This window comes from Capra hircus, chromosome 16, assembly GCF_001704415.2.
Source record: "Capra hircus breed San Clemente chromosome 16, ASM170441v1, whole genome shotgun sequence".
Classification (NCBI taxonomy): domain Eukaryota; kingdom Metazoa; phylum Chordata; class Mammalia; order Artiodactyla; family Bovidae; genus Capra; species Capra hircus.
In genome coordinates, this window is record NC_030823.1 from 16,015,288 (window position 1) to 16,159,466 (window position 144,179).

Sequence of the window (144,179 nt, forward strand, 5' to 3'; positions counted from 1 at the left end):
ATGGATCTTTGTCAGCAAAGTGATATCTCTGCTTTTCAGTACACTATCTAAGTTTGAACATTTTGGGGGTAGTAACCATATCATTTCCCCCCCCTTGGGTTTTGTTCATTTATTTGTTTTAGTATCTAATGCACCTAGTGCAACAGCTGGTTAAAATCTGCATGAAAAACCAAGAGAGGATGATGACTTGACATAAAAGAAAGCAAAGCGAATTAAGTCTACTGCTTGAGGAAGCTTAATAGACTGCTAAAATAAATAAATACATAAATGACACCAATAAAACATGAGAACTTTACTTTCCTTCTCTCCTTCTTTCATTTTTATTTTTGCTTTTGACCTCAAAAGTAGAAGTAGTTATCTATGCTGCTGCTGCTGAGTCGCTTCAGTCATGTCTGACTCTGTGCGACCCCATAGACGGCAGCTCATCAGGCTCACCCATCCCTGGGATTCTCCAGGCAAGAACACTGGAGTGGGTTGCCATTTCCTTCTCCAATGCATGAAAGTGAAAAGTGAAAGTGAAGTCCCTCAGTCGTGTCCGACTCTTAGTGACCCCATGGACTGCAGCCCACCAGGCTCCTCCATCCATGGGATTTTCCAGGCAGGAGTATTGGAGTGGGGTGCCATTTATAGATGTAACTAATTGTCACAAACTCAGAGGCCAGAAACAACAGCATTTATCAGCTCAGTTTCCAGAGGTTAGGTGTCTGGATACAGCCTCACTGAGTCCTCTGCTCAGGGTCTCACAAGGCAGCAATGAGTGATGTCAGCTGGACTGTGTTTGTTCATTCCTGGAGCCCTGGATCCTCTTCCAGGTTCCCATGGAAGTTGGCACAATCCAATTATCTGTGGTTGTTAAGTTTAAAGTTCTATTTTCTTGAAAGCTATAAGCCAAGGACTACTTTACCTCCTGGAGGCTGAACTGAGGTTTTTTCCATGTCACTTCCTCTATAGAGCCTCTCACAACAGGAGAGTTTACTTGATCAAGGGTATGATCTCCATGATTTCAAGGAGGTCCCAGTTCCTCTGAAGAGGGATTATCTGATAAGGTGAGGCTAATCTGATTTTCTTTTAACTGTATCTTCAAAATTCCTTTTGTCATATAACAAGACATAATCAAAAGACTGACCTCTCGTCATACTCAAAAAACCTGCCTACATTCAAGGGATAAGACAATATAGCCATATCAGTTATTGAGGGTCATTTGAATTTTTCCCATCACATCCTAGGAGTAAGGCACTAAATTAACCATACTTTTGGACTTCACTGGTAGCCCAATGATTAAGACTCTTGTTTTCACTGCAGGGGGACTGATTCGATTCCTGGTCATGGAACTAAGATGGCACATGCCTCATGGTGAGACCAAAAGGAAATAAAAATAAATAAAAGTACAACTTTTCATATTAAAAAAATTAATTAACCACACTTCTTAGGGTAACTGAGAAGCCTTAGTTCGGCATATTGTTTGCTCATTCAATGCCTCCCCCAATTTCATCTAATTAATCTCTGAGTCTCATGCCCTTTTATCTCTAGTTTATTATATTAAGTCATACTCTACTGCCTGTATGTGTTAGAATGAATCTTGTTTTATAATTTTATTGGACTTTATTGTAATGTATGTAAAGATAATGAGTTAAGAATCATTTGTCCTGTATTTTACTTTTTTCTCTATTATTTTTGAAAGATATTTATATTTCCATTTGCACAGGTACTCTCTTCTAAGAGCTCTGTGATGTCCCATGTTGACTATTCACATCATTTCACATACTTCTTTTGGGATTGGACTGTGTCCCATTCCTAGATGCTATAAATAATGCAGCATATTCATATATGTTCTTTTTGGACCTATGTCTTTTGAAGAGATACCCAAGATGATAAATTCTGCATTTTAGTGTATAGTTTCAACTCATTGCAATATACAGCACCAGCTTGTCCTCTGCGATAGTTATGCCAAATGAAAATTTCAGAGCCAGTCCTGAGGCTTCCAAGAGACCCATATGCATGGAAACATTTGACACTTTCTACTCATCAACAAAATAGATGCAAAGTGACATCTCATTGTTATCTTTGACAGATTAAATTGTGTTCCACAAGAAAGGTATGCTCAAGTCCTAACCTCCTGTGCCTCAGAATGTCACCTTACTTGGAAATAGACATGTTATACATGAAATTATTCAACAATAACGTCATAGTGGAATACTGTGGGTCCTTAGTCCAAAATGATAAATGTCCTTATAGGAATACAGTAATGTGAGGACAGAGTCACTGGGAGAATGTCATGTGAAGATAGAGGCAGAGATCAAAGTGATGGAGCTGCAAGTCAAGGGCTGCTGGCCATCAACAGAAGCCAGGGAAGCAGGGGATGGGAACACTTTCTCCCTCAGAGCCATTGGAAGGAAACAAATGTGCCCACAACTTGAATTTGGACTTCTACTCTCCTCAAATGTGAGAGAACACATTTCTGTTGGTTAAGCCACCCAATTTTTGGTACTTTATTTCACAGCCCTAGGAAATGAAAATATTGTGTTAATTTCCATTACTATGATTTCTAATATATTTATCCATATTTTCTGACATTTCTATTCTTCTAGATTTTTGTAAATCGGGTATTTGTAGCATTTCTAATTCTTTTCAAAGAATTGGTGCCCCTATATTTTTCCATTTGAAAGATTAAAAGAAAAAATAGATATCAGTGTCTGCTTTGAAAATTGTAACTATATTGTCTTAATTTAACATATGTCAATTAACTTTATGCATCACTTTTGGCAAATACATTTGCCAAAATATATTAATTAATGATTAATTTTACATTATGTTTTGTGCTTTAAATGGTTTAAAAGTTCTATGCATTTCCATCACAAACAGTTTTATGCCCTTTCTTTTCTCATCTTTTATTTCAAGATTACCTTTAATTCTTCTGTGATACTCAACATACGATGTTAGGTAGAATTCGGATTCCCTGCTTCTTTAAATGGTGATCCATATTTCCCAATACTAGTACAAACCGTTCTTTTTTCTATATTGCTTTATAGTGGTGATATTTTTCTTTCCTTTTTAAATAAATCATTTTATTGCATAGTGTACAGACAAAAATATACAAATCATGATTTTTCACATCGTTGAGTTGTTAGTTCTTCATATAATTCCATTCTGAATTGTTTGTCAGCCATTTACCTTTCTATCCAGACTGTATATAGAGAGACTGATAAGTACACACATTCACAGATGTCTATACATGTATACACAAACTCTACTGGAGTTTTTGAACTTGCTTTGATTATAGATGAATTTGAGAATTATCATTTTTATAATGATGTCTTTATATTCATACATATATATTCTTGCAAGTATTTAGAACTTTGATGATTTACTTTAATAGTTTGTAAAGATCCTATATATCCTTTGTTAGATATAAACCAAGATGTTTAGATTTTGAACATGTGTTAAGGCCATGTTTTTCAGTGCTGGTATATTAAAAAAAAAATAGACATATGTTATCTTTACAACTAAACCTGATAGGTTTGTTTAGCAATTGTAATAGCTTGTTTGAATTTTCTACCTGCACCAGCTGTATCAACTGGGAATAATGTTTTTCTTTCTTCTAGATTTTATCCTCCCAGCCCCCCTTTTCTTGTCTTATTGAGCTGACTACTTCGATGAGGATATTTTTTAATACAAGTGGGTTATTGCACTTCATATCTTTCTTTCAGATTAAGAAATCCCCTTTTGTTGATTCTTAATCAAACATTCTTTCTGCACATATTAAAAAAAATCATGGGTTTTTTCTTTCCTATGATGTAAATTGCATGGATTAATTTTCAATACTATATAAATGAGGGATACCTAAAATTAATCCATCTAGATTCAGATGTAGAATTTCTTTTTATATCTTGCTGCATTTAGTTTGTATAATATTGTGTTTAGGGTACACCTGTGTTCAGGACATTACTTTGCCAACAAAGGTACGTCTAGTCAAAGCTATGATATTTCCAGTAGTCATGTATGGATGTGAGAGTTAGACTGAAAATAAAGCTGAGCACTGAAGAATTGACGCTTTTGAACTGTGTTGTTGGAGAAGACTCTTGAGAGTCCCTTGGACTGCAAGGAGATCCAATCAGACAATCCTAAAGGAAATCAGGCCTGACTATTCATTGGAAGGTCTGATGCTGAAGCTGAAACTCCAATACTTTGGTCACCTAATATGAAAAACTGACTCACTGGAAAAGACCCTGATGCTGGGAAAGACTGAAAGCAGGAGGAGAAAAAGATGACAGTGGATGAGACAGTTGGATGGCATCACCAACTCGATGGACATGAGTTTGAGTAAGTTCTGGGATACGGTGATGGACAGGAAGGCCTGGCGTGCTGCAGTCCATGAGATAGCAAAGAGTCGGAAATGACTGAACGACTGAACTGATGTTCATGACAGAAATCTGTCTATGTTTTGTTGTAGTCCTTTTAGCCAGAGTGTTGACATTTTACTAGTTTGTTTTTTTTTTTTCCCCCAAAGGCACAAGTTTTGGATTTTTGGTTTTCTCTTTTATACTTAGGTTTATCAGTTCAGTTCAGTCACTCAGTCATGTCCAACTCTTTGCAACCCCATGAACTGCAGCACACCAGGCCTCCCTGTCCATCATCAACTCCCGGAGTTCACCTAAACTCATGTCCCTTGAGTCAGTGATACCATCCAACCATCTCATCCTCTGTCATCCCATTATCCACCTGCCCTCAATCTTAACAAATATCAGGGTCTTTTCAAATGAGTCAGCTCTTTGCGTCAGCTGGCCAAAGTATTGGAATTTCAGTTTCAGCATCAGTCCCTCTAATGAACACCCAGGACTGATCTCCCTTAGGATGGACTGGTTGGATCTCCTTGCAGTCCAAGGGACTCTCAAGAGTCTTCTCCAGCACCACAGTTCAAAAGCATCAATTTTTCAGTGCTCAGCTTTCTTCACAGTCCAACTCTCACATCCATACATGACCACTGGAAAAACCATAGCCTTGACTAGACAGACCTTTGTTGGCAAAGTAATGTCTCTGCTTTTTAATATCCTGTCTAGGTTGATCATAACTTTCCTTCCAAGGAGTAAACATCTTTTAATTCCATGGCTGCAATCACCATCTGCAGTGATTTTGGAGCCCAGAAAAATAATGTCAGGCACTGTTTCCACTGTTTCCCCATCTATTTGCCATGAAGTGATGGGACTAGTTGCCATGATCTTAGTTTTCTGAATGTTGAGCTTTAAGCCAACTTTTTCACTCTCCTCTTTCACTTTCATCAACAGGTTCTTTAGTTCTTCTTCACTTTCTGCCATAAGGGTGGTGTCATCTGCATATCTGAGGTGATTGATATTTCTCCCGGCAAACTTGATTCCAGCTTGTGCTTCCTCCAGCCCAGAGTTTCTCATGATGTACTCTGCATATAAGATAAATAAGCAGGGTGACAATATACAGCCTTTATGTACTCCTTTTCCTATTTGGAAGAAGTCTGTTGTTCTATTTCCAGTTCTAACTGTTGCTTCACACAGGTATATGTTCACATGGAAATTTATGTTCATTAATTTCAACTGATGTTTTTATTATTACCTTTATATCATGTTTTTGGTTTCAGTTTGATGTTTACTGAGATAGAAAACAGCCACTGAGTTTTAGACTTTCTTCTTTTCTACAGCATAATTTTAGAACTAAGTTTTTCTCTGCACATGACTTTTACTGCATCACACAAGTTTTTATGTGTCATATTTATAATCACCAGTCCAAAATATTTTTAATTTTTTTGACTTTAATTTAGAAATCTGTATGTAGTTTACAGAGAATAGGATTTTCACTAGCTATGATAGGGTTTTTATTTTCTAATAACTCTAGATGATTCAGAAGACATGTTTGATTTATTTGCAATCTTCTGAAGTATGTTAAGATTCGCCAAATATCCCACAATTCTATCAGTTTGATAAAAAGTATTTGTTTAATTGTACAGGATAGTTACTCTGCTTTTACTGAGTGCAGGGTTCTAAGTTTGTCTATTTTTTTTCAAGTATGTTAATCATCTTGCTTTTATTCTGTATATCCTTACCTGCTTTAAAAAATTAAAAAAGTTCCTCTATTATAATTTACTGACAGACTTGGATGAAAATCCCCAAGTGTAATTATAGAGTTTTGTATTTATCTTTTTAATTCTGTCAAATTGCACTTTATATATGTACAGCTGTACTACCACGTACAAAAATTTAGAATTCCTTTTTTGTTCCTGTAGAAATAGGCTCTTTTAGGTGATACATTGATGTCTGTACCTCTGGTATAGCTTTCATTCTTAAGGTCACTAAGTTTTACAATCAGTATAGAACCCAATATTTATTTTATTAAGTTCATTTTTATATATATCTTCCCATTCTTTCCTTTCAAACTCTTTGCAATCCCTCATTATTTTTCTGTCTCATAAATAGTATAGGTTTATCCTTTCCCTTTTATTATAATACAATTGTTTACTTTCATTTGGAATATTTGGTCAGTATACATATGGAATGTGAAGTCATGTGGGCTTTAGATAGCATCACTATGAATAAAGCAAGTGGAGATGATGCAATTCCAGTTGAGCTATCTCAGATCCTAAAAGATTATGGTGGGAAAGTGCTGCACTCAATATGCCAGCAAATTTGGATAATTCAGCAGTGGCCACAGGACGGGAAAAAGTCAGTTTTCATTCCAATCCCAAAGAAAGACAGATCCAAAGAATGTTCAAACTACTGCACATACACTCACCTCATATGCTAGCAAAGTAATGCTCAAAAATCTCCAAACCAGGTTTTAACAGTACATAAACCATGAACTTTCAGATGTTCAAGCTGGTTTTAGAAAAGTCAGGAAAACAAGAGATCCAATTGCCAATATCTATTGGATCAACAAAAAAGCAAGAGAGTTTCAGTAAAACATCTATTTCTGCTTTATTGACTATGCCAAAGCCTTTGACTATGGATCACAACAAACTGTGGACTATTCTTCAAGAGATGGGAATACCAGACCACCTGACCTGCCCCCTGAGAAATCTGTATGCAGGTCAAGAAACAATAGTTAGAACTGGACATGGAACAAAAGACTGGTTCCAAATCCAGAAAGGAGTACGTCAAGGCTGTATATTGTCATCCTGCGTATTTAACTTATATGCAGAGTACATCATGTGAAATACCAGGCTGGATGAAGACAAGATGGAATTAAGATTGCCAGGAGAAATATCCATAACCTCAGATATGCAGATGACACCACCCTATGGCAGAAAGTGAAGAAGAAATAAAGAACCTCTTGATGAAAGTGAAAGAGGAAAGTGAAAAAGTTGGCGTAAAGCTCAACATTCAGAAAACGAAGATCGTGGCATCCGGTCCCAGCACTTCATGGGAAATAGATGGGGAAACAATAGAAAGAGTGATAGACTTTATTTTCTTGAGCTCTAAAATCACTGCAGATGGAGACTTGCAGCCATGAAATTAAAAGATGCTTACTCCTTGGGAAAAAAGTTATGACCAACCTAGACAGCATATTAAAAATCAGAGACTACTTTGCCAACAAAGATCCATCTAGTCAAAGCTATGGTTTTTCCAGTAGTCATGTATGGATGTGAGAGTTGGATTATAAAGAAAGCTGAGTGCTAAAGAACTGATGTTTTTGAACTGTGGTGCTGGAGCAGACTCTTGAGAGTCCCTTGGACTGCAAAGAGATCCAATCAGTCCATCCTAAAGGAAATCAGTCCTGAATATTCATTGGAAGGACTGATGCTGAAGCTGAAACTCCAATACTTTGGCCACCTGAAGTGAAGAACTGATTCACTGGAAAAGACCCTGATGTGGGGAAAGATTGAAGGCGGGAAGAGAAGGGGACGACAGAGGATGAGATGGTTGGATGGCATCACCGATTTGATGGACATGAGTTTGAGTAAGCTCTAGGTGTCAGTGATTGATAGGGAAGTCTGGCATGCTGCCCTCCATGGGGTCACAAAGAGTCAGATAAGACTGAGCAACTGAAAAAAAAAAAAAAAAAAGACTGAGCAACTGAACTGAACTGAAAGCAAGGTACACCTGGAGCCACCAGAAACTGGAAGGGGCAAGGAAGAATTCTCCTATGAAACATCCTGTCCATACCCTGAGTTTGGACCTCCTGCCTCATGTGCTGAAAGAGAATTAATTTCTCGTACTTAAACAATCAAGTTGCATTACTTTGTTGTAGCAGTCCTAGGAAACTAATACTGGACATCAGCTAATGGCCTTTTGTTTTGTTTTGTTTTTCTTTTCTTTTTTAATTTTTATTTTTACTTTATTTTACTTTACAATACTGTATTGGTTTTGCCATACATTGACATGAATCCACCACGTGTGTACATGAGTTCCCAAACATGAACCCCCCTCCCACCCCCCACCCCATATTATCTCTCTGGATCATCCCAGTGCACTAGCCCCAAGCATCCTGTATCTTGCATCAAACATAGACTGGCAATTCATTTCTTACATGATAGTATACATGTTTCAATGCCATTCTCCCAAATCATCCCACCCTCTCCCACAGAGTCCAAAAGATTGTTCTATACATCTGTGTCTCTTTTGCTGTCTTGCATACAGGGTCATCATTACCATCTTTCTAAATTCTATATATATGTGTTAGTATACTGTATTGGTGTTTTTCTTTCTGGCTTACTTCACTCTGTACAATCGGCTCCAGTTTCATCCATCTCATTAGAACTGATTCAAATGTATTCTTTTTAATGCCTGAGTAATACTCCATTGTGTATATGTACCACAGCTTTCTTATCCATTCATCTGCTGATGGACATCTAGGTTGTTTCCATGTCCTGGCTATTATAAACAGTGCTGTGATGAACATTGCAGTACATATGTCTCTTTCTATTCTGGTTTCCTCGGTGTGTATGCCCAGTAGTGGGATTGCTGGGTCACAAGGCAGTTTTATTTGCAATTTTTTAAGGAATCTCCACACTGTTCTCCATAGTGGCTGTACTAGTTTGCATTCCCACCAACAGTGTAGGAGGGTTCCCTTTTCTCCACACCCTCTCCAGCATTTATCGCTTGCAGACTTTTGGATCGCAGATATTCTGACTGGTGTGAAGTGGTACCTCATTGTGGTCTTGATTTGCATTTCTCTAATAATGAGTGATGTTGAGCATCTTTTCATGTGTTTGTTAGCCATCCATATGTCTTCTTTGGAGAAATGTCTATTTAGTTCTTTGGCCCATTTTTTGATTGGGTTGTTTATCTTCCATGTGGGTAATATGTCATTCTTCCTCTTCTGGCTGCTCCTAGAAATGTTTTTGTTGTTGTTGTTGTTTGTTTTCAGGAGTTTCACTGTCACATGGTTATGTGTGGTGATCATCTGTTTTTATTTTGCCTAAATACTTGTAGAACTCCTTGAATCTGTAGACTCCTAGATGTCTGTCTACAGCTTTTTAAATCTATGGTCATTAACTCTTTAAATATTTTCCACCTCCACATTGTGGCTCTATCTTTTACCTTGATGAACCTCAAAATCCTTCAAACCTCTTAAAAGTGTTAATGAGGAAAAAGAGAGGACTTTGGGTTGATCAGGACATAGAAAACGGGGTCTGTCTCATCAATAAGACAATCTAGTTGCTAAAATGACCCTGGATGGCCTTAAGTGCTTGGGGCTCAAAATTGGGACTAGTTAGCCATGGTCACTTAGCTATTGCATTGCTCTTTTCTATTACATTCTATGTTTCTCTCATCTTCCCTATGCCTCATCAAATTGGCTAACCAGTATTTGTACCCACGTGAACCATTGGAACTGACTTTTGGGATCATAGATGCTGATCTGTCCAGGGAGATAAGTTAGCACACAAGCCTGTGCCCCTACCAGGCAGCTGCTGGATATCCTGTGTGCTCCTATACCAATGGTGGGCTCCCCATTTTCCCAGAACTGGCTATAGCATGGGGAGGTCCCTGGGGCCTGGCTGGTGATTTGGGGTGCTCTGCTGCAAGAGGCACTTGGAAACCGCTATGACAGGTAAGTAAATTAAGTAATGGAGATGTTAGCTCAAGACCTGTCTCCTAAGTACAGTTGGGGGAGATGCCTTTGTAAACAGCTGGAAATACTTCCACAGCTGCCACACTGGGATTAGTTGTGCTTGGTATCATTCTAGATCCTTTCCTGAGTGATATTCAGTGTCCAAGTCTTGGGCTGAGCCAGCTAGAGTATCACTTCAAGTGACTTAAGGCAAGGAGATTCGTACCTGTGCCCTCCTCAGGACTCCAAATATGGTAGGTATCCTATGGAACACCCAACATGTCCAAAGGTAGATATTCAGTGGCTGAACACTGAACATCCAAGGTGCTTCAAATCATGAGATTCTCACAGCTGCTTCCATCAGAACACCACATGGTGAGGAAGTAGGTGCCCAAATTACTGGAGGAAGATCAGACAGAGGGGAGGACCCTAGGGGAGAGGACTGTGCCCTCTCATGGACTGAGGATAATTTATTCTGCTTTTCCAATAACCACATACAAACTAATAAAGACAGAGAATACAGATGGATGGTCAATAAGGATAGGTCTGTTGATTATCTTTGGGAGGAGGGACTATGTCCCCTGTCTTGTCTTAAGGCCCAGACTCTCCTTAAGGAGCAGTCCAGGAGCTAAAGGAGAAGAAGCTGTCTGTCTTTATATGTAGAGTACGACAGGGAGGTGGCGAGTGCCATCTACACAGAAAAGCTCCCATCCCAAACTGGTAAAAGGTAATCTCTTAGAGCTCCAATCTCCTGTGTCAATAAAGGAGACGCAAGGTGGTACAATGGTAAAAGAATCCACCTCCCAATGCAGAAGACACGAGAGATGCGGGTTCGATCCCTGGGTCAGGAAGATCCCCTGGTGGAGGAAATGGCAACCTGCTCGAGTATTCTTGCCTGGAAAATTCCACAGACAGAGGAGCCTGGCGGGCTACAGTCCACGAGGTTGCAAAGAGTCGGACATGACTGAACAACTGAGCACACATAACATTTAGCAGACATGTTTGGGTCCTGGTGTCAACCCATTCCCCTCCTCTCTTGTTTGTTGGCCTTATTTATAGTCACCCTAAGTCTCCCATATTTCACTGAGAGAAGACAAGTACTAAATGAGCTAAAAAAGGCTTTAACTGTGGTTCTCCCACCAGAGCCTTGAATGCAGGTCTTACAAGTATATGTGTGAGCCACTCCCAAGCTTCTTTCCTGGAGCCCCTGGATCAGATGGACAGGGAATCCAACCCATAGACTTCGGTATAAGCGGCCCCCAGATTGAGCCCAAAGGCACTGACATAAAAGAGGCAACTCCTGGTGGCACACTTGACACTTATGACTGAAGCATTTCCAGGGGCAGAGCTGATTGCTCTGTGCACTGAGGTTTCTATTACACCCCAGGTAATGGGAAAATCTCCCTTTAAAATTGGATCAGCAACAGAGGCCTCCTTATTAAAGTGAAAATTGCACCTACATGATTGAACTAATTTTGACTCTACTGGAGGAAATGAAATACTCACACACACTGCCATCGAGGTTAACTAGACAAAACTTTCAGAAATGCTTGCATCTCTTGCTCAACAGGGACTAGAAGGAGGAAGAGCACTATTCTCGTAACAAGAAAAGTGATAATATTTCTTTACTTGGGGAGTGTGCACAGGGTGTACAGGAGCTAGAAAAGGCACAGCTGGTGCTTATTACCCTGATTTAAACAGCCCACTTTCCATACTGGCATTGACTGTGTCCAATAAGCTGATTGGCATGCAATTATTCCTGGAAATAGAGGATGTCCTTTGAAAAACATTTTCTTGATGTCTTATTCTTACTGACTCTTGGCCAGGGGCTAATGTGCTAACTACTGAGAACTTTGGAAAATTAAGGTTGGAAAACACAAGTTCAAGCAAAGCTATTTTGAGTCAAGAGATGGGAGGAAAATTGCCGCACTGGCTCTTACTCTGCCCATCTGGGTGCACTGAGGAGTTCCTTCCTGGCTGCTAATCAACAGAAGCAAGGAAGGCAAAGCATAAAACATGCAACTAGCTTAGCCAAGGTGTGTGCACAATTTCACAACTACAATAAGTGTGCGCATTCTTCCCTACCCTTCCCTCACAATACTGAATGGCAACTTTACATAAAGCTTAGCAGAAGTGAGTTCTACAACAATTGCAACGTTGACTGCCTACCATAAACAACACAGCAAAGTTAGTTCTTATGAAAGATATTAAATTCCATGGAGATATCTAATTGGGACAATCTCCACCCAAATTAACAAGTACTGACTTAATAAAATTATTGAATCTTCCAAGGCTATTAAAAATTGGCCAGGCCTACAAAGATCATCATTAAGAAGGGTATGGGAAATATGTGAGGGGAATTGCCTTCCAATGTTACTTTTCTAGGGGATCCTTATAAAAAGTACACAAAACCCATCACAGAAGATAGAAACAATAATGAGAATTTCTGTAGCAACGCCAACCGGAGAGTATATGTGTCAGTGTAGTCACACTGGACCCTCCCAAGAAGCCAGCCCGAGGCTACTACAGTGACACAAATTGCTACTTTAGAAAAGTTTCCCCTAGAAGAGAGGTAGTGGAGTAAGTGTTATCCCTCTGCAAGACAGCAGTGTAACAATACACAAAAAAGAAATGAGCCAAATGTATAACACAATTGATATCTCACCATACTTTAGAGGTCATGGTATTAGGAAATTTCATGTTGCTAGTTATTTCCTGGTTGTGAAATGAGGAGTCTGTGCATATAACACGTCTTACTGCATGTGGGTGAGTAATACTAATAAATTGTTACAAATAGCCAGGGACATGCCCCAAAGGGCATATAATATTATTCTACTAATTAAAGAGATCAAACAAAAATATACTTCTTGTTCGATCTATTTTCCTGAATTTCTCCCATCCCATTTCCTCCAAGTGCACAGACTGGCTTGTGCCCTTGTGGGATTCTGGGTCTTAAAGATGCTTTATTCTTGCATCCAAACTGAGACATGATGAGATAACATACAACTTAGACTAACGCAACTTGGCCCTAGGGAATGGATTGTTATATTCAGTAGAAGTGAGCAGATGATGGTCTTTGTATAATGCCCTCTAGGTTGCTTGCTTTTATATGGGCTGAGACCCATTGGATCAAAAGCCCTCTGATGTTAAACTCATGTTTTTACATATCCAGTTGTTTAATGAATATAAACTCTGATGCTGAGAAAGTTTGAAGGCAACAGGAGAAGGGGGCAGCAGAGGATGTGATGGTTAGATAATGTCATGCACTTAATGGACATGAATTTGAACAAACTCTGGGAGGTAGTGGAGGACAGAGGAGCCTGGCATGTGGCAGTTAATGGGGTCACAATAAGTTGGACATGACTTAGCAACCAAATAACAACAACAAACAAAACTTGCCTGCTAAGTATAACCTGCAAAGCTGCACCCGGTATCAACTAGCCTTAAGATAAGTGAATATTTGCTAGCTATAAAGACCCCAAGTGGCTACTGCCCTTTAGAGCTCTCTGAGTGTTGGGAGATAAGTAGAAAGACATAAATTCTATTGAAATTTTCATGTGGTATTATATTTTTATAGCTCCTGGATATGAGAACTAATGTCCAATAAAGAAAGAAAAAGTCAGGTATGTTTTGAAGAAATGAAATCTACGAGGGGGAAAAAAAAAAAAGGAAGGGAGAGAGGGAGGGATGGGGAGAGAGAGAAATAAGGGGAGACAGAGAAATGAAACTGCCATATAAGACCACATTGTGCTTGCATATTTGATAGATGAAGTGAGGAGAGACTAACTTCAGTCCTCTTTTAGGAAGTAAGTAGTTATAGACTCAGCCATACGTCTGAGACTGACTTTGTAATGAGATTTCAGGAGTGTGAACAAGAGCACATGAGTGAACACAGAGTTCTATTACAGTGTACTCGAAAATGATGAACTGTTAATTTAACAGAGTTTTGCATGGAAGTCTAGTCTTTTTCTGTAAGACTGGGTTTTTTAGAAAGAATGATTAGAAACCATTATAGAGGAAGCAAAGCTAACTCCTTCCAGATGCAAGGTTTCTATATTCCCAATCACTCCTAGTAAAGACATATGGGCACGGGTAATAGGCTTGGCTTCAGCAGGAAAAATACTAGCAGTTTCAAAAGTTTATTCATTCAGGAAACAGAAACTGTGTAGAATCATCCAAGAATCATCCATAGGAGCCAAGTTTATTAAAATGTATGTGGTCATCATATGCATTTACATTGTAATAAAATAATGAGGAATAATCATCTTCCTAAAATCCAGCACTTGGCATTTAATTAACCAATATTAGAATATTCACTCACATTCTCAGGGGATAGATTTTTGAAAGCAGCTCCTACAGTTTCTTTAGCTCCTCTTTGTGTGCAAAAATGATTTTGTTGACATGAAAGATAAGTAGTTAGATCCCTTTTAATGAAAGCACAATCTCGTATTGCTTAGTCAGTGTCATAATTATATTTCATAAAATAGGACTTTGGGAACAGAAAGAGTATGACTATGAAAACCTTCTAATAGGGAAACATTTATAGTTATATATGATGAATTTACACATGATAAAAAGATCAGAAACTGAAAACCGCTTTTTAAGGCATCAACTTTTTTTTTCTTTTTTTTCAATAATGAAAATATGAAAATATTTTTAAAATTCTCTGTTTCTGGAAGTAAAGTACAGGAATGAAATAATGAGTTTAACATATATTAAAATAGCATCTCTTGTGATTTTGGAAATTATAATAAAAATGATTATGATAAAGGGATAAGTTACTTTTACTTTATATAGCTGAAGGTGAGGGGGACTGTGTCTCACCCATAAGAATGTTGCACATCTTCCTCCCACTTTGAGGGTGAGCAGTGTAACCTTGCTGCTGCTGCTAAGTCACTTCAGTCGTGTCCGACTCTGTGCGACCCCATAGATGGCAGCCCACCGGGCTCCCCCATCCCTGGGATTCTCCAGGCAAGTACACTGGAGTCGGTTGCCATTTCCTTCTCCAATGCATGAAAGTGAAAAGTGAAAGTGAAGTCGCTCAGTCGTGTCCAACTCTTAGTGACCCCATGGACTGCAGCCCACCAGGCTCCTCTGTCCATTGGATTTTCCAGGCAAGACTACTGGGGTGGGGTGGAGGGGAAGAAATACACAAACCTGAAGAAATATATTACAGTACTTGAGTGTATAAATCAGAAACATACACAAAAATGTTAGAGTTGGGTCTAAGAAGAGGCAAAATACTGGAATCATGTTGCAAGTTTGATTTAAAATCTTAGAGAAAATAAAGGCAAAGAGGAATCTAGAATAGTTTCAGATTCAGAATCAATACATTAGGCAGATACTTATCAGGCACTGGTAAAGAACTCTTACCAGGGCTTCCCAGATGGCTCAGCTGTAAAGAATCTGCCTGCAACGCAGGTGATACGATCAAAATCCCTGGGTCAGGAAGATCCCCTGGAGAAGGAAGTGGTAACCCACTCCAGTATTCTTGCCTGGGAAATCCCAATGACAGAGGAGCCTGGTGGGCTCTAGTCTGTGGGGTCACAAGAGCTGGACAGAACTTAGTGACTAAAACCAAAAACAAAGAACTCAACAGCAAAAAGAACTTAACAACAAAAAGAACTTAACAACAAAAGAAAAATAATCCAATTAAAATAAACTCTCCAATTCAACAACACAAAGGCAAACAATCCCATTAATATATGACTGAAGGACTTCCATAGACATTTCTTCAAATACTGTATACAAAGTACTACATGAAGCATGAAAAGAGTCCTAGTATCACTAACCATTAGGAAACTATAAATCAAAACTATATTGAGTACCAGGTCACACCCACTGGGATTCCTATAAAAATTTTTTTAAGTGTTGGCAAGGATATAGAGAAATTGGAAACTTTGCACATTGCTAGTAGGATTCCAAAATGTTTCAGCTGATGGAGAAAACAATTTTAGTGACTCCTCAAAACATTAAATATAGAATTATCACATGATCCTGCAATGTCATGCCTAGATGTATATACCAAATTGTTGGAAAAGAGTGAAAGTGAAGTCGCTCAATTGTGTTCAACTCTTTGTGCCAGGCTCCTCCATCCTTGGAATTCTCCAGGCAAGAATAATGGAGTGGGTTTTCATTTCCTTCTCCAGTTGAAAACTTACTCAAATACATATAATTCTTAGCAACACTATTCACAATATCTACATGGTAGAACCATCCCAAAATCTCTTTGACAAATGAATGCCCAAGAGGATTGTGATATTTGCAAGTAATGGAATATAATTTAGCTATAAAGTATGAAGTACTGACACGTGCTACAATATAGATCAATGTTGAAACCACCGTAAGTTAAAGAACCTAGTCATGAAAGGTCACCTATTGCATGATTCCATTTATGTGAATCATTCCGTATAACTAAATCCGCAGAGACAAAAACACAGATTGGTGGTTGCTAGGGGCTGAGGAGAGTGGGGATGAGAATAAGTTGCAATGTGGAGAGCATCAAAGGCAGTCTTTGGAGCCACATGCTTGTTTGGAAGCTGATATTCAGAAATCTCACTTAGTTACAAAAGAAAAGGCAGTGTTAAGAAGGCTACTATTTACTACATAGAACTATGTATTGGCTATAACTTAAATATAAGGATACTGCTTGCAGATTATTCATCCTTTTAAACACTAATTTTGAATCATACACAAAAGCCTGTGTTATATTAGTGATACATATTAATGGAATAAAAAATACAAAATATTTTAAAGGATTTTTTTAAAGTGTGAGTAGATAATACCTAAGGCAATCAGTGAATTAGGTGCTTTGTTTGTCAAGATTACCCTGTTGCCTGGCTAGACAGAGTCACTGAGCCATTGATGTATTAGGCTGAGTGACTATTAATTTTACTTGCATATTTCAGGAAATGAAAACATATCCAAATGCACATGCTTCTTGGCATTTTACTTTCTTTAACTTTCACTTTTTAATCCATTTCCCTTTAAGTCTTTAATCATCTTTTCAGTGAAGATTTTCCTTTTCATTCTGTTCATATGTCTGAGGAATTAACAATTCTATTCTCAGTGGTTTCATGTAATCAAAACCTCCTGATTCAAACACTGTGTGCAATCCACAGGGAGAAATTATTAAAAGGGCTTTGCAGATTTGTTTAGCACTCTGCTCAGAATATGAAAGTGCAGACTTTTAAATATCTGAGAAGGGACTGCCAACCCATTACCCTTCTGGAAGAACTTTTGAACTAGACATTTTCCATTATTTACAGTGTGAGATACTTGGAGTCAGATTTCAGCTAGAAACACTTTTCAGTAATGGATGGCACAAAATGAGGCCAAGTTTATAGGTTTCCTGTTCAGAAGTTCATTAAATTTTTAAAGACCCAGACCAAACCACAACTTCAGTCAGCCATTTCTTAAAGACCTCTTGAAAGGTTCTCCAGAAGAAAAAGTCAATGGACACAGATCAGATTGTGTGGGCATGAGGGGAGAGGGAGGAGGTGTGAGACAGGAATTTATAGCTCTTTCATTTATCCAAATGCTTTCAAGTGGCAGAGTTGTATCCTGAACAGGTTTTACATAACCAAGAGAGCTGTGACTGAATTTGGTCACTACGTTGAAAGATTATCAGATGATGAATAGAGACAGTAAGTCTTATTCTTTCAAAACAATTGCTTATGAAGGAAAGGAAAAGATGCAGCATAGTTCAAGGGGACCCAGGACCTAGAGGGACACTCACAAGCACAGATCTTGGAATGCAACAAATCTGGGTTGAAACCCCAGCTGTGCTCCATGCCACTCATGCAATCTTGGGCAAAACAGTTAACTTCCCAGCATGAGGGGTAGTATGTGCAAAATGGGACATTTTAATACTACTCTCAAAGTCAAATTATACTTTGTTGTTTTTGCTGTTGTTTAGTTGGTAAATTGTGTCCCAATCTTGTGACCCCATGGACTATATCCCACCAGGGTCCTCTGTCATGGGATTCTCCGGGCAAGAATACTAGAGTGAGGTGCCACGCCCTCCTGCAGGGGATTTTCTGACCCAGGAATCAAACCAACATCCTCTGTGCCTCCTGCATTGGGAGGTGGATTCTTTACTACTGAGCCAACTGGGAAGCGCCATATTATACTTTTTTGTACAGATAAATTATTATATAAAAATAGAACAAAATATGAAGTTTCTGTACTTAACATTTTTAATGATTATTAATGTTATTATAATTGTTAATGGTTGTATTAGTTGTTAAAGATCTAATTTCCAGGAATGTAATTCATTGTTTTCTAAGTTTGACATGAGTCTTGAAATGATTGGCATCAACACTTTGACAAATTTTAGAGCAATCCGAACATCAGATTTCCAGGCTTGGTAGAATACAGGTGACTCTTGAATAACTTGGGACTTGGGGGCACTGACCTTCCTCAAAGTAAAAAATCTACATTTATATTTATAGTCAGGAATCCCTACCCATGGTGCTACATCCATGGGTTCAACCAATTGTGGATCATGTAGTGTGGTTATACCTATTTAATTATATATATATATATATATATATATATATATCGACATATAAGCAGACCTGTGGTTTAAAACCAGATCATTCAAGGGTTAGCTGTACTTATTTTGTACCTCTAGCTAAAATGTGTGAGTTCCTGACCTTGAACTGAGTATATTTACAAGACTGTTAAGATTTGTAAAGACAGAGTTTTTAAGAGAAAAATCAGTATTGTCTGAAGTAGTCAGGCTTCTTTTTAAGTAGACTCGAAGAGCAGTCTTTATTAAGTAACTTTCTAAATCCTTGTGTTGCTTAAGCAATTTAGGATGTTCTAGAAATGATTAGCTACAACAGAAATGTATAGGAGAAGTTGATTCTTCATTATTGAGAAGAATTTAAGAGTTAATTATTCAGGGTAGAGAAATAGTTGTTGCTGCTAAGTCTCTTTAGTTGTGTCCGACTCTGCGACCCCATGGATGATAGCTTGTCAGGCTCCTCTGTCCATGGGGTTCTCTATGCAAAAATACTGGACTGGGTTGCCATTTCCTCCTCCAGGGGATCTTCCTGACCCAGGGGTTGAAACTCTTTCTCCTACATTACAGCAGACTCTACCACTGAGCCATTGGCAAAGTCCATAGAGAAATTAGGTAACCTGAAAGGAAAAGGAGGGTTAGGTGGGAAAGAATTTAAAATAGTGCTCTAGTCCTTTTAGATAAGAAAATGAGAAATGTGAACAACAAGAGAATAACACAGACATACTTCTTATGCCAAGGTCCCTGTGGTGCATAGCAGCAGTCGCCAAAACCCAGTAGAGGTGTCTCTACAGAAAAATTCAGAGTAGGTTGAAAAAACAATAGTAATTAAGTTCTGGGACTAAGGCCAGAGTTCAAAACCAAAAACGATTGATAATTACTGCAATTTGGAAAGATGCACACACTGATATTCACATTCCAAGCTATATGGAGACTGTGTTCCAAAAGTTTATTAAGTCCACTTAATAACTGAATATATTTCCCCCATAAACTATATATAAGTTTTCCTGTTATAAAACTATTCTGTACAAGGTCTTTGCGATTTAACTGTGATAGTCAATGCTGAGAAAACAGTGAATAGGAAGATAAGATCTTTAACAGTGGAGGGCAAATAAGTTTAACAATCCTACTATTAATAATGAGTGAATATTTCTTGAGTGTTTACTGAGTTTGAGGTGCTACAACTGTATATTTTAAAATTAGTAATATGAAGTAGATGTGTAACATCCGATAAATACTACCAGATGTAATACTAGTGAGTAAATGTATTTTCATATCAAGCTAGAGAGAAAGAGAGACACAGTGAGAGACAGAGATATTTGGGCTCACACCCCAGCATTTGTGCTTCCTAGTTATATAAATTTGGAAAATTTATGGAATGTACGCAGGTCATTTTTTATGGACCTGTATGCAGGTCAGTTCAGTTCAGATCAGTTCAGTTACTCAGTTGTGTCCGACTCTGTGACCCCATGAATTGCAGCACGCCAGACCTCCCTGTCCATCACCAACCCCCGGAGTTCACTCAGACTCACGTCCATCGAGTCAGTGATGTCATCCAGCCATCTCATCCTCTGTCGTCCCCTTCTCCTCCTGCTCCCAATCCCTCCCAGCATCAGAGTATTTTCCAATGAGTCAACTCTTCGCATGAGGTGGCCAAAGTACTGGAGTTTCAGCTTTAGCATCACTACTTCCAAAGAAATCCCAGCAAAAACAATACCCAGTTGTGAATGTGACTGGTGATAGAAGCAAGGTCCAATGCTGTCAAGAGCAATATTTCATAGGAACCTGGAATGTCAGGTCCATGAATCAAGTATGCATGTCAGTAATTACCAATTATCAAATTTATGGGCCTGTATGCACATCAGGAAGCAACAATTAGAACTGGACATGGAACAACAGACTGGTTCCAAATAGGAAAAGGAGTACGTCAAGGCTGTATATTGTCACCCTGCTTATTTAACTTATATGCAGAGTACCTCATGAGAAACACTGGGAAGGATGAAGCACAAGCTGGAATCAAGGTTGCAGGGAGAAATATCAATAACCTCAGATATGCAGATGAAACCACCCTTATGGCAGAAAGTGAAGAAGAACTAAAGAGCCTCTTGATGAAAGTGAAAGAGGAGAGTGAAAAAGTTGGCTTAAAGTTCAACATTCAGAAAACTAAGATCATGGCATCAGGTCCCATCACTTAATGGAAAATAGATGGGGAAATAGTGGCTGACTTTATTTTTTTGGGCTCCAAAATCACTGCAGATGGTAACTGCAGCCATGAAAATAAAATATATTTTCTCCTTGGAAGGAAAGTTATGGCCAACCTAGACAGCATATTCAAAAGCAGAGACATTACTTTGCCAACAATCGTCCGTCTAGTCGAGGCTATGGTTTTTCCAGTAGTCATGTATGAGTGTGAGAGTTGGACTATAAAGAAATCTGAGTGCCAAAGAATTGATGCTTTTGAACTGTGGTGTTGGAGAAGACTCTTGAGAGTCCTTGGACTGCAAGGAAATCCAACCAGTCCATCTTAAAGGAGATCAGTCCTGAGTGTTCATTGGAAGGACTGATGTTGAAGCTGAAACTCTAATACTTTGGCTAACTGATGGGAAGAGCTGACTCATTTGAAAAGACCCTGATGCTGGGAAAGATTGAGGGCAGGAGGAGAAGGAGACGACAGAGGATGAGATGATTAGATGGCATCACCGACACAATGGACATGGGTTTGGGTAGACTCCGGGAGTTGGTGATGGATAGAGCGGCCTGGTGTGCTGCAGTTCATGGGGTCACAAAGAGTCAGACACAACTGAGTGACTGAACTGAACTGAAATTTATGGAAACACTTACCATCAGTTTCCTGCCGTATAAAGTAGAAAAGAAAGATGAACTGTGGAAGGTTGTCATGAAGATTGGTAAGAGTTAATTATAATTGATTAAAAACTTACATGAGCAAGAAGTGTTCCAAGTGCTTTGTGTGTACAACTCATCAGTTCTTCCAGCAAAGCAGTGAGGAGGATGCTCTCAACTCACAACATTAAGGTAAGGACACTCTGCTGCTGAGAGTTTGAGGGACTTCAGCAAAATGACAGTTAATGAATTGTAGACCAGTTTTTCAGGCTAGGCATTCTGATTCCAAAACCCAAGTCTCTTAAACAATCATCAATACCACTGCTTCTATGTGTATCACACATTTGACTTTATGCATGTATGTGTGTGTATGTCTATATTAATCTCATACACATTTTACCAATGTATGTTAAAATGTGTTTGTAATGTATTTAAAGGCTTCACTGGTGGCTTAGATGGTGAAGAATCTGCCTGCAATGTAAAAGACTCGAGTTTGATCCTTGAGCTGGTAAGATCCCCAGAGAAGGGAATAGCACCCCACTCCAGTATTCTTGCCCAAGAAATCCCATGGACAGAGGAGCCTAGCAGGCTACAGTCCATGAGGATGAAAAGAGTTGGAAATAACTAAACAACTAACACTTCACTTCAATGTATTTAAAACACATAATAAACTCCTGATGAAGTATTAGTACTAACATTATTACTGTCGTTATCATTATTCCACAGAAATGAATTCTGTCCTAGGTCTCATTTCTGGCACCATGACATTTTAAGTCTTAGGATAACAATAGAAGAATAGGAACAAAAGATATCAACAGAAAAACAGAAGAAAAAGATAGAAATTTGACTGGAACATAGAGTTTTTGAAACTGTGATATCTGATTGGACATAGAAGTAAGGCTGGTGTTTTCCACCCAATGTCTGTTAGGTCATTCTATCCCCATTTAAAATGGATTCTTGGCAATTAGAACAACAAATAACAAAATAAACTTTCTCCATTCTCCACTTTTTCACACTTGTAGCACTTTTCTAGCAGCAAGTAAAAGTCTATTCTAGAAGATGAGGATCTATCTCATTGTTGCCTTTCATCAGAATACAGACGTTTAAGGAAGTTTCCCTCGTATCTTTTCACAACTGCATACTCTTGTGACCTGTGCTATGTTTCCCTCTGGCCCATTGCCAAGTCCCCAAATGCAGAGATCATAGAAATAACTGGAAAATGTATATATTCTAATACTTTTTCAGTTCAGCTCTTTAGGTGAATGATAAATCTTTTCAAAACAAACCCACTTAGGGCGTTTAACATTAGTACAAGAGTTTTGACTCATGAGGTTCAGTTCAGTTCAGTCGCTCAGTCTTATCTGACTTTTTGCGACCCCATGGACTGCAACACATCAGGTTTCCCTGTCCATCACCAACACCCGGAGCTTACTCAAACTCATGTCCATTGAATCGGTGATGCCATCCAACCATCTCATCTTCTGTTGTTCCCTTCTCCTCCTGCTTTCAATCTTTCCCAGCATCAGGGTCTTTTCAAATGAGTCAGTTCTTCCCATCAGGTGGCCAAAGTATTGGAGTTTCAGCTTCAGCATCAGTCCTTCCAACGAGTATTCAGGATTGATTTCCTTTAGGATGGACTAGTTGGATCTCTTTGCAGTCCAAGGGACTCTCAAGAGTCTTCTCCAACACCACAGTTCAAAAGCATCAATTCTTTGATGCTCAGCTTTTTTCATGGTCAAACTTTCACATCCCTACATGCTACTGGAAAAACCATAGCTTTGACTAGATGGACCTTTGTTGGCAAAGTAATGTCTCTGCTTTTTAATATGCTGTCTAGTTTAGGTATAACTTTTCTTCCACGGAGCAAGTGTCTTTTAATATCAAGGCTGCAGTCTCCATCTGCAATGATTTTGGGGCCCAAAAAATAACATCTGTCACTGTTTCCATTGTTTCTCCATCTATTTGCCATGAAGTGATGGGACCAGATGTCATGATCTTAGTTATTCTACAGTAAATCTCTTCTTTTCTCTTAATTCCTAAAATTAAGACAACACACATCTCCCATATAATCTACCAGGAGTCTGCCTATATATAGGTATGGATAATCTCCTGATGCAAAGAACTGACTCATTAGAAAAGACCCTGATGTTGGAAAAAATTAAAGGCAGGAGGAGAAGGGGATTACAGAGGATGAGATGATTGGATGGCATCACCGACTCAATGGACGTGAGACTGAGTAGACTCTGGGAGTTGGTGATGGACAGAGAAGCCTGGCGTGCTGCAGTCCATTGGGTCACAAAGAGTAGGACATGACTGACCTACTGAACTGAACTGAAATCTCCTAATGTGCCTTTGACCTTAGATCTTCATCATCTGTGATATGAGTCACCTCTAGAGTGAGGATGGTAGCTATGAAGATTTGTGACTCTGCCTAGAATATGGTAGGAATGCAACAATACATATTAGTTTCCACTTCCCACTCAAGGGAAAACCAGCTGCAAATTTGCAGATACCAGTCACTCAAGGTACAAGCTTGAAAGAAGTAGAATCTGTGTTTAGATGCACCAGTATTTCTAAACTGATATAACAGCCATCTTGCACAAGTGAATTCGTGTGCATGTGTGTGTGTGTGTGCTGTGTTCGTGTCCGACTCTTTGCGACCCCGTGGATTGGAGCTCACCAGGCTCATCTGTCCGTGAGATTCTCCAGGCAAGACTACTGGAGTGGGTTGCCTTGTCCTCCTCCAGGGAATCTTGCAAATCCAGGGATCTCAAAGGACCTGCACTTTCCTGATGGCAACTATATGTAGTGATTTAAAACAAGAACTTCTGGGGAAGAAAGATTTATACTGATGTATATCGTGATCAGTACAAACTCTGGTTATAGGTGGATGAATTGAACTTAATTATGTTGGTTAACGTGGCTGCTGTAACAAATTTCCTCAGAACCAATGGCTTAAAATGACAGATGTATATTCCCTCACTCTTCCTGAGGCTAGAAGTCTGAAATTAGCATCACAGGGCCAAGAGCAAGGTGGCAGCATGGCTCCTTTGGAGTGTTCAGGAGAGAGTCTGTTCCTTGCCTCTTCAACCTCTTGGACTACAAGGAGATCCAACCAGTCCATTCTGAAGATCAGGCCTAGGATTTCTTTGGAGGGAATGATGCTAAAGCTAAAACTCCAGTACTTTGGCCACGTCATGCGAAGAGCTGACTCATTGGAAAAGACTCTGATGCTGGGAGGGATTGGGGCCAGGAGGAGAAGGAGACGACAGAGGATGAGATGGCTGGATGGCATCACTGACTCAATGGACGTGAGTCTGAATGAACTCCAGGAGTTGGTGATGGACAGAGAGGCCTGGCTTGCTGCGATTCATGGGGTCGCAGAGTCGGACACGACTGAGCGACTGAACTGAACTGAACTGAACCTCCCTTGGCTTGAGGATACCTCACTCCAGTCATTAAGACCAGCCTCTTCAAACAACTCTGCTCACGTTTCTTATCATCTCCTGTGTGTAATAAGAATCTCCCTTTGTCTCTCTCTTATAAGGATATATGTTATCATGTTATTGTATTTAGCTATCTCAGGATAATCACCTTTTTCTTTTCTCTTTTTTCTTCCTTCCTTCCTTACTCCCTCCCACCCTCTCTTCCTCCCTTCCTTTCTTTTTTGGCCATATAAAGTAAGATAGATATATTTGGGGAAAGTATTTTTTCAGTTTACTATGTAAATATTTAGTGAGAATCCACCTTTTCTACTAAAAAGAGTTGTGTTCTATCAAAATAGAAGTCCCTGTTGACTTCTTTGTCACCTTTAAGGTGTTCATCAAAGTGCAATTACTGCCTAAATCAATCAGTGATAACAAGATGTACAATTAGCTCCATTCTAAGTGCTTAACATTTATGGAATTATTATATAGGAAATATACTTCCCAAACTACCTCTATGTGAGAATGGTGTCAGTTTCCCTCTATCAGAGTAGAGTTACTCAAACTTTTAAACTAAGCCCATTGTCCCCTAAACATAGGGGACTTACATTCAATCATGGATATATTCCATCTACTTCTCAAGTACAATGGAAAAAGCTCCTTCTGGGGCACTGAAAAGTAGCCATTGTATGAAGAAATAGTTGCTCATCTCTTTTATTCATCAACAATGACACTTCCACTAAGCACCTACAACCTGTCATGTGGAGAGTGGAGTCATTTTCAAGAGTGTAAGTTATAGATACTCCTTTAAATAAGGCCTAAAGCATAAAAATAAATTCTTAAATATAGAAAGAAAATAAGTTTGGGCTGCTTTAACAAGCTATCATAGACAGTAGCTTAAACAACAAACATTTATATCCCACAGTCTGGAGGCTGGGAAGTCCAAGATCAAGCTGACAGCAGATCCAGTGTCTAATGAGAGCAGACTTCCTGGCTTGCAGATGGAAAATTATTTTGATATCCTCAAATGTGCAGAGGAGAGAGATAAGAGAATTTCATGTCTCTTCTTAAAAGGGTTGTTGTTGTTTTTAATTTGTTAAGTTGTGTCCAACTGTTTGTGACTCCATAGACTGCAGCACACCAGGCTTCCTTGTCCATCACTATCTCCCAGAGTTTGCTCAGGCTCACGTCCATTGAGTTGGTGATGTCATCCAACTGTCTCATCTTCTGTTTACCCCTTCTCCTCCTGTCCTTAATCTTTCCCAGCATCAGAGTCTTTTCCAATGAGTCAACTCTTCCCATCAAAGGGCCAAAGTATTGAATCTTCAGCTTCAGCATCAGTCCTTTCAATGAATATTCAGGGCTGATTTCCTTCAGGATTGACAGGTTTGATCTCTGGTACTAATCATATTTTGAGGGCTCCATCCTCATGATCTAATTATTTCCCCACAGTTCTGCCTCATACTAACATCATACTGAGGGTTAAGATTTCAAAATCTGAACTTTGGGAGGACACATTCAGTCCATAGTAGTTAGTATCCATGTATAAATATATTTCCTAAGTTATCAAGCCAAAAAACAAAAGCAACATTCCTTTGGGGCAAAGTTTTTAGGTTTTTTCAAAATTGTCTCTCTACTCACTCTTGTTCCTACATTCATATAGAAGCCAGTGTTTTATATTTTATTTCTCTGGTCCTTCTCTTCCTTCCCTTTTACAATATTTCTCAGGAAAATATTCTTATCTAATCATTTACTGACTGAATTTCTCCCCTAAGAAAAGGAAAAGGAGGCTCAGGAGGGAAGGGATATATATAATTATGACTGATTTGAGTTTGCATGCAAGAAACCAACAGAAAATTGTAAAGCAATTCTCCACCAATTAAAAAAAAGTAAAAATTTTAAAAGCTAACTTCCTTAATAATATTTTTTCAGTTTCAGTTCAGTTCAGTTCAGTTCAGTTCAGTCACTCAGTCATGTCTGACTCTTTGCGACCCCATGAATTGCAGCACACCAGGCCTCCCTGTCCATCAACAACTCCCGGAGTTCACTCAGATTCATGTCCATCAAGTCCATGATGCCATCCAGCCATCTCATCCTCGGTCGTCTCCTTCTCCTCCTGCCCCCAATCCCTCCCAGCATCAGAGTCTTTTCCAATGAGTCAACTCTTCGCATGAGGTGGCCAAAGTACTGGAGTTTTAGCTTTAGCATCATTCCTTCCAAAGAAATTCCAGGGCTAATCTTCTTCAGAATGGACTGATTGGATCTCCTCGCAGTCCAAGGAACTCTCAAGAGTCTTCTCCAACACCACAGTTCAAACCCATCAATTCTTCGGTGCTCAGCCTTCTTCACAGTCCAACTCTCACATCCATACATGACCAAAGGAAAAACCATAGCCTTGACTAGACGGACCTTAGTCGGCAAAGTAATGTCTCTGCTTTTGAATATGCTGTCTAGGTTGGTCATAAGTTTTCTTCCAAGGAGTAAGCGTCTTTTAATTTCATGGCTGCAGTCACCATCTGCAGTGATTTTGGAGCCCCCAAAAATAAAGTCTGACAATGTTTCCACTGTTTCCCCATCTATTTCTCATGAAGTGATGGGACCAGATGCCATGATCTTCGTTTTCTGAATGTTGAGCTTTAAGCCAACTTTTTCACTCTCCACTTTCACTTTCATTAAGAGGCTTTTTAGTTCCTCTTCACTTTCTGCCATAAGGGTGGTGTCATCTGCATATCTGAGGTTATTGATATTTCTCCCGGCAATCTTGATTCCAGCTTGTGCTTCTTCCAGTCCAGTGTCTCTCATGATGTACTCTGCATATAAGTTAAATAAGCAGGGTGACAACATACAGCCTTGACATACTCCTTTTCCTATTTGGAACCAGTCAGTTGTTCCATGTCAAGTTCTAACTGTTGCTTCCTGGCCTGCATACAGATTTCTCAAGAAGCAGGTCAGGTGGTCTGGGATTCCCATCTCTCTCAGAATTTCCCCAGTTTATTGTGATCCACACAGTCAAAGGCTTTGGCATAGTCAATAAAGCAGAAATAGATATTTTTCTGGAACTCTCTTGCTCTTTCCATGATCCAGCGGATGTTGGCAATTTGATCTCTGGTTCCTCTGCCTTTTCTGAAACTAGCTTGAATATCAGGGAGTTCACAGTTCACGTATTGCTGAAGCCTGGCTTGGAGAATTTTGAGCATTACTTTACTAGCATGTGAGATGAGTGCAATTGTGGGGTAGTTTGAGCATTCTTTGGCATTGCCTTTCTTTGGGATTGGAATGAAAACTGACCTTTTCCAGTCCTGTGGCCACTGCTGAGTTTTCCAAATTTGCTGGCATAGTGAGTGCCTCACTTTCACAGCATCATCTTTCAGGATTTGAAATAGCTCCACTGGAATTCCATCAACTCCACTAGCTTTGTTCGTAGTGATGCTTTCTAAGGCCCACTTGACTTCACATTCCAGGATGTCTGGCTCTAGATGAGTGATCACACCATTGTGATCATCCGGGTCATGAAGCTCTTTTTTGTACAGTTCTTCTGTGTATTCTTGCCGCCTCTTCTTAATATCTTCAGTTTAATAGACCCTAAAAAGAACTGAGACCCTAAAATGGATTAATCTCATTAGTAATATGTATTTCTTCTTTACAGTAGTGAATGGATTCCCCAAAAACTAACCTTTGAATCTGTTGCTACTTTTATTATTATTATACTTATTTAGTATTGTATGTTGGCCCAAATTTTGAACTTCCAATGGCATTTATACAGTGTTTTCATTTTAGTGATAGGTTTTAATTTACTTATATAAACCAATAAGGTAAAAGCAATTCTGATATTTTTCATATCTTCATTTCTATAATTCTATATTCATTTCTGCAACATATAATGCATACCTAGGAGAAAGTAAAAAAAGGTGATTGTGAATGATTTGTAAATATGATCTGAAGTACATTATGCTGAATACAGTATCTATAGATCATGATATAATGGAATTGTAATATGAAATGGTTCCAAAGTATCACTAAGGTAAAATGAAATCACAAAGTGTATTTGTTTTCTTTGCCTTAAAATAAAACTGCTTCCAGTATTTCAACAATTGTAATTAATGCCAAATATTTTGTAGCAAATCATCCTGCCTGCTGTTTCCTACCCACCTGCTGATTATTCTGTGATCTGCCTTGCTGCTTTGTCAAACCGATGAGTGGTGTTGCCCTCCAGACACCCTGCCCACCTGTTCCTAATTTACTTCCAGCATGTCATACTTGATAATTTTATGAAATGCTTAAAAAAATACTGTGAAAACAATCACCTTCCAAGGCAGAGATTTTAATAATGCAGATATTCTGGCTACTTCTTCCTAATTCACTAATGATTGTCCTATATTCCTTTTTTTCTTACATGAAACTAGGGTGCTTTTCCCCCTGCTCTGGTATTAAAATCTTAATTGTTCTCATGAATGTCCTTCACGGTGTGCTTTAAGAATCTATTCTCCAGGTAGCCACCTTCTTCTTCTCTGCAAAAGCTTCTGGGAGCAAGAACAAGAAAAATGTGGCAGGTGCGGCGAGGGCCAATTAAAAAACAAATCTGCGCTAACTGATGGGTAATCTTCGGTAAAATCACTAGTGACAATACCAGATGCCTGGGGAAAATTGACATTGACCAGATCCGTTTATTGCTGGCAGCGTTTGATTCATCTGCACCATGCAGCTGTTGTAAAGGTAAATGGCTTGCACTCCCATCTTGCCCTTTCATGGGCTTGTTTTGTGGCAGCAGTCTTAGTATTTCCTTTTTCTCACCTGTGCTTGTAACAGGTCAGATGTCACCATTTTCAAAGGCCTTTCCATCTTTCCTCATTTCCCAGAGAACCGGATTTGCAAGTAGATTAGTGTTGCTTTTGAGCTAATCACATTCCGAATGACTAATCTGTTTGGAAATATTTAATGAATGCACATTCCCCTAAAAGGTGGACAATTAAAATTAGGAAAACATGAGAGCCTTTACCTTCTTTTTATCCCATTGTTCAATTCCAGAGCAAGTTTTCTTTTCATCTAGATGACAGTTTTTCTTATTCACCTTCTCATAGGTCATAGCCTGGTACATAATCAGCATGGACTGACATTTACTTAATGCTGACTGAAGGGATATTGGCATATTTGTTTTTAATAGATGTCCAAATCCCATGCCTTTAAATTTTTAATCTTTGTCATTGTATTAAATACATTCTATGCTTTTGTAACTTTTTAGATATGATCTGTGTGCTTTTTTGTTCATTCAGGTGCATTGTCATTATTAATACATAAAGCTATATATTAATTATATCACATTTTTCATCATAGTTTTAATTAATTCTATAATTTTGTAATGAAATAAAAATTTGCTAAGTAAAATTGACATGTTATTTTTTTCATGTTGCTGTTTTTTTGTTTACTAAAGCAAGAGACTAAGTTTTACAGTTTGAATGAGGGAACTCAAGCCTGGCAGCACAGGTCATATTGATTTCTCCGTCATTCAGGCGTATGTTAAAAGAGGAGTTAAAAAAAAATGTACTTCATTAATTTACCTCGTTAAATAATACACAAAATATATCTTGAATCAATCACAATTCTTTCCATCCAAAGCATCTCCCACCATATCCAAATCACACTCACTATTCACCTAGACTGGAGATTCTCAAACAATCAAAATATATATATGAGCCACTTTGTTCCAATGCAGAGTCCATTTCCCTGTGCCTGGAGCGGGCTCTGGGATTCTGCATTTTTAATGGACTCCCAGGTAACATTGACCCTGCTGGTACACATAAGATACTTTGAATAGTAAAGGACATAGCCAATTTCCATTTTCCTCCTGCCTCTTATAGTCCAACAGAGAGGCATCTACTAAGAATCCTTTTTATTTTATAACATAAATCTAACACAAGTATTATCCACTTTAAACTTCCTTGTGAGTTCCCTCTCACACTCTGGCCACAGTCATCTCAGTCCCCACTCAAGTCAGTGTCTTCTCCCCTGCTATTCAGCAGTTATACTTGGCGTCTTCTGTCTGCATCATCCTATTCCCCACCTCTATTAATAACTGGTTATATCTTGACTTTCAAATTTCAGCTTATATTTTACTAATTCAGAGATGACTTCCCTGACCAGCTTTATGTAAGTAGCTAATTGCTTCCTACTATTCCATCATGTGTGTTTATAAACATAGTATAAATTCATTTTATAGTTATGTATTTGCTTATCTACTTGACTGTTGACTGTAGCCCCCACTAAATGATGAGGTTTATGAGAATAGCAAAGGTGTCTGTGTATAGACTAGTCTATACATAGGGACATATACAAAACCTGTAACAGAGAGAGAGACTTAATATTTTTAAGTAGAAAAATATTGCATTTCTATTAGGATTTTTTAGGTTTTCTTTAATGACCTATCACTAAAGTCAGCACAAATTTCCAAAATCATCTCATTTTTTTCCCTTGGATGCATTTTATTTCACTATATTTGTTCAGTTTATGTATAGACATTAATTCCATTAAATGTATTAAAGAAGACAATATCATAATTCAAAGATACAACTAAATTTCAGAAGGAATATTCATTATGTCCGATTCCACCTCAACTTGTTTGCAACAAACAATTTTGCAAATTGATTTATGCTGAATTACTATTCTGTGAATGGTCACCTTGCAAATTCATAATGTATATATATGTAGGATATAACTTTGTGTATGTGTGCTAAGTTGCTTCAGTCATATCTGACTCTTTGCAACTCTATGGACTGTAGACCTCCTGGTTTCTCTGTCCATAAGATTCTCCAGGCAAGAATACTGCAGTGGGTTGCCATGCCCTCTTCCAGGGGATCTTTGCAACTCAGGGATCCAGTCCATATCTCCAGTGGTTCATACACTGCAGGCAGACTTTTTACTACAGAGCTACTTGGAAGCCCTAGGATATAACTGCTGTTAGCTAAAAAGAAGCTTAGGAACCTACTGGAATTTAGGCTTCTGAAGGATATTTTTCAATTAACAGCTAATATTTATCAAGTGCTTACTGTGTCCTTTATTATTATTCCCAAAAGTTGACACTAAAATCACTTACATAAATGTCATCATCATTTGGATCGGAATTTAAGGCTACCTGTCCCAAATACCACCCTCCCTAATGACACTTTATTCTTACTTCTTAACAGAGGCTTTTCTTTCTTTTCTTCTGTTTGCCTTTCTCTTCTGCTCTACTTCCCCCCACCAACCCCATTTCCTTTTTCCTGATTTCTTCTTCCCTTCTCCTCTCTTCTCAACACAATAAACTATGTTTCACTTTGACAGCAGGAATGGTAATAACTTGAGTGATTTGGAACCTATTATCCATTTTTTTTGTTCTGTTTTGCCAAGGGTTTTAGAATTAGCTGAAAAGGATTAGTTTTAAGCCATTCTCTAAATCAAATGGTAAAACATGCTCAAGGTATTCATGTGTCAGTGTTTCTTTGTAATTCAAAAGACTTGCTGAAAAATGTATAAAAATGAAACATCTGCTTTCAGGGATTGAGTAGGATTATAGTTTGTTGTCACCATCACGGAAAGGAAAAAAAAAATCTGTATGAAATGTCTTAAACAATTTTATAAAATGAGTTTAAGTTTAGTGTCTTTTTGATATGAAATTGCTCCAGAAATCACTGGCTTGTACACTTCAAAATAATGCTTACAAAATGCATAAAGTCCTCCCAGGCTCCTTTTCCCAGCACATAGTTCTGAGTTCCTAATTCCATTTATAGAAGGTAAAAATCAATTGCTTTTTTTCTTTTTTTAACTCAAAGCAATCTTCAGCCAGGAACATTCTCATTATTTGGGAAGCCCCCCGCCCCCTGATACCCCACAGTATTATAGACTCCCAGGCTTACAGGGAGAGTGCTATTAATTGAGACTGATCAAAAAGTAAGGCCAATTTCCTCCAGGAAGTCAGAGAACTTGGAAAAAGCTAAAAAGGCTATTCTCCTTTGTATTGATCCTTATATGAAACACAATAACAGGTCACCAGCAGTTTTTCCTTCTCTTGTTTAAAATCAGATGTAATTTACTGTTGACAAACAGCAGTGCAAGATGTGTTCGATTTGAGGTCACTTTTCTCCACTGTATGTTTGATCCTGTATTGAACTTCCTAAGAATGTTCAGTTATTTTTAGCTGACTCACTTTATACTGGCCATTACAGGGACTAGAAATTTTACCTATAAATTCATCTAACATCTACCTGTGAATAACAAAATATAGCAGCAGCTCAGTCAGCAACTCAATGGAATAAAAACTATGAGTACATAGGAAAGTAAAAACTCCATATGTTCATGATGACATAAAAAACATCTTTCTTTGCTGAAATTTGCATAGCTTTATATCATTTTTATGAACCTCATTTTATAAAAGTAGAAGAAATGGGAACTCTGTTTTTGTATAATCATGTGTTCTTTGTACTAAAATAATAGTCAGAAAACCCAATTAAAATTTGTGGTTTATTACAAATGCAACATAGTTTGGAGAGGCAGAATAGAGTTAACATATTTTGAAAGGCTGAAAAGAATATTCATGCTTCAACAGAATTATTCTGAATCTCTACATCAGCTCATTAAAAGAAATTAATAAAAAAAAAACCCTCCAACTTCTAGATTTGCATTGAAAGGAAAAAAAAAAAAAAACAGCAACCAATTTATGTTCAAAATGTTATCAGTTATGGGATCCAGTGCAGGGTAAAGAGATTAAGTTTAACTATGTGGTGGCACAGTTGGTAAAGAATCTGCTTGGCAGTGCAGGAGATATGAGAGACACAGGTTCAATCCCTGGGTCAGAAAGATCCCCTGGAGGAGGGCATGACATCCCTCTCCAGTACTCTTGACTGGAAAATTCCATGGCAGAGGAACCTGGAAGGCTACAATCCATGGGGTTGCCAAGAGTTGTACATGACTGAGCATATATACACACACACATATTTAACAGGAGGCTAAATAGGCAACTGTGGCTATTTGTTTATGAAGATTAAAAAATATACAGATATTTTTAAAGGGGGGAGGAAAATTTACACTTTTGGAGGATTTACTTAGTACCCATTATTTTTCTAAGTCCCAATGTTTAAAGACAAAACTAAGAAAAGAAATCTGAAGGGAGGAAAAAAGAAAAAAAAAAAAAAACACCAAACATGTAGGATGGGCACTATCTTGGTAAAGGGTAGACTTCAGAAGAGGAAATTATCATACAATATAATCCATGTCCTGAAAGAGATAAACATGGCTGCTATCAGAGTCTCGGAAGGGGAAAATAACCTATCCTAGGTGAGAAGGGGATGACATAGCCTTGAAGTTCCTTAGCCTTGAAGGATGATTAAGCTGGTGTCACCTATGGAGGAGGGAAGAGTGGTTAATGCAGAGGAAGGTTATGTATGTCCTGATGTCTAGAGGTCAGATGTGCTGTGCATACCTACTCAGTCATGTCTGACTGTCTGTAACCCCATGGATTGTAGCCCACCAGGCTCCTCAGTCCTTGGGATTATCCTGGCTAAAATATTGTAATGGGTTGCCATTTCCTTCTCTAGGGGATCTTCCTGACCCAGGGATCAAATCCACGTCCCCTGTGTCTCCTATATTGCAGAAAGCTTCTTTACCACTGAGCCATCATGGAAACCCCAGAGGTCAGATGGGGACATGTAAAGAACCACAAATGGATTGGTATCAAGGGACACTTAGAGAATTTCTGGCAAAAAAAAAAAAAAACACACAAAGGCAAATAAATAAAATTGAAGACATAATCTGAGAGTGTAATCATATATCATAGAAATGAGATTGTAGTTTGTCTTAAATGTTGAAGGGAACCAAAGGAACTTTAATTGGGTAATAATAATAACAGCCATCCTTACTGAGACCTTACTATAGGAATGATACCATACTAAGTGTCTTTTATTCATTATCTCATTTAATTATCACATTAATTTTATGAGGTAGGTACTACAATGATTCTTATTTTAAGAACAAATGAACTAAGACTTGTATAGGTTAAATAGTTAACTGATCAGTGCCACAGAGCTAATAAATGATAGAGCCAAGATCAGACACTCTTATTCCAGAGACCTCACATTATTAATCCCTTAACTGCTTCCCAAGAAGGGGAAATTACACATCAGCTTTGTCTTTTAGAAACATCAATTTGAGGGCAGTATAGAAAGATTATGTACTGATGAAGGACAAATTCATGGCATGATATCAGGTATCAGAGAGGATAATTGATAGGTTTTTGTTATCAAACAGGCAAGAAACAACTAGAACTTGAAATAGAGAAATGACCAGTGTAAGAGATAATGCATAAGTAGAGTTTAGAAAACTCATAACTGATATAGACTGAATGTTCGTGCCCTGCCAACATTCAGATGTTGAAGTTCTAAACCCATTGTGACTATAACTGGAAATAGGGGCTGTGAAAGTGAAAGTTGCTCCATTGTGCCCAACTCTTTGTGACCGCATGGACTGTATATTCCCTGGAATTCTCCAGGAAAGAATACTAGAGTGGGTAGCCTTTCCCTTCTCCACAGGATCTTCTTCCTAACCCAGGGATCGAACCCAGGTCTTCCACATTGCAGGCAGATTCTTTACCAGCTGAGCCACAAGGGAAGCCCAAGAATCCTGGAGTGGGTAGCCTATCCCTTCTTCAGTGGATCTTCCAGACCCAGGAATCAAACCGGGGTCTCCTGCATTGCAGGTGGATTCTTTACCAACTGAGCTATAGGGGAAGACTAGTGATAAAGGTTAAATGAGGTCATAAAAATTGGGTTTTAATCCAGTAGGGTTGGTGCCTTTATCAGAATAGGAAGAGACGCCTGATCTCTCTTTCTACCATGTGAGGATGTAGAGAGAAGGCATCATGTGCAAATCATGAAGAGAGTTCTTACCAGGAACTAAACTGGCTATCACCTTGATCTGCTGCTTAAGTCCCCCAGTCTGTGATATTGTGTCATGACAGCCTGAACAGACTAAGAAAATAACCTTCTAAATAGAAGCTGAAGAACCAATGACTCGAGTTTTCAGCCCTGAAAGTCTCCATTTCCTCAGTGCGGAATGCAGACAAGTTAACAGTGTGTTAGGAAAAAGGATGAATTTGTGTCATTCATGGGGATTTATGACTATGCAGGATAACTTCGGGGAAAATTTTAGTAGGTGACTGACTTACAGAGATACTTGATTGGAAAGATATATTTTTGTGTTTTCTGTATCTGTAATAATTTTTCTATTAACAATGGTGATAGAAATAGGTAGGGGAAATTATAAAACACTTCGAAATTTGGTTTAGATAGTCAAGATCTAATACAATATAAATTTTGTCATTTAAAATTATATCTAATACTTTGGAATACCTTCTACACACATTACCCAAAATGTAGACATAATCACATAATTAGGGAAAGAAAAGCTCACTCAAAATGTTTTACCTTTGCTGATCAAACTGTTATAAAATTTCAAATAACATTATTATTGTGTCTTTGTTAGCTTAGTTTTCATTTTCTAAATATGAAAGCACAACCTATACATTATCAGTTTCTCACTGGACAAAATGCCCTCTTTGATTCCTCAGTTTCGCAAAGAGTGTGGAAATCCTATAAATTAGAATCAGCTGATAATGTTTTGTAAACTATAATTTCTCCTTCCCTGTCATCCAGAGAGTCACGTTCGCAGTGTCATTAGTATTCCATGTAAGACACACAGTTTGCAGGAATCATTTGGTGGTCTTTCAGATTAGAAGTTACACTATTTGTCAACACTTTCATATCTCTTTCCTCCCATTCCTAAGGGTGACCCTCAACTTTCCGAGAGGCAAGCCCCTCAATCTCTCTAGCACTAGCCCTACATTATATGATTTTGCTGTTGTTTTGATGATAAAGGTCAGCTTCAGCCTTATCTTCAAAGCAGAGTCATAGACTTTGATTGCAGTGCTTGCTAAGAATTCTACTGTCTCTTTCACTGTACTTATTTTTTAAACATTTCAGAAATAATCAGAGAAAAAAAACACCATTTAGTGAAATGAGAACCAGAGAGGAGGTTGCAGTGTCACAGAATCCCAAGTGTACAGATCTTACGATCCCCTGCAGAACCATGGCCCAAAGAAGGCCGCAGATGAGTGAGCACCACGTGGTACGTATCTCATTAGTGTTGGAGAAGAGTGTGAACATGTTACAGTAAACACAATGTTTGGTTTATTGTTTATTCGGGGATATAAATATTTAAGGGCTGGGCACAAGAAAATGAGCCCTCAGATGAGAGACTGAGAACTATCATCAGAATAAAAAGATGAATTAGGAGAGAGTAGTGCCTTGAAGTCTAGAGCAAGACCAATTGTGTCAAATGTTGCTAGGAGGTCAAATGAGAGAAAGAGTGAAAAGTACTCATTGGCTTAATTTACAAAGAGGCATGTGGCGATCTGATCCGGGAAGTATCAGAGAAGTTTAAGGTGCAAAGTGAAATGGAGATAAGGAAGTGGAAAGATTAAGTGAAACATCTTACAAATTGCTGCTGGGAAGGAACGGAAGGCCGGCTTTTCGGTAACTGGAGGAATAATTATCTTTTAATATCATAGGAAAATACTTTTAAAATAATCATAATTAAAAATAGTGAAGGGAGAAGTAGAAAGTTATAAGAGAGTGGAAGATAATTTGTGGATGACAAATTTAGGATAAGAACAGACTATACACAAACTGCTATCTGACCCATGCCAATCTGGTTACACATAGCTCTGATTCTTTTTGGTAGCAATGATAGATTCTGAAATCTTAGAGTAGAATGAGGTTTAGCCATTTTTCCACAGATTCACTACCAGCTTATCATAAAACTAAGTCAGTCCAAACTCTGCCATGCATACAGCATTTATTAAATAAATACATATCACCTAGCAAATTTAAAACACATTATTCAGCTGGTTCTATAAATTTGGTGATGTCTCAGCTTTCTGCCGTTTTCCATGAACTAGCCACTTTCTTGCATGTAAGGTTTGCTGAAGACTGTCATGGTATTCCAGAAAAAGTATTTGTTCATGCTTATAGCTAGCATCTGACAACCAGAAATTCTATCTTACACACTTGGCCTCAGAACTGCTTAGGAATGAGGGCTCAGCTGACATCTTTAAAAATAAAGGTTTCAGTGTTCCCTCAATCCTTACCTTGATCACTTAAGGGTCACGTATGTAGTGAAGTGTTTTAGTCAAATTACAATTTAAACATCCTCAGTTCCACCAGCATCTTAAGTCTAATAGTGATCACGTTCAGAAGACACAGATTTCACCAGTAGAAACCCATTTCAGACATTCAATATGATAATTTTCCAAAGTGTACGGTTATTTGGAGGTTTAGGGAAGATCAGAATGTAGACTTTCTGATGCATTTCTAAGTAGAGCAATTGATTACTTTAATATAGTTTAAATTAACAAGCACATACATGTTGCAGTTTTGATGCCAAAGAGTTTTCAAGTAGATGACCAATAAAATGACATATGGAATCATGGCAAAAATGCAAGGTCAGGTAAAACAGAGAAATATCAGGAATGAGAATGGAGAGCAAAAGACGACGCTCTTATTTAACTATTAGATTTTTTCCTCAATTGTCAAAGTAGAATGTGAGTGATATATAGTGGGCTATACTTGAGAAATGCTGGACTGGAAGAAACACAAGCTGGAATCAAGGTTCCCGGGAGAAATATCAATCACCTCAGATATGCAGATGACACCACACTTATGGCAGAAAGTGAAGAGGAACTAAAAAGCCTCTTGATGAAAGTAAAACAGGAGAGTGAAAAAGTTGGCTTAAAGCTCAACATGCAGAAAATGAAGATCATGGCATCCGATTCCATCACTCCATGGGAAATAGATGGGGAAACAGTGGAAACAATGTCAGACTTTATTTTTTTGGGCTCCAAAATCACTGCAGATGGTGACTGCAGCCATGAAATTAAAAGATGTTTACTCCTTGGAAGGAAAGTTATGATCAACCTAGATAGTATATTCAAAGGCAGAGACATTACTTTGCCAACTAAGGTCCATCTAGTCAAGGCTATGGTTTTTCCTTTGGTCATGTATGGATGTGATAGTTGGACTGTGAAGAAGGCTGAGCATGGAAGAATTGATGCTTTTGAACTGTGGTGTTGGAGAAGACTCTTGAGAGTCCCTTGGACTGCAAGGAGATCCAACCAGTCCATTCTGAAGGAGATCAGCCCTGGGATTTCTTTGGAAGGAATGATGCTAAAGCTGAAACTCCAGTACTTTGGCCACTTCATGCGAAGAGTTGACTCATTGGAAAAGTCTTTGATGCTGGGAGGGATTGGGGGCAGGAGGAGAAGGCGACAATTGAGGATGAGATGGCTGAATGGCATCACTGACTCAAAGGACACGAGTCTGAGTGAACTCCGGGAGTTCGTGATGGACAGAGAGGCCTGGCGGGATGCGATTCATGGGGTCGCAAAGAGTTGGACACGACTGAGTGACTGAACTGAACTGAACTGAACTGATACTTGACTATTTTTCTGTCAAGAAAGGGGCAGCCAAACTTAGAAATTTAAACAGGGCAAAGTATAAACAGTCTGCTTGGACTCTATCCCTTCTAAATCCATCTATAGGCTTTTATTTTTCTACTCTAATATCAAATAAAGGCAATCTTAGATACCTTCAAGCAAGAGAAAATACAAACTGAGCTTGCCCCAAAGATTGAGTTGTACAACAGTATGTTCTCTTTAGTCTTTGTGAGAGAGAAGGCATAAGTACTACCTTCTGACCTTCTCAGGCTAATGAGGTCAATGCCAGCCCAGGGCCTGTCTCAGCCAGGTAGTGCGGTGAGGCAGAGTGAACCCCAAAGACAGAACTCCAGGGGGTGAGCATGAGGGCCTTATGTTGTCCCTATACTGGGTCAGTATTTGTAGCAAACCTCCTACCCGAATGTGAACAGACTGTATCAAAGACATCTGTGAACTCTTCTTAGCAAAGCAGAAGCCACTAAGTTCAGTTTGACTAACCAATATAAAATTTAATACCTCAAGGAAGCACAGTAAAAAAATATCACAGCAGGGAACTCAGAGAAATCGAGTCCAAACGAATGATCACAATACATTATGTAAAATACAAATGCGCAGAAAGAAATTCATATGGTTTCTGCCTAAACAGAAGTCAGTCTTCACAATTCATCCATATAATGAAAACTCGAAGAGATAGAGACAGACAGGAGAATATAAAGGCAACAGAATAACCCTGGCATCTGCGATGAGGACAGAATGTTGTGCATGGCAGAGATTCAATTTAAGCAAATGTGGAAGGAGTCCCCAGAGGCCAAATACTTCTTCAGACAGCACTATGACATAAGTCTGAAACCGAAAAGAAGGATGGTCTCATTCAAGACCAAGACTTGGACTCTCCCAACACAAGACTTTTAATGTGGCAGACACAGAATAAGGAAGATAGGGTTTTGTGTACCGATACATGTGCTTTAATGATTCACTAAACCTATGCACAGTTCACCCATAATGTAATCTTGCTGCTCTCCAATTCTTATTCTTTTTTTTTTTAATTTAAAAGAACCTAAGTTTTTCAGTTACTATTAATTTACTCAGCTCTGAGGACATAAGAATTCAGCCAAACGTTCTGTCAGATTCATTGTGAAGGCAGTATGTGTGTTGATTAAAAATGTGGCTGCCATTGTTTGACTGCTCGCATTTGAACTGTGCCTCCTAGCTGCGTGACCAGAGGCTACTTTCTTAGTCTCTCTAAGCTCAGATATCTGAAAGTAAACTTGATTATGATTTATATCTCAGGATTGCTATGAGTTTCAGAAACAGAATACTTCCAAAGGGCTTAGCACCTAAACATTGTGGGCACTTGATAAATATTTACAATTGTAATTATAAAATCGGAAATTCATGGCACAACATAGAACTCTTACATTTCCTGACTATTACAGGTCATTTGACTTTTACACAAGAAAACAAATCATTTCCGTAGACCCAAAAGAAGTATCCTTTAGGTTATAAAGATGAGATTATGACACTTTTGATTTACCTGTATGAAAATGGAATCATCCCAAATCAAAGAGGTAAAAAACAAACAAAACAACAACAACAAAAATACCCTTGGTTTCTTTATTCATTACCAATGCAGGACAGCTAGGAAAAAAAAAATCCATTCAGTGAATGTGTAATGGAGCACAAAGCCTAAAAATAATTTAGTTGACTAAATGTTAAATGGTTTTACAAGTTCAAAAGTTTTTTGTCATTATAACCCCTCCTTGTATTAGAAAGAACCAGGAAGTTTTAATCAAAATCCTTTTTTATTAGAACACACACACTTATTTGTGTAGTTCACTTCAGTTAATCACTCAGTACAACACTCAAAAACATCGAGAATATGAAAAAAAAAAAAGCCTTAAGATGAGAACCACAGTGCCCTCTGCCTTAAAACTATATTTAAGAACTGTATTTAATTAGTACATTTGAGTCAAATGTGCCAATATTTTTAATCCAAAAGATTGAAGTACATTGAGATGACAATATGACAATGATGAAACTTCTGAAGTTTTATTTTGTTTTAATAATTTGTTTAGATGGGCCTAGAATATTATATAAATCAGAATAGTCAGATTCTCTGGTCATATCTGCTTTGGACATGATCCTATTAAAAAATGTTTAACTATGTTGTACTGAGCTATATATGAAGTTTTAGAAGCAAGATAAACCTGAACTACATACTATAGAAAATTTGAAAATTTTTGTGCTCAGAAGGAACCCAGAATCATATTGATTTCACCTATTTTTAAAATGAAGTCTTAATCTTTGGCATTTAGCCAATCACAGATTCAGGCCTATTTGTACCAAAGTTGAGAGCACATTGAATATTTATTTACTGTGCTTTTAGCTTAACACAGTAAAGTGCATTTGGTCAATATAGGTTGACTTGAACTAGAAAATTCTTATCAGTTATTTAAAATACTTTACTTATGGCTTATCTTCACAACTCATTGCTGGATACAGATCAAACTTTACTTCTTTATCATGCTATCCATGGTTTCAGAGTATTTGTGGTCTATTTTATTTCAAGTTGATCTGTTGTCATAAGAACTGAAGATGAAATCTTCACACGACTGCTGTGTGGTTCTTTTTCTTAAGAGTTTTAGCCAAACAAGGACATAAATGTTTAGCAGAAGATGCTACTTTTTTTTTTTTTTTTTGGCACTGTTTAACAACTTAGCAAATCAAGTATTACAGGGCTGACACAAGAGGATTCTCAACTACAATCATTTGAGTCTTCTCTTTTTTTGCTTTGAAAAAAAAATAATGCCAACAGTTCTTACTAACACATCTGTTCCACAGTGAGAGCCCTGTGGAAAATGAGAAATAGACTATAAAATGTGGATAATTCAAATAACAATTCAGAATATGCTATTAAAGCTAAAATTCTAAAAATTATGGTAGTTCTATCTTGATATATGTCTTTCAGATGATTATATATATGTATATGTATACTATATATGCATATTAATTTTATTGAAGTATAGTTGATTTACAACATGATGTTAATTTTTGCTATAAAGCAGAGTTATTCAGTCAGACTTTTTTTTAAATTGGGGTACAGTTGCTTTACAATATTGTGTCAGCTTCTGGTGTACAATCTGAGGATTCTAAGCTGAAAGAGATTCTTTCACCCTACCCTGGTAGCAGGATTCAGCTTCCTTTGAAGGAACACATGTCCTAAATATGAGATTTGGTTGCTTTTCCATATAGGTAAAACATGCTTGAACAGAGTCTTTGTAAGAAGCTAAATTTACATTCTTTGAATATTATGTGTGGATGTGCGTGTACATGCTGTCACTCAGTTGTGCCTGGCTTATTGAAACCGAATGGATGGTAGCCTGCTAGGCTCCTCTGTGCATGGAATTCTCCAGGAAAACTGAAGTGGATTGCCATGCCCTCCTCTAGGGGATCTTTCCAACTTAGGGATCGAAACTGCATCTCTTATGTCTCCTGCATTGCAGGTAGGTTGTTTACCATTGAGCCACTTGGGAAGCCCTTCATTATATAGTACATTTTCCTTATTGTTTCAAAGTCCTAAACAACCACAGTATTTTTTCTTATTGGAACTGTTTTCATGGGATAGGTATTAGCATATACTGATGATAAATTTCTGTTCAGCATGCTCTAAAGCAGGCAGAAAGAGATGCTATCAGCTGGAAAAAAGAAATGGCTCCTTCTTTTCTTGTTATTCTCACAGCAATATGCAAGTGGGCTTTTGTTGTTGTTCAACCATGCTTTCTAATTACTGATTTGAATGGTTCTGTAGATTAAAAATAAAGTTCTTAATTGAGTATAAATGAGTTTGGAAAATATCCAACTGGCAAAGCTGGTCTCTTCTAACATTTATTGGAATCAAGATGTTTCCTAATTGAAGAAGCTATCACATTATTGTATCTTTTCAAATCTTTTATGTTCATGTCCTATGAGAAAAGGCACTGGGGTTTCATTGTGTACGGATTGGGAATTAAATCAGAATGTATAAATATATTGAAATACCCTCCAAACAGATTTTTACTGAATTAACTACTTAATTTCTTGAAGACTCCTGAGAAACTTGATATCAGCATGACAACATCTGTCACAACATTTTTTTTTTGTTTTAAATACATTTAAGAAAAGTAATCATAATACTTTATGTATCTTGAGGCATTATGTTCATGTTTTGGAGAAGTGATAGCATGACTGAGCAATAAACATCAGATACAGACTCAACTGGGCTTCCCAGGTGGTGCTAGTGGTGAGGAATTCACCTGCCTATGCAGGAGACATTGGTTTGGTCCCAGGCTCAGGAAGATTCCCTGGAGGAGGAAATGGCAACCCTCTCCTGTATTCTTGCCTGGGAAATCCCATGGAGAGAGGAGCCTAGCAGGCTACAGTTCATGGAGCCACAAAGAGCCGAACACGAATGAGTGACTGAACATAAGAGAAGACCACACAGACTCAACTAACACCTCATTCTAGATACACAGACATCTCATCATCCAGCCAGGTGTATAACCAATTCTTCACACTTACCATCCTTCTAGGACTTTCTTGGGTCAAGCCTGACTTTCATCAGCTATAATAATCATTCACATATTTTCATTAAAATAGTATTAGTAAAGTAAATTTTTCATTATTATATATGTCACTATTTAGTTTGATTTGAATATATGTATTATAATGGAATGAGAAAGTTACATGTATATATATTACAACAACATAATATGTAGAGAGAAATACATACATACATTTGAGTAATTATGCACCTGGCGTGGTTTCCCAGGTGGTGCTAGTGGTAAAGAACCTGCCTACCAATGCAGGAGGCACAAGAGACATGGGCTTGATCCCTGGATTGGGAAGATCCCCTGGAAGAGGGCATGGCAACCCACTCCAACATTCTTGGCTAGAGAATCCCATGGGCAGAGGAGCCTGGCGAGCTACAGTCCATAAAGTGACAAAGATTTGGACACAACTGAAGAAACTTAGCACAGCACATACATATACATACAGATACACATATTTTATACATACATTAAAGTCAGGTATTGAGTGCTTGCTACTAGAAACAGTAAAGTAAGGTTATCTCAGATAGATCTAATAAAAAGAAATTCCCTTGGGTTCTTTGAATAATCTGTTAGATATCACTTTATTATAAATTAAATATTAACACTTTCAACATTTTTAATTCTTCCATTCCTAGACTCAAGGTATTTTGTTGGCAGCAAGCAAAACTGAGGAAAGAAGCCAAGTGTTCTTTCATGTACTTTATTTGACTTTCATTCATTTGACAGCTCAGTTGTACTGAGCAGTACTTAACACTCAGTTGTATTTGTTTTTTGTTTTTTGTTTTTTGTTTGTTTGTTTTTTAAGCTTAGTAATGGAGAAGGAAATGGTGACCCACTCCAGTATTATAGCCTGAGAAATCCCATGGACAGGGGAGCCTGATGGCTTACAGTCAAAAGTGTCGGACATTACTAAGCAACTCTAAGTACAATCTTAGTGAATCTTTACTATGAAAGCAGTTACTAAAACCAAATATACTTCTAAAATATTTGGAGGACATTCTTCTATTACTAGGTCCTAATTATATTGGCCTGAAGTCCCTTTAAAACTATATATTCGTGAAAGTGAAAGTGAAGTCGCTCAGTTGTGTCCGACTCTGCAATCCCGTATCACTGCAGATGGTGACTGCAGTCGTGAAATTAAAACACGCTTACTCCTTGGAAGAAAAGTTATGACTAACCTAGATAGCATATTCAAAAGCAGAGACATTACTTTGCCAACAAAGGTCCGTCTAGTCAAGGCTATGGTTTTTCCTGTGGTCATGTATGGATGTGAGAGCTGGACTGTGAAGAAATCTGAGCGCCAAAGAACTGATGCTTTTTATTTTTTATTTTTTTATTTTTACTTTATTTTACTTTACAATACTGTATTGGTTTTGCCATACATTGGCATGAATCCACCACGGGTGTACATGCGTTCCCAAACATGAACCCCCCTTCCCACCTCCCTCCCCATATCATCTCTCTGGGTCATCCCCGTGCACCAGCCCCAAGCATGCTGTATCCTGCATCAAACATAGACTGGCGATTAGTTTCTTAAATGATAGTATACATGTTTCAATGCCATTCTCCCAAATCATCCCACCCTCTCTCTCTCCCTCTGAGTCCAAAAGTCCGCTCTACACATCTGTGTCTCTTTTGCTGTCTCGCATACAGGGTCATCATTGCCATCTTTCTAAATTCCATATGTATGTGTTAGTATACTGTATTGGTGTTTTTCTTTCTGGCTTACTTCACTCTGTACAATCGGCTCCAGTTTCATCCATCTCATTAGAACTGATTCAAATGCATTCCTTTTAATGGCTGAGTAATACTCCATTGTGTATATGTACCACAACTTTCTCATCCATTCATCTGCTGATGGACATCTAGGTTGTTTCCATGTCCTGGCTATTATAGACACTGCTGTGACGAACATTGGGGTACATGTGTCTCTTTCAATTCTGGTTTCCTCGGTGTGTATGCCCAGTAGTGGGATTGCTGGGTCATAAGGCAGTTCTATTTGCAATTTTTTAAGGAATTTCCATGCTGTTCTCCATAGTGGCTGTACTAATTTGCATTCCTACCAACAATGTAGGAGGGTTCCCTTTTCTCCACACCCTCTCCAGCATTTATCGCTTGCAGACTTTGGATCACAGATATTCTGACTGGTGTGAAGTGGTACCTCATTATGGTTTTGCTTGCATTTCTCTAATAATGAGTGATGTTGAGCATCTTTTCATGTGTTTGTTAGCCATTCGTATGTCTTCTTTGGAGAAATGTCTATTTGGCCCATTTTTTGATTGGGTTGTTTATATGCTTTCGAAGTGTGGTGTTGGAGAAGACTCTTGAGAGTCCCTTGGACTGCAAGGAGATCCAACCAGTCCATTCTGAAGGAGATCAACCCTGGGATTTCTTTGGAAGGAATGATGCTAAAGCTGAAACTCCAGTACTTTGGCCACCTCATGCGAGGAGCTGACTCATTGGAAAAGACTCTGATTCTGGGAGGGATAGGGGGCAGGAGGAGAAGGGGATGACAGAGGATGAGATGGCTGGATGGCATCACTGACTCGATGGACGTGAGTCTGAGTGAACTCCAGGAGATGGTGATGGACAGGGAGGCCTGGTGTGCTATGATTCATGGGATCGCAAAGAGTCAGACACGACTGAGCGACTGAACTGAACTGAACTGAGACTATAGCCCACCAGGCTCCCCCTTCCATGGGATTCTCTGGGCAAGAATACTGGAGTGGTTTGCCATTTCCTTCTCCAATGTATTCCTGAAGCTTGGTATAAAGTATCACTTTAAATTTTGGCATTGTTTTTTCTGAATAGTGTAATATCATTGCCATAAAAATAATTCTATTGGTTATGAATAATTTTGAATTAAGAAAGCCAAATTTCAAAGAAATGAGATTATTTTTCCAAAATCATATTATTAGCTAATAACTAAGATCAGAACTAATGGCAGTTATAGAAGTAAAAGCCTAGTTTCTTGAGCCCCAAGGTGATGATTTTCCCACTACTTGGTAACCATGAGGAGAACGTTTACTTGTTTGCACAATAACTTATCGATGGCACCAATTCTCACCTGAAAAATGTGCTAAACCATCCCAGGCTGTACATGAGACTCAAACTTTTCATAAACTAATCAGCTTTTTTAAAATCTATGCATTCCTTAGGGACTTACTATACTCATATTCTGCTATTCTTAATACTTGCTAAATGAAATCTGAAAATTGGTACAAAAGAATGACTATAAGAACAGCTACCATTTTTCAGGTAGAGACGATGTCTCAGAAATGTGAATAAAATTGATTAAATAATATACATGAAAAAAGTGTTTCCAAAAATTGGAGTGGTCCTAAGATAGAATGGTTTCACTAAGGTGATAATGAGTTCCCTATCAGTGAATGCATTCACGTAGAGGCAGAAGTATTGCTTGCCAATATCTTGCCTTTTAAAGTCATACATTATCTGATTTTATGATTAGATAATTCATAGATTCCTTCAAATTCAGAATTTCTATCTTGACATATATCTGAGTTTTCCCTTAACAAATAAAACCTACAGAAGTCACATTTTATTTTCTACACCACTTTTGATATTGTAACAATTTTGCTTTCATATATCCTTTATGCTTAATGAATTTAAAAATAATTTTGGAAGTTATTTGTCTCTGCTTACAAGCATGTGTAAAACCAAAAAAAAAGCAATGCAGAAATGTCTTATATCTTGGGGCTGGTGATTACTTCACTTTATTTTTTTCCGTTTAAGGGTTATTGTATTTAAAATGGAATCAACTTTTAAAACAAACAAGAGATAATCACCATATGTAGGATATAATTAAGTATGTCATACAAAGCAAACCAACCTATTGCTTGCAAACTTTAACATTCAGATTTATCTTCCAGTTGACTTCATTTGATAATCTTTTTTCTGTCAAGCATTTCCAAACGCTGTTATGCCATTGGAATCCTTTGTCCTTTGGCAGGTAACACTGCTCTGTTCAATTCTGTCCAGTTAACATGCTAGGTAGACTGTAATATGCCAAGTTCAAAGAGAACTGAGTCCTGGAAAAAAACCAATGAAAATGCCTTATTCTTTTCCTGAGCCTGCCACAAAATCAGGGTAACCAAAATACTGCCAGGCACTAAGCTACCTCCAGAGAGGAAATTCTGTATAAACTTGCCATGTGATTAATTTAAGAGATTCTCAAACTCAAATGAGTTGACAGAATTTCTGGAGAGATCTTCGTTTCTCTATTCCTGTTTTGGTAATCAGATTAGCATATTGTGACAGTAGAAGTCATCACTAATAATAAATTAGATCTTAATTGTAAATGATGTTCTAGTGAAAATTAGAATAAAATGGGTTTCTGGTTTCAACATTTTCATGTGCCTGTCAGCAGTTATACAGGCAAAAATCAGTATTAAGTTGTAACTCAGCAATAGCTTGAAAATTATCTATACCATTATTATTATTATTTTGTTGTCTCTCATAGGGACATCAGACATCTGTTTTCAAAGATAATGGCAGTAACAATTATTTGCATCATAGCCCTAGCTAACTAGATAGCTGAAAACATCTGTTATGATCTTCAGTTTCTCTAACCTGTCCCTGGAGAGGCTTTGATGCTTGAAATATTCCTTTTCTTCTTTCTCTGTCTGCAATAATCATTTTTGCAAAATACAGATTACTTGATACTTAAGGAAATTGACTCTAATGCCATTTTTGTCTTTTCGAATTTAAAAACGGGAAGAAGCAGGCATTAAAAAAAAAAAAACTTGAGAAGAAAATTACCTTGCCAGCATTGGAATTTTACCATCATAACTATATTCATTGCTCTTTTAAATGATGGTCATTGTTTTTCTCTGATATATTAAAGTCATACAAAGTAGAGGTTCTAATGTTTGAACTAACACATCAAATGTTCACTAGACTTCTGTCCTTATGATTCATTAAGACATAAAGGCAAAGGTATGGGACCTTTTTGCACTCCAATCCAGTAATTAATTAGGAAGTCTTTGCAACACTGCAATACATTAGAAGTATATTGAGCTCTGGGCTATTTGGTGCACACAAATGATGTAAGTCACACAGTCTCTTCCAGCACCTAAATTCCAGGCTTATAGAAGAACTTTAAACCATTAACAAGTGAAACAAAATACAAATCCTAAACTATATAATATGTTCCTATAGGTTACTATTTAGCTCATTCGGTAAAGAATCTGATTGCAATGCAGGAGACCTGGGTTCGATTCCAGGGCCAGGAAGATCCTCTGGAAAAAGAAATGGCAACCCACTCCAGTATTTTTGCCTGGAGAATCCCATGGACAGAGAGAGGTTGGCAGGCTACAGTCCATGGGGTCACAAGAGTAGGATATGACTTAGCGACTAAGCCACTACCACCACCATAGAATATGTACAATGGTGTGCAGCAGAAAGAAATTAGTGTTGGCAAAGGAAGTTGGAAAGGTAAGACTTTCTAAATATTTATTTCTTTATTTGGCTGTGCTGGGTCTTAGTTGTATACACAGGTTCTTTAGGTGTGGCATGCAGGATCTAGTTCTCTGACGAGGGATTGAACCTGGGCCCCCTGCACTGGGAATGTGCAGTCCTAGCCAGTGAACCACCAGGGAAGTCCCCAAAGGAAAGATTTTCCTCCTTAATGGTCAGCACGCTCATGACACCAGCAGGTCAGTCTGGGTCAGCAGAATTTGGTGCTCAGTTAGTATGTACTGACTGCATAAATGAATGAATGCATGAGTGAATGAATGAAATAGGAGACTCTTTGAAAAGAAATGGACTGTTGATCTGGCTTGGCAGAATGGATGCAATTTTTGTAGCTGAAGAATATATAAAAAAGAGAGGAATAGCATGGCCAACAGTTTTCATGATGATGGGGATAAGCGTAGACTGAAACGAGGGTGAAGGAAATGGGACAAAGGTGCTCTTAAGAGAGGGAGAGGAGGAAAAGTGAAGAAAAATACTTGCTCAGGTATAAGATGCATATGAAAAAATGAGAAAAAATATTTTATGCTAGCATGTAGGTACATTATAGAGGTCTATAAATGATGGGTTGGAGAATTGAATTATAACCCAGTTTTTAATTTATGAAAACAAAGAAATCCCCCCAAACACGGGGAACACTGAAAACACTGGAAGTACTATGGAGCTGGTCTTGTAGGTAAAACATTATAATAGCTTGTGTGTGCTCAGTTGCATTCAACTCTGCAACCCCATGGACTGTAGCCACCAGGTTCCTCTGTCCAAGGAATTCTCCAGGCAAGAATACTGGAGTAGGTTGCCATTTCTTCCTCCAGGGGATCTTCCTGACCCAGGGATCAAACCCACCTCTCCTGTGTCTCCTGCATTGGCAGGCGGATGCTTTACTGCCTTTATAGAGCTGGGAAGCCCTATAATAGCTTATATGAGTGTAATTAAATTTGAAGAGCTAGATATGATTGTTTGAGGAGCCATAATGAATATTTATTTAATAAGACTTCATGACAAGATATGTCGAATGAGGAGAAGAAACTTCCAGTGCTGGGAACTGCAGATATTAATGAAAATAACCATTTTGTGTGATAAAAGGACATGCTAAAATGGAAGATCACTTTACTTTTGAGTGTCTCAAGTCTCAAGACTCAACCAAGCATTTGAGTGGGAATATTAATTAGGTAGTTGGAAACACAGGATTGGAATTCTACTGAAAGATGATATTTGGAGTTACTAATTTATAATAATTAGCAAAGATGTATATTGGAAAAAATAAAAAAAAGAATCATCTCTAAAAGTGAATAATATTTATGTTTGTGTAAGTTACAAATCAATTTTGAAAGTGAAAGTCACTCAGTCTTGTCTGACTCTTTGCGACCTCATGAACTATACAGGCCATGGAATTCTCCAAGCCAGAATATTGGAGTGATTAGCCTTTCCCTTCTCCAGGGGATCGTCCCAACCCAGGGATTGAACCCATGTCTCCAGCATTTCAGGTGGATTTTCTACCAGCTGAGCTACCAGGGAATCAATTTTGGAATGGTTCTAAATATATTTGCTTCATGTGAAGTTATTTTTGTTGCTAACAGTATTCTGGAGATTCTGCTGCAGTGTTAACTTTATATGATATCCCTTGTATGGAGAAAACCTACACATTTGATCAAGCTACATTTATCATAATTCCAACATTTTACATGTAATGAAGGTATTAGCATTAAAGGATAAATTAGTGCTGAAAGACTGTATTGATCCTTATTCTTATAAAAATAATGCTTTGAGTCTGGATAATGATAAAATTTACAAATATTGCATTTTTAATAAAAATCATATCTCTAGTTTTATATTTCCCCAATGATATCAATATTTCTTGGCTAATATTTCTTCACCTTTCAGTGCTGTGAGATTTGGATGAAGTTCATTCACTTTTTATAAATGTTCTTCAGTTTCAACCTGCTGTGAGCCTAGGTTAAGATAATTGAACTCAGGAGAATATTTTAAAGTGCAAGAAAAAATAAGGCAGCAAGAAAACATATGGCTTCCTAATTATGGTGTAGACTTTTAAAATCTCCTCTCTCTCCCCCTCTCTCATGGTTTCTTTCCCCAGTCCACATGCATAGCTGGCTCTGTCATGGACAGGCATTTGAGATAGAACAATAGAAATATTCATTTACCTGCGGACAACTGGCATTTGAACTTTCAATTGTGTTTATTAGGTAACTAGAATTTTGGAAGTTATAACCCAATATCTGCACAGATACTCTCTGCAATAGGAGTACTAGTTTATAACCTATCAGACATTGGTAAATTCAAATCTCATTATGAAAAGTTGTTTACAATAAAAATCATTGCACTCAAGTAATATGATTTCACAGGGATTTTGGTTTTACTACCACAGAAATTTATTGTAGGCTTTTTATTTATTTTAATGAGATTTAGGTTTCATGGTATTACTCATTTATCATTTTACTGAATATACACATATACTCTGAATATGTAATACTCCAAAAGCATAATCAATAATAAAAATAAATTTAAAATAGTCACCTGCATACTACATATTAAGAATAGGTCATATTTAGGTTTGTGTAGTTTCCATGTAGGATATTTCTCTGGTTTTAAGAATTGTTGGTTCCACAATAAATGAATTCAATATGATAGCAGGATACAAGATTAACAGACAGAAATTGGTTGCATTTCTTTATACTAACAATGAAATATCAGAAAGAGAATGTAAAGAAACAAGGCCTTTCAAAATCACAACCACAAAAATAAAATCCTTGGAAATAAAGCTCCCTAAGCAGGTGAAAGATTTATAAGCTGAGAACTAGAAAATTTTAACAAAGGAAATTGAAGCTGATTCAAAGAAATGAAAATATATCCCATGCCCTTGGATTGGATGAATTATTATTTTTAAATGACCATGCGTGTGATTCAGATGGTAAAGAAGCTGCATGCAGTGCAGAAGACGTAAGAGACACGGGTTTGATCCCTGGGTCGAGAAGATTTCACTGGAGAAGGAAATGGCTACCCACCCCAGTATTCTAGCCTGGAGAATCCATGAACAGAGAAGCCTGGTAGACTACCGCCCATGGAGTCACAGAGAGTCAGACATGACTGAGACTAACATTGTTTACATTTTGCACTTTCATGTTACCCAAAGCAATTACAGATTTAATGTGATCCCTATCACACTACCTATGACATTTTTCACAGAACTAAAACAAATAATTCTAAAATTCATATGGACCCAGAATTTTCAAAGCAATCCTGAGGATTAAGAACAAAGAAGGAGGCATAACCCTCCCAGAATTCAGAGAATACTACAAAGTTACAGTGATCTAAACAGTGTGTTATTGACTTCAAAACCAGACATATGGATCACTGAAGCAAAATAAAGAGCTAAAAAACAAACCCACATGTTATACTTAACATGTTAGCTCTAAGAACATGTGAGGTGAATGAAAAGCAGTTCAAAGGTTATCTGCAAACTTCATGAAAGTTGTCCCCTTGACTTTCTCTAGTCTGTCTTTAATGAAACCATGAGGACAAATGAAACCACTAACATATTAGTTTCTGGGAAAATTTGGTAGGTAATAGTCAATGGTGATGAACAATTTAGATTATCTATACCTACTGTCCTAAAACTAGGCAGTTGGAAGATTTCTATGTCTGATAGTCCTGGTAAATATTTTAAATTTGTTGACCAAAAGTCAACACTCTCTTATTTAATGTTTTGCTATATATGTCCAATCTTTCTTCTCTTCCTTAGTCCCCTGTCCTGTGCTTAGTCACTCCGTCATGTCTGACTCTTTGTAACCCCATGTACTGTTGCCCACCAGGCTTCTCTGTCCATGGGGATTCTCCAGGCAAGAATACTGGAGTGGGTTGCCATGCCCTCCTCCAGGGGATCTTCCCTACCCAGGGATCAAACCCAGGTCTTTTGCACTGCAGGCAGTTTCTTTACCATCTGAGCCACCAGGGAAGACCCCTAGTCCCCTAGTGCCTTATATAAACTATTATTTTCATTGTTCTCCCTACAGTATTAACTTTATGCTACAGCAGTATGTTTGTTATGTTCATTTTTACTCTGGCATCTTATATTTGTCACTGACAATAAGATGTCAGTGTGAATTTTAAGTTCTATGCACAAATGTTCTTGATTGTCTCTGCTGTTCAAATGGTTTACAAAGTAGGAATCTATTAATATAGTCTTATTAACTCTGTATTCCTTTCTCATGTCTACCCTTTCTTTTCCATCCATTTTCTTATTTACTACTAAATAATCAGAGGTCAAAGGTTGGATAAATGAGTGATTTAATTTCTTTGGACTTTATATATGTCTCCTGCTATTTAAACTCTTTAATGCTGTATTGGTCATCCTGGTAACCACAGGGAAGCACATCCATGCCAGGCTAATATAAGGGAGAAAGTGGATGTATTTCAGCATCTTCAAACAGTTGATATTTCACTTATATTTACTTTCATCCTCACAACAACTCTGAAAATCTGATAATATTATCTTTAAATAAGTGAGGAAACTGAGGCTTAGAATGTTTCAGCAACTTGTAATCTGCAATAGAAGGAGAAAAGGAGATTTGACTTTAGTCTTTTATTTCAAAGTTTATGATTTTCCCATAAAATTTGTGCTTCATAAATTTACATATTTATATTACACCATCCAAAATTATTTTCTTATGAACTATCTTGTTATTTCTGTATGCACTCGTTCTATTTACTACCATATTTTAGTATTTTAATTAAATGGATTTATTTTTAAATCAAATGCTATTTTCATAAACTAAGATAAATATCCTCTTATATAAACAAACTGGAATTGTAAAAATAAATTTAATGACAACACAATAATGCTGACAAATGTTTTGAAGCCAAGTAGCTCTGTTAAAATGGAGATTAACAATTGATGGAGAAATATTAAAAATATGAGCTCTGAATGAGACTTTTATATTTGAGTTCATCAGAAAACAATTAATGGAATTGATAAAAGAGTATCTTTCTCCTATGTCTTTTTACTGACCTACCCATGTGTTTCCTAAGACCATTCAGAATCCACTGTATTTATGTCCCACAATTGGCAAATGCAGTACTAACCCATAAAATTCAGGAGGAATCAAAGACCCTTTGAGTCCTCTCCGCTGGGGTCCTGAATCACTAATTACCACCTCTGTTGGTTAATGTATTTGCTACACAGCTATGATGGGGTCATTAGACAATAGATATTTGAGATCATAAAGGACTCATGGAAAATGCTTCCATCTATTAGTATTTAAGAGTGTTATGCTATATTTTAATGATCGGACCCATTAACCCAGAATCAGTAAATGTTCCATTAGTAGGTAAAATAAGGCTCAATTTGAAGTGTCTCTTCTATTTGCCCTTCACAGGTCTTTGATAATCTGTTTTCTGGCCCAATGTTTAGGGTATCAAATAGAATCATAGAATCCAGTGTTAAACTACATTTCTAGCAATTAAAACTTGAGAAAACCTTATAGATTATGCAATATAATCTCTTGTAATAAAGTTACAAAACTAAAGTGTAAATAGCTGAAGTGATTGCCCAAGGTCTCATGCTAATTCACAAGAAAGCAGTAACTAGAATCATTTCTCATTATGTAAGCTTTTTCCCAGTATACTTTAGGAGTATGTTTATTCCTTGTACAAAGAATGGAAACAGTAAAAAATAAATAAGACAGATGGAGGTTTTCCTAAGCTCAAACTGTCTGATGAAACTTGAATAGAGAAAAGTGGGCTATGTATGTAACAAATTTCCTTTCCGTAAATAAATATGTCACTTCTTTAATTTTCTGCTTCAAGATATATCAGAATGTCTCCCTGGAATTATATATTCTACTGTTAAGATTATATCACCAAAAGCCTTGCACTCTTTGTTAACTGCAGACCCAAGACTTATTAAAGTAACCAACAGATTTATAAGTGCTAACCAAACTAGAACTTTCCTATTACAATGTGTTAAAAATCATCACAAACCATAGGAATATTGCATGCATTATTGAAACTGCCATCCAATACCATTTTGAGCCATAACTTCTACTTTAAATGTCACCAGATACTCTGAAGATTACTTTTTCAAATGCAGCTTTTTAATTAAGTCATATTTTATATGGAAAGTAAAGAGACACAGGCTGAGTGTACATAGAACTGCTGAATTGAGTTTGCAGTAGCTACCCCAGTAGGGAGGGGTACTGTGAGTTTTAAGGACTACATCTTTTGAAGTCCATCACATTGGCTATGTATTAATTCAAGTACCAAGACAATTAACTACTTTGGTGTTGCTAGTAGTTTATCTAGTCTGTATGTATGTATATATACATGACAATTGCTTGCAGTGATATTTAATAATGTGATGAGTTTGTCAATAGAAAGTTTAGTAAATACTTCCATAAGCAAGTCTTCAGTGTAGACAAGACTGTCTTAATAAGCAAATGACTTTGCCTTTGCTCTAAAATATAGCTACATATTTGGAATAATTTCTTAAATAAAAGCTTCTTTGTTGGCTTTCAATGTATTAGATTCTTATTTTGCTTTTAAAATCATCTTCATTTATGTAAAGAAAAGTAGAGTCAGTGTGAGGGGATTAATAACATTCTCATAATAGGTATGGGTAAGAAAGAAAAATTGGCAATATTCAAAAAAATTAATAATATTTTTTACATTCTTCTTCAATAGAATATTTTAGATTCTCTTATACAAACATATAATTCCACACAAACATTACTAACTCTAGTTTTGAACATGCATTACACAAATGAAAAACAGAGAAAATACTTTTCACTTTTGAATTTTTTTTTTTAACCCAACTGAATTGATCCTATTTAATCTGGAGTGCATATGTTATTTAAACTTAAAAAAAAGTTTTTATTATAATTTATATATAGAAAGATATAATATTTATCTATATGACACATAATGCTGCTAAGTCACTTCAGTTGTGTCTGACTCTGTGTGACCCCATAGACGGCAGCCCACCAGGCTCCCCCATCCCTGGGATTCTCCAGGCAAGAACACTGGAGTGGGTTGCCATTTCCTTCTCCAATGCATGAAAGTGAGAAGTGAGAGGGAAGTTGCTCAGTCGTGTCCAACTCTTCACGACCCCATGGACTGCAGCCTACCAGGCTCCTCTGTCCATGGGATTTTCCAGGCAAGAGTACTGGAGTGCGGTACCATCGCCTTCTCCATGACACATAATAAACCATTCTTATTTTACGCTCCAAACATACTATAAAACATTTTATCATGCATGCATATTCAGTCTCCTGATTGTCTTCCCTATCTCCGCATCTCCTCATGTAGTCTTCTCTTCCTATTACTAAATTCTGAAGCATGGTCTTTAGATCAGGGCAAAAAAGCAAGGAATGAGGGTGGAAAACAATTAACCTCTTTCGAAAAGAGTGTAAGATTTAGCACTGAATATATTTTTGTCACTTAAAATTTTTTTATGGAAAAAGACAAAAGTTTATGTTGAGCCTCGTAGAATACTACAATTATATGGGGAAAATTAGCAAATTAGTTTTGCTTTTGTATCAGCCTGTTAACTTATTTTAGTCACTTAGATTAAATGGGTACTATGGTTTATTTCTGCCAAGATGTTTTGATGCTGCTTTGAAAAACAAGTAATAATAGTTTCTATAGCTCTTTTTTTAAATGACAGAACACAGTAATCATACCTCAAACTAGATACAATGCTTATGGCCTATAGTGTTTTTAATTTGATATTTATTTTTCTATTATTTTTAGACAACCACGATTGACGCCATATGTTTTACTATCAAAACTCCAAATGTTTCTAATTATCTCATAATGAGTACCAAGTGGGGAGTTAGATTGTTAACCCCTAAATACACTGGGAAAAAATGGTAATTACATATAATGTTAAATTCTACTTGCTTCAGGCTTAATTATATTGCATAGGTTTCTAAAAGGCAATGCAATTATTTTATATCTTTTTTATGTAATATAAGAACATAGAAAATAATTACGAAATGTTTACATGATACCAAATATAAGAACATTATGCCAGACAAATTGTTCTCATCTGTCGCACACTGGATTAGGCTGCCATTAAATCTTATAGTATCTCTTGCAGCAGTCATGCAAATGATATCAATATTGCCAGTCTTTGATTCACAGCCTAAAATAGAGACCTAATCATGCCATGCCCATGATTTCAGAATAAAATCAGGACCTACCAAGCACTAAACTGATTTGTTTTTTCAGCTGTGTCCCTTTCCCAGCATAAATCCCCAAATCTCCAAAACACATGCTTTTCAGGGAGCCTGTCTGGCTCTTTCGTACTTTACAATCACCATTAACTATTCATTCATACTCCTCTCTTTACCTCTAATATCCTCATCTGTATCTCTGCTGCCATGGTCTTCAACCTCTACAAGATGAATGAAGAGCCTTAACACAGATATACTTGGAGTGCTTTCCCCAGATGGAATCAATCATGTTAATTGCTTCTCCAGAGCAATCTTTGTCCCCACTTCTATAGCAGGTAGGAGAGACGACCTAGGATTGTAAGTTACACACATGTGTGTTTACCTGGCTAAATTATCAGATCTCTAAGGAGAGGTGTAACATAGTGAGTTTGTATTCCTTAGACACCTTGTATGTGGTGTTCAATAAATGCATGTTATATGGCAATCATTTTTCTTAACTTTTTAGTATTTCTAATTCCTAGCTTTGTTCTTTATTGTTTCTTGAACTCTTAAAATACACTATATTATTCTATATTGTCTATAATTATAGATATCTAAGAAAAAAAATACCTAAATTACTCAATATCTTCACTGTGATATGGGGTGGGTGCAATATTGCTACTTGTTTGTTGTTGTTTAGTTGCCCAGGTGTGTCTACCTCTTTGTGACCTCATGGACTGCAGCATGCCAGGCCTCCCTGACCGTCCCCATCTTCCAGAGTTTGCCTAAGTTCATGTCCATTGCATCAGTAATGCAATCTAGCCATCTCATCCTCTGACACCCTCTTTTCCTTCTGCCCTCAATCTTTCCCAGGGACTTTTCCACAGTGTTATTGCCTATTTGCATCAGGTGACAAAAATATTGGAGTTTCAGCTTCAGCAATGGATATTCAGGGTTGATTTCCTTTAATATTGACTGGGTTGATCTCCTTGCAGTCCAAGGGACTCTCAAGAGTCTTCTCCAACACTACAGTTCAAAGGCATCAATTTTTTTGTCGCTCTGCTTTCCTTATGGTCCATCGTTCACAACTGTACATGACACTGGAAAGACCATAGCCTTGACTATATAAAGCGTTCCAAGCGGTTACAATGTGCAGCCAAGGTTACCATCACTGAGTTTTGAGTCATTAATCGATGATTTTTAATTGGTAAGATCATTCACTCTCTTTGTGACCCCATGGACTGTGGCCCTCCAGGCTCCTCTGTCCATGGAAATTTCCAGGCAAGAGTACTGGATTGCGTTGCCATTTCCTTCTCCAGAGGGTCTTTCTGACCCAAGGGTTGAACCCATGTCTCTTGTGTCTCCTGCACTGCCAAGTGGATTCTTTATCACTGTGCCACAGGGGAAACCTTCACTCACACTTAGTATGAGTTAAACCTGCACTTCTTTTTAAAGGTGCAGTATCAACTGACTATTGGGCTGACTGGACCCCATAGATGAGCCCATCAGAAGTTGGCATATTCTGACATCACATGGGCCATGCACACTGTTGCTGGTCTCCTTCAGTCACAGGCAACTGGTGACATGGCCTCATGCGTGGATGTGATATTCTATAGACAATGAAAAGCAAATGAAATAGTGAATTGGTTACCATTAGTTACTTAAAATAAAAATAGAAAAATAAACAAATACTTGCTGTAAATATTTGTGAGTCTGTCAAGGACCATGAATTGAGTTGCAAAAGACAATGATTTCTAAAAATTTAACACTTTATTTTCTACCTTTAACAATGACACAAGAGGCTCGGGTTTGGAAAAAAAAAAAAACAACAACAATGACCTCATTTACACTGAAATTCCCTGGGTGGGGGCGAGGGGGGATGGAAAGAACATGGATGAATTAACACCTAAAGCTAACTTTTCTCAGAACTTGTGAGTAATCTAGTTAAAATTAAGTAAAAAAGACATTGTTTGGAATCTCCTGAATGCAAAGCAGTTTGTGTGATAATTTCCTTCTTATCTGAGCCAAAGTGTTAATGTTATTTACAATTATAGAATAACATTTGTGAACATAAATTGAACCAAACATCATTTTTTTTCCAAAAAATTCTATTCAAAGTCTAAGTTTCAGGCATATTAAGACACTCAGAAACACTTAGTTGTATATTATACAGAGCAATAAAGCAGCCCAAAAATATAGCTATAGAGAAAAACTGGAAGAGAAGAAACCTCTTATTTTACACTAAGTCAAGCAAAATGTCCTTTTTAACCTTCTTAATAGCACTCTCCCCTGTTTTAAATTGAGTCATTCTGAGTACCTGAGTTTCATGTTTTATAGTTTTATAATTTGTAACGTCTGGCAAAGATCAAGGTTTCTCACTTTCCACCTCACAGATGTCCTTGCAAACTGGAACAAGATTTAAATGGTTTACATACATATATTACTTCATTAGTGCCTAATTAAAAATACGTCTGACAGCTGGCAGACAATGAGGTGCTTCAGATAATCCAAGGGAACTGATCAAGGATGGAGAATTGTGCTTGTAGCACATATATGAATTCATTGCATTCATTTTTCATTTTTAGGAACAGGATTATTTTTTTCTCCACCGACTTTATGCATTTTGTATACACACTGTTACTGACATATTCATGCTGCATTTAGATTAAATATCATATTTTAGTAGGAGTTTGTGGATTATTTTTCTATTAGAAATTCTTCCTAGAAAAAAGTGAAGGTCTTTTTATATGTCATGAATTTTCTCGTGATTGCCTGATAGCTAACATTAGCTACACATTAAATAAATTTGTTTTCTATATTTGTTAAGGTTTTACTTGATCCCTGCCTTCAAGTATTTATACATTTTACTGCTAATTGGGCTTCCCAGGTGGTGCTGGTGGTAAAGAACCTGCCTGCCAATGCAGGAGATGCAGGGGACAGGAGTTCAATACCGAGGTCAATGCCTGGAGGGGGAAATGGCAACCCATTCAGGTATTCTTGACTGGAAAATCCCACGAACAGAGGAGTCTGGAGGGCTACAGTCCATAGTGCCACACAGAGTCAGAAATGACTGAAGCCATTTAGCACACACACACGCACTGCTAATGAAATAAATAGGGAGTTACCAAGGATATTGTATTAGTCAGGGTCCTCCGGAAAAATGGAATAGACTGAGGTAGCTTTTGGACCTGATTAAAATCTATGGCCTTAGAGCTGAGTAAATCAGATCACCCTCCATAACATGTGTGGGCCCCAACAAATCAGTTCAAAATCTTAAAGGAAAAGATTGAGGTACCCTGAAGAAGAAGGAAGTCTACCTCCTGACTGCCTTTGGACTTGAGCTATCATAGCACCTCTTTCTTGGGTCTCCAGCATTTCAGTCGGCCTTGCAGATTTTGGAGTAAAATTAATTTCTCTCTCTCTCTACTTGTGTGTGTGTGGAGATATATATGTATGTATGTACATATAAGTCAGTTCAGTTGCTCAGTCATGTCTGACTCTTTGCAACCCCATGGACTGCAGCACCCCAGGCTTCCCTGTCCATCACCAACTCCCAGAGCTTGCTCAAACTCATGTCCATGGAGTTGGTGATGCCAGCTAACCATCTCATCCTGTCATCCCCATCTCCTCCCATCTTCAATCTTTCCCAGCATCAGGATATTTTCAAATGAGTCAGTTCTTCGCATCAGGTAGCCAAAGCATTGGTGTTTCAGTTTCAGCAGCAGTCCTTCCAATGAATATTCAGGACTGATTTCCTTTAGGATGGACTGGTTGGATCTCCTTACAGTCCAAGGGACTCTCAAGAGTCTTCTTCAACACCACAGTTCAAAAGCATCAATTCTTTGGTGCTCACCTCTTTACAGTCCAACTCTCATATCCATCCATGAGTGCTGGAAAAACCATAGCTTTGACTAGATGGACCTTTGCTGGCAAAGGAATTTCTCTGCTTTTGAATATGCTATCTAGGTTGCTCATAGCTTTTCTTCTAAGAGGCAAATGTCTTTTAATTTCATGACTGCAGTCATCATCTGCAATGATCTTGGAGTCCCCAAAAATAAAGTCTGTCACTGTTTCCATTGTTTTCCCATCTATTTGCCATGAAGTGATAGGACCGGATGCCATGATCTTCGTTTTCTGAATGTTGAGCTTTAAGCCAATTTTTTCATTCTCCTCCTTAACTTTCATCAAGAGGCTCTTTAGTTCTTCTTCACTTTCTGCCATAAGGGTGGTGTCATCTGCATATCTGAGGTTATTGATATTTCTCCTGGCAATCTTGATTCCAGATTGTGCTTCATCCAGCCCGGCATTTCACATAATGTACTCTGCCCATAAGTTAAATAAGCAGGGTGACAATATACAGCCTTGACGTACTCCTTTCCTGATTTGGAACCTGTCTGTTGTTCCATGTCTACACAGACAGGTGTCAGTTTGTGTGTGTATATATAAATCTGCTCAAGATTACAAAATAATGGCTGAGTTGACAAATAAAACATAAGTTGATGATCTTTAGATTTTAAATTTTGTATTGTATCACACTTAAGTACTACAAGAAGAGACCTGGAGACACTAGAAATCACTAAACAACAAATAGCAGCCAGTAGTTTATTTTCAGAGGAGGAAGAATCTGAAGTGACATGGGTTATATTAAATCATTTTAAAATGTGACGTTTTTTAACCAGGTTCTGAAACACAGACTTGAATAGCTTTGTTCAGAAGATCTTTCTACAATGATAGCAATGTATTATATCTGTGTTGTCCAGAACAGTAGCTTCTAGACCCATTTGGTTACTCAGCACTTGAAATGGGACTAGTAAAGCTGAGGATCTGTCTTATAAATTTTATTTATGTTTAACTACTTTATATTCAAATCACTATTATAGAGAGCAGTACAGAAAATGGAAGACCTGTTTTTAAATGCAGGAAAACACTTTGGGAAGGAGACAGATGGAAATAATCATAGCTTAGATGAGTGAGAGAGATTTAAATCTGCCTAGCAAAGTGTACAGGCTGAGGAGTTGTTTGCCGGAAAAATACTTCAGTATCTAGCCTAGTGTAAATTTGTGAGGAGAGCCCAACAGAAGAAGATTTGCAGTACATGTGAGGAGCACTTAAGAGTGAACTCATCTGAAGAAATGAAATACCATGTTGAATCTGCCCCTGAACTTCCTTGTCAGTAAAGAAAAGGAATTATAAACTATGTAGCTGTTGGATACACAGATTTGGGTCCTTGAGGCAGAAGTCACTGAAAAAGAGAATTGAAAAAAAAAAAAAAAAAAAAAAAACAACTACTACTTTATGTGAGTCCATATAGAGTACAAACCATACTCTGAGAACTAAACAAATGGAAATAATTATTTTTCATGCTACTTTTCCCCTTTTCGCTTAGCTAGCCTCAGAATGTGATAAATGGGACAACAACTGCAATATAGCAAGTGAATTTCAAGTCACGGAAAACTCAGATTAGTTTTAAGCAGAGAAAAGAAAGACTTGGTTCATATCATTGAGAACCATACAGCATGTATATAATCAGAAAACAAATGCTTCAATCTGGCTAATTTTTTCTTGTCAATTTAGGATTATTTTCCTCCATGCTTTAGCTAAACAGGAACGGAAGCAGCAGTGTGATACAGACAGAGATTAAGGAAGGTTATAGATGGAATTTACTTGAAATAGTGGTGGTTGGTGGTTTAGGCCCTAAGTCTTGTCGGAGTCTTTGTGACCCCGTGGACTGTAGTCCTCCACGCTCTTCTGTCCATGGGATTTTCTAGGCAAGAATACTGGAGTGAATTGTCATTTCCTTCTCCAGGGGATCTTCTTGACCCAGGGACCAAACCCAGGTCTTCTGCACTGTAGGTGGATTCTTTATCACTGAGCCACCTGGAAAGCCCTTACATGTAAAGTAAAGTGAAAATACTTTGACATAACTGATTTATAAAGAGTTCTCTTATAGTATGGGTTTTAGAGAAAATAAATTTAAAGTTAAATAGATGAAAAATAGAGAGAGGAAAACAGAGGGATCACTTAATTGTCTTAAGAAACAAGCAAAAATACAGATGTAAAAGATACTAAAGTATCTCAGAAATGATCATGAATCCATTGTATTTAGTATGAGAGATGAAGGAGAAAATTATCTAATATTTAAGATCTGGAGAGAGAGGGAGAACACATGTCTGAACATCTGTTGTGTGTGCGTGTGTGTATGTGTGTGAGTTAATTGTGTATGTGTGTGTTAATTGTTCATGTGTGCATGCTAAGTCGCTTCAGTCTTGTCTGACTCTGTAATCCCGTGGACTGTAGCCCACAAGGCTTCTCTGTCGATGGGATTCTCCATGCAGGAACACTGGAGTGGGTTGCCATTTCCTTCTCCAATGCTAATTGTATATCTGGATAATTGTAAATTAGGTAAATATTGTTATCCTAATATTTTAACCAAGTAACCAAGTCAGAGATATTAACCAATGAACTAATGTCTCAAAGTAAATTAGAGGGCTGATATTACAGTTGGAATTGTCTGATTTAAAAAAAATGATTTTAAATATTTTCTTTAAAACACAATAACTGAATGAAAGAGTAAGACTGTGATATTTTTATAATTATATATATATCACTTAATTTTAAAATATAATTCCTGTATGTATTCATATAAATTTGAAGTATTTGATGTATACATTATTATCCCTAATATACATAAGGGAAAACTTAAGCTTAAATATACTCTCTCATAGGATTGTTGTCTTCTCTAACACCAAATCCTAAAAGACAGGAGAATATGTGATGAATAGATTAGCTAATGAATATGTAATAGGAAAATATTATTAACTATTTTTAATCGTAAGTCCAGTTACTTATTGTTGTTCAGTCAACCAGTCGTGTCTGACTCTTTGTGACCCCAGGGATATCAGGCCTCCCTGTCTCTTACCATTTCCCAAAGTTTTCCCAAGTTCAAGTCTTGCTTTGGTGATACCATCCGGCCATCTCCAGTCACTTACCATGTTTAAAATATTAGAAGGTTTTGTAGCAGTTCATTTCATGTATTGAATTTACTGATCTTTAGATTGTGTACAGCATTTATCAATAAATAGGATTTTCAAATTCTCCAAGATTTTATCATTGATCTGATGTGTATAGAGCCTCTGAGGAAATCCTACTCTGGGCCTATGACATTCAACAGTAATTTTCATCAAAGGCATTGTCATTCAGCTATTTGGGGAGATATTTTCTTTTTCTTTGAAGATATGATAAGAGCACAGGAAATGTCAAGATGGGCAGACCAACAAATGAAACTGGGAAACTGCAAGGAAGTCTGGTGGTGGAGAATTTCCAAAGTTAAAAAAAAAAAAGAACAGTAATTCTCTCAAAATTACTTAGCTTCATAATATCTTTAAGGGGAATATCAGTAAAGCTTTACCATATGAAAAGAAAGCTGAAAAAGGAAGAAGCATCTTTATCACCGACATGTTCTAAGTAAACTCACTGGGATGTCTCACTAATGCTCTAAGAGCCTCAAATTTTTGCCTCAGTCTCTTTCTTACAAAAAAAGATATCCTTTATTTATATTACATGTAAATTTTTTAAAGCAGCTCAATTAGTGACATAGCTACATTCATTTTTAATTATTTGCTCATAGAAATCCTTCTATAATATTCTATATTTTTATAGAGATTAAGTGGAAAAGCTGTAAAATACATGTTTATCAACACAGCCATTGTCTGAGTCAGTGTGGACCCCTGTAATAGAATACCATAAACTGGATGTTATTTATTTATCAACAGCAATTTAATTCTCCTATTTCTGGAGGCTAAAAAGACCAAGATCAAGGTGTTGGCTGATGCGATGTCTAGTGAGGTCTCTCTCACTGGTTTGCAGATGGCTGCCTTCTTGCTGTGTGCTCACATGACACAGAGAGAGATCCTGTGTCTTCTCTTTTTAGAAGGCCATTAATTCTATCATGAAGGCTCCATAGAGCTTTGTACCAAGGTCACAGGTATGGAGTCCTGTTCCAAGGTCACAGGATAAAAATCTCTGGAACTGACCAAGTGCCATAGCAACTGTTGTCATGAGCCTCTCAATCTAAACTGGTCAGTTCCCGACCCCATATTAGGTAAAATACTCACCCTATTACCCACCCTATAGCATCCTGCTGCTGTGTGCTCAGTCGTGTCTGACTCTTTGTGACCCCATGGACTGTAGCCCACCAGGCTCCTCTGTCTGTGGGATTCTCCAGACAAGAATACTGGAGTGGGTTGCCATTTCCTTCTCCAATAGCATGCTAGCCAAAAACATAATGCCACCATTCCAGTAGGAATCTTCTCTATCTTGAGGCTACAAAAAGGCTGCTAGCCTGCAAAAGAGTTCGGCTCTCCCTTGAGCCAGCCTGAAATTCTAAAGCATCTCCCACTTTAAGAAACTTTATCCCCCTCTCATTCTGCTTCATATCTGTAAATTCTTTTGCAACCCACATGCAGACTACCACGACAGGCTCCACTCCCATAACCTAAATGTCTTGAAAAGGCCCCACTTCCAGATAACATAACACTGGGGATTGAGGATTCAATAAATGAATTCGGGGATGGGGCAGACATTCAGGTCATAGAAATTTGTAGATGCAAATTGGGTATGGATGAAAAGTATGGGGATATGTGCAGGAGAGAGAGAGATGGACAGGCATGGTCTTTCCACGTTTCTTATTACATTACTTAAAAAATAATGTTCAGTTCAGTTCATTTCAGCCATTCAGTCATGTCTGACTCTGTGACCCCATGAATCACAGCACGCCAGGCCTGCCTGTCCATCACCAAATCCCGGAGTTCACTTAAACTCAAGTCCATCGAGTAGGTGAAGCCATCCAGCCATCTCATCCTCGGTCATCCCATTTTCCCCCTGCCCCCAATCCCTCCCAGCATCAGAGTCTCTTCCAATGAGTCAACTCTTTGCATGAGGTGGCCAAAATACTGGAGTTTTCAGCTTTAGCGTCATTCCTTCCAAAGAACACCCAGGGCTGATCTCCTTCAGAATGGACTGGTTGGATCTCCTTGTGGTCCAAGGGACTCTCGAGACTCTTCTCCAACACCACAGTTCAAAAGCATCAATTCTTCTGTGCTCAGCCTGCTTCACAGTCCAACTCTCACATCCATACATGACGACTGGAAAAACCATAGCCTTGACTAGATGGACCTTAGTCTGCAAAGTAATGTCTCTGCTTTTGAATATACTATCTAGGTTGGTCATAACTTTTCTTCCAAGGAGTAAGCGTCTTTTAATTTACTGGCTACAGTCACCATCTGCAGTGATTTTGGAGCCCCCCACAATAAAGTGTGACACTGTTTCCCCATCTATTTGCCATGAAGTGATGGGACCAGATGCCATGATCTTCGTTTTCTGAATGTTGAACTTTAAGCCAACTTTTTCACTCTCTTCTTTCACATTCATCAAGAGGCTTTTTAGTTCCTCTTCACTTTATGCCATAAGGATGGTGTCATCTGCATATCTGGGACTATTGATATTTCTACCGGCAATCTTGATTCCAGCTTGTGCTTCTTCCAGCCCAGCGTTTCTCATGATATACTCTGCATATAAGTTAAATAAGCTTTAAGCTGACAGAATGTGGTCCACTGGAGAAGGGAATGGCAAACCAGTTCAGTATTCTTGCCTTGAGAACCCCATGAACAGTATGAAAAGGCAAAATAATAGGATACTGAAAGAGGAACAACCCAGGTCAATAGGTGTTCAATATGCTACTGGAGATCAGTGGAGAAATAACTCCAGAAAGAATGAAGGGATGGAGCCAAAGCAAAAACAATACCCAGTTGTGGATGTGACTGGTGATAGAAGCAAAGTCCGATGCTGTAAAGTACAATATTGCATAGGAACCTGGAATGTTAGGTCCATGAATCAAGACAAATTGGAAGTGGTCAAACAGGAGATGGCAAGAGTGAACATCGACATTCTAGGAATCAGCGAACTAAAGTGGACTGGAATCGATGAATTTAACTCAGATGACCATAATATCTACTACTGTGGGCAGAAATCCCTTAGAAGAGATGGAGTAGCCATCATGGTCAACAAAGGAGTCTCAAATGCAGTACTTGGATGCAATCTCAAAAACGACAGAATGATCTCTGTTTGTCTCCAAGGCAAACCATTCAATATCACAATAATCTAAGTCTATGTCCCAACCAGTAATGCTGAAGAAGCTGAAGTTGAACGATCCTATAAAGACCTACAAGACATTGTAGAACTAACACCCAAAAAAGATGTCCTTTTCATTTTAGGGGACTGGAATGCAAAAGTAGGAAGTCAAGAAACACCTGGAGTAACAGGCAAATTTGGCCTTGGAGTACGGAATGAAGCAGGGCAAAGGCAATAGAGTTTTGCCAAGAGAATGCACTGGTCATAGCAAACACCCTCTTCCAACAACACAAGAGAAGACTCTACACTTGGACATCAGCAGATGGTCAACACCGAAATCAGATTGATTATATCCTTTGCAACCAAAGATGGAGAAGCTCTATACAGTCAGCAAAAACAAGACCGGGAGCTGACTGTGGCATAGATCATGAAATCCTTGTTGCCAAATCCAGACATAAATTGAAGAAAGTAGGGAAAACCACTAGACCATTCAGGTATGACCTTAATCAAATCCCTTATGATTATACAGTGGAAGTGAGAAATAGATTTAAAGGCCTAGATCTGATAGATAGAGTGCCTGATGAACTATGGAATGAGGTTTGTGACACTGTACAGGAGACAGGGATCAAGACCATCCCTGTGGAAAAGAAATGCAAAAAACAAAATGGCTGTCTGGGGAGGCCTTACAAATAGCTGTGAAAAGAAGAGAAGTAAAAAGCAAAGGAGAAAAGGAAAGATATAAACATCTGAATGCAGAGTTCCAAAGAATAGCAAGAAGAGATAAGAAAGCCTTCCTCAGGGATAGAAAGAGAGGAAAACAACAGAATGGGAAAGACTAGAGATCTCTTCAAGAAAATGAGAGATTCCAAGGAAATATTTCATGCAAAGATGGGCTCGATAAAGGACAGAAATGGTATGGACCTAACAGAATTAGAAGATATTAAGAAGAGGTGGCAAGAATACACAGAAGAACTATACAAAAAAGATCTTCACGACCCGGATAATCATGATGGTGTGATCACTCATCTAGAGCCAAACATCCTGGAATGTGAAGTCAAGTGGGCCCTAGAAAGCATCACTATGAACAAAGCTAGTGGAGGTGATAGCATTCCAGTTGAGCTATTTCAAATTCTGTAGGATGATGCTGTGAAAGTGCTGCACTCAATATGCCAGCAACTTTGGAAAACTCAGCAGTTGGCCACAGGACTGGAAAAGGTCAGTTTTCATTCCATTCCCAAAGAAAGGCAATGCCAAAGAATGCTCAAACGACCACACAGTTTCTCTTATCTCACACGCTAATAAAGTATTGCTCAAAATTTTCCAATCCAGGCTTCAGCAATACGTGAACCACGAACTTCCCGATGTTCAAGCTGGTTTTAGAAAAGGCAGAGGAACCAGAGATCAATTTGCCAGTATCTATTGGATCATGGAAAAAGCAAGAGAGTCCAGAAAAAAAACATCTATTTCTGCTTTTTTGACTATGCCAAAGCGCCTTTGACTGTGTGGATCAGAATAAACTGTGGAAAATTCTTCAATAGATGGGACTACCAGACTACCTGTCCTGCCTCTTGAGAAACCTATATGCAAGTCAGGAAGCAACAGTTAGAACTGGACATGGAACAACAGACTGATTCCAAATAGGAAAAGGAGTATGTCAAGGCTGTATATTGTCACTCTGCTTATTTAACTAATATGCAGAGTATATCATGAGAAACAAATAATGTTACATATATTTTTTATAATCTTTAGACATTATTTAACAACTAAAGTTAATTCGCTGTTCTTAAAATTCAACTGAGTAAATCTGAAGATCTAATTGGCTTTATTAAACTATTCATGAATTGGCCAGCATCCCATATAGTAAATAGAAAGGCACTTCAAAGGATTGTTCAAAATGGAAGGCTTCACTGGCAGAAAAGTGTGGACCAAGGAGGTATTAGCTAAAGAAAAGAAAGGACTGTCTCAGACCAAGTCAGCTTCACTTGGGGTAAAGGGAAGACAGGGATCTTTATCAAGCAGATTACCTCATTAGCACTAGCACCAGTGTGTGTGTGTGTGTGTGTGTGTGTGTGTGTGTGTGTGTGTCCCTCAGTGGTGTCCTATTCTTTGTGACCCCATGAACTGTGGCCTGCCAGGCTCCTCTATCCGTGGAATTCTCCAGGCAAGAATACTGGAGTGGGGATGCCAGTCCTTTCTTCAGGGGATCTTTCCAACCCAGGGATGGAACTCATGTCTCCCACCCTGCAGGCATATTCTTTACCATATGAGTCACCAGGGAAGCCTTACCCCACTAGCAGTGATCAGGAAATTTCAGATTGATAGTTTTAAATGTCATATTTCTGTGAAGGGTTAAACTGCAATTAAGTCTTAGTTTACTGGTGTGGAGGGTAAATTAATCTATTTTGAGCCTGTTGTCTTTTTTTAAAGACTACACTAAATGCAACACCTATTCCTTTCAATGCATTTACAAATATATATTATTTTTTCTCTCTCAAACTTACATAATTGGGAAAGCGACACAGATAGTATAAGTGTTGAAGAGGACATGCAATATATGCCCACAATCTCATTGTGCGACAATGCTATGTATGTATTACTGAATGAGGATAAAAGAGGCTAATTCATAACCAACTGGAGTTAATGTGGAAGGTATTGTAAAGTTCTACATTGGACTTTGAAGTGTTGATAAGATTTAGGAGATAAACATGAATTTTAACTCACATAATGAAGAAATTCCACTTTATCTGGTGTTTCACGGGCACCCTACTGTGGTTTAAGAATGACTAGCTTCTTACTTTTAAAGCCTAACTGGTAGCTGTACACTGAATTTACATCTTCACAGACAAAATTAATTGCCAGGTCTTACAAAGTTCAAAAAGATGTTTCTTTTATTTAGCTCTCAAGTGGAAGTATTAACTTACTGTAGGTATTACCACCTCTCTTTGTAAGGGGAATAAAAATGTGCAATTAACTTCAGACAGTTTCTTAGAAACCTTGTATCCTACTGGGCGATTTCAAGGCAGCAATTGCTTGGTGATATATTTCTTCTCACCTGACTTTTAGCTTCTGAAACCATTATTGGAGCTTTTCAAGTCTGTAAGTGGAAAGGCACATCTCTGGTGGAAAGACTATTAATGGAGATCCTAAGTAGAGAGGTTATTAACGTTCAAGGAACTGGAGCCATTCATAAGCCAGTTCAGAGATCATCTTACTGTTGAGATGGCCCCACAGATTTTGGGTTAATAGAAAATACTGGATCAAAGTTTAGAGAGTTGCTTAAGAGCAGGAATGAAGCAAGGTCATTCTTGAAAAAGTTCCCAGAGAATAACATAGAAAGAAAGGAAACATTTTTCACTAGTCTTAAATTCTCCTTTATACTTCAGCTTAGAAATAGTAACTGTTGGTGTTTTTACTATAAATTTATTTATATATTTTCTAAATAGAGGTATCAAAACATTTACATTTGAATTGAAGATGGTTAAAAGGAAATTTTATTGATTTATCTGCTGATTGTGGAAAACATTACCACCAACAACACTTGGAGGTGATGTCTGTGCCCCTCTCCTTGAGTCTGAGCTGGCTTCCTTATAACCAAAAGAATGCAACAAAGTGAGACTGAAATAGGAAGCAAGGGGGCAGGGCACACTCTAAAAGAATGACATACCTGTTGAGGATGTGACATGAACTGGTTTAAACAAATAGGTCCAAAATGGTAGAAGACTGGATTTCCAGTGGGCCTTGAGGTTCATTATATGCTCACTGTAATACATTAGCATGCTAACTAACACACCCACAGGTTCACCATGGCAGTCCTAGACCAAAAAGTGGGTAGTAGCTCAGTTCCTAGAAATCCCCACCCCTTTCCCAAACTAGTTGGAATAATCTCCCCACTCGATAGCCTATGAAATTACTCAGTCCATAAAAAGAAAAAAAAAAGAAAAAAAAAAAACATATGTCAAAGTCTCTGGCCTCCAGAGATGGCCCAGACTCTGTCCATGAAGTATGTTCCTCCCTGGGCCACTCTTACCTTCTATGATGGACTGAATTCTATCAATAAAATGTATATCTCTCTAAATAAATCCACTTCTTACCTATCACTTAACCTCTCACTGAATCCCTCCTGTGCTGAGACATAAAGAACCTAAGTTTCATTAAATCCTGAGACCAAGTATGTGATCTCAATTAAAAGACAGTGGGATCAAGTCCCAAACTCCGTTTTTGGCTGGGTTTGAGTCACACGTGAGTTTTGGGGTTTCAGCACTCTGAGTCACAAAAAGGCAATACAACTTTGACCTGGCTTTCCTGGAATCATCATTCTCTGTGTGGCTTTATAGCCAATCATCTTGCTATGAGAAGCCTAAGCCACGGGATAACCCGTGTATAGGTGTCCCAAGATGAAGGCATCATTGGAACCAAGCAAGATCCTGTGGAGCTCCAAGGCACAGAAGCCTTTTTACAGAACTAAAACACCCAGCAAATGGAAGATATCAGCATTCTTCATTCCAGAGAAGGTCACAGTTTGCTGACCAGAGAAACTCATCAAGAGACCATGTGATGCCAGTTTAAAGGAGTGCAGGCCCTGCACACATCCTGATTCTTATCAACAACCCTACTCTTGACAGTTGCTATAGAACTCCTCACCAGATCCCTCCAGGTTGGGACACACTGTTTTTCAGGGCATGAGTCTGCTGTGTCCACCTTTGCCTGGTAAAGCAATAAAGCAGCTCTTTTCTACTTCACCCAAAATGCTGTCTCTGAGATTTGATTTCAAGCCAGTGTACAGAGGCTGAACTTCCAGCATAATTTCCTCAATTTGACTTCAGTAAACTTTGAAATCTTAATATAAACTAAAAACAAACACAAGAGAGTATCTTATGAAGACCTTATTGTTTAGCCAATTTTTATCATAAGTTGTGCTCATTGCTACCAGGGTCTTTTTGTTACTGAAAACAAGTTTGTGTGCCCAAAGCACAGTGAGGTCAAACAAACTGAAACATCAGAATTTGGAGCAGAGAAAGGTTTATTGCAGGACCAAGCAAGGAAAACAGATGGCATGTACTCAAGAAAACCAGAACTCCCTAATGATCTTCAGGGAGAAATATTTAAACGCAAAATTTGGGGCAAGGGCTTCAGGGTGTGTGACTTTCTTATGACTGGTTGACAGTGAGGTGAGAGGGTGGTGCTCCAGGAATCTTGTGTTCAGCGTGAAGTCACCATCCTCCACCTGGGTGGGAGCCTTAGTTCCTACAGAACTTGAAGGTGTTTTTACGTATATTCCTTCTGGAAGAACTAGGACTCTGCCCCATGGCTGCACTTCTGTTGCTTGACTGCTCCTCCTCTGTTTCTGCATCCCTTCCATTCCCTGATTAACAATGGTTTGAACCTAACCTTAGGATCCCAGGGAAGGTCTTGGAGGCTGTTTTCTACCAACAAAAGAATGGGGATAGACATGCTTTGTTTCTGGGAGCTCCATAGGGTCCTGTTTAGCTTTGATTCTTTTGGGCCTTTGCAGCTCCTTGAGCAAGAAAATATTTGTGTATATTAACCTGTGTATGGAGAAGGCAATGGCAACCCACTCCACTACTCTTGCCTGGAAAATCCCATGGATGGAGGAGCCTGGTAGGCTGCAGTCCATGGGGTCACTGGGTGGGACACAACTGTGAGCGACTTCACTTTCACTTTTCACTTTCATGCATTGGAGAAGGAAATGGCAACCCACTCCAGTGTTTTTGTCTGGAGAATCCCAGGGACGGGGGAGCCTGGTGGGCTGCCGTCTATGGGGTTGCACAGAGTCGGATACGACTGAAACGACTTAGCAGCAGCAGCAGCAACCTGTGTACATGCATGTATCTATAAACATCTAAATCTAACTATCTGTGTTAATATTAACTAAACATGAGTTCATTCCGATGTCTCCATCTTTTTAGCCCATTATCCTTTGGATTATTCTGGCCTCCTTCGCTTGCTTATTCATTAGTTCAGTTCAGTTCAGTCACTCAGTCGTGTCCGACTCTTTGTGACCCCATGGACTGCAGCATGCCAGGCTTCTCTGTCCCTCACCAATACCCAGAGCTTGCTTAAACTCATGTCCTTTGAGTCAGTAATGCCATCCAACCATCTCATCCTCTGTCATCCCCTTCTCCTGCCTTCAATCTTTCCCAGGATCAGGGTCTTTTCCAATGAGTCTGTTCTTTGCATCAGGTGGCCAAAGTATTATTCATTAATGCTTATTCAAAAAGTAAGAATTTGCCTACCTCAACTAAAGATCCCACATGCCTCAACTAAAGATCCTGCATGCTATAAAGAAGATTGTAGATCTGACATGCTGTAACTACCCAGTGCAGCCAAATAATACTTTATTTTTAAAATGTAAGAAATCAGGCTCCTATTGTGTGTCATCAATTTTCTTACTTTTTCAAATCAACTATATGTACAAAGCAGTATCAAAATTGTTAACTCATATGCCCTCAAAATACTCTATCAGCTATAGTAAAGTGCTTATGGTCAGTATCTTTTGCTTTTGACTTACAGACTCAATTCATTTCTAAGCGTACTGAGGTCAGCATCTTTTCTCCCACCTCCTTCAGTGAGGTTGTTTAATACATTTGTAATAAAGTTAAATTATCTTGTCAATGTCTAGTTTTTTCACTGAGAGTCCCTGAATTTCTAAATGATTCTTTTAAATTTGCATATATTAAGTTTTATTCTTTGTGCAGTAGAGCTGTGTTTGACAAATGCATAATGCCACATTTCACCATTACAATATCAGCAAGAATGCTTTCACTGGCCTAAAAATCCCCTCTGTGTCAACTATTCATTTTTTCCACCATTCTCTAAAGCCCTGGCAACCACTGATATTTTTTTTTTTTTACTATCTTTGTAGTTTCAATTATTCCAGAATCACTATTGCTTCACAACCTCTTTGGAACTTCCTGGGTATAATCTGTAACTGGACCCTGTACACGCAGGGCAAAGACAGACCAAAGAAGGAGGGAGACCACTCCAGCTTGGCAGATGGCAAGTCTAATAAGGAAGGGTACTTACATAGAAGGCTTGTCTGGGGGTGGTGGGGGTGGGGGGTCACGACTTCAGCAGATTCCCTCACCTACGCACCAAGTCTTAAACCTTTATATAAAAGCCTTCATCTGGTTCAGTCACCTATGCCATCCAGATTGTCTCAAAACCACATTTTTATCTGGAGGCTGTATTCTCGAAATAACTTCTGGGAACAGGGAAGGTGAACAAAATACACACTCCAAAGATAGGGGAGTAGGTGGAAAAGGCAATTGCACCCCACTCCGGTACTCTTGCCTGGAAAATCCCATGGACAGAGGAGCCTGGTCTAACTCTTTGTGACCCCATTGACTGTACCCCTCAGGCTCCTCTGTTCATGGAATTCTCCAGGCAAGAATACTGGAGTAGGTGGTCACTTCCTTCTCTAGGGGATCGTCCCCACCCAGGTATCAAATCTATGTCTCCTGCATAAGAGGCAGATTCTTTACTGCTGGGCTATATGCATTTAAGGTCCTTCTATGTGTTTTCATATCTAGACAGTTCATTTCTTTTCAGCTGTGAATAATACTGTAATGTACTGGCATACAGCTTGCTTAACCCTTCACCTGCTGAAGGCATTTTACTTCCAACAGTTTTTACAACTATGAATAAAGCTTCTATAAATATTTGTGCCTAGGATTTGTTGATGGGAAAATTTCAACTCATTTGGGAGAAGATCAAGGAGCACAATTACTGGATTATGTATTAAGAATATGATATGCTTTGTAAACAATGGCAAAATTGCCTTCCAAAGTGGTTCCAGCAGTGTCTTTCCTAGAGTCATTTTTAATTTTAATAAATTCAACATATCAATGTGTTTTTCTTTATGGATTATGGTTTTGGAAGTATACTTAAAAACTCATTGCCAAATCAAAGCAGAGCTAGACTTCAGCCTATGCTGTTTTCTAGAAATTTTATAGTTCTGAATTTTACATTCATGTCAGTGATTAATTTTGAGTAACTTTTCTGAGAGGTATAAGGTTTATTTTTATATTCTTATTGTATTTTTAGTTTTTGGCATATACCCATCCAATTTTTATACTACCATCTATTGAAAAGGCTATCCTTTATCCACTGAACTTCCTAACTGGCTAACTAGATTTGTCTTGGTCTATCTCAAGCTCTCTACAATGTTCCATTGATTAATGTGTCTATTCTTGCATCAATACATGCTGCCTTGATGAAAGCAGCTTTCAGATAAAGTGAGGTAAGTTCTTCCAAACCTATTTTTCAATATAATCTTGGCTATTCTGTGTCTTTTGGCTTTCCATATTTACTTCAGAATCAGTTTGTCAAAATTCTCAAAATAGTGTGCTGGTATGTTGATCTGGACTTCATGAAATACATTGAAAAATTGGGGAAGAATTGATATCTTGACAATGTTTTTTAATTTTTCAGTTCATAAACATGGAATATCTGCTTATTTAGATATTATTTTCTTCTTTTTTTAATCACAGTTTTGCCACTGACTGCATGTAGGCCCTAAACATCCTTTGTTAAATTTATACTAAAATATTTCATTTTTTGGTGCCAATTTAAACAGTATTGTACCTTTAATTTCAAATTCCAACTGTTCATTTCTGATATGTAGACAAAGAAATGGACTTTCATGTATTAATGCTATATTCTGTGACTTTGCTAAGTTTGCTTATTAACTTTCAGTTATCTGTCTGTTCCTTGTGATTTTTGAACCTAGACAATTATGTCATATGTGAACAAATAGAGTTTTATTTCTCCTATTCAAACATTTATATCTCTTCTTTCTTTCTGTTGTCTTATGTATTAGTTCAGATTTCCTTTATAACGGTGAATAAGACTGATGAGAGAAAACATCCTTTCCTTGTTCTTGAATTTAGTGAGAAACATCCAGTTGTTCATCATTAAGGATGATGTTGGCTATCATCATCCTTGGTGGTTGGTAGCCATTGTTTATCAAATTAAGATTTTTTTTCTATGTATAGTTTGCTGAGAATTTTTATCATGGATGGGTGTTGAATTTTGTAAAATGGCTTTTTGGCATCCATTTATATGACAATATTGTTTTTTCTTTTCTTAGCTTCATGGTGTTGTGCGTTGTGTTAATTGGTCTTCAAATATTGTACCAGCATTGCATACCTTGAATAAATCCCACTTGGTCAAAGTACCTAATTCTTTCTATACATTGATGAGTTGGATTTGTTAAGATTTTGTTAAAGATTTTTGTATCTACATTTTTTTGAGGAATGGTATTCACAGTTTTCCTTTCTCATAATGTTTTTATCTCATCTTATTATTAGGGCTATACTGACCTATACTGACCAAGTTAGGAAGTGGTTATTTGCTTCTACTCTCTGGGTAAAATTGTAGAGAGTTATTATCATCTCTTTTTTTATATATTTGGTAAAATTCACCAGGAAAACCATTTATACCTGGTGCTTTCTTTTTTGGATTATTAATTTTTGACACAATTTCTTTAAAAGTATAACATATATAGATTATATATATCTCCTTTTGTGTGAATTTTGATTGTTTATGTCTATCAAAGAATTACTCTGTTTCCTATAAATAAAGTTTGTGGACATAGAATTCTCATAAATTTACTTTATTATAATATTGATATCAAAGAGGTAAGTGATAATTATTCCCCTTCTTTCATTTATGATATTAGGAAGTTATGTCTTCTCTTTTTTTGTTCTTTACCTGGATAGGTTATGATAAATCTTAGTTTTTCAAGGAACATACTTTTGGTTTCATTTAATTTGTTTTTAAATTCATTTTTTCTGCACTAATTGTTTTTTTCTTTTTAAAAAAATATTTATTTTTAATCAGGATAATTGCCTTACAGTATTGTGTTTGTTCTTGACATACATCATCCATAGGTATACATGTGTCCTTTCCCTCTTAAACCTCTCAGCAATATTTACAATTTACATAGCTAGGACTATTTACGTAGCTAAGACACAGAAGCAACCTAGATGTCCATCAACAGAATAGATAAAGAGGCAGTGGTACATATATACAATGGAATATTACTCAGCTACAAGGAAAAATGCATTTGAGTCAATTCTAATGACGTGAATGAACCTAGAGCCTTTTATACAGAGTGAACTAAGTCAGAAAAAGAAAAACAGATATCACTTATTAACTTACATATATGGAATCTAGAAAGATGGTACTGATGAAAGTATTTCCCTGGTGGCTCAGCGGGTAAACCGTCTGCCTACAATGCGGGAGACCCGGGTTCAATCCCTGGGTTGGGAAGATCTCCTGGAAAAGGAAATGGTAACCCACTCCAGCATTCTTGCCTTGAAAATCCCATGGGCTGAGGAGCCTGGTAGGCTACAGACCATGGGGTCACAAAGAGTTGGACATGACTGAGTGACTTAAGCAACACTAAACAATGGAAATGCAGACATAAAGAGACTTGTGCACATAGCAGGAGAAGGAGAGGGTAGGACAAACAGACAGTAGCACTGAACATATACATTCAGTTCAATTGCTCAGTCATGTCTGACTCTGTAACCACATGGATTGCAGTACACCAGGCCTCCCTGTTCATCACCAGCTCTTGGAGTTTACCCAAGCTAATGTCCATAGAGTTGGTGATGCCATCCAACCATCCATCCTCTGTCATCCCCTTCTCCTCCCACCTTCAATCTTTCCCAGCATCAGGGTCTTTTCAAATGAGTCAGCTCTTCACATCAGGTGGCCAAAGTATTGGAGTTTCAGCTTCAACATCAGTCCTTCCAATGAACACCCAGGACTGATCTCCTTTAGGATGGACCGGTTGGATCTCCTTGCAGTCTAAGGGACTCTCAAGAGTCTTCTCCAACACCACAGTTCAAAAGCATCAATTCTTCGGTGCTCAGCTTTCTTTATAGTCCAACTCTCACATCCATACATGACCACTAGAAAAACCATACCCTTGACTAGATGGACCTTTGCTGGCAAAGTAATGTATCTGCTTTTAATATGCTATCTAGGTTGGTCATAACGTTCCTTTCAAGGAGTGTCTTCTAATTTCATGGCTGCAGTCACCATCTGCAGTGATTTTGTAGCCCAGAAAAATAAAGTCAGCCACTGTTTCCCCTGTTTCCCCATCTATTTGCTATGAAGTGATGGCACTGGATGCCATGATCTTAGTTTCATGAACGTTGAGCTTTAAGCCAACTTTTTTCACTCTCCTCTTTCACTTTCATCAAGAGGCTCTTTAGTTGTTCTTCACTTTGCCATAAGGATGGTGTCATCTGCATATCTGAGGTTATTGATATTTCTCCAGGTAAACTTGATTCCAGCTTGTGCTTCATCAGCCCAGCATTTCTCTTGATGTACTCTGCATATAAATTAAATAAGCAAAGTGACACTATACAGCCTTAACATACTCCTTTTCCTATTTGGAACCAGTCTGTTGTTCCACATCCAGTTTTAACTGTTTCTTCCTAACCTGCATACAGATTTCTCAAGAGGCAGGTAGAGTGGTCTGGTATTCCCATCTCTTTTAGAACATATATATTACCATATGTAAAATAGATAGCCAGTACAATTTTTTTTTATATGACACACAGAGCTTAAATCCAGTGCTATGAGAATGGGTGCATTGTTTATTATTTTTCTTCTGCCAGCTTAATAGTTCAGTATCTGACCATTTATCTTTATCCTAGAAACCCCTTGATCAAGTAGGCACTTTTGAAGGTCCCTGCTACTTTATTATTATGACTAACCACATTTCGTCTCTGAAATGAAAATCTAGCAATTGTTCTCAAGGTATTTTTTCAGTGGAAATCTCTTCATTCCTCTACCTTCCTTACTTAAATAGAACATCCCCCAGCTTATTTTGAGAAACTGGTATTTCTTTCTTTGATGTATTTCTCATTTTTAATTTTTTTTGTTTTGTTTTGGATAAAAGTGTTTTCTGTTATTTCCTCAGTTGAGAGAGGTTTGTACTTAATGCACTCATTCTAATTCTCCTTCTAATTCTCCACGTCACATGAAGGAATATCTGACATTTTCGTTTCATTTAGCAAGGTCACAAATGAATTCAGCTTTCAGTCAAGCAACTGTTCAATCAGTTATATCCTGAACTTTGTATTAATACATTGAATCTAGAATTTCAGTAGTTGCAACCATTTTGATAAGATCAATCATACCTAAACTGTCTTTCTCCCTCTTGGGTCTAGCGTCCTCAGAATCTAGTGCCATACGCATCAATAGCTAATCAGTTAGAAAAATCTTGCAGTTGTGTATATTACTCTGAAAACCTTTTCTTATTTTGTTTAAAGTATTCCATCTGTCACATCAAGTTCATGCTGGGATTTGACTTTATAAGTCTAGGAAAGGAAGTTGGTGAAGGTGGAAGATCAGAAGAATTGCACTTCTCTTGCCAGGTGACTGTCTCAGGCAGGCTTTTTTTCAGTCTTCAAACAAGGCAATAATATTTTCATTATGCATTGGGGGTGGTTAGCATGGGATATCCAATGAAGCATACGGATACAAGGAAATTTCAGTCACCTGAATCTTCTATATCTTACTCCATCCCCCCAAACCTTTGAGTTATAGCTCTTCTCAAAAATACTACAACTTTTCCTTAAGGAATTTAATAAATATTTAAATAAAATTTAGTTATTTAATATAAAATTTTAATTATTCATAATATAAATTATTTTATATGTAATAAATATTTATATAATATTATTTAATTATACTATATTATCTATTAATATAATAAACAACTGTTTATATATAAAATAAATATTTAATATATCTAAATACAGTATATAATATTTAATATATCATATACAAATATAATATATATAATACTGTATATAAAATATATAAACCACAAGGACCTACTATTTAGCACTGTATAGCATAGTGAACTACACTCAATATTTTATAATAATCTATAATGTAAAATAATCTGACAAAGTATATATATATATACACATTATTATATATGAATCACTTTTCTGTACACTTGAAAATAACACAATATTGTAAACTAACTGTACCTTAAAAATAAATTAATTAAACATTGATATTTTGCCCATTTTTGATTGGTTTGTTTTTTTTTTCTGATATTAAGCTTCATGAGCTACTTGTATGTTTTGGTTCTTAATCCCTTGTCAGTTGGATCATTTACAAATATTTTCTCCATTCAAATCAGTGGGTTCTATGTTCATTTTGTTTCCTTTTCTATGCAAAAGCTTTTAAGTTAATTAAGTCCTATTTGTTTATTTTTGCTTTTCTTTCCATTACTCTAGAAGGTGAGTCCAAAAAGATATTGCTGTGATTTATGTCAAACAGTGTTCTCCCTATATTTTCCTCTAAGAGTTTTATAATATCCAGTCTTACATTCAAATCTTTAATCCACCTTTGAGTTTATTTTGGGGTTGGTGCTAAAGACATTCTAATTTAATTTCTTTCTTTTACACATAGCTGTCCAGTTTTCCCAGCACCAGTTATTAAAGTGACTATCTTTTTTCCATTATGTATTCTTGCCTCCTTTGTCACAGATTATTTAACCGTAGGTACATGAATTTCTTTCTAGGTTTTCTGTCCTGGCCCATTGATCTGTATTTGTTTTTGTGCCAGTGCCATACTGTTTTAATTACTGTAATTTTATAGCAAGGTCTGAGGTCAGTGAGCCTGATACCTCCAGCTCCATTTTTTAAAAATAGGCATTTCTCCAAAGAAGACATACAGATGGCCAAAAAGCACATAAAAATAAGACCAATATTTATTGCTTACACGCTTTTGGATTGCAGCCATTCTGAGTGGTGTGAAATGGTACCTCATTGTGGTCTTTATTTGCATTTCTCTGATAATGAGTGATGTTGAACATCTTTTCATGTGTTTGTTAGCCATCCGTATGTCTTCTTTGGAGAAATGTCTATTTAGCTCTTTGGCCCATTTTTTGATTGGGTAATTAATTTTCCTGGAATTGAGCTGCAGGAGTTGCTTGTATATTTTTGAGATTAGTTGTTTCTCAGTTGCTTCATTTGCTATTATTGTCTCCCATTCCGAAGGCTGTCTTTTCACCTTGCTTATAGCTTCCTTTGTTGTGCATAAGCTTTTAATTAGATCCCATTTGTTTATTTTTGCTTTTATTTCCAATATTCTGGGTGGTGGATCATAGAGGATCCTGCTGTGATTTATGTTGGAGAGTTTTGCCTATGTTATCCTCTAGGAGTTTTATAGTTTCTGGTCTTACGTTTAGATCTTTAATCCATTTTGAGTTTATTTTTGTGTGTGGTGTTAGAAAGTGACCTAGTTTCATTCTTTTACAAGTGGTTGACCAGTTTTCCCAGCACCACTTGTTAAAGAGATTGTCTTTACTCCATTGTATATTCTTGCCTCCTTTGTCGAAGATAAGGTGTCCATAGGTGTGTGAATTTACCTCTGGGCTTTCTATTTTGTTCCATTGATCTATATTTCTGTGTTTGTGCTGCGATCCAAAAGTCTGCAAGCAATAAATGCTGGAGAGGGTGTGGAGAAAAGGGAACCCTCTTACACTGTTGGTGGGAATGCAAACTAGCACAGCCACTATGGAGAAAAGTATGGAGATTCTTTAAAAAAATGGAAATAGAACTGACTTTTGACCCAGCAATCCCACTGCTGTGCATACACACTGAGGAAACCAGAATTGAAAGAGACACATGTATCCCAATGTTCATCATAGAACTGTTTATAATAGCCAGGACATGGAAACAACCTCGATGTCCATCAGCAGATGAATGGATAAGAAAGCTGTGGTACATATACACAATGGAGTATTACTCAGCCATTAAAAAGAATACATTTGAATCAGTTCTAATGAGATGGATGAAACTGGAGCCAATTATACAGAGTGAAGTAAGCCAGAAAGAAAAATACCAATACAGTATACTAACACATATATATGGAATTTAGAAAGATGGTAAGGATAACCCTGTATGTGAGAGAGCAAAAGAGACACAGATGTATAATATGGACTTTTGGACTCTGAGAGAGAGGGAGAGGGTGGGATGATTAGGGAGAATGGCATTGAAACATATATACTATTATGTAAAAAATGAATCGTCAGTCTATGTTCGATACAGGATACGAGATGCTTGGGGCTGGTGCACGGGGATGATCCAGAGAGATGATATAGGGTGGGAGGTGGGAGGGGGGTTCAGGATTGGGAACTCATGTACACCTGTGGTGGATTCATGTCAATGTATGACAAAGCCAATACAGTATTATAAAGTAAAATATAGTAAAGATAAAAATTCAAAAAAAATAAAATTTTTAAAATAGGTAGAAATGTAAAAAACAAATTTATGACATCAGAAACATTATATTCATAGGGATAAATGTTAAAAAAAATAAGACCAACATCCCTAATTATTACCAAAATGCATATCAAACAATGAGGTATCATCTCCCACCAATCAGAATGGTCATCATCAAAAAGTCTATAAACAATAAATGCTGGAGAGGATATGGAGAAAAAGGAACTATCCTATACTGCTGGTGGGAATGCATATTGGTATATTTACTACAAATGAAACTACAGAGGTTCCTTAAAAAACTAAAAAAAAGAGCTACCATATTTTCCAACATTTCCAATTCAGGGCATATATCTAGAGAAAACCAAAATTAAAGAAGACACATGCACCCCAATGTTTGTAGCAGCATTGTTTACAATAGCCAAGACATGGAAGCAACCTAAATCACCATCAACAGATGAATGGATGGAGAAGTTGTGGTACACGTAGACAAACCATAAAAAAGGTGTGAAATAATGCCATTTGCAGCAACATGAATAGATCTGGAGATCATAAAACAAAGTGAAGTCAGTCAGACAAAGACAAATATCATATGATTATCACTTGCATGTGGAATATAAAAGAACAATACAAATGAACTTATTTACAAAACAGAAAGAGACTCATAGACTTAGAAAACATATTTATGGTTACCAAAGGGGAAACGTGGAAGGGAGAATAAAATAGAAGTCCGGGTTTATCCTATATGCAATACTATACATAAAGTAGATAATCAACAAGGACCTATTATGTAGCACAGAGAACGCTACTCGATACTCTGTAGTAACCTAAATGGGAAACGATTTTGAAAAATAATAGATTATGTATATGTGTAACTGAATCACTTTTGCTGTACATCTGAAACTAACACATTATTAATCAACTATAGTCCAATATAAAATATTTTCTTAATTTAAAAAAAATTAAAAAGTAAAAATTCAGCATTTGAGAGTATCAAATGCTGAGGTTGCATTTTGGCTACATTAATGTTTTGATGGCATATGCTGATATTCTTTAGAATGGTTATATAAATTCCGTGGTTCTTAGACAATGCCTTGTTCTGAGAATTTAGGATTTTGAGTATGTCATTTCTTTTCTCTAAACCTTCCTGCACAATTAAAAGCATGAAACCAATCCCTTATTCCTATACAACATATCTGAATAATCTGTTCATTCCCTCATAGGTTTGCTTTAAACAGCCACTGTATTCAAAGCAGTTACAAGAAATGCACATATTTACTTTGCCACTGCACACCCCTGTGATAAAGTTCCATGCTAGCTGAATTCTTATTGTCTTTGGGATTGTCCTGCCAGATAAAAAAATACAATTTCTCCATGAGTTGGAGGTATGTTTGCTGCAACCACTTATAGTCCTCCTATGTATGCTCAGGACCTTAGCAGCAAGTAAATTCACTTTGACTCATGCAGGCAAAAATTGGATTTATTAAAGAATATTAAGAAAAGTCTTGATTATAGAAAATACAAAGGAATTACCTTGATTCTCCTCCTCCAGAAACATAACCTCAAGTCTCAAGAGAACCGACCTCTTGAGCAAAGTGCTGGTGCTTCACTTTCCATCGTCAGGCATAAAATGAAAGGTGTTCACCTGTATGAACCACTGCCAAGTACCAATTCCACTTCTGCCTCAGGAAATCAATCAATCACACAGCTTCCAATGTTCTTCCAATACTTTGTTACAGACGATATAAGCAACACTAGAGTTGTGCCCAAAATCCTCACCACTGGTCACTTGCTACGAATCAAATCTGTGTAAGTCTGATTGGCAAAATACCAATCACATATCCACCTTTTATTTTTTATGGAGTCTGAGAATTCAAATCCCAGTTTCTATATGTGAGAGACAGGATTCATGGATATCTCCGTGGTTATGGAAACACTATTCAAGAGGCTATCATGAATACAAGTATGAATTACAGTAACCAGCTACTACTATTAGACTTCTTCTTACCCATGTTGGTCTTTGAGTCACAGAAGCCACGGTATTGACTACAGTCATGACTCCTGGCTTCACCATTCACTGTTCACTACACACTTGCAGAAAGTCTGTCTCCTTTCCCGTTCTCTTGAATAGACCTGATTCATGACCCAGTACAAGCAAGTAGTTATTAATAAGTGCGATGTGGAGTTTTATGAACTCTGATTTAAGACTCCAAATTATGATGGAGAGTTTGATACTCCTTGATTTTGAAAATGAACCCAGATTTAAAAAGGATTCTTTCTTTGGCCTCAATTCAGAATTAATGGTGTGAGGAGGGTTGCAGCTTCAGGAAAGGCCCCAGCTCCAGGATGCTGGCATTGGTCTCTACTTGTGCCGGCTGTGGTCCTGACACACCTGTTATTGAAATAGATGCTCAGGCAGCAGAGCAAGAAGCAACAGAGATGACAGCTACAGGAAAACCCCAGCTGCCAAGAAGAGCATGTAATTATCTCCGATCCCTAGAGCATGATTTTTCCACCAGGGCTTGTTGAAAAATGCACCTGCTGGGCCCCATTCCAGCCGAGGTAGTGATGGGGTGGGTCTGGGGTAGCCCTGGCTGCTCTAATTTATAGGCAAACAAACAGATATACATTTCATGTGACTCTGAAGTGTACTCTGTTGTCATGGAAGAAAAAAATTACCTTTTTTTTTGTAGAGATAAGAGTGAGAGAATTGATATTCTGTATTTGGTTAATACCTACAAAGAAAGAAAGATTATGAGTGTCTGCTTTTAGCTGTAACCTCAGAAGGGGCCTTGTATAGAAGTTGGGTGGAGGGAGGGAGCATAAAAGCAATAGAAAGAATTACAGCTCTACTTCTTCAATATAGAAATCAAAATATTAAAATGAACATAAAAATATCTGAACTCTGACTACAACAGAGAGGTTGCAATATTTTTTTATATTATTCTGAGTTGCAGTTTTGTTTTACATCTATGTTTCTTTACCTAAATTCAATTTGTTAATATTTCTTTGTGGGACAGCTAATTAGCTGAAAGATAAAACTTTAGGTAGGAAATTGAATCTTTGAACTATCTTTTCAGTAGGCAATTAGTTTATGTGTGTGTCATGGGTTCAGTTGTGTCTGACTCTTTGTGACCCCATGCACTGTAGCCCGCCAGGCTCCTCTGACCATGGAATTTTCCAGGCAAGAATACTGGAGTGGGTTGCCATTTCCTATTCCAGGGGATCTTCCCAACCCAGGGATCAAACCTGCATGTCCTGTGTCTCCTGCATTGCAGCCAAATTCTTTACCCACTGAGTCATCTGGGAAGAATTACTTTATGGTATGGCGTATTTTGGGCTTCCCTTATTACTTAAGCAGTAATGAATCTGCCTGCTATGCAGGAGACACCAGTATGGGCAATATGCTTCCTGTAACTTTGAACATAAATAATTCTATAAATTAAATGTGGAAATGAGCCCATGCGTGTGCAAATTCCAGTAGAACACAATATCAGTATTGGATATTTCATCATTTCTCTTTTTAGTTACCCACTTTGAGGCTTGAAATCCTAAAGTCTAAATGAAACAGTAACTAGACATATTATTCTTCACACATGTCCCTCCATCAGCTCTTTAGGAAGTTTAAAGAGAATTAGAGAGTTTCATTTCTACAGGTATCCCTCCTACATTCAGATCTCAAACTCAAAGTTCTTGAACAAATGGATAAGATCTTTGTAGGAGGAAAAAATATAGGGCTTTGAAACCTGAACAACAAAGACTGTGGAAGGCACAGACCTTAACCTCTAGGTATTGAGGGCAGAGTTAAGTTGATTAGCTATCTGGGTTTGATTTGGGGGGTTCCGTGTTTCTGTTGACCCCTTTTGTTCAGTGCCTCAAGGATGAAAGTGCTGAGTTTTTAATCTCCCCTATTCTATCACGGTCTCTATTAGAGATGTAATCACTCAACTGTCAAATCTATTTTGAAAAGGATTTTGGAGAGAGAATACAGCAATTTACTCTTTACTTCTCTGAAATGATCTTTTCTGAAAATCACACTATAAGCATACACAGGGGACAGTGTAATACAATCCCTGACAGCATTAGTTTGCTAACCTTATCCAATAAAGAGATTCTCCTCACAAAGTTTTATCATATTACCTCATCCTATGGTGGTAGTGCTCTCTTTGAAAAAAATCACCTGTTCAGAGAAATGCAAAGAAAATAATACCTTGTAAGGGTTAACACATATTCTTATGTTTGCAGGGTCACATGAGCAATACAGCAGGCATCAGATACTGGCATACCATCAGTCTACTATCATACACAATATACAAATGCATACATTTCCCTGAATGTAAAGTGTACAATAATCAACCCAATCAGAACCAGAATATTTACTTGTCGTTAAGATTGAATGGCATAGTTTTCCATCCAACTTTATAATCAGAGCATTAGCACTCTAAATTAGCAATGCGTGGAGTATGAATGCAGGGAGAAGGCATAAAGATATGAAAACTGGAAAATTCCAAGTGATGATTTACACAGACAATAAAATTCATTCTAAGAAACATTAACACTGTTTGCAGTGGTGCTTTTAGAATATCTCGGAAGCAGCCTCATGGTTTGAATGAGAGCTAATATTTTGTGAGACTGAGTCTTTAGTTCTGAAAGCCAACTGTTCACTCCATGGGAGAGGGAGGAATCATCAGTCCAAATAGTCCAAGATGGATGAGATGAGACAGATGACAGCTTATTCGTCACATGTACTCACAGCCTCGGAGAGTAGGCCCTTGCACATTATGGAGGGCCACATAAGGGTTTCAACTCAGAACTGAGTAAAAAAATAGAGATTTCAAGAGGCAGGCTTTGTAGTAAAAAAGAGGGTGGTGGGACCCTTGGTCACCAATCATTCTGGTTTATTTGAATAATCTGTGTACTGTCAGGGAATTTAGACCCACAGAAGAATCTGTGCAGGCAAGGGTGGGGCATGGGGGTGAGGAGAGAAACTGGTGGTGTGGCCAGTTGGAACCCTCCTAATTTTCCCAGATGTCAAGGCTGCACTTAATGTCTTTTGGATCTTACCTCCAGGCCTTCATCCACATATTTAAAATTAAAAACAAAATTAAAATTTAAAACAAATTAAAAATTATTGCACAGTATTTATATTTTCCCTTTCTTATTCAGATCACCACATCCCCAGTGAAATTATCTGGAATATAATTAACTTATATAGAAATCTGAGGTCCTAAAATCTATGCTTACTTGGCTTATTCATCTTGGAAACATCATTTATTTCTAAATTAAAACCTAGACACAATACTTATGTGAAATTCCCACTGTAAAAATGTTCATATTAAAATTAAAGATGTTTTACTATATCCATTAAGCAGATCTGTGACTTTATCATTAAACAGATAAATAAAGAAAAATCACACATTTGGGTTTTATAAGTTCAGTTGCTTACACCCAACACCACTTTACCAAGAATTTTCCCTCAGGTGGAATTACATAATGGCTATTCTATTTCTTCATTTTCTCCAATGCTTAACATTATTGTTATAGTATAACATTTAGTCCTGTCTTTCAAATCATAACACTGTTTATGCTATTTTAATTAATGTGATTTCTTTATAAGATAATCAGGTTTAAAATAGCATACTTCTTTGGAAATCATGTATTATTTTAGTAAATTTTGAACTAAGATATTAGAGTCATTCAAAAAAGCAAATAGTTTATTAAGAACATTTAATATCACTGTTAGACTCATTGTAATAATTTGCATACTACACTTCAGAAACTATGGAAGGCATGGGCAACTGTCCATGGTGTTCCATTAAAAAAATATACCTATACTAGGTTTTATGCCTTAAGAGAATTTTAATTCAATATTCACAAATATTACAGATCATTGAGTTATATTAGGAACATATCATTACAAGGAAATTTCATTTTTAAGGAAAATAAAAATAGGTTGTATATTAAACCAATACAATATTGTAAAGTAATTAGCCTCCAATTAAAATAAATAAATTTAAAATAATAATAATAAAATAGTTTAAAAGGTATATTTTACGTTATGTATATTTTAACACAATAAAAAAAGAAAGGAAAACAAAACAAGTTTAAAAAGTGTTTTTGCACTAAAATATAGAGATAAGTATGTAAGTAAACTCCCCCACATAAAATATCATCCTTGCAATTAACAAACTATCCACCTTGCATGTCCTTCCAAATAAATTATATCAAAATGTTATTTTGAAAATAATACAGACTTCTGCCTGTAAAAAGCAACCATGTCCCTGTTGAAAACTACACTGACATTTATGCATTTCAAATGAGGCAGAATTCATACTACAATTTAGTGTGGCAGAATATAATCATACTCATATTACTAGTTTCCCACGTTATAGTAAGGAAAAATCCTATGTAATTTAAAAGGCAGAGTACCTGATTTGAACCATAGCTTAATATAACTGGATGCAGAATTTAAGAACTCAACTATAAATTTAAAATTGTGATATTATTTAAGTTGTCATGCATAGATACTTTCTCATGTAGCTGAAATATCCTTAAGTAGGGTGAGTTTCAGGCATAAATCAGTCAAGTGGTAGGATACTTTCATATCTGAGCTTCTCTGTGAGGGGGCTTATTCCTCTGGCTTGCTCTTGGGATCTGAAACCATGGCGACTAGATTTCCTGCACATTTTAGAAGGAAATAGAGAACATGTTTCTGAACCATAGGACCATTTCCTTGAGCCTTGCTCTTATTGGACTGATATCTCCTATATGAATATGCCTGAAGTCAATTATGACCACTGAAGAATTCCAGGGTTCTAACTGAAATAAATTAGGAGTCTTTTTTTAACATGATTTCTTTGACCAGGGGAATGGTATTATGAGTGTTTAGGACCACCAAGGAACCTGGGATAGGGTCAAAACTAGATTAGATGAAATGAAACTTGATAGCCACAATAACAATAATGGTAAAGTATTATACCAGGAGTTCTCCAGGAAATGTAAATGTTAACTGAAATTTTACCAAAGATTAAGAACCAGAAAATTAAACATCACAGACACACACACACACATACACAAACGGCTTCCTAGGTGGCTCCTAGTGCTTCCTAGTGCAAAAACTTTTGTTTGCAACTTGCTGACCTCCATTGAAGCACGTGTATATGTGGGCCTGTGCACACACCACGTACACACGTTCCCAGGGCTGAGCCCTGGTGGGTCTGGAAACTATTCCCCAAAGCCGTTTGATACCAAGAGAAGCCCCCACTGGCCAAACTACAAAAATGTGGAGGCCGTGGGCGGACCCCAGAGGCAGGCTTGTTGTCATGCCGTTGTTGGGGTCCTGAGCGCTTCCCTTCACCCCAGAGCTGAAGCGGCTCTCCAGGCAGGTGGGGGTGGCTTCGGGCATTTGCCTCCCTCGCTGGAGCCAGCTCCTGGGCTCTGCAGGGTGGGCTCCTGGGCCATATAGCCACCTGCCTTCCCTGGCTCACTTTTCTACAAACACTGGGTCTGCTGGTCCTGGCGGGAGGGGCAGGGAGAAACCCCCGCCCCAGCCCCCCACCCAGCAAGTGTATATAGTGTAAAGAGGGGAGGCGTGTGCAGCAGTGAGGTGCACCTCGAATTATACCGTGGCTGCAGGGCTCCGACTTCCCCATCTCAGGTGAGATGTTGACTTATTATCTCTGGGTAAACTTCTTATGGTAGAAACCAAATTTCCTTTAATACATTACCTAAGTATGTACACACTCATGTGAAATGTACTTTGAGGGGAATCTATTTATGTTCCGTCGGGAGTGATTCTTTTCTATCGGGAATCTCACCTGCTGCTTCGTCTCTTTGATCAGATTCCTGGCATGTTTTGTTTCCTGTTGTTTACTAAAGGTGCTTTTTCTAGGAAGAACTAAAAAAAAAAAAAAAAAACAAAAAAAAAACACCTGCCAGGTGGGTGGTTCTTTAACCCACCTACCAATGCAGGAATTGTAAGAGATGTAGGTTCGATTCTTGGATCAGGAAGAGCTCCTGGAGAAGGGCATGGCAACCTACTCCAATATTCTTAAATGGAGAATTCCATGCACAGAAGCAGGTTACATATCTCACATTATATTGATATATATAGATCACTAATCTATAACTGGATTTCCTTGTGGAATAAAACAGTCTCTCCATACACTTGGGAAGATAAATTTGTTTTAATATGACTGGTCAACCACTTGTAAAAGAATGAAACTAGATCACTTTCTAACACCGCACACAAAAATAAACTCAAAATGGATTAAAGATCTAAATGTAAGATCAGAAACTATAAAACTCCTAGAGGAGAACATAGGCAAAACACTCTCAGACATAAATCACAGCAGGATCCTCTATGATCCACCTCCCAGAATTCTGGAAATAAAAGCAAAAATAAACAAATGGGATCTAATTAAAATTAAAAGCTTCTGTACAACAAAGGAAAATATAAGCAAGGTGAAAAGACAGCCTTCTGAATGGGAGAAAATAATAGCAAATGAAACAACTGACAAACAACTAATCTCAAAAATATACAAGCAACTTCTGCAGCTCAATTCCAGAAAAATAAACGACCCAATCAAAAAATGGGCCAAAGAACTAAATAGACATTTCTCCAAAGAAGACATACGGATGGCTAACAAACACATGAAAAGATGCTCAACATCACTCATTATTAGAGAAATGCAAATCAAAACCACAATGAGGTACCACTTCACACCAGTCAGAATGGCTGTGATCCAAAAATCTGCAAGCAATAAATGCTGGAGAGGGTGTGGACAAAAGGGAACCCTCCTACACTGTTGGTGGGAATGCAAACTAGTACAGCCACTATGGAGAACAGTGTGGAGATTCCTTAAAAAATTGCAAATAGAACTACCTTATGACCCAGCAATCCCACTTCTGGGCATACACACCGAGGAAACCAGAATTGAAAGAGACACATGTACCCCAATGTTCATCGCAGCACTGTTTATAATAGCCAGGACATGGAAACAACCTAGATGTCCATCAGCAGATGAATGGATAAGAAAGCTGTGGTACATATACACAATGGAGTATTACTCAGCCATTAAAAAGAATTCATTTGAATCAGTTCTGATGAGATGGATGAAACTGGAGCCAATTATACAGAGTGAAGTAAGCCAGAAAGAAAAACACCAATACAGTATACTAACACATATATATGGAATTTAGGAAGATGGCAATGACGACCCTGTATGCAAGACAGGAAAAAAGACACAGATGTGTATAACGGACTTTTGGACTCAGAGGGAGAGGGAGAGGGTGGGATGATTTGGGAGAATGGGAATTCTAACATGTATACTGTCATGTAAGAATTGAATCGCCAGTCCATGTCTGACGTAGGGTGCAGCTTGCTTGGGGCAGGTGCATGGGGATGACCCAGAGAGATGTTGTGGGGAGGGAGGTGGGAGGGGGGTTCATGTTTGGGAACGCATGTAAGAATTAAAGATTTTAAAATTAAAAAAAAAAAAAGAAGTCAGATGATACCATAGTTAAATAAAAATTTTTATATTAAAAAAAAATAAATAAATGAAAAAAAAATAAGAATGAAAAAAAAATAAAAAAAAGATCAATATTATTAAAATGCAGTTTTTGTTTTTTTTAAATACATTTTCAAATGGAAAAAAGAGTCTTATAGATATTATATTTTTATTATTGAGTTCTCTGATAAAATAATACAGGTCCATTTAAAACCATATGGAAATATAAGAATCAGTAAAAAATAAAATTAATATCACTGATAATTCTGGTTTACAGAGCTCAATTTACCAATATAGTGGTGTGTTCTATTTCAGAATTTTTTAAATGTATAAATGTAATTATAAAACTGAAAAAAATGATTTGTCTCACACTATATATATTTTATCTCAAAATATGCTTTATTCACTCATATAGTAATAAATTATTAGCATTTAATATTGTCATTAAATATTCCTCCAAAGTTTGCTTAATCGATTCATGTTCCACTGGATGGATTCATCACAGAATACTTAGGCATTTTCCCTATTGCTCTGTCAACTGCATCACTACCAAGAATAATACCGCAATGGATAAGCTTACTCATAAACCTTTGCTCACATTCTTTATTTTTCCTTTAGGGTTTTCTTTGTAAATAACGCTCCTACTTTGGGAATATATCCTTCCTATTTTACTGTTGCTCCATCTAATGAGATTTACTTTATGGAAAATCAATACTTTTGTCACTCTATTCTCACCTGTTTTGATGTTGATATTTACATCAACTGGGTATATAGCAATCTGATGATGTGGGCACAATAATATCATTTTACAAATGTTTAAAATTTTCTGTGTCCCTGATGTTGAAAACTCAAAAAGGCAAAAATCTCATAAAAGTCAAATAGGTTCCATGGAGGCTACCAAATTGGAGGGAATAGCAAAGGAGGAGAGTGGAGGCGGGAGGCACTAGGAAGGAATATATTGATATTCTATCCCTGGAATAGTATAATGTTTCACGGCATATCAAGGTTCAAACCAATATTTGATTTTTGTATTCCTATAAAGTGAAAAACACTTTTTATATTTCATCAGAGTTTGAATTTTTAAAATGATATGTACAAAAAGAACTGCTTTTTTATGATGGACAAACCAGAAGTGATATGAAAGGGAAGAAATGTTTTTGTATTTTAATAAAATATTACCACTGGTTATATTCTTATTTTAGATGCTTTAAAAGAATCATGAGGATGTGGCTTTGGAATGAGAATAGATTGTGCTTACATTAAGAATACATATTCCAGTAATCTATTGGATAAGATTTAATATTCCATTCTTTTAGTGTTTGGATAAACCTGTATACTTTTAGTCTTCTGACTTTTTGGTATCAAAATAGGCTGACAGGATAAATAAAACAATTTGTTAAATTTCAAGAGAAAATTCAATACCTATTGTCATTTTGAATGGCAAGACATTTATCTTACAAGTTCATATGGTGAATTGAGAATGGAAAGCAAGCCTGGTTACCAAATATGGATTTGTCAATTATGAAAAAGATACCCTAAAAATATAAAGAAAAATAATTGTAATTATCTATGTCCAATACGAAAATTAATCCGTTCAAATTGCTTTTTTTGTTTCCCTGGTCTCCTGTCCTTCTATCTGAAAGAAGCAGGTACTTATAATTACATGCAGTGGTGCACGGGGTCCTTCTTCTCCCTGATACCAAGCTTTAATGAATTTCATTATTCTTTTTTAATTTACATACTCTTGCAGAATAAAGATTCCCAAATCATTAACTAATTTGATATGTCTGAAATACCAATTCAATTGTCTAGTCCCCTGAGATTTTCAAATATCTTGTTCAAACACCTCTTAACTTAGTTTCTTAATTAGATACACCGTGATGGATGGGCTTTTATATCATACTCTCAGAGGGACAGTGAATCAGTCTAATTTTTATGACAAGTTAGGAGACTTAGATTAGAAGTCATTTAAAGCAATAAAGTCAGAGTTTTTGAAAAAATATTTAGGGTCCCATGAATAAATGTTTAATTTATACAGGTATGAATATAATAAATGTTAAGAATGCTAATCATATTCTGTTAGTGAATAGAAAATATTGCTGAATGAGATCTAAAAATATGTGATTTGTTTGTTATAAGGAATAAAACTATTTTACAAATATACATCAGGTTTATAGAGAAAGAAATTAAAAACTTAGGGCTTACAATGAACAATACTGTGAAAATTGTTGAGAATTTCAAAGGGCCTATTTTTCTGCTAGTCTCCACAGAGGCTAAAAAGCATATGATTTTTTCCTATATCTTTCCCTCTAATTTTGATATTTACCTTTATGTAAAATGAACATATAATAGTATGTCCATGTTAAGAAACAAGTTAAAAAAAGAGTTTCATATGTGTTTTTCTACAAGCTGTCTATTTTATAATGGTTTGGAGAAGGCAATGGCAACCCACTCCGGTACTCTTGCCTGGGAAATTCCAAGAATGGAGGAGCCTGGTGGGCTACGGTCCATGGGGTCGCAAAGAGTCAGACACGACTAAGCGACTTCACTTTCACTTTCACTATATATGTTAAGGTTTTGTGTTTATTATGATATATATATGAATACCAGAATTTTCTTTGATAAATAATATTTTAGAAAGTTGGATTTAAACTTCGTAAGAATTTTATGCATTTTAAAAAGTTTAACTTATTTTTGTTAATAAATTTAGTTCTCCCTTGTTCACTGAGGGCAAAATAGTAGGCGATATATAGTGTCAGTTTCTACAAATGAATGAGTGCAATGCAGTTGAACATTATGGTAGTGATAACTTTAAAGAAATATTGGAAATACTAATCTTGTCATATTATGCCATTTTATGAGGGCCTGGAAAGGAGCATGCATTCAAAAATTAACTGCTAAAAGAAAGTATTCTGAAGTTCATTCTCATCATCAGGATATTGATTCATTTTTATATTAATATTTACAGCCTGGCAAAGAATTGTAGTGTTGCTGAAGTGATACATTTATATTTAAAAAGCTAAGATGATTAAAAACACAAAAGCAATTAAGTACCTTAATATTCTCACACATGTTTTATTTGGTGTAATATAACAACCTATAAACAATGTTTATAGCATGCATTATTTTCTATGAATCTGTTTTAAGTGATACCTCAAGCAAATGATAGCTTTTAAAATATAGCCAATAGACAAATTGTTTAGTTTAAGCTTCTAAGTTTGGAATTTCCAGGAATGGCTTATCAGAATCTCTTGGAGGAAACAGAATAATGAGGTATCAAAACATTAAACCAGAATCCAGACTTAAGGTTTAGGTTTCCCCCAGTATTAACTTTATAACTTCTATTTTGGGGTGTTCAGATTCCTTACTCTAGGGAGACTGGGCAAAGACTTCTCATCTATAAAATTCAAGGACTTTTAACTTTTACTTTTGTGGATTGAATATTTTATTTATATAGTAATCATATGTGTGTGGAGTGTGAATTTGAACACAGAAAAAAATATATATAGTACATACTTCTTTAAATTGAATATAGACACACAGAAAAAATGTATAAAGACTATGTACATTATATATACAAGGCATTATATGTATATAACATTTTCTACACTTTTCTATATATTATAGTTATAATATATCATATACGAGATATTGTATTGTAGAAATAGACAAAAAAACCTTGCCAACTAAGTCTGAGTGTTGTCAGGGAAGGAGTCTAAATTGGAGGCAGAGGCTTGATCAGTTATGATTTCCTTGTCTGGTAGAAACTTAAACATTAATGCTTTTATGTTGTACGTAAAAACAACTCTTATTGAACCAGTGGAAATGAATAAATTAGAAAAATTTTAGCCTGCTTGGGAAAATAAGGCCACACAGAGATTCAAATGCAAAAAGATACATCTGTGTGCCCTTGAATACCTGTGCAAGATAAATAATGACTTCTTTCCTTTTCTTTTTTAATTAATATTTTTATTTTACTTTATAGTACAGTATTGGTTTTGCCATACATCAACATGAATCCGCCACGGGTGTACACGTGTTCCCAATCCTGAACCTCCCTCCCACCTGACCATCTCTCTGGGTCATCCCAGTGCACCAGCCCCAGGCATCCTGTATCCTGCATTGAACCTAGACTGGCGATTTGTTTCTTATATGATCTTATACATGTTTCAGTGCCATTCTCCCAAATCATCCCACCCTCTCCCTCTCCCACAGAGTCCAAAAGACTGTTCTATACATCTGTGTCTCTTTTGCTGTCTTGCATACAGAGTATCGTTACCATCTTTCTAAATTCCATATATATGTGCTAATATACTGTATTGGTGTTTTTCTTTCTGGCTTACTTTACTCTTGTACAATCGGCTCCAGTTTCATCCACCTCATTAGAACTGATTCAAATGTATTCCTTTTAATGGCTGAGTAATACTCCATTGTGTATACGTACCACAGCTTTCTTATCCATTCATCTGCTGATGGACATCTAGGTTGCTTCCATGTCCTGGCTATTATAGACAGTGCTGCAATGAACATTGGGGTACATGTGTCTCGTTCAATTCTAGTTTCCTTGGTGTATATGCCCAGTAGTGGGATTGCTAGGTCATAAGGCAGCTCTATTTGCAATTTTTTAAGGAATCTCCACACTGTTCTCCATAGTGGCTGTACTAGTTTGCATTCCCACCAACAGTGTAAGAGGGTTCCCTTTTCTCCACATCCTCTACAATGTTTATTGCTTGTAGACTTTTGGATCGCAGCCATTCTGACTGGTGTGAAATGGTACCTCATTGTGGTCTTTATTTTCATTTCTCTGATAATGAGTGATGTTGAGCATCTTTTCATGTGTTTGTTAGCCATCCATATGTCTTCTTTTGAGAAAAGTCTGTTTAGTTCTTTGGCCCATTTTTTTATTGGGTCATTTATTTTTCTGGAATTGAGCTGCAGTAGTTGCTTGTATATTTTTGAGATTAGTTGTTTGTCAGTTGCTTCATTTACTATTATTGTCTCCCATTCCGACGGCTGTCTTTTCACCTTGCTTATAGTTTCCATTGTTGTGCAGAAGCTTTTAATTTTAATTAGATCCCATTTGTTTACTTTTGCTTTCATTTCCAATATTCTGGGAGGTGGGTCATAGAGGATCCTGCTGTGATTTATGTCGGAGAGTGTTTTGCCTATCTTCTCTCTAGGAGTTTTATAGTTTCTGGTTTTCATTTTATTCTTTTGAAATCCTGATCCTTAGTATTGGGTTGGCCAAAAAGTTCATTCTGATTTTTCTGTAGGAGCTTATGGAAAAACCTGAATGAACTTTTTGCCCAGTCCCTGTCCTGGCAGTTCTAGGTTTCCATAGGCATGATGATAGACGCTTTTGTAGAATCATCTCTTCTTGATAATAAAGTAAATAATGATACTCAATAATTTAAAATAAAAACTGTGATGTCAACAAAAAATTAAATTAGATGCCACAGACCAGTAAAGATATGCTCTGTTCAATAATGTAAATTGGGTAAAACTTTAGCTAAAGCCTCCCAACCCCCCAATGACTGTTAATTCCAACAGATTTTGGTAACATATCATTGCTTATTATAAATTCCAACTCTGGGCTTTAGAATAGCATTACATCTTTTGGAGTATTTTATTTGTAAGCAATCAGTATTCCAATGTCAGTGGAAAAAGAGGACTTAAACCTTAGGGAGGAACTATCCCCATATTTTTAAGTCAGTGGAGTGCCTTAGGACTTTACTGTGTGAAGAAGCCAAATGACTCTATTATAGACTAAGCTGGATCCTTGATATGTGAAATATTTCTTGGATCGAGATGGATACCCTAAAGTTCAAGAAAGACTACTTTCAGGAGAAGTGTAACTTTCTCTTTATATTTTATCTATATTAACAAAAAGTTTCCATAAACATTTAACACCAGAAATTTTGAAATTTAAGAAAGAGCACCACGTTTGTGAAGATAGTTGTTCTCTTTAATAAGGTGAATCATTTGGAGAAATGTTATATTAAAAAATTAAATATAAAGAACTCCAGTTATCACATGAAATTTTGAAGGGATTTTAAGAAATAAAGGAACAGAAATGTAATAGAATAAAATTTTAGTTATCTACATGGATTGTAGATACAGAATTTTTGTAAATTCAAAAATTTTAAAAGGTGTGATTTTATTACTACAAACTACATAAAAGGATATAACTAAATCCAACTTAAGGCATTTTTTTGTGTTCACCACCTGCCAAAATTTAGTTATTGAATTCCTAACGCCAATGATAATATTTGGAGGTGGAACTTTAGGAGGTGATTAGGTCATGGAGTGGAGCCCTCATGAGTGAGATTAGTGCCCTTTTCCCTGGTGGCTCAGACGGTAAAGCTACAGTGCGGGAGACCCGGGTTCAATCCCTGGGTCAGGAAGATCCTCTGGAGAAGGAAATGGCAACCCACTCCATTACTCTTGCCTGGAAAATCCCATGGACAGAGGAGTGTAGTAGGCTACAGTCCATGGGGTCACAAAGAGTTGGACACGACTGAGTGACTTCACAAAAAAAAAAAAAAAGCCAGGGAGCTGGCTAACTCATTTTTTTTTGCAACATAAGGATACAGGGAGAAGTTGGAAGTCTGCAAACTTGAAGAAGGCTCTCACTAGAACCTGAACTTGCTGGTGAACCTATCTCCACCTTTTGGACTTCACAACAATAAGAAATATTTTTGTGTTGTTTATAAGCTGATCAATCTATGCTGCTGCTAAGTCGCTTCAGTTGTGCCCGACTCTGTGACCCCATAGACGGCAGCCCACCAGGCTCCCCCATCCCTGGGATTTTCCAGGCAAGAACACTGGAGTGAGCTGCCATTTTCTTCTCCAAATTTATCTCCATAAGCAACCACTTTTCCCAAAACTTGAGTCTTTGAGTCGGGAGTCAGCGTTTGTCCCAAGGTATATATCACATCCTTCCAAGTAAGTCATAAAGCAAAGTAACACCTTTAAAAGCTCTAATATATTTATAGACCAATCTAGTACTTTGTAATAGTAGTGCAACAGCCCTCTTCTGTATTCTTTTTTTAAAAAAAATAATAAATTTATTTATTTTAATTGGAGGTTAATTATTTCATAATATTGCAATGGTTTTGCCACACATCAACCTGAATCCACCACAGGTATACACGTGTTCCCCATCCTGAACCCCCCTCCCTCCTCCCTCCCCATACCATCCCTCTGGGTCGTCTTAGTGCACCAGCCCCAAGCATCCAGTATCATACATCGAACCTGGACTGGCTATTCGTTTTATATGATATTACACATGTTTCAATGCTATTCTCCCAAATCATCCCACCCTCTCCCTCTCCCACAGAGTCCAAAAGACTGTTCTATACATCTGTGTCTCTTTTGTTGTCTCACATACAGGGTTATTGTTACCATCTTTCTAAATTCCATATATATGCATTAGTATACTGTGTTGGTGTTTTTCTTTCTGGCTTGCTTCACTCTGTATAATAGGCTCCAGTTTCATCCACCTCATTAGAACTGATTCAATAGTATTCTTTTTAATGGCTGAGTAATACTCCATTGTATATATGTACCACAGCTTTCTTATCCATTCATCTGCTGATGGACATCTAGGTTGCTTCCATGCCCTGGCTATTATAGATAGTGCTGTGATGAACATTGGGGTACACGTGTCTCTTTCAATTTTAGTTTCCTTGGTGTGTATGCCCAGTAGTGGGATTGCTAGGTCATAAGGCAGCTCTATTTCTAGTTTTTTAAGGAATCTCCACACTGTTCTCCATAGTGGCTGTACTAGTTTGCATTCCCACCAACAGTGTAAGAGGGTTCCCTTTTCTCCACATCCTCTACAATGTTTATTGCTTGTAGACTTTTGGATCGCAGCCATTCTGACTGGTGTGAAATGGTACCTCATTGTGGTCTTTATTTTCATTTCTCTGATAATGAGTGATGTTGAGCATCTTTTCATGTGTTTGTTAGCCATCCATATGTCTTCTTTTGAGAAATGTCTATTTAGTTCTTTGGCCCATTTTTTTATTGGGTCATTTATTTTTCTGGAATTGAGCTGCAGTAGTTGCTTGTATATTTTTGAGATTAGTTGTTTGTCAGTTGCTTCATTTACTATTATTTTCTCCCATTCTGAAGGCTGTCTTTTCACCTTGCTTATATTTTCCATTGTTGTGCAGAAGCTTTTAATTTCAATTAGATCCCATTTGTTTATTTTTGCTTTTATTTCCAATATTCTGGGAGGTGGATCATAGTGGATCCTGCTGTGATGTATGTTGCAGAGTGTTTTGCCTATGTTCTCCTATAGGAGTTTTATGGTTTCTGGTCTTACATTTAGATCTTTAATCCATTTTGAGTTTATTTTTGTGTGTGGTGTTAGAAAGTGATCTCGTTTCATTCTTTTACAAGTGGTTGACCAGTTTTCCCAGCACCACTTGTTAAAGAGATTGTCTTTAATCCACTGTATATTCTTGCCTTCTTTGTCAAAGATAAGGTGTCCATAGGTGCGTGGATTTATCTCTGGGCTTTCTATTTTGTCCATTGATCTACATTTCTGTCTTTGTGCCAGCACCACACTGTCTTGATGACTGTGGCTTTGTAGTAGAGCCTGAAGTCAGGAAGGTTGATTCCTCCAGTTCCATTCTTCTTTCTCAAGATTGGTAAAGTCAGGAACAAGACACCTAAAGTCAGGAACAAGACAAGGTTGCCCACTTTCACCATTACTATTCAACATAGTTTTGGACGTTTTGGCCACAACAGTCAGAGCAGGAAAAAAAAAAAAAAAAAAAACAAACAGGAATCCAAATTGGAAAAGAAGAATAAAACTCTCACTGTTTGCAGATGGCATGATCCTCTACATAGAAAACCCTAAAGACTCCACCAGAAAATTATTAAAGCTAATCAATGAATATAGGAAAGTTGCAGGATATAAAATCAACACACAGAAATCCCTTGCATTCCTATACACTAATAATGAGAAAATAGAGAAATTAAGGAAACAATTCCATTCACCATTGTAACAAAAAGAATAAAATACTTAGGAATATATCTACCTAAAGAAACTAAAGACCTATAGATAGAAAGCTATAAAACACTGGTGAAAGAAATCAAAGAGGACACTAATAGATGGAGAAATATACCATGTTCATGGATTGGGAGAATCAATATAGTGAAAATGAGTATACCCGAAGCAATTTATAGATTCAATGCAATCCCTATCAAGCTACCAATGGTATTTTTGACAGAGCTAGAACAAATAATTTCACAATTTGTACAGAAATACACTCCTGTATTCTTGACTGGGAAATCCCATGGACAGAGGAGCCTGAAAGGCTACAGTCCATGGGGGTCACAAAAGAGTCCAACAGGTTTTAGCAACTAAATAACAGCAATAGTAGTCCAAACAGACTAAGGACAACATCTCAAGCAGGTTCAGTTCAGTTCAGTCACTCAGTCATGTTAGAATATTTTCAACCCCATGGACTGCAACACACCAAGCTTCCCTGCCCATCACCAACTCCTGGAGCTTACACAAATTATGTCCATTGAGTTGGTGATGCCATCCAACCATCTCATCCTCTGTTGTCCACTTCTCCTCCTGCCTTCAAACTTTCCCAGCACCAGGAACTTCTCTAATGAGTCGGTTCTTTGCATCAGCTTGTCGAAGTATTGGAGCTTAAGCTTCAGCATCAGTCATTCTAATGAATATTCAGAACTGATTTCCTTTAGGATTGACTGGTTTGATCTCCTTTCAGTTCAAGATACTCTCAAGAGACTTCTCCAACACCACAATTCAAAAGCATCAATTCTTCAGTGCTCAGCTTTCTTTATGGTCAAACTCTCACATCCCTACATGCTACTAGAAAAAACATAGCTTTGACTAGATGAACTTGTATTGGCAAAGTAATGTCTGTGCTTTTCAATATGCTATCTAGGTTGGTCATAGCTTTTCTTCCAAGGAGAAAGTGTCTTTTAATTTCATGGCCACAGTCACCATTTGTAGTGATTTTGGAACCCAACAAAATAAAGTCTATCACTATTTCCATTGTTTCCCCATCTATTTGTCATGAAGTGATGGGACCAGATGCCATGATCTTAGCTTTTTGAATGTTGAGCTTTAAGCAAGCGTTTTCACTTTCCTCTTTCACTTTCATCAAAAGCTTCTTTAGTTTCTCTTCACTTTCTGTCACAACGGTGGTGTCACCTGCATATCTGAAGTTATTGATATTTCTCCCAGCAATCTTGATTCTAGTTTCTGCTTCATCCAGCCTGGCATTTCTCATGATGTATTCTGCATATAAGTTAAATAAGCAGGGTGGCAATATACAGCATAACTTGACGTACTCCTTTCCCAATTTTGAACCAGTCCATTGTTTCATGTCTGGTTCTAACTGTTGCTTCTTGACCTGCATACAGATTTCTCAGGAGGCAGATAATGTGGTCTGGTATTCCCATCTCTTTCAGAACTTTCCACAGTTTGCTGTGATCCACACAGTCAAAAATTTGGTGTAGTCAATAAAGCAGAAGTGGATGTTTTTCTGGAACTCTCTTGCTTTTTTGATGATCCAACGGATGTTGGCAATTTGATCTCTGGTTCCTCTGCCTTTTCTAAATCCAGCTTGAACATCTGGAAGTTCTCAGTTCACATACTATTGGAGCCTGACTTGGAGAATTTTGAGTATTACTTTACTAGCATGTGAGATGAGTGCAATTGTGCAGTAGTTTGAATATTCTTTGCCATTGCCTTTCTTTGGGATTGGAATGAAAGCTGACCTTTTTCAGTCTTGCAGACACTTCCGAGTTTTCCATATTTGCTAACATATTGAGTGTAGCACTTTCACAGCATCATCTTTTAGGATTTGAAAGAGCTCAACTGGAAGTCCATCTCCTCCACTAGCTTTTTTTGTAGTGATGCTTCCTAAGGCCCACTTGACTTCATATTACAGGACGTCTGGCTCTAGGTGAGTGATTATACCAGGTAGTGCACTGCAAAAAATTCTTATGTTTTTGTGAGAACTTATCTGCATTTGTAGTTTCAAGACAGAGTTTTTAATGTGAAACTATGAGGTCCCTAACTTGGAAGCATATACAGCTTGAAGCTGTTGTTAAATTTCTCTCTCTGGCTTCTATGAAATATTGTCATTAAGGCTGCACCAGGTGGAGCTGGAGGCAACTTGAGCACAGTGGTTATTTGCTACAGCTCATCCCATCCTGCTCACAAACAAGGCTGCATTCAGTCTCATGGGGCCAGCTTACTGAGTGGAACTGTTGTCTTTAGAGTTGGCACTGTTATATTCTCCTTATACAGATAGAATTGGCTATTGTAAATTATTTTCTAACAAATATTTGCATTTTTTATAATTCCAGAGAGCCTGGTATTGGAGTTTATCAGACTGCAGTGAAATATTTAACAACTGAGTTCTGGTTTTGCTTCTGAAATATATTCAAATATTTATTATATAGTAAAATACTTAAAAGAAGGTATATTGTATTAACTTTCCTGGAAAATTTAATATCTAGAAATGTCTTCATATGGGAAAAATGTCTAAATAAAATAAATATGTTTATAATATTATCAATGATAGGTAATTTTTCATAAGCATTTGCATAATTCTTTGGCTTATAGGTTAAGATACAAATGAGTATCTTTGGAAGAAAAACGTTTATTTCTATATCTGTATATATTGTTATTAAATCTCATCTACTTCTCTATTTCATCTTCCAAATAATTTATAGCTTTCATATGATACAAATAATGTATCTTTTCTGCCTGTCTCCTATTTAAAAATTTTCTTTGAAAGTTTAGAGTTTGCTTTAAAAATATCTCTTTTGAAAATTCACCAGTAGCTCAGGCTTATCTATAAACTTATGTCACTCATGTCAGTCAATAAGTCTTTACACTTAAGAAAATCAATATGTAAACATCTGGACTTACTTAATAAGTAAATTATGACATAATTATTTACTTATTTTTTTAAAGCCACATTTTATCTCTCTTTTATCATGCTATTTAAATAGATGACAAAAATTAACTATGTTTCATGGTCTAAAGACTTAAATATAAGACATGACACCATAAAACTCAGAACATAGGTACAAACATTCTCTGATATAAATTGCACCATTTTCTTAGGTCAGTCTCACAAGTCAAAAGAAATAAAAGGAAAAATAAACAAATGGGACCTAATCAAACATTTAAGATTTGCACAACAAAGGATACCATAAACAAAACAAAAAGACAACCTATGGACTGCTAGAAAATAATGTGTAAATTATGTAACTGACAAGGACTTATTTTCCAATATTCTAAATGGCTTGTATGACTCAGTAACAAAGAAAGAAACAACTTAATCAAAACCAGACAGAAACTCTAAATAGATATTTCCCAAAAAAAGACATACAGATGACCAGTAGGGACATGAAAAGATATTCAGCGTCAGTAATGATTAGAGAAATGCAAATGAAAGCTACAATGAGGTACCACTTCATACCAGCCATCATCAAGTCTACAAATAATAAATACTGGAGAAAATGTGGATAAAAAAGGGTGTGGAGGAAAAGAAACCCTTCTATGTTGTTGGTGTAAATGTAAATTGGTATAGCCATTATGGAAAACAGTATGAATATTCCTCATAAAACTCCATATGCTCCAGCATATGAGTATATATCTCGATAAAATTACAATTCAAAAAGATGCGTGAACTTCTATGTTCATAGAAGTACTATTTATAATAGTGAAGACAGGTAAACAACCTCAATATTTATCAACAGACAAATAGAGAAGATGTGGTGCATATAAAGTGGAATATCACTCAGTCGTAACAAAGAATGAAATAACACCATTTGCAGCTACATAGATGGACCTAGAGATTATCATACTAAACAAAGTAAGTTAGAAAGACAGTGCCTTTATGATATCACTTATCTGTGGGACCTAAAAAAATGATACAAATGAATTTATCTATGAAACAGACTCATAGTCTTGTGGTTGCCAAGGACAGGAGGGGCACAGAGGGGGGTTAGACTGAGAGTTTTGGACTAATAGATGTAAACTATTATATACAGAATGGATTAACAACAAGATTCTATTATATATCACAAAGAACTATTTTCAATATCTTTCATTAAACAATAATGGAAAAAGTTATGAAAAATAATGCATGTATATATAAAATTTAATCACTTTGCTGTATATCAGCAATTAATGCAACATTGTAAATCAGCTCTACTTCAATAAAAATTTAAAAACTAAATAAAAAATATTTTAAAGCATAAAAATGGCCATATTTCTAGAATATACCTATCATATAAGTAATATTTTACAAAATTTCACTTGCATCAGCCCTTGCCCATCTTAAGCTAATCCATAACTCAGCAGTGAATTTTCCTGTTTACATAAGTTAGATTATCTTACACTCTGCCCAAGGCCCCTCAGAATCAACTTCCTACTCTGTTTCCCTGATTTTTTTCTTGATATTTATCACTATTAACATAATATAATTTTACTTGATTTTTACCTGCTTAAGAACTGAATCCATTTCTAGAGTATAAGCTCCAAGAAGGAATTTTTATGTTTTGTTCAATGCTGCACTATCAATGCCTGGAGACAAATCTGACATATAGCAAGCAAGGTTTCAATAAACATTTGTTGTGTGCTTGCTAAGTTGCTTCAGTCGTGTCTGACTATTATTCTTCTTATTCACTTCCTTTCTTACAGTAAGGATTCTGGGATTCTACTGGGATTGCATCTTTCCAAAGGTAAAGGTAAAGCTCCTCACCCTTGACCTTATCTCTTTTAGGTCCTAGAACTCTTGCCCCTTTTTGCCCCATTCACACCTGGTGGTGGTGACTCCTGCAGTTGTTAAATACAGATTCTGCTTCATTTCTTCTGGGTTCTTTTCAACTGCTATCACCTCTGCTAAAGAGCTCTTTGTTAAATCTCTTTCATCTTGTTTAACTTTCTGTTAAACCCTTTTGAGATTGCCATCTGTTTCCTGCCTGAATCCTGACTGCTAGAAATGTATTGGGATATTGAAAGTGCACATGAGTAGTAAGAGAAAGTCAATGTAACAGTGAATTCAGGTACGACATCAGATAAGTTATTTCCTTGTCAGATATCAATGACTTACTGTACAAATTTAGAAAAGCGCCTAAATACTCTGGGACGTCAGTTTCTCCATTTATCAAATGAAGTCATTGGCAAAACACTTTCTAGCCCCTTTCAGTTGTCTAATGCAAATTATTTAAGTGAAGAAAAATACTGTATCAAGACTGTATGCCTGCTGATTGTCTTAACTTTACTAAATGGTACAGAGACCCATTAATGTCTTGAGAGACATTAACTCTAATTCTTCACTCAAGACTTTTTAAGTATCATATTTTACTGTCTTTTCCATGACTTCATGGTAGGAGCAATGTACTTTTTTACAAGTTGACTCTGAGATTCATCATGTTTCATGTTTGGGCCCAGGTGGCACAGTGGTAAAGCTCCACCTGCCAATGCAGGAGATGCAAAAGACTCAATTTGATCCTGGGTTGGGAAGATCTGCTGCAGTAGGAAGTGACAATCCACTCCAGTATCCTTACCTGGAAAATTCCATGGACAGAGGAGCCTGGTGGGCTGCAGTCCATGAGCTCACAAAGAGTTGAACATGAATGAGTGACTGAGTATTAAATGTTTGAGCCAGTGAAATACCTTTGGCCACCTGATACAAAGAGCCAACTCACTGGAAAAGACCCTGATGCTGGCTGCGAAAGATTGAAGGCAGGAGGAGAAGGGATGACAGAAGAAGAGATGGTTGGCTGGCATCACCGACTCAATGCACATGAGTTTGAGCAAGGGCCAGGAAATGGTGAAGGACGGGGAAGACTGGTGTGCTGCAGTCCATGGGGTTGCAAAGAGTCAGACACGGCTGAGGGATTAAACAACAACAACAATGAGAAAAGATTTATTAAAAATGCCTGACTATGAAAACAGTATGTCTTGCTGCTATGAAAATAGCATATCTCAGACAGTCACATGTCCAAGAAAAAAATGTGGAGTCATACGGAGTAGATCTGAATCCCAAGAGAAATTTGAAGCTAAAAGCAGCTAAAACATGTAACCTGAGGTGAAACTGGCTAACAGTTCCATGTGAGAAAAGTGGCTGCGTGTTACTTTAAGCCATTGATAAAGCCAGTGATATAGTGGCAATGTAAAGTGGTGCGGCCATTACAGAAAACAGTACAGAGTCTTCTCAAAATCCTAAAAACTAGAGCTATCGTATGATCTAACAGCCCTGCTTCTGGTTATATATCCAAAAGAATTGAAATCAGGACCTCAGAGAGAGAACCGCAGCCCCACGTCCATTGCAGCTTAAATGCCCACTGACAGATGAATAAAGAAAATGTGAGGCACCCATATAATGAAAATATTACTCAGCTTTAGTAGCAGTAGTAATGTTAGTCGCTCAGTGGCGTCCAGCTCTTTGTGACCCCCATGGACTGTAGCCCGTCAGGCTCCTCTGTCCATGGGATTCTCTGGGCAAGAACACTGGAGTGGGTTGCCATGCCTGTCTACATGGGATCTTCCCAACAGTTTTAAACAGAAGGAAACTCTGCCTTATATGACAATATGAATGACAGTGGAAGACATCATAAGTGAGATAAGCCAGACACAGAATTCCAATGGCATGGTTTATAAGAGGGAGTTAAATAGTCAAACTCATAGAAACTGACAGTAGAATTGTAGCTGCCAGGGACTAAGAATGAAGAAATGCGAGGTTATTCAACAGGTATAAATTTGCATCTAGATAAAATGAACACTGAGTCAATGGACATGGGTTTGGGTAGACTCCAGCAGTTGGTGGTGGGCAGGGAGGCCTGGCCTTTTTAGGTTTTGAAAGTTTCTGTAATGTTTGTATTTATAAATACAAGATAACTAGATTCTCATATTTCTTTCTACATTCAGTCCATTGTATATTTTTAAGCTCAAGCATATGAAGAGAATCTTAACACAGACAAGTAATTTGAAAAGTTAGAAGTTTCTAAAGCCTTTTCAAATAATTATATATATTTTTCTTTGATACAGTGTCAAAACTCACTAAGTGGTATCTTCTTAGATGTTAATTTTAATAAGAAACCTGAAACCATATTCATGTACTTTTGGTAATTTATTACATTAAAATTCATTGGTCTATCTTGTATATTCAATGGATCTTTTCTAGATGAGTGGTTTTCTAACATCCTCCATTGGTCATTTAAGGAAATAACAGTCCACAGAATAATGCAGGACTTCCAAATATATTTAAAAATTACATTACAAAGTATTGTGTAGTGTATAACTTAAGTAGACACAAACTATATAACAATCATTGTCCATAAGACAAGAAGGAGATCACTAAAGTATATTCTTGTAAGATTATACAAATTATGAATAGTGGTATACTATGTTTTGATGGTGAAATGTAGTGAAAAACTACTAGTAGCAGAAAAATGTAGTGTAGAATAGTAGCGAAAACTTCATCTATTGTTGTAGTCTTATCTAGTTACCCAATCAGTTCTATTGATTTTTACGTTATGTAAAATATCTATTATATCCATAAAATTAAGATAGTTATATCTTCCTTATAAATCATCCCCTCTGTTTAACATTTGCCTCTTAATCCACAGTACTTTTTCTTATTTTAAAATCTACCATGTCTAGTGTTAATGTTACTTCTTATGCATTTTATGAATCAGTTTGATAAAATGTATCTTTTGATCCTTTTAGATTTAAATGTATTAATTTTAAAAGTTTTTTATGTAGAAAACTTACATCTTAGCCCTTTTTTCCCCCATTATGATAATATCTGCCTTGTCCATGGAGTTTAAACTTTTATATATAATACTAATATCACCATGACTGAGTTTAAATATACAATCTGATTTTTATTTCTTATTTTTACCTTTGTTCGATCCAGTTTTTCCTCTTTCTCTTCCTTTACATAGATTCATTTAATATTTTTTAAGCATGGTATTTTCTTTGTTACTATTAGCTTAGTAACTACATATTTGTTTTTTTCTTTTTGTCATTGCTCTAGGCTTTACAAAGTGCATTTTTTTAAAAACACATTTGCTACATCAAATAAATATGGTAATATCAATAAAAGACTAAAGCAATATCAAAGTTTGATTAATAATCAGAAAAATTGTTGAGAAATCATCTTTATTTGCATCACATTTGTCTTGAGAAAGTTTAGTTCAATATTCTTTTATTATCACTCACCTTAGATTATAGAAGTATTGAAATACATATTTTCACAAAATTCTTCTTAGTGTGTCAATGAATACTCATTACATTTTTATAATTTTATTAATATGCAGATTTTTAAGCATGAAAAATAATAAATGTTTAATGTTTTAACCATTATGTTTTGTTGTGGTTTGTTAGACAGTAAAGCTACTATTCTTCTGAAATAGTAGTTCTTAACAATAAGAGGGCTAAAAACATCACCAGTACTAAGGCAGTGAAAAACCTTAAAACTTGAAATTAGAAATATAACAACTGGAAACCTGTAGTAATAAAGTAGAGTTTATAAGATGACTCTTTTAGTTTTAAATTCTAAGGCTTCAGTTTCTTTCTTTCTTTCTTTTTTTTTTTTTTCACTTTACAATACTGTATTGGTTTTGCCATACATTGACATGAATCCGCCACAGGTGTACATGAGTTCCCAACCCTGAACCCCCCTCCCACCACCCTCCCCATATCATCTCTCTGGGTCATCCCAGTGCACCAGCCTCAAGCATCCTGTATCCTGTATCGAACATAGACTAGCGATTCATTTCTTACATGATAGTATACATGTTTCAATGCCATTCTCCCAAATCATCCCGCCCTCTCCCTCTCCACAGAGTCCAAAAGTCTGTTCTTTACATCTGTGTCTCTTTTGCTGTCTGGCATACAGGGTTATCATTAATACATCTACTTTCTGTCAAATTAATTTTTAGTGGCATATTTTTCCATTAGTTTATTCCAAATGATATTCATTTTAAGTAAAACCCTACCAAATCATGCAGCAAATTTCTGACTTTATCTTGGGCTGACAATGAGGTAATGATTGTAGCAAACATCAAAAACTACTTTGGACCTAAACTCAAGTGACAGACCAAACTCATGTGAGTCCAGACCAAAGATGTGCTCATATTTGTGTAATTGAAATATAGGAGAGCTAGTAATTAGAGATTGAAAGATAAGAATAACCCAACCCGAATTAAATTGGAACACAGAGTGACATGAGCACAGAATTAGAAGGCAGACTGAATGCTAAACAAAGACTTTTTAGCATCGTCAAGAAAGTCACCAAAGTATCCTCTCTGTGGGATATTTGTAGCAATAGCTAGCCTTGTACTAATGGAATAACAATATATACAAGCCATAAAAAAAGAACAAAAGGTGCAACTTACCAGAAGATATATGCTCAGTATATAAAACCCAAGGAAAAATACAGCCTTGACTCCATGCTTCAAAAGGTAGCCTCATTAATCTATGAATAGGAAAAAGAAAAAAAAAAAGAAAGCAAATAATTCACAGTATTTCTTTAAAGGGATAAAGCAAAGTCACAGGAAAAAGAACTTCTGTTGCTACCATTTCTATACGAAATAGTATGGAAAGAAACCCCAAATAGAAATCTTTTACAATTTATATCTTAACAAGAGATATACCTCCAGCTACTTAGGTCTTTATATTACAAAAAGTTAGTTAGTTTTTTTTTTTAATAGAACAGCAAGATATCACATCTGAAATACTAGTGAGATATATCTCCTTATTTAAATGTAGAAAAAACAAACTAAAAAGTAGCTAAGATTATAAGAGTTAGCAAATTATTTGTATAAATGTTGAATTTCTTTTATAATATGGACATTATCACAACTGCCTTTAAGAATTATCTGCAAATGAAAAGTGGACACTTTCTGGCAACTGGTGAGCCGAGCTGGTGTCTAAAGTAGTTGAATCCACCGCATTATTTATAAATTATTTTAGAGACTGGTTTTTGTTTTTGTTTTTTTCCCATCACTTTTATTTCCATTTTCTGGGTTAGAGTCTACGGAAGAACAGCTGAAGACCACCCAATGATTGTGCCTCCCTCTCTGTGGCCTGAGCTGTGGGCGTTTTAGCCCAACTTCAGTGGCATTCTCACCAGCGTCTGGGTGCTGTTGTCCTCAGCGGGGTCTGCTGGGCAAGCACGGAGGGCACCGGCCACCTTGAGATCAAGCTGGCACCTCCGGTGGGTAGAGCAGCAGTCACTTCAGAAGCTGGGGCAGCCGGCTCACCCTAAACTCCTCCTTGCGTACAGCCTTCTCAGCTGTAGCCTGCCCCTCCTATACCACCTGTTGAGGATCTTGGCTCTGGTAAAGAGTGTGTGGGATGCCTGCAAGATGCACATAGGACTCACAGGAGAGGGAACCACGCATGCCCAGAACTCCCCGGGTCAGCGTCTATCACATTAGACCCACAGAGTGAGCTCCTTTGCTGTTACAAGGATGGTGGTGTCCACACAGCACAGAGACTAGTGTGTGTTACAGAGGGCCGGGGTAGGCAGGTTCACAGAACATGCCTCTCATGCCGGTGGACAGCCCTGGGGTTGGGAATAACTCTGAGTCGAGGCTCCTGGAGAGCTGGCTGTCTGGCTCAGGTGAGGAGGGTTGCAGGAGCGAGGTGCCCAGCACATACAGGAAAGAAAAAAACGCAATTATTAAAAAAAAGGTATATGGGGTGCTTGTGTCCTATCCGTAACCCTTAGAAGAAAGAGATGGGTGGATCTCAGTGATCAGGTTGTTTTGTTAGTTGCTAAATAAAGTTTTGAGTTCCAACATACTTCCTATTTTTCCTATAGCGTTTCCAAAATTAGGGGAAAGGACACATACTATTTGAAAAACATGAATAATCTAATAAGCATAGAAATGAATAAGCAGTTTACACACAAATTAACATAATGATGCATAAATTCACATGAAATTAAATTAATGCAAGTCAAAAGAGCATTATATAATTATGTAAACATATAAAATATTAATGATCTCTAGTGCAACCTTTCTAAAAAATTAAAGTATGTGAAATGCAAAGTATCATATATTTCCTGGCTTATCAGTTTCATAGTTAGGAATGTCCTCTTCTCATATATACTAAGAAATATATAAAATATGTTTATTTCAGCAAAATTATTAGTGGCCAAAAAAGAAACAACTTAATTATTCTGTAAAATTTTACACAGTCTATGCAACTATTGTAAATAATTTAATAATTATAAAAACACCAAAATAAAGTATTTCAATAAAATGAGTAAATTATTATATCTTGTCAAAAAGCATCTTGCCAAGGATGTTCAGAGCTAGATGTTCAGATGTTAAGAAACCTGGGTAGGAGGGTAATATTTCTATTCAATATTCCTTGATTCATTTACTCATGATATTAACAGTAATACAGTTTAGTCTTGAACAACAAGACTAACTCTTGTTGTTAGAACAAGATTAACTCTTCTGGTCCATTTATAGGCAGATTATTTCAGTAAGTATAGTACTCATAGTTTCAGTTAATAGCTATTTAAGCGTGGGGAAATTAGTGCGTTGGATTAGAGATCACAGCATGTGGAATCAAAAGAACTAGGCTTTGAGTCCTGATTCTCTCCGATATATGTCACTTCCTGCTTTTTTGATGAATAATTTATCAATTCCTTTGTTTTTTGAGTCAGAGACTGTGAGCCGGCATGGAGGGTACCTGCAGCCTCAGACCAGGCTGCCCCCTCAGGAGGGTGGAGCAGCAATAAATTCAGGAGCTAGGGCAGCCCATTAACCTTTAATTCTTTCTTGGTCACAACCTTCTCAGCTGCAGCCCGCCCTTCCTTTACCACCAGTTGGGGATCTTGGCTCAAGTAGATAGCCCATGGGGGCACACTTGGGATCCACATGGGACTCCCATGGGTGCTAATGGGAGAGGGAACCACACACGTGCAGAACTCCCTGGGTCAGCATCTGTCAGGTCGGCAGCACAGAGCAAGTTCCCTTGTTGTAAGGATGGTGGTATCCACAAAGGACAGAGAGTTAGTGTTACAGGGAGCAGGGGTAGGCACCATCACAGAAGAGAACTCTCATGCAGGTGGTCAGCCCTGGCTGGGGTCAAGAACCATCACAAGCTGCATCTCCCAGAAAGTCACCTGGGTTAGATCCCCTGGTTGAGAAAGTAGATTCGTGCATGCATCCTGCAACTAGGACTCAGCACAGCCAAAATAAAGAGGTATATACATATATATATATATATATATATATATATATATATATATATATGGTCATCGACATTTCGTTTATTAATGAATTCATATCATCTCTTTACACTTTTAACAGCTGTATTTCAAACACTAAGATAATACTACTCATAAAAGAATGGAAAGTAACTTTCCTTTGAAGAGACTGCAAAAGCGCCCCCCTTTTGAGTATATCAAGGAAAAAAAATAGGGTGGTTTCCTTCTGGGCACAGCTAGCCCAGTGTTCACATAGAATTCCTGTTGAGCCGAGAAGACAAAATCTACTTTAAAGTTCTTGCTGCCAGTTCCATCAGCCAGGCTCCATTAGGTAGGATACACCCTGATAACCTTACTCATAAATATTAGAACTTGGAAAAGATTGATGCAAATATAAGCATATGATGATTGAGTCAATATGCTTTCTTATTTTCTCTGTAACTTTATTTATAAAAGTTGAAATAAATGCATTGGTATTGCAATTGGAAGCTCATTATGAAATATTCTGTACATTTAGAACTTTAAAAACTTTTCACTTTTAATTTTAAGTTCTATGGAAGAAAGACTGTCCATCATTGTTCAGATGACAACTTTCTGATGTTTAACAACAAGCACTCATCTCACACACTCGTAAAGTAATGCTCAAAATTCTCCATGCCAGGCTTCAGCAATACGGGAACTGTGAATTTCCAGATGTTCAAGCTGGTTTTAGAAAAGGCAGAGGAACCAGAGATCAAATTGCCAACATCCGCTGGATCATCGAAAAAGCAATAGAGTTCCAGAAAAACATCTCTTTCTGCTTTATTGACTATGTCAAAGCCTTTGACTGTGTGGATCACAATAAACTGTGGAAAATTCTTCAAGAGATAGGAATACCAGACCACCTGACCTGCCTCTTGAGAAACCTATATGCAGGTCAAGAAGCAACAGTTAGAACTGGACATGGAACAACAGACTGGTTCCAAATAGGAAAAGGAGTACATCAAGGCTGTATGTCACCCTGCTTATTTAACTTATATGCAGAGTACATCATGAGAAATGCTAGACTGGAAGAAGCATAAGCTGGAATCAAGATTGCCAGGAGAAATATCAATAACCTCCGATATGCAGATGACACCACCCTTATGGCAGAAAGTGAAGAGGAACTAAAAAGCCTCTTGATGAAAGTGAAAGAGGAGAGTGAAAAAGTTGGCTTAAAACTCAACATTCAGAAAACGAAGATCATGGCATCTGGTCCCATCACTTCATGGAAATAGATGGGGAAACAGGGGAAACAGTGTCAGACTTTTATTTTTTGGGGCTCCAAATCACTGCAGATGATGACTGCAGCCATGAAATTAAAAGACACTTACTCCTTAGTAGGATACCTATGACCAACCTAGATAGCATATTCAGAAGCAGAGATACTTTTGCCAACAAATGTCCATCTAGTCAAGGCTATATATAGCCTTGTCCCAGTGGTCATATATGAATGTGAGAGTTGGACTGTGAAGAAAGCTGAGTGCTAAAGATTTGATGCGTTTGAACTGTGGTGTTGGAGAAGACTCTTGAGAGTCCCTTGGACCGCAAGAAGATCCAACCAGTCCACTCTAAAGGAGATCAGTCTTGGGTTGGAAGGACTGATGCTAAAGGTGAAACTCCAATACTTTGGCCTCCTCGTGTGAAGAGTTGACTCTTTGGAAAAGACCCTGGTGCTTGGAGGGATTGGAGGCAGAAGGAGAAGGGGATGACAAAGGATGAGATGGCTTGATGGCATCACTGACTCGATGGACATGAGTTTGAATGAACTCTGGGAGTTGGTGATTGACAGGGAGGCCTGGCGTGCTGCAATTCATGGGGTCGCAAAGAGTCGGACATGACTGAGCAACTGAACTGAACTGAAGAATACATTTGTTTTATGTTGAGAACATCGAGGAATAAAGCATGCTTATGGTAGTCTGTTTTGAGTTCAAGAGCAGGATAAGAGCAGTAGAATATGTGTTCTAATGACTTTGGTATAGTTGCAATTTTTACACTAGCAGATAAGAGAATTCCCAGTGTCTGTTTGAAGCATTTAATTCTGGTTGCCAGGGAAGGATATTTCCCCAAACTGACTTTAAACTATGTAAAAATTAATAACAGAAACCTTAACTGAAGAGAGTCTGGAGATCAGAAGTGGGAGCTCTGATGCCCTGCAACATAGCAGAGCCCAAGAAGAGGAAGAAAGACTTCATTCCTCGCAAGACTCAGCCAATGAAAAGCCATAGACTCTTTGTTTACTACAGCCCTCCCACTTCCCTCTATAAAAGCCTTCTCCTTCCCCATGCTATGTGGGTCTTGGTTGTGGCTCAGTGTTGCAGACCTTGAATAGCAATTGTCCAATTATCTCAAATAAACCCATCTTTGCTGAAGAAATATCTGGCAGGGTATTTATTTCAGGTCAACAGCACTGTATCCTTTCCTTTTTCTGCTATATCCCATGGGATCTGAATTTGATATTTGGACAAATTTATTTGGGCATTGAGGGTGTAAGAAGGGGTAAAAGAGAAAATCACCTTTAAATAATGCTTTGCCTGCCTTCTCTTCTGTACTTTTCAGATATGTTTTCTAAAGACTTTACCTGAAATGTACCTTTATTTAGCTTTATTTTGATTAAAGTTTAGTAGTATCAATACAATAGAATAATTGAAAAGTCAGTAGCAGCTGAAGAGGAGCAGAATATGTCATTCCAAATATGCCTCTTGGGCATGAGGATTATGTAGAGTTGTTTAATTTTAAAGAAACAGCAGGCATAGGAAGACCTCTGAAAATGGGTAGTAGAAGATACCCTTTTGTAAGAAAGATTTATAAGGGAAATCTCTATTTGTAAGAGTGTCTCTGCACCAGGAAAAGAGCATGATTCTAAATCTCTAGAAATTATTTATCAATGAAGAAGATTCAAATCCACATTAACAGTCTTACTTTCATTTACTGTGCTTTTCTTGATAACTTTCCATGACTGCCATCTCCCACCACAAGATCTTCTGTTGTTTTTAGATGGAGATAGTATTTAAGGTGGTAGCTTGAGCCGTTTGGGAGAGTTATTCAGTTTTCCTGGGAATTTTCCATGTAGACAGTAGGTACATATGTTATCAAACTTGTTTCTCTTCCATTGATTGGTCTAGAATCTAGAAGGATAGAGGGAAAATTATTTTTCTTCCTTTACATAGGACAAGATCAAAAGAATGATTAAAAAGGGAAGGAAATCAGCAGCTTTTGTTTCATCAGTAAAGAAATCTCATCTCAGAAATTAATTATGTTTTGCATATATATCTGTAATCAGCATTTCTTTAACCTGTAATCTTTAATGAAACTATAAGAATATTGCTACCTCGTGATTTAATCATTGGGAAAATGTACATGGTAAACAAGCTTCCTTTGCTTGCTGTGTCTTTGCTAACATTGAGAGAAAGTTTTGCATTTTGCATTTGTTTTAAATTTTTTTCACCTATTTTGAATTTTTGTGCTGCTGATTATTTTTAAATAGTCTACAGAAGGATTTATCCTGAGCACTTACATTTTTCTTATTTATGTAGCCACTAGTATACCCAGAAGAGTATTGGAAGATATTCTTTAAGTGTATGTTTTTATTAAAGTGTGATATCTATGTATTAAAATTCTGTGTAAAATGAAGTCTGATGAGATGACAAAGACTTTGACATGCTAACTAAAACTGAAATTTTAAAAAGAAAATTGGGTAATTACACTTCAACACAAAATGAGAAGTAAATTAAAGAAGTCAAGAAGTTTGATAGTTCTTTGTTATAATTCAAGTTACTAGTAAGGGAAGAAGCTGCAAACATGAATCTGATAAAGACGTGGCTTAAAAAACATGTTTAATCTTTAAATGCACATGAATAAAATATTAAGAAACAAGTAATATTATATTTTCTTTTACTACTTTTCTTTACTGAAGCTATGATGTACTAGAAAAATAGCTTTTTTCTTTCTTTCTTTATTTTTTTTTGTTATGGTGTATCTTCCAGCCTAACTAATTAGTTGCTTATATTCTAGACTTTTAAGTTTTATTTAGTAGAGCATCATTTAAAAATAAAAGACACTTGAAGTATGAAAATAAAATCAACCTTAACTTACTCTTGCACAGTCTCACTTAAAAATAAATTTAAAGAAAAACTCACACTTAACTTGTTCTACATATAATTTTTGTGGATTGACTCAATATAAATTTTATAATACTGCTTTTATGACCTTCATGTTAAAAGTAAGGAATCTGAAGAAAAAAAGAGGTTAGCATTTGTCTACAATTTCACAGTGAACAAATCAGTCAGTCAAAAAACTTGTGTAATCTGGCTACAAAATTGTGTTACAACCACTGTGCTATTTTGCTATAATCACTCTACAATATAATTTCTCAATATATTACAAGTGATGTTGTTTGCACACAAATACTGATGAAAACATCTTTGATATTGGTTTCCTATTTTTATTTTAATCAAATATTTTAACACTACATAGCACTATAAGGCAAACTGGTGAAACTTAAAAAAAATGTTTAATTATTTCTCTATAGAATCATATACATGTTAAAAAATTGCTGAGTGGATTGTAAAGTTGCTGTAGACTCAAATAAATGAATTTCTACATGCTGAAAGAAGAAAGGAGAAGACTTTTTCTTTTAAGCAGTATTTTTAATGATGGAAGCCTCTGCTTAACCCTTATGCTTTATTAATCTTCTGAGGCCCCAGCCTCGGCTATACAAGGCAAGTTTAAAATCCCTAGTGGAAGAAGTTTATTATGACAAGTATTCTTCCAATCTCCCATATAGATGCTCTTCTTTTCCAGCTTCCCCTTATCCATTCTCTTCCTTCTTTTCCCTGCTGTCTTATTCAATATTTTATTTTTCTCATACTTTGTCTCTTTTTATTTTTCTTCCATTCTGCTGGTCTTGTCTCTTATGTCCTGTGATCAGTATACAGTTTCTGTTTCAGTTTAAGCTACATGCAGAAGTATTACAGAAGATGCTATGATGATACTACTCTGGACTTTAATTTTTTTCTAAAGTGTAATTATTATGCAAGGCTTATTTTAGTTCAAAACAGATGCAGTGATAATATTTATATTTGTGAAAGAATTTTGATATGCATTTTATTTTTCTTTATACTTCTTGATTAATAAACACTTGAATCTTATAATAATTAATAAAGAAAGTAATAGGTCAAGTGATAGCCTAAGGCCTCAAAATTAGTAACTAAATGTGAGAAAGAACATAGTCCTTTAACATCCACTAACCACTGACCTCTCTGCCACTCTGCTCCATGGCCACTAGAGAAGTAAATGTGTGTGTTAGTCACTCAGTCGTGCCCGACTGTTTGTGACCCCATTAACTGTAGCCTTCCAGGCTCCTCTGTCCATGAGATTTCCCAGGCAAAAATACTGGAGTGGCTTTACATTTCCTTCTCTAGGGAATCTTCCTGACCCAGGAGTGGAACCTGGTTCTCCTGTATTGCAGGCAGATCTTTCCCTCCTGAGCCACCAGGGAAAAAAGTAAGCTGAAAGGAATCAATAGAAAATTGAGTTGCTACTATATGCTATGTGTTGTTGGTGTTAACTGAGAAATATATGCTATGGTGTACTCAGGAGCCTCCAATATTCACATGCACCACTCAAATAGAGTACAGCCCAAGTGAGTGTGCAATGATGGTGGTCTTCAAGATCATTGCACCAAATAGTTCCATCATAGGTTCTCTGGACGCTCTAAAATTAGAGAGTTACTATTCCAGGGTTGAAGATTCTTAAGTCTTCAAGAGGTTCCCAGGTCCCTAGATGTATTAAAAACACATCGTGAATTTTTTAATAGACAGCTGGGCCTTTAGTGTATATAAAATGAGATACCTTATAGATTACAGAGGATTCCAGGTTAAGGAAGAGACACAGTATAAAAAGGAGTGTTGTGGGTGTGTAATCCGAGTTTATCACACTTTTAATTAGACCTGGTTTAGCTGTCAGGCTTACCTCATTTCTTATTATTTATTATCAGTTTTAGAGAATCATATAGTTTGCTTGCTCTCTGATTTACAACTAATACTAGATGTATTCCTGAATTATTTCTCTCTTTGGAAATTGTCCTGTTATCCTACAAGATTCTTGCTTGAAAGTTTTAAGGTTTCAAGGGCTGAGCAGTTAAATGTCCAGCAACCTTGTCTGTTAGCTTCCTAATTCAGGCCTCTCTGTGCATCCAAGTTGTCTTATTAATTGACTGATCCCATCATACATCCATTGAAATGACACTTACTTTGGTTCAATCTATGCCTTATAGGAAAAGTTGAATAAATAATATGCACATCATCACATCAAAACATATTTAGAGAGAATTCTAAGGTACAAAACTCAATAAAATGACAATATTCTAAGTCTTCTAAATCATTTTGCAGCCCAAACTGACAGGCATGTGTTTATTTCGTGATGTTAAATATTTCCTGTAATATCATCTGTCATAAATGCTTTCCTTTGCTACATCACTAGGCAACTAGCTTCAATCAATCTAATCTGTTTTGTCCATGATGCTAATGACTGAGGCAATCTTGATGTATTAGCTAATAGCCCCAGATACTGTTAGGTTTAGCATAGAATTTTAAAGCTAAACAGCTCACGTGTTCTTAGGTACCATTAGTCCAACCACATACTAGACGGGGGATAATGAGTCTCTGAGTGTCTTTCCTAAGATTACCTGATGGCCAGACAAGAACCTAGATCTCAGTTCAATTAACTAAATTTACATCTCGTGGGAGGTCTTTAAACTCCTAAACCCTAAAGGGTTTTCTATGGAACGTTTGAATATCATTATAGTTTGGGGGCAAGTATTGGAGAAAAGGAAGTTATTTTTTACTAAAGCAATCTCTTAAAATCACACAACAAAGAAAGCTCTTCTTGCCACTGAGTATCAGAAGAGGGTATGATGTTAATTTAATTAGTTTCTCCTCTTCTGAGAGACTTTACCAAGGGTTTAGAATGCTGTCCTCATTTGGGTTGATGAATTGCTGAAATACCCTACTTCAGTGTTAATGAATTTATTTAATTTGATATGATATCTGAGTGCAATAAAATTAAAAGTATTATTGAGATAGAAGACTTTCCAACCATAAGATTCAAGATTAAACCATTGGATTTCCTGAACTTCACTATCTGGGGTTAGGAACTCAATAGACTATAAGAAAAACAAATCTTTGAGTTACCTAAACAGAAAAATAAGCTTGAATTTCAATGTATACTTGGCATTTAACTGCTTATTCTTTCTTAAATAGAAAATATAGTTTCTGACATTAAAATGAAAAGTCTGCACACATATTATTTACACTACAGTAGAAGGTTTTGTTGTAAAGCATTACAGATTCAGATTGCATGTCTTCCTGGTAGAGTCTGTACTTCTCTTTCTGATCAAATACTTTTATGCCAAATGTCACTTAAAAGAAGTCAGAATTTGAATCTTTTGTGTTTTCTCTTAGTTACTAAACAAACTTCAAAAGCAAAGCAAGGCAGTGACCTTGAAACGTACCCTTTGCCATAATAAAATCATGGTTATTTGTTGTGATAGAGAGCTTGCAAGATGTAGTATTTCTCTTTTATATACAGGTCTTCAAATGGATGCACTTTTCCTCTGAAAATATCTTTTTATAATTAATTTTAAAACATTTTTTGAAAAAAATTAAAAAAAACTGCTTTAGATGCTTTTAATTTATGCCCAAAGCAGCAAAGGTAAAGATTCAGAACATAATTAACTTAAAATATACCCTAGAACATATCTGACTCATCATGCTTTAATGAGTCTTCATAAACAGATGATCTCTGCAAAAATAAAACAGAATACTGATTGCAGAGGCCTTGACTCCTACCTGAATAGAAAAATCTACACAGTGTATCATTGGAGGAAGTTTAAATGTCACCAAACAGAAATAAAAACAAAATCTGGCAATTTAATTTCCTTGACTTCCCCAAGTGTCAGAATTAAGACAAGTCAATAAGATTAAAGTAAGCAGGGAGGATACAGATTCTTCAGTTATATAAATTAAGAAATATAAAATATTAATTGTTTGTTTAGAAGAAAGATTACATCTCAGCCATAGATTGGTATTTTGTATTAAAGAAACTAGATGTAGGAGGAGAAAATGTGGTGCTTATACAGTCACAGATTTAATGGGACACAATAGATTTTATGGTCAAATCCCATTGTTAGGCAGTGTTTGCATAGTTGCTTAGATAGAAAATGTACTAATATGCGTTAGCTCATTAGTTCAACCCATTTTCTATGCAGTATTAAATGCTAGTATTCAGAAATTTGAAATTTTTAGCATGCTACAATTAAAAACTATGGTGTTCCTTTATCTGTGGTATGTATATATATATGAGTGAGTGAGTGAGTGAGTGAAGTCGCTGAGTCGTGTCTGACTCTTTGTGACCCCATGGACTGTAACCTACCATGCTCCTCCGTCCATGGGATTTTCCAGGCAAGAATACTGGAGTGTGATGCCATTTCCTTCTCCAGGGGATCTTCCCGACCCAGGGATTGAACCTGGGTCTCCCGCCTTGCAGGCAAATGCTTTAACGTCTGAGCCACCAGGGAACTTGTGTGTATATATGTATATATATATATATACCTGTATCTATCTCTAGCTATATATCTCCTATTAGAAATTTGAAATTTTAGAAATGGAACATGAAAAGTGGTGGAATGAGGAAATATAGACAAATTATAATTATGAGAATTATTGTTAATCTTCAAGCTTTTAGTATTCTTACTTAGCAATCTGGAAAGTTATTTCGCCTCAGACATTAGGGACAAGGACCCAGGAGAGGAGTTACAGAAATATGGTTCCATAAGCCTGAGTAAAACATCTTTTGGGGATATAGGGGCATATTCCTCTCCGTGGAAAGGGAAAAGTAAAGAAAGACCAAAATGCATTAATTATAACATTGATGGAATTTTTGGTCTCTATTCCTCTGACAGCTGGGGTGTAGGGTATTTTAAGTGAAAGAGATTATTTCAATATTCCCTAAAAAGATATCAAACAGGGGAGCATAGAATTTTATTCCCATACATTGTTTATTTTTGAAGGAAACCTACATTGGTACCTAGTGGAACTACAGACATTACAAGATAACATGAGTATTATCAGGTTATGTCAACTCAGTATCTGGAAACTAAAAGCAACTGATGTAACTCTGTGTCTTCACCAGTGACAATATCACACAGAAACAAAAAAATCAGTATATAGAATATACAATCAAACTTTTATGAACCATTTTGAGTTACTAATATTTATTAGAGACATTCAAAGATACATTAGGTCCAAGTGGTATGTCAAAGTCACCTGCTGGAGCTCAAGTAAATAAATGATTATACGTATAAAAATGATTATATATGTAAATTATTTAAAATCATTATACATGAAGGTGTGCAGGCTGAGTTTTCCTGCAATGTGCCAGTTTGGCATGAGGATTACATGGAGCCAAAAACAATGGAAACCAAATGACTCAAGAGGAGCTTTTTTACCTCCCCTTCAACCGACTAAAAGAATCTAGATAGAGAGCCTGGTTCAGAAAGAGAGCTGTCACCAGACAGAACTATAAAGAATTTAGGAAGGAGTGGTCAGGTGGTGGGGGGCTTGGGAATTTAGGTAGGGGTGGTCAGCTGGTGGGGCTTGGTGTGCCTCTTTGTTCAGAGACCTCTCATGTCCATTGTCTCTGCTTGGCAGGACAAGAGTTTGTTTGCCAAACATTTGCTCTTCTCATCTTCCTGTGAATCATCTTCCTTTCCTTTGAAGCTCCAAATCCCTACCCTCTTCTTTTTGGCTCAGAAAGGCATAGAAGCTTCAATTGCCTGACTGTTTGGCAGCCTCTCATTGAGTTCATAGGGCTCCTATATGAAAATGAATTTGTTTTGTTTTGTTTTTTTCCTCTTGTTAATCTGTCTTATGTCAATTTAATCAACAGACCAACCAGTAGAACCTAGAAGGATAGAGGAAATGTGTTTCTCTGCAACATAACAAATTATATATGATTACAGAGAAGAAAGTTCCAAATTCTAGACAAGTCAAGAATTTGTAGAACAGTGAATGTTCATACTATCTTAATATTTGAATAGGAGCTTGATTCAAGTTTAGGGAGAAGGGAAACATAGTAAGCATTTCTAATAGGATGTGTATATTAAATTTAGGTATAAAGGAATGCAACTGTGTGAAAATCAAATGTGGGATTTAAAACAGTAGCAAGTGGTTGTGTGTTACATAAGCAACAATCACCTAGAAATGAAAGGCAAATCAACAGGAGATTGGTGTGCTTTGATTTTATCTTTTTAGCATGAATAATAGAATGCTATTGTGAATTCTGGAGGAGAAAAAGACAGGACCAAGGTTCTCATGGACTCTATGAGACTGGGGGGGGGGGTAAGGTACATGGGGTACATCTAGATAACGTCCGCGTGGTGCTTTTTCCAAAATCTCCATGGTCTGCAAGCGGCGGTAAGAGTGAGGGTCCAGTTCAGTTCAGTTCAGTCGCTCAGGCGTGTCCGACTCTTTGCGACCCCATGAATCGCAGCACGCCAGGCCTCCCTGTCCATCACCATCTCCCGGAGTTCACCCAGACTCACGTCCATCGAGTCCGTGATGCCATCCAGCCATCTCATCCTTGGTAGTAGTGGTCAATTTTCTCTGACTGCCTGGTATTTAGAAATCATCTGTTTGAGGATTGCGTAAGAAGTAAATGGAGGTTCTGTAAAGGGAGCTAGGGAGTCTTTTAGCAAGAAACATGGACACCAGTTGGCCCAGTGGAATCCGTCTGGGAGAAATTAGTAGCAGTAGAATGAAACATTATAGGGCTCCAGGGGCCACTTAGAAGGTGTTTGAAGATGGGCAGCCAGGGAGGCTTGACATTTGCTTGTTCACAGAGGATGGCGACCAGAAGCTCATAACTGGATTTTTCCAACATCGTTTTAAAATAAAATATTTAAATATAATTGCTTTGGGCTTCTCTAGTGGCTCAGATGGTAAAGAATCTGTCTGCACTTCAGGAAACACAAGTTCAATTCCTGGGTCAGGAAGATCCCCTGGAGAAAGAAATGGCAACCCACTCCAGTATTCTTGACTGGGAAATCCAGTGGACAGAGGAGCCTGGCAGGCTACAGCCCATGGGGTTACACAGAGTAGACACAACTGAGCAACTAAGCACACACACACATACGCATAATTGCTTTAATGTCTATCAAAGCTGTAAGATCCTAATCCACTAAAGAGAATCATAATTGTGATAACATTTTAAACTGAAGCAGCAGTTTATTATCTCTCTGCCTCTTTTCTGCCCAGATTAGGTCTCAAATGTTCCTCCTTGAAATTTTTCCTGATTCTCCTAGTCTGCATCATTCGCCCCATTTCCCTGCAGTCTTATCTGTATATATTGGCTTACAATGTTCTCTATTTTTTTTTTAATTTTTATTTATTTTTTTATTTTTTAAATTTTAAAATCTTTAATTCTTACATGCGTTCCCAAACATGAACCCCCTCCCACCTCCCTCCCCACAACATCCCTCTGGGTCATCCCCGTGCACCAGCTCCAAGCATGCTGTATCCTGCATCAGACATAGACTGGCGATTCATGTTCTCTAATAATTATGTATGTGAAAGTGTCATCTTTGAAGTTGTATTATATGTTTTCGTTTGCCTTAATGATTAAAGCAGTGCTGCATAGAGCAGCAAAGACTTGCCTCGTGAGATGTATAAAATGGCCTTGGAATATTCAAGCTTATGACTGAGTGGTTTTAGGTGATGTAAGAGCCTTTTAATCTATTTCTTCTTCTGAGGACCTCTATCCTCATCCCAAAAATGTTTTGCAAAACCAAGTTGATTCTTCTTTTTTGACCTAGAAAAGTGCATATGTTCCATATTTATACAACAGTATAAACTGGTAAATTTAATTGATTTGGTCAATTTTCTAAATAAAAATTGAAAACAGTTGAGTATAGCTTCAAGTACTGCTGAAATAAAAATGCAGGATAATTAATCTTATTTAATATTATTGGAAACTAATAAAAGAAGAAAGAACATCACATGAAAGGGAGACATGTGGCTAGGGAAAAGTTATAGTTTTGTGGATGAACATTTTTGAATGTGTTAGTCACTCAGTCATGTCTGACTTTTGTGATCCCAGAGACTCTAGACTCATGTCCGTGGAATTTTCCAGGCAGGAATATGGAGCGAGTAGCAATGGCACCCCACTCCAGTACTCTTGCCTGGAAAATCCCATGGACAGAGGAGCCTGGTAGGCTGCAGTCCATGGGGTCGCTACTAGTCGGACACGACTGAACGACTTCACTTTCACTTTTCACTTTCATGCATTGGAGAGGGAAATGGCAACCCACTCCAGTGTTCTTGCCTGGAGAATCCCAGGGATGGGGGGGCCTGGTGGGCCGCCGTCTATGGGGTCGCACAGGGTCGGACACGACTGAAGCAACTTAGCAGCAGCAGCAGCAGCAGCAGCAGCAGACATTCCCTTCTCCAGAGGACTCAAGGATTGAACCTGTGTCTCCTGCATTGCAGGCAGATTCTTTACCATCTGAGCCACCAGGGAAGCCCAGTTTTGTGGATATGTACAACAAACTTACGTCTATCAAAATAATGAATTTCCTACAGGGCAGGACAATGTTAATGACCTGAATTTGATACAGTGAGGGAATCAGATTTAATTGAATAGATGCATATCAAGCCCTAGCATACGTTAGATACTGTGTTAATCACCAGAATACAGTAGTGAAAAAGAAGAAATCCCAGTTTTTACGAATGTTATATTTTAGTGAGGTTAAATATGGACTCATAGAAATAAAAAATTACAAATTTATGCAATCAAATTATATTACAAATATTCCATTTTATATGTATATGATTATGTGCTTATATACATCTATGTTACTATCCGTAATGTAAATTAACTTGGATTAACTGGGTATTCAAAATTCCAGTGTGATTTTTTTCCCTAATCATTTTATGTTTTTATTATTTCTTAACAGTAAAGACTTAAAAATTTTTGAGATTGCAAATTATATTACTGTTTAGGGTCTTATTAGCTGTGGGATCACTGAAACTATTTAATTAAATTGTGGATAAATTGACAGTTCCATAGGGTATTATCCCTCCTAGTTTGGGATCTGTCCTTGTCCTTCACTGTTCTTGAAACTCACTTGCAATGTTAAAAATATAGTCTTTGTCTCTTTATAAAAAGCCATAAGTTATACTTTGCCTACTAAACAACTGTCATTACCATAAATAAAAATGTGTTCATTGTAGAAAAATAGCAAATGATTGCAAAAGGCCTTGCATTAACCTACAAACATCTAGATTCATTAAGAGAACTTTGGTGCTCCAGTTTAACTTATATTTGATAAACACATAAATTTGAGGAGAGGTCACTATAAAAATCTCAATATAAGCAGCTTAACACATTTTAATCTGTCTTTTAAGATGAGGAAGTTAATAAAATATGCAGTTATTTGAATCATTTTCTTACCACTTAAAAAAAAAACTCCATACCAATTTATGTAGTTCTGAATTTGGCTTTGGTTTTGTTAATATTCATAGACATTTCTATTGAGTATAAGTTTTCTGCCTAGCTGAAGTTTGGGCAGTTTGTCGATCATACATTTCTATTTCCTAGATTCATATCTTCCTAGCAAACAGTGTTCCCTATGTTTCTTCTTTCCTGGCAAGGGACACTCCACTCATATACACTGCCCTATGTTGTCCTAAATATGCTAGATATTTCTTTACACTTCCCATGTTACTATTTGAAAACAGCCAAACATTCCTTGATCTTTTTATAATAGAGAGGGTGTCGGTATACTCTCACCTTAAATTTAGGTGGGTTCAACCAACAGATGGTTGCAGAAGAAACTCTTGTGTCTTCTGTGGTTAGGTTACAATACTAAGTGGTTTCCCATATTGTTTGAGAGAACACTTGCTGCTGGAGCCCTGAGCATTCATGTTTGACCAAAAAGAAGTACAAATATAATTTGTATTTTAAGTTTTTTAATTAATAATATTCTAATGATACCCTAATAAGAAGTCTTCCAGCCATCATTGCCAGGAAATCAGACTTCTTAGGGATGTGGCTCAGACACTGCCAATTGAATAACAACAATGACCTTCATCAGTACCAGATGAATAGGATGAATTATCTATCTCATGTGAGCTTTTTCTGAATTCCTGATACACAAAGTTATATGATATATTAAGATAATTGTCTCAAAACTAAGTTTCTGCTGTAGTTTGTTAGGCAGCAAGAGATAACTGGAAACTTTGCCATCAAACCTTCCTTGACTGATGAGCCATCTAGTTGGCCTCTGGTCTTTAGTTCAACAAGACTATTTGTGTAGCCATATCATAAAACAAAACACATAATCAGATGTGAATGGCTGGTGATATAATTTTAATGTTTTCCTTCTTCCAAAATCATCTATATTTTAACACAGGTCAGCACCTATAACTGATCTCAGTTGGCCTTGGCCTGTGGTGGCTTGAAGCAGGGCTTCAGTTCCCGGCCAGAGGTTGAAGTCAGGCCATGATGGTAAGAACACTAAATCCCAACCAGCAGGAACCAGTGGCCAGTGAGAAGGCCCTGGCCTTTTAGCTGTGCAGAGATGAATTTACACTTACAGATGGAAAATAGTGAAACAAGTAAAGTGTTTATTGGAAGGAAAAAGTGAAATATGTGTGAATAGACACATGGGTGGGCTCAAAGAGAGAGTCATGCTCTCTTGGTAACTTGGATCACTTCTTCTGAGTTTCCTTTGGCCAATCATCTTGCTTGCCTGGCTCTGAGTCTGTATTTGGTATATCTCAGGGTCCTCCAATGTGTGCATGTGCATCTCTTAACCAAGAGGGAATCTAGAGAAGAGGCCTGTGGGTATCTTGACCTCACTTACTATGAGGTGATGCCCTATCTCTTTTTGACTTCCAAGGAGACTTTCTGTGCATGCGTAGTCAGAAAGGTCTCCTTAGCTTTGGAAATATGTGGTCTTCCATCTCTTACCTGGGCAGAGCCCAGTGTCCTGCATCATCCTACTTTTATGGAATTTCTGCTGTTATGGAGTTTTTGATATTATGGTATTTTGGCCTGCAGAGAAGAAACTGTTCAGCCTGGCACCCATCTATCTCCTGCCTCGTAACCTGATTATGTACTTTGCGTGAACGTTAGTTAGCCATAAGACTTGGAGAAGCAGAGAAAGGTCTGGAAAAGAACATTCATTCCAGTGAATGCTTAAAAAGGCTAATATAAGAATCTGCCTACACTTGTATATATCTAAGATTCAGATTTTAACTAAATTTAAAGAATTTGTAATCTACTTCCTGCAGGAACATATTTTCTATATTAACTAGATTCCTTTTCAAACTGAAGTAAACTGTGAGTAAATGATGAGCTTCTAGGTGGGTTTGGGGCTGATGAAGCCCTTTCTAGAATGATCTCTGACTCTCATAAACTGTTTTCTTAGAAACAATAGTGCTAAAATGAGAATGTTTTGTTGGCCTTGTTTATCAAATGAAACTGCCACTGCATTGGGATAAGAATGAGCTGGTATCCAGGCCTGCATAACCAGGATGGTATCAAGGATTGACGCTAAGAGGAGGATGCACTTTATAGCATAAAGCTCGTGAGCATGGCAACTGTACATACTTCATGTTCAGCTATGCAAAACTCCTGAGCAAGTGCTAAGGACCCAGAACTTGCTTGGGAACAGGAGAGACTCCAAGTGTTATGGTATGTTGAGTGATTATCCATAAAATAAGGCATCTGGAGCCAATGCATTGTTTTAGTAAATTACCCTATCAAGTAAAAATAGTGAAATACATTAGGTATAACATGTTATGGACAAGACTGTACATAGAAACCTAATAAGCATTTGGTGGTCTTAATGCGAAGAAGGTTTTTCCACAGATGTTGAAATGTGACTGATGATAGAATAAGTAAGAGGAGATAGGAGGAAAAGAAGAATCTGTTAAAGAGAAACAAACTTCCAGATCAGTGATGCAATGACCACAAGAAGAAGAGGGATTAGTTCAGGTGGTTGCAAGCATGTCTTTACATTTATTTAAGCTAGTAAAGGATTAGCAATTGCAACAAGTTTCATTTACTGAAGAAGATATACAGTTAGGCTAAAAATGAGATGCTGAAATGTGTAACATGACTATAACCACTTGATATTTTCCTCAAACATTAAATACTTTTTACCACTGATTAACCAATGTCACATGAACTTTCCTGGTGTCTCAGTGGTAAAGACTCTAGCTGCAAATGCGGGAGATGTACATTTAATCCCTAGATCAGGAAGATCCCCTGGAGAAGGAAATGGCAACCCACTCCAGTATTCTTACCTCAGAAATCCCATGGACAGAGGAGCCTGGTGGGCTATGGTCCATGAGGTCATAAAGAGTCGGATGCAACTTAGCGACTCAAAAACAACAAACCTGTGTCACTTTATATATGCACTAAAGATGATCTGAGGAGGATAAATGGTCTATACACAAATGTTATGGTTAAGTATGACTCTTTCCAAGCACTGTTTCATAAGTCTGGATAACGTAGACTGTCATAGTAAATGTCAATCTTGGCATAATTGAACACTCAGCTGATGTCAATCAAGGCTAAAAAATGATAGTGTACTTCATGTAGCATCAAAGAAAACAAACATATCTAAAGCTGGAGAAAATAGCCAAGTAGATAATACTTGTGTTTCTAAAATGGTATTATACTACCCTTTCTCTGAAGATTATAGACAAGAGGATTTTAGGGGTGGATGAAGGACCACTTCAGCATCCACTATAGATGGGTATCCAGGTGAGAGATGTTTGTAGCAGTGAAGGTGGAGGGAAGCTCCAAGAATCAAGAAGCCTTAGAATCAACAGAACCTGTGACTGCTAAGTCATTAAGAGGAGGAGAGGCGGAGGGCAGATGTGACCCCTGAATTCAAGGGTAAGTGGCTAGCCCCTTTCCAACTGATGCTGCCTGACTGTGAATGTGAGCAGTGAGCTTTCTTGGACACTCTGAAGACCTCAAGGATGACTAACCCTCTGCCTCAGCTAACAGAGGGACTTGCTCCCCAAATAAGATTATAAATAAAGGGATGTTCTCCTTTGAGCTTCCATGGAGGAGGATGATCACAAGGTTTATGGCATTTAGTTCCACTAACAAACAACAGTTATTTATTTGCCATAACTACAGTAAGGCAAAGAATTTTGCCAGTTATTCTCTATATTATTACTGTGTCAAATCTTTTTTTTTTCTCTCTCTCTCTCTCTCTCTCTCTCTATTGAGGATGCATCATACCCACTCCAGTGTTCTTGCCTGGAGAATCCCAGGGATAGGGGAGCCTGGTGGGCCGCCGTCTATGGGGTAGCATAGAGTCAGACACGACTGAAGTGACTTAGCAGCAGCAGCTTACCTATATATGTTCATTAGGCTTTTTTTATAGTTTCATAAAAACAGAAAGGCATAAAACCTTCTTTCCACTGATTTTTGTCTCCACTCAGTGGTGATGAATGATTTAAATCTAGAACCCTGTTTGTAAACCTGAGTTACCATTTTTATTTTTCAAGTATTGTTTTCATTTTCATTTTGCATGTTTAGAAATGATTGACACTTGGGATGTTTGAATAAGAGTCCTGGAACTTCTTAAAACAGAAACTTCCAGAGCAGAAATTAAGAATGATGTTTATTATTTTCATCTATAAAAATGAAAGTGTACAGCAGCATTTTCAAATGAATTATTGCCTGTATTACAAAGCCACTTATCCCTTTACTGACTAAAGGGATAGACTATCCTTTTTTTTTTTTTTTTTTTTTTGAACAGACAAAATGTTCCCTACTTTAAATAAGACATTCACAGAATCACTACTTTGCTCCAGGCATGTTTCGAGCAGTGGGGAGAAAATGAGTAAAAGAAGAGAACAGGGTCCCTGGCAGAGGCCTAATTAAACCAGCCATTGTATCACATGCATTAGCCGCTGAAAGGTGACGTGAACTGCTCCTATCAGAGAAGCAGCCTGTGTTACAACTCAGAGCCTAGACTGGGCTTGGCTGATTTCAGAAAATGAAATGGAGCACAGGTCCTCTGGGAGTCTGTGAGGGAGTGAGTATTGGGGTAGAAATGCCAGGGAGTAGAAGCCTGAAACCAGGACCAGGAGATAAAGAGTTGTACAAACTGTACATAGATTTAAACTTGTGCCCTGGGGCAAGTGGGCATCTATTCACAGGTGTTAAGTAGGGGAGGGGCCCAGGATTTCTGTGTATTTGGAAGGTCCATCTGGCCATGAGGTAGAGTGTGGGTTGGTAAGGAAAGAAAAACACAAGGAGATCCTAGGGGGGGTTGCAGAAAACCAGCTGGGTTATGGATCTATTTGCCAGATTAGACTGGTGATGAGAGGGTCTGGAGAGGTTTGGAGAGAAATCAGCCAGCTGAACCACTGCAGCTTGTAGGTTGGCTGTGGAGGGAATGGAAGGAGCTGAGACCAAGACGATGCTAAGATTTCTATGGAACCAAAGTATTTCCTTATGCAACTCAAGCGGCAGGTATGTCATCTCTTCTCTAAGTTTACTGGATAGTCTGCACACTGCTTCATATCACCTAGACTCAGGTGCTGTGCTCTTTCTTTGCTCTACTGAAATCAGCTATGCTTTACCGTCATGTGCACTGGCAATGTAGCAATGCCACCCCCTCCCCCCCCGACCCCCCGCCAAAGAAAAAAGCCTTTTATGTGCCAGTGACGCCAACAAAAGTGAAACTGTATCCTTGACATCAAATCTTGGCAGCTGAACTGTATAGCAGTAAAAACTCAGACTGTAAAGACGCAGAGGCTTGGGTTTTAAACTCTAATTCTACCACTTATTGGCTGTGATGTTAAAATTACGTTACTTAAACTTTCTGCATCTGTTTAAGCATTCTGTTTAAACATGACTGAAAGGAGAATAATGGGAATAATGGTCCCATGCCAGATTTTCACTTAGACTTCCAGTTAAATTTGTTGCCTTGAAGGTATTTTTATTTGTTCCATCTTTTGAAATACAGCAAAGCAGCTAGAACATGAAGAGATAGAGAAGCTGGTTTGCAGGGGTTGGGGGGGGCAGTGTCCAGGGAAATTACGTCATCACATTTTGAAAAGAGTAGACACAATGATCCTGGTGCTAAATGAGAAGTGATGTTGACAGCTGACACGTCCCTCTCCTATATTTTGGAAGGGTTGTGTGTCATGTGTCTCTAATGGAGAGGCTTCCCATCCTAGGGTGATCAACTGATTCTAATCACAGGAGTAGAGGGAGTAGATAGCTTGGTAGAGACTCAGCTCACCTCCAGAGAGATTGGGGTGGGAGTTTGTGGAGCTAACGGAGAACATTCTTTATGGTCTGCACCACTGCCTCTCAGCTGAGGGAATGGCCATGGCCTACAGTGGGATGAAGATGGAAGGACACGTGGAGGCTCAGGAACTGCTTGTGCAAGCAAGCTAAGCAGAGGCAGACATTGTAACAGGTGGTACACAAAGCCTGAGTCCAGAGGGGCACTCCCTAGGGTATTGGATGGGGAAAACTGAGAGGAATGCTCAGCGCAGAGAGCAGGGCAGAAGAGCTAAGAGGGTATTAAGAGTTTCAAAATTAAAAATGAAAAATAAAACCCACTACAGTTGCAATTTTGACTGAAATAACTCTTTCACAACCCTCTGGACAAGTTTTAACATTTCTCAAATGTCTTGTGTTGTTGTTTAGCCACTAAGCTTTGTCCCACTCTTTTGTGACACTATGGGTTGTAGCCACCAGGCTCTGTGGGATTTTCTGGGTAAGAATATTGGAGTGGGTTGCCATTTCCTTCTCCAGGGATCCTCCCAACCCAGGGATCGAGCCTGCATCTCTTGCATAGGCAGGTGGATTATTTACCACTGAGTCACCGGAGCTTAGAATCAAAGAAATCTAATTCCTTGGGATTCTTTTTATAAAGTCTTTTAAGTTAACATTTCAAAGAAATACATAAAATAATACACACACACACACACACAAAAAATCATATTCAGTCAGATAAATACTTCTAAAGCAAGCAAGCATCCATGTAAATATCCAGTGACCAACCAGATTAGAAATAGAAAATTGTCAGCAAACAAAAGCTCTAGCCCTGTCCTTTTTGACCTTTAACCCTTCCTCCTTCTCAGAAGTACATTATGCTAGTATTTATGAGAATCTTTTATTTTTCTATTTTATAGTTTTGCCACTTCTCTAGGTTTCCTCTAAACAATGTGTTCTAATTTTGCCTATTTGGGAACATTATGCAAATCACTCCTACTCTATTCATTCCTAATGTCAACATTACGTTGAGATTCATCCATGCCATTGCACATAGTGGTGGCTTACTCATTTTCATGGTGATACACAAAATCTTATTATGTATATACATCAAAATTTACTTTATCAGTATATGCCTGGGTCCTATTTTGTTTCTGCTCCTACTTTTCTTTTAACAAGGAGAGGGATTTAAAATTTGTGAGCTATTTTTCCTAATGCTTCCTAATGGCACTCATATTTACCTTGAGCTAAAACACAGAATATACATTAAAAAGATACACATTTCTCTGTTTAGAGAAAATTTTCTATGCAGTTTGAATTAAAATTCCTAGATTCCCTGAGAAAGAGATTCTATCTTCTTTATCAGAAATTAGAGTACTGTTCTTTATCATCATAATTTCTATATTAGAGTCAAAATATAAGGTACAATAACATTATCATGAAGATACCATCTAAGTTTCTGCTGATACCTAATGAATCTGTTTGGTAAAATAGATGATGTAGTTTAGTCCAGGTTCCCTGGTTGTCTAGTCATAAGACACAATGACTTGCTTGATAAAATGGAACGTAATTATTCAGGATATCATATTGTCTGCACTAGTTGTAGAGAATCTACCTGCTAATGAAGGAGATGCAACAGACATGGGTTCAATCCCTGGTTCAGGAAGATCCTCTGGACAAGGAAGTGGCAATCCACTCCAGCATGCTTGCCTGGAAAATCCCAATAGACAGAAGAACCTGATGGGCTGCAGTCCATGGGGTCTCAAAATTCAGGCACGATTAAGCAACTGAACACAGTGCAGCCCAGGACATATTGTATTATAACCTTATGGATCACTACAGAAAAATCAGCTCAGTTCAGTCACTCAATTCAGTTCAGTCACTCAGTCATGTCTGACTCTTTGTGACCCCCATGGACTGCAGCATGCCAGGCCTCCTCATTCATCATCAACTCCTAGAGACTGCTCAAACTTATGTCCATCGAGTCGGTGATGCCATCCAACCATCTCATCCTCTGTCTTCCCCTTCTCCTCCTGCCTTCAGTCTTTCCCAGCATCAGGGTCTTTTCCAGTGAGTCAGTTCTTCATACCAGATGGTCAAAATATTGGAGCTTCAGTTTCACATCAGTCCTTCCAGTGAATATTCAGGACTGATTTTTTTTAGGATCGACTGGTTTGATCTCCTTGTTGTCCAAGGGACTCTTAAGAGTCTTCTCCAACACCGCAGTTCAAAAGCATCAATTCTTTGGCACTCAGCTTTCTTTGTGGTCCAGGTCTCACATCCGTACTTGACTACTGGAAAAACCATAGCTTTGACTAGACAGACTTTTGTTGGCAAAGTAATGTCTCTGCTTTATAATATGCTATCTATGTTGGTCATAGCTTTTCTTCCAAGAAGCAAGTGTCTTTTGATTCCATGGCTGCAGTCACATATGCAATGATTTTGGAGGCCAAGAAAATAAGGTCTGTCACTGTTTCCGTTTTTTCCCCATCTATTTGCCATAAAGTGATGGGGCAGGTTTTTGGAATGTTGAGTGTTAAGCCAGCTTTTTCACTCTCCTTTTTCACTTTAATCAAGAGGCTCTTCAGTTCCTCTTCATTTTCTGCCATAATAACTTAGTACAATTTGTTCTGTGGAAACTAGAATAAGAAAGTAAGGTAAATGTTTTACTTTTTTTCTCTTGGGTTACTCGGCTTTTCTGATTTTTGTCCCTTTCTATATTCCTGTTAATTTGTTCATTTCTGTATCTGACACAACTACACACAGAAACTTGTCTTGTTCATGATCCAGTAATGGCCATCCAAGTTCTTGAGTATAAATAACTTACAACACTAACCTACCATCATCTGGAAGAGTATATATATCCCCTAGTTCAATAATTGAGAAAGAAATCTCTTTTTTCACAGATCATCTTTCAAGATTCTTTATAGAACATAAAACTGCAAGTTAGAGCAGAGTAGGATTTACAGAAAGATATTTGGTAGTTCTGAAATTCCTTCTGAAAGGTTGGACTTGAATGTTGTTGCTTGTTGTTCAATTGCTCAGTTGTGTCCAACTCTTTGTGACCCCTTGAACTGCAGCATGCTAGGCTTGCCAGTTATCCACTGTCTTTCTGAGTTTGCTAAAACTCATGTCCATTGAGTTGGTGATGCCATCCAACCATCTCAACTCTGTTGCCCTCTTCTCCTCCTGCCTACAGTCTTTCCCAGTATCAGGGTCTTTTCCAATGAATCATCTCTTCACATCACGTGGCCAAAGCATTGGAGCTTCAGGTTCAACATAAGACCTTCTAATGAATATTCAGGGTTGATTTCCTTTAGAATTGACTGGTTTGATCACCTTGCTGTCCAAGGAACTCTCAAGGGTCTTCTCCGACACCACAGTTCAAAAGCATCAATTCTTCGGTGCTCAGTCTTATTTATGGTCCAACTCTCACATCCATACATGATTGCTTTTCAAAGCTTTGGAAAAAAAAACTTTGACTAGACCATTGTTGGTAATGTAACGTATTTGTTTTTTAATACACTGTCTAGGTCTGTCATATCTTTTCTTACAAGGAGCTTCTTTTAATTTCATGGTTGCAGTCACCATCTACAGTGATTCTGAAGCCCAAGAAAATAAGGTCTATCCCTGTTTCCATTTTTTCCCCATCTATTTGTCATGAAGTGATAGAACCAGATGCCATGATCTTAATTTTTGTATGTTGAGTTTTAAGCTAACTTTTCACTCTCCTCTTTTACTTTCATCAAGAGACTCTTTAGTTCCTCTTTCTTCACTTTCTGCCATTAAAGTGATATCATCTGCATAACTGAAGTTCTTGATATTTCTCCTGGCCTTCTTAATTCCAGCTTGATTCCTCCAGCCCAGGAATTTGTATGATGTACTCTACATATCAGTTAAATAAGCAGGTTAAATATGCAGCCTTGATTTATTTCTGTCCCAATTTTGAACCAGTCCATTGTTCCATGTCCAGTTTTAACTGTTGCTTCTTGACATGTGTACAGATTTCTCAGGAGGCAGGTAAGGTGTTCTGGAGGAAATTTCCAACCACTCTCTATAAGGCTACTGCTGTTGCTCAGTTCCTCTGATAGCAGGGAGTAGATGTTGTAAACTCTACCAGCTTAGTAAGGGGATCTGAATTTCTAGAATATTCATTCTTTCTGGACAGTCTAATATCTCTGCTTGTAGCCTTCACCTCACATCACCCACTGCTACTTGAGTACATTTGCTTGGGGAAGCCTAGATCACATGAGGAATTTCAGCTGCCAGAGAGTCGGAGAAATACAGCTTTAGGTTTTCCTGCCTCAGCTGTGCAGCATCCAAACAAAGACATTTTGCTGTTGTTGTTCAGTTGCCAAGTTGTGTCTGATACTTTATGACCCCACGGACTGCAGAACACCAGGCTGTCTGTCTTTCACTATATCCTGGAATTTGCTCAAATTCATGTCCATTGAGTTGGTGGTTCTGTCTGACCATCTCACCCTCTATTGCCCCCTTCTCTTTTTGCCTTCAATCATTCCCAGCATCAAGGTCTTTTCTAAAGATTTGGCCCTTCACATCAGGTGGCTGACATATTGCAGCTTCATCTTCAGCAACAATCCTTCCAATAAATACTCAGGGTTGGCTTCCTTTAGGATTGACTGGTTTGATCTCCTTGCAGTCCAAGGCACTCTTAAGAGATTTCTCCAGCATCATAGTTTGAATGCATCAATTCTTCAGTGCTCAGCCTTCTTTACGGTCCAACTCTCACATCCATAGCTGACTATTTGAAAAACTATAGCTTTGACTATATGGACTTTGGTAGCAAAGTGATGTCTCTGCTTTTTAATCCACTATCTGGGTTTGTCATAACTTTCCTCTAAGGAGCAAGCATTTTTTAATTTCATGGCTACAGTCACCATCTGTAGTGATTTTGGAGCCCAAGAAAATAAAGCCTGTCACTGTTTCCATTGTTTCCCCATCTATTTGTCATGAAGTGATGGGACAAAATGCCATGATCTTAGACTAGAATCCTGATATTCTAAATCTGTTTAAGTAGTTTTAAAATTTTTAGCATTATTCAAGGTATCCATGGATATGGTTGTGACTTATTAATCAGAAGTTTAAAAAGCTGAATTGTCCCACATTTTACTTAATTCAGAAGGTTTTTTCCCTAAAGTATTTGTGATGTCTTGGAACAAAGAAAAGTGCTATGCATACAATAGGAATGTCATGTGTTTTATCCGTCACATGTGGAAAACATTGTTAAAGATGGTGTTGGATTATGCCTTCACACCATTCAAAATCTGAATGATTATACAATTATGTATTGCACGATTATACAATAAATGATTTTAAATAATTTTATGATACAATTATATAATTTACTTATTTATAATTAGTTAATACACATATTATAATTAATTCTGCCACCAATGCTGACCCAGCAAAGTAACAGAGAAAGAACATTCTGTAGAACACTTTTGACTTCAGTCTTGGAATAGGAGTAGGTATTCTCTTGAGAGAAAATACTAGGAAGATATTTCTAGTTTGGACAAAGACATGGGTATGTGAAAATATATGGCATAAGTGGCTTATCATTAATGATTCAATGAGAGAAGCAGAACTAGTAGGAGGTGTGTGTGTATGTGGATATATGCATAGGCATGTTTATGTATGTGCTTATATACATATGTGCATTGTTATGAGTTCAACTGTCTCCCCACAAAATCCATATGTTAAAGTCATATCTCCAGTCCCTCATAATGTAATTATTGTTTTATTTATAACTAGAATCATAGCAAATATAATGAGCTAAAGTAGGTCAGACTGAAATAGAGTGGGCGCCTAATCCAGTATGGCTGTTATCCTTATAAAAAAGGAAGACTTGAACACCAAGACTTGCCCTTAGGGTGAACGTCATGTGAACTTGAAAGAAGAGATGGGGTAATGAATCTTTAAGACAGGGAACTACAAAGATTGCCATAAAACCACCAAGAGTAAGGTGAGAGGCCTGGAACAAAATTTTCCTGATGGCCTACAGAAGGAAACAGCTTTGATTTCAGACTTCTAGCTTCTAGAACTGTAAACAGCACACTTTTGGTGCTCAAGTCACCCGGTTTGCAGTATTTCATTATGACAGCCCTAGCAAACGAATATGCACATGAATAAACACAAAAGGATATGTTACAGAGATCTGAGTTTATGCACTTTTGAGAGCTGGTTAAATAGTCTCCATAAGACTACTAGGCTGTTGGGTTGTCATCTTCATTTCTCATGCTGGACACTGAAACTGAAAAACACAGGGCAGTCGCTGGAATTCACACAAGACGTTCTGAAAGCATGGTACCCAACACTGCTTCCTACCTTTCATCCTGGAGTAATTTTATTATAATGTCTATATAGTAATAGATTATTTATAAATATGTAATAAACTAAACTTTAGAAACCATTTCCTACTTCATTATATTGGTTACTTTGACAGTCCAATAGCTTATCTCTTAGTTAAAAATTCAGGTGACTAAAAGTATGCTGAATTATTTAATTTCCTCCCAGGTGTTTCTTAATCCCCAAATTATTATCATTTTTTACATCTATTTTTATAAAATTATAACAACCATTTCATGATACTACTGGATCTTTATTCACTTTTATTTGCTTGACTTTTGCTTATAAGTGTACTGTATATATTCTGTGACCACCTTTGATTCCTGGAGCAGAAATAGAAATCATTTAACCACCAGAAAATAATACTGCATATTTATTTATAAATAACATTTTAAATAATACCTATTTCTGCAATAATATATGGTATACAGTGAATCAACTGTATTTCTTCATTTACATTTTACTATTAATTTTTTTTCTAATAAAATGTTTAGTCACTCTAGGAAATGGTGCAGGGTGCCAAATTATGATGCAATTAATACAAGTTATATAATTTTAATATCTGAAAAGTAGGATTATAAAAATCCACACTTCACAGAGGAACAAAAGAGGATGCTGGTTGAAGAATTTAGGACAGGATGATAGTACAAGCTGTGATTATTAAGGAAAATGGAAGATACACTGCTTAGAAAATTGGAAGTGACAGCAGTTGCCATTCTCTTATGTCTTAAAGAATAATCAGAGATTTTTAACATCTTTACTCCAATTTTGTCACACGTCCAAGTTCAATCTATTGAGTTAAACATAAATTTATTTTTAATTTATTTCAATTCTTATTCATTTATATGTCTTTGCCAGTGTTCTTGTTGATATTTATTTCCAAACATAGGTGTTAGTCAGTTTACATTTAATTAATTGAGCTTAGAATTAAGGACACTCCAACTTTGTATCTGGAAAAAAGAATATTAAAGAAAAATGTTTTTCTTGGTGACAGTAGGAGGTTAATTTTAGCATCTCATTTGGTAAATATATTAGTTTTTAAAAATTCAGTAAAACTTTTAAAGCAATTAAGTGGTCTGTGTGCTGTAGGAATATGCCATACGGCTAGGAGACCATGCTCTCAATATGCTATTTATTAATTCTGATGAGCCTGATCATTTTGAGCTTTGATTTTGTGATCTGTAAAAAGTGGATATTATTTGTCTTTCAAGTTTGTTGGTACATTAGTGATGATATGTGCAAAATATATTGGAGTGCCTACTTCCTAGCAGGCATTCAAAATATTTTTGTGGATGATATTATATTGTATATGGAATAATTAATCTATGATTTGATTATAATAGGATATCTATTATTATATATTATTATGATATAGGATCTTCTCTGTAGCTCAGATGATAAAGAATCTGCCTACAATGCAAGAGACCCGGATTTGAACTCTGGGTTGGGAAGATCCTTTGGAGAAGGGAATGGCAATCCACTCCAATATTCTTGCCTGGAGAATCCCATGGACAGAGGAGCCCGGTGGGCCACAGTCCATGTGTCTCACTACTACAACTATTATGATATAGCTAACATAATTTATACTTTTTCTACAATCATTCGAAGTAAGACATCTTCCATGGGATGCAATATCACATCTAAAAATTTGTCTGATGTTAACTCTTTTGCCTCTTTTTCTGCCACCATGGCATGGAAGCAGCTGTTCTCTGTCACTGTTTTATATAGTTTTAAAAGGTGCCTCTGTTATGTAGTTATTCATTGCTTAGTGAAGGTAGCACAGTTGTGTCCATCTTAACACTCACACTGATTAGTTTATTAGAAGCCCGACAGAGAACATCACAGAATCATAGAATTGAATAGAGAAATTATTTCTTAAGACAATCTTGAGTCATGGGCATATATTATCTACTTAGTTACTTCTTGGAAGTAAGAGGAGGTAAGAGGCACTCAGCCTAATTGGCTCATCATATTTTCTGGACTGTTCTAGTTATTACAAAAGTATTTCTTACATTGAACTGAAATTCAACTGTAACTGCTATCCATTAGTCATACTGCTGCTCATTGCTGCAGTGTAAAACAGATTTACAGCTTTCTCCACATTACAGATATGAGTGGGGAATGTTTCTGTGCCTGAAAGTCAAGCTCAAATTCCTTTGCATGCTCTATGTGTCTCTGCATGTTCCTCAGTCACGTCCAACTCTTTGGGACCCCATGGACTGTAGCCCACCAGCCTCCTCTCTCAATGGGATTTCCCAGGCAAAATACTGGAATGGGTTGCCATTTCTTACTCCAGGGGAAGTTCCCGACCCTGGGATCAAAGCAGCATCTCCTGCACTGGCAGGCAGATTCTTTACCACTATTTTCTCTAATGTATTCACTAGCTACTTCCCAGCACACCATATTCCAATAATAGCAAGCAACAAGATTTTTATTGCCTCCAAGTTTGCATGTATCTTTTCTAAGGAATTTTGGAAAGTATTTAAAACTTGTATTATCTCAAGTGGTCCTGAAAAGACAACCCTATGCTCTCCATTGAGTAACTCTTAAGATGTCATCATTTCTTCCTTGGTTAAACCCTATATTTAATGAATGACTGGGGCTTCCTATTCTGGGTTACTTAAAATGTCCCATATTGAAACATCAAGTTAATTGTGTTAAAAAGAATATTCTGGAAGAATAAGGTAATTCTGGGCATATTTGAACATAAAGGGGGTTGGAAGTTGTTTGGAATGAAACTGTAGTCTGAGGGGAACAAGTTCATGTGGTACAAAAAAGAATTCAAAGGCATAGCTAAGAAATAATAAAATAAATATACACATATTGAATAGTTTGGAGGAGGCAGAAAAACCTCAATATTCACAATTTACTATGTAGCATCTAATGATTCTTGATTCATTGCTAAGGTGGCTGAATTTGATATTTATCATGTGTACACATTTCTTTCATCTCACTTCTGTTAAATTACTCCTTTATTTCTAACCACAGTTGATCCTTGAAAAATTTGGGGGCTAGACAGGCCTGTACTCCGTGCAATTGAAAATTGGAGTATAATTTTATAGTTGGTTCTCCCTATCTGCAATTCTGCATCCCTGGATTCAACTAATATCTAATCATATGTAGTAGTATTTACTATTGGGGAAAAAAAATGTATAAGTGGACCCTTGCAGTTCAAATCTATGTTGCTAAGGGTCAACTGTGTTTGACATACACAGTTTTCATGGTGTTTTGCAAGCTGCAGGGGTTACATAAGAGTTTTGACAAACCCATCAGATAAAGATCACCAGGAACATACCTGTAGTAAAACAAAATCTATTCAATTTATAACTTACTGCAGCAAGAGAGAAAATACACCATGTGAAACTGTGAATTGGGTATCTTGTCAGAAGAGAGAGAAATTTGAGGGGGAGGTGGGTGTTGGGTATACAATGAAAGACTCTAAAGTGGGATTCCAAGACAGCAGGGTTTAACTCTGGATTGAGTATTAGATGGTCAGATGGCATCACCGACTCAATGGACATGAGTTTGAATAAACTCCGGGAATTGGTGATGGACAGGGAGTCCTGACGTGATACAGTCCATGGGGTCACAAAGAGTCGAACATGACTGAGCCACTGAACTGAACTGAGTATTAGATGAGAGGAAACTATTGTTAAGAAAATAGCAAAGAGGTGTAGGGCTGTGGTGACTTTAGTGACGTCTCATTATCAGAATTTGAGCATCTAATATGAATATCATAATCTGAGTATTAGAAGAGCTGAGAAATAGACTCAGTAGTTTATGTTCCTGGAAAATAAATATGTCTGAAAAGGCTCTATCCAAAGCTTTCGAAGTCAGATAGAGTTGGAAGTCAAGGTTGCTTCTCTGTGTCAAAGTGACACACACGGTCCAGGCCCTTCAGACAAGGACATTTTCCAGGCTCTCTGCTCTGATTTCAAAAGCAAATTTTCTGATAGGCCATAGTTTTAAAAATAAAGGATTTTTAAGCATCTTGTAATTTGTGTTGATATACAGAAGTGGTTTTTACAGACTTTTTTGTTCTGATCAAAGTAGAACCATTTAGAAACCCCTAGAATATTCATGGGGCTTCCCTGATAGCTCAGTTGGTAAACAATCTGCCTGCAATGCAGAAGACTTGGATTTGATCCCTGGATTGAGAAGATCCCTTGGAGAAGGGAACAGCTACCCACTCCAGTGTTCTGGCCTGAAAATTCCATGGACTGTATAGTCATGAAGAGTCAGACACAACTGAGCAACTTTCACTTTCAGAATATTCATATTTATACCATCATATTATGTTTACATATTGGGCAATCGGGCAATCATACTTATCAACAAAATAAAACTACTCAGTGGAACTGAAGAAAAAGTGCTAAGTTTTCATTCTCAGAAAACAGTTTGAACAACCTTCAGGCAGTAGATTGCTTTGAAAGGCTGTGCATTATTTGCTTAATTGATTAATGACTTTTGAAATTTTAGCTTCAGGGACACTTTTGAAGATTAATTTAAAATATAATACTGCTATTGATTAAAATAATAATTGCCCTGTTGTTTAAGGATTGTCATTCTCCTTCAAATGAACCTGTGCTATTTTGAAAAAAAAAAAAAGTGCCAGGTCATCAGCATCTGAGGTGGAGTCAGAAAGAACTGTAACTTTATTATATTAAAATGTATCATTTCAGCATCATAAATCTTTAGTTTTCAAGGAGAAAGCAGTAGGTACTGGATAAACTTGTGATAACC